General features: G+C 43.1%; 2 protein-coding genes across 3 annotated transcripts; one reads left to right on the top strand and one right to left on the bottom strand.

Annotated features, from left to right (window-relative positions):
* Positions 1-31,639: 31,639 nt before the first annotated feature.
* Positions 31,640-35,877, top strand: LOC139592573 (uncharacterized). The gene is made up of 8 exons (XM_071432675.1): positions 31,640-32,082; positions 33,369-33,423; positions 33,935-34,038; positions 34,450-34,504; positions 34,689-34,780; positions 35,172-35,226; positions 35,339-35,439; positions 35,805-35,877. Exons 1-8 carry the CDS (start codon positions 31,973-31,975, stop codon positions 35,875-35,877), a joined length of 645 nt encoding a protein of 214 aa, XP_071288776.1. The 5' UTR covers positions 31,640-31,972.
* Positions 35,878-49,913: 14,036 nt separating this feature from the next.
* EMCN (endomucin) lies at positions 49,914-105,028 on the bottom strand. 2 transcript variants are annotated; one of them, XM_071431850.1, is made up of 12 exons: positions 104,875-105,028; positions 87,391-87,450; positions 85,009-85,116; positions 84,470-84,577; positions 77,454-77,576; positions 71,510-71,542; positions 68,750-68,821; positions 67,158-67,253; positions 65,470-65,494; positions 64,398-64,459; positions 52,897-52,959; positions 49,914-51,643 (listed from the first exon to the last, which is right to left on the bottom strand). In XM_071431850.1, the coding sequence occupies exons 1-11, from the start codon at positions 104,933-104,935 to the stop codon at positions 52,901-52,903; spliced, it is 807 nt and encodes a 268-aa protein (XP_071287951.1). In that variant the 5' UTR covers positions 104,936-105,028; the 3' UTR covers positions 49,914-51,643; positions 52,897-52,900. The 2 variants fall into 2 exon arrangements, with proteins under 2 accessions (XP_071287951.1, XP_071287952.1); XM_071431851.1 differs by having other exon boundaries at positions 87,391-87,447.
* Positions 105,029-113,587: the final 8,559 nt, after the last annotated feature.

The following is a 113,587-nucleotide window of genomic DNA, read 5'->3' as shown; positions in this document are numbered from 1 at the left end:
GCTGTTCATCTGTGCGCATGCAATGAGCTCAGGGAGAAACCTTGGCCTTTAGATGGCTGAATAGCTCTTTAGAGGGAAGACAAGCTAGATCTGTCATGCACTTTAACCTGATCACAAACCCACCACTTGGGTAGGTGTAGCTTCTGTTTCCTCTCCCTTGATATTGAAGAGTCCTGAGCACAATGAATACTCTTACAGCCAGATGTTAAGTGGCAGGTAGAGCTGACACCATAAAGTCCTCATGAGGATGCTCTCCCCACCATAACTTTTCCCCTTTATTCAGGTCTACAACAACCGAAGTACTCGGAGCTCTCAGACAGGAGGATATGTCCTTAAAGCTTCACTTAAAGGTCTTTCGAGCTGTTCACACACGTAGTAAAGATTTAAAACTTTGTGGCTCTTCTTCCCCAAAGTCTGACTGCAAATACTTGGTCCCCTGGCTATGAAGGACAGCCTAAGGCCACATCATCAATGCCTGCAAGCCCCTGTTTCAGTTCGGGCTTCTAGTCCCAGCTGCTGTCGCCTCCGGGTGGGGAGACCTACTTCCAGGCACAGGCACAGAGAGGCAGGACTGAATTGAGAGCAGGCACTCCTACATGCAGGGATCTGGCAGTTTGTTTTTATGTAACTGTCTGGTGCTTCTGTCTATTTGAAGCATCAGTTGTTTATACTCTCCTTCAGCAAGAAAAAAAAGAGGGTTTGAAGGATTTGGGGGGGGGGGGGGGGGTTAAGTTTAAAAACAAACCTCAAGGTTTTACAAAAGCCTCCAGAACTTAAGATTTCGTTCAACATGCTGTTTAAAAACTATTTGTGTTCAAAATCAAGGATCCATGTGCCCTTTACCTTGCAGGAAAAGAGAAGCAAGTTGCAGGCCATAATACCCCTGTGGAACACCATTCACGATGTAGGAAGAAGCAACAAAAAAAAATTTTCTCTAGTTTCTGTCCACAGAAGTGCTAGGAAGAGGAACAAAAAAGCCTCCTATCAGATGGAGATATTCCTGCCACAGACATTCCCTGTTTCACACACATGAACTTTCCACATGGCTCACTTTGGCTGCCTGGAGCTCCTTACAGCTGGGATTACCTGGCAAAGCAGCCTAACACCAAAGGTTGAGCCAAAGCAAGGATATTTTTTACCATCCAGTTCAGGTTAGGGATGTGTCAGGTAGAGTACATGAAACCCGCCTCAGGTCGCCTCATGCCAGCTAACAAGACACTCTCATGAACACAGCCTGAACTCCCCTCTCTGCTGTTTAAAGAGATAAATTGAAACAAACTTAGGTACTCAGAACAATCCCAAAGCAACTTCAGACCTAGTTGTGAGCGCAAATAACTCAACCTCAATCCCACATGCATAAAAGGAGCCAAAGGGAGCATTTACCAACTCCAAGTTCCTAATGATATTTATAATGATATTTGTACTGAAAGCCTATCCCCAGGTGTCTTACCTTTGAAGGCCACAGTGGTGAAGGGCTTTGCATCATTTACGCAGCCCTTGTGCCCCTGCTTTTTTTACTGTGCAGTTTTTCTGGTGCTTCTCATTGCTGATGTTGTGTGGGCTGTCTGTGCTGGGCAGGCTGTGCCTGAGCTGCTTCTGCTGCAGTCCATCACACACAGCCCAGCATCCAGGCTGCTGCAGTTTATCACATGCAGCCCAGCATCCAGGCTGCTGCAGTCCATCACACACAGCCCAGCATGCAGGCTGCTGCAGTCCATCACACACAGCCCAGCATCCAGGCTGCTGCAGTCCATCACACACAGCCCAGCATCCAGGTTGCTGCAGTCCATCACACACAGCCCAGCATCCAGGCTGCTGCAGTTTATCACATGCAGCCCAGCATGCAGGCTGCTGCAGTCCATCACACACAGCCCAGCATGCAGGCTGCTGCAGTCCATCACACACAGCCCAGCATGCAGGCTGCTGCAGTCCATCACACACAGCCCAGCATCCAGGCTGCTGCAGTCCATCACATGCAGCCCAGCATGCAGGCTGCTGCAGTTCATCACATGCAGCCCAGCATCCAGGCTGCTGCTGCCTTGTCCTGACCACTTTCCCCCTGCCCTGGGAAGCTGGATGGCTTTGCTGGTGCCCTGCCTTTGGGGCAGTTCCTTGCTGAGAGGCTCTCAGCCTCGCAGTGGGAGCTGCTGGGTAAAGGTTACCTCTGCTTTGGAGAGAGAGTGGTACCTGAAGGACCTTCTGTGTTCTCAGAGCTTTAGGAGAACTGGGGTGTGGCGTTGCCTTCTTTTCTACTCTGCCTACTACTTGGTATTATTTCCTTATTATTTCCAATTGCCTCAAAAATAGAAACAAATTCTCTAAAGTGGGTACTGCTGCTCCCCCGTCAGTAAGTACTGGGCTGCGAACATGATAATATTTAGACTTCCTTGAGTTCATTTTTTGCAGGATTTTAGTTTCTGCAGAAGTGGTGGAGATCATCTTTAGTGGGCTGGTGAAGCATTCCCAGAAAGCTCTTTGTACCACAGCCTTCAGAACTTTACAGTTTCTGGATCCTGTGTAAGTTTAAGTGGGACATACATGTCGAGGTGCTCAGCTCTGCTGTGGTATTCCCAGGGTACAAATCTGGGTATCTGTGCAACTTCAAGAGCCGGGTAGCAGAGAGCATTTGAGAAATTAATTTTTTTTTAGGTGAGAGTTAAGCAGTTCAGTTTTTAGTACACAGTTTTTAGTCAGAGGTTTTAGTATGCTGAACTTTGAACCGACTCCCCTTAGGTGAGTAATATAGTTCATATGGGGTTTTTTTTTTTAGACATCACTTAAATTATTTAGGCTCTAGTTTTTGTGGTGAGATGAATTCCTGTATGACTTGCATTTGCCCTCAGGGTTCTTTCCTCTTGCAGAGGGTTCCCTTGTGCCCTTTTCCAGGACCTCTATCAAATAACAGGGTTCTGCTCTGCTGGTCTCCCTGATGGCTGCTGCATTTGGGTTCAGGAAAATCCCACCCTCTGTGGCTGCACTGCTGTATTGTTTGTAGTGATTAATGAATTCAATTGTTCATCTTAACAGATATATCTGTTAATCTGTTATCTCTAAACAGCTTCACACATTGTAGGGATGAGATGTGGTGTGAGATATGTGCTGAAGGGATTACCATGGGCATGATGGCCTGCCGTTGGGGTGATAGGTTATCTTATCTACAGGTTGTAGGTGATTCTCATCACTGCAATCCAGCTGGAATAGGGAGTGACACTCAGGTGTCACGGTCCTGTTCTGCCCTTGCCAAGACATACAGCCTTTGTAATGTCTCTTTTTGTAACTCTCAATATTCCTCATTTAGGTATAAAGTGTCTACCCCTCCCCTTTGTGTTAGTAGCTAGCAGAATATTTGACTACATTCTCACTTCCACTTCTCAAAAAAATGTGATTTGGTATTTGAAATCCTCTGTGGCAGAGTTTGAGAATATGACCACTTTGCAGACAAGTCAAAGGGTTTACTCCTCTCTCCTTCCCCAAAGTTGGGATGCCTCTTTGGTAAGATTTGCACCTCTAAAATATACCTGGAAACACTTGTACATAGTACTACATATTTATATTTTGCACATCTAGTGAATCCATCACTGCCAATCTGTAAGAATCTGCAATCTGTTGTTCCAATAAACTGCACTTTTGGTGAGTCTGTGTTTGTGCAAGTTCTTCTTGCACAACCCAACCAGAACCCAACCAGACTTACAGTGTCTCATTGGTAAGCTGCACTATTTCTGAATTTCTGATTGTGAATGAGACCCACTGTATTGATGCCTCTGGGATCTTACTGAATGCAACTGAACTTACAGTGCTGAATTGGTTATAATAAAAAAAATAAACCTAGCTGCACCCAGACCCTCTGAGGACCAACTGGAAAGCAGGAGGGTTTATTTTCTGATGAATTTTATACTTGTAACAAAATACAAGTCTCTGTAATAGTTTTGCAGATAACACTTGCATGCTGATTTCAGAAAGACTTGAACTACCCCTATATCCACACTCTTGTTCATGGTACAGCCTTGTATTTGCTATTAATAGTGTCCCAAGGACTAGTCTGTATCGATTTTTATCTTGTTCTTGTTTAGCCAGCTCTGAAAGGAAACTACAGCTAGTTAGGCAAGGTGAAATGGTGAGAGATGGTGACAGCCAGAACTCCTTAACCTCATCCTTCCCACTCTCTTATACAGAAACTTATCCCTCAACACTCTTTGAGGTTTGCTTTGGTCCTCCACCCTCCTCCTATCTGAGCTCTGTTCAATATGGCAATTGAAGCTATATTTACATGATATTTTGTGTTGGCTACGAAGTCATTTGCAAGTACTTTACTCCAATTTTGTTCAAGCTGGGGAACTCTGGGTGAATCTTATTTGCCTTGTGATACCTATGTCCCGAGGGCATTGTAATCAAATGGGCTTTTGCCAGCTATAGAAAATTCCTTATACCAGTTTGTTTGCCTAAGAAAGCAACTTGGAAAACATGAAAAAAAAGGGTAGAAAATTGCATTTTCCTGAAGGTGGCTTTTCCCAGGTTTTCAAACAAAATGCTCCCTTGCAGGAGCTGGAAATGGTTCTACACAACTTGTTCTGTGAACATGAAAAAAGAAATGCCACCTGCCCTTTGGAAGTCTGGAGAGAAAATTCACTGGGGGGCTTAACCCTTTCCTTGCCGAAGTCATTGCAAGTAGAAGGAATCCAACACTTCTTAGGTGGTAGGAGGCAGCTACTACAGCTATCATTTCTTCCTCGTGGTGCAAGTTGGGTTTGGTAGAGAAGTAACTGAAGATCACAACTGGAATGAGATCTTGTACCACACCTAACTTGTGACACAGACAGCCTAGCCCTCACTGAATAGTACATAATTAATAATAACATGTTCTCATTTTTAGCAATCTGCAACAAAGAACTGTGAGGTCCAGGGCCTATTTTCTACTGAGAACTTACCAGTTTCACAGAGCAAGCCAAGGTGTCAGCACAAATCCCACTGGATTCTGCCCTTTTCATCATGGCCCTGGCTGTGGGGGACCCTCACCACCAAGAAGACCAGATGGAGGGGAGAAACGAGATGTTGTCGGGATCCCTGGAAGGATGACACCTTTCTACCTAACCCGTCACTCCCTCCCTTCCTTCCTCCCTCTTTTACTATTAAATAAAACATATCAATAATTTGGCACCAACATCTAACCTTATTTAATCACATTTTAATCACGTTTTTTGGGTATATTTTAAACCATTCTGCATTTCATCTGCTGTTTTTGTCAAGACCTAGTCTCCTCTGCTCTTCTGTGTTTAAACCAGACTGTAATTTTTCTCTCTAGTTTAAAATAAAAAAAAAAAACCAGCAGCAGAAAGTTGCACTGCCCTAAGGATGCCATTTTCACCCTCGTGGCAGCAGGAGCAATCACCCCAGCAGGCCAGCAGCAGAACCCTCCCAGGAGGACAAGAGCACCCCAGAAAGGCACGGATGGCACGTGCAGGCTGCAGTGACAGGCAGGGCTGGGGGCTGAGGGTTTCACACCAGGGTTGGGGTCACAGGACACAGCAGCAGGGCTGGGTACAGGCAGGGCAGGCAGATAGTTAGGGACCAGGGTCCAGGCTCCAGAGACAGGGCTCAAAAGCCAGGGGCCAAGGATAAGGGGTAAAGGGTAAGGGTCAAGGATCAAAGGTGAGGGATCATAGGTCAGAGGTCAAGGGGGGTATAACTCTTACTGACATACCTTTACAAGCAACACCAAGATTAACTTAGCAGTTCACTTCTGCCAAAATTTGGGATTATAGCTAAGGGCATCTCATTCCCAAGAACAGTAACTCCCAGAGAGGTCGGCTTTGTTTGGTTTTTTTTGTTTTTTTGGTTTTATGTTGGTTTTTTTTTCATTTATCTTTAAATTGCACCTAAAGGAGAAACAAAAGTCAAGTAGGTAAGTAGACTCCTCACCTTGTTTCATCTCTTCTATACTGTTTGCTACAGTGAAGGGCCTTTTGTGCTGGACTTGTTTTGGAAATTTCCAAGTCTCCTTAATGCAGAGGTTTGCACTTGGATGCATTTGATCTTGCAGTATGACTATTACTGCCCAATTAAATTTGATATACTGTGAAAATGAGTCACACTTTGACCAGGGTATAAAGATGAATCTCTTCAACTGTAAAGGGGCTGTGACTGACCAAATGAAATTGTCCCAATGGTGGCAGCATAACATAAGAAATAAAATACAAAAATATAAAGGGTTTCCTCTTCAGTGAGGCTTTTTAGGCTGAGTCATCATCACCAAAGTGGTATCCTTGTTCTCTGGGGGTGGGGTTGCCATTAAAACCAAAGCACAGCACTTACCTTGCTGAAAAATTGGAAAGAAAAACATTTTCTTTTTTGTGGTCAGGAGACCAGGCAAGGTCAGCATTTCATGCGAGATGGACCTTGCCTGGCTGCCATCTGGTTAAGATCCTCTGCTAGGACTTCAGAGCAGGAAAGATAAGATGCTTTAGAGATCTTGTGTTAAAAAGGGATTTTTATTCTTAGATGTGAAAGCAAAACAAAATTTAGCATGTGAAATTCACTAGGTGAAGTTACTGCAGATGAATAGAGGCATAATTGCACAGCTATAAAATGATTGACTTTAACAAGTGAACTCTTTTCTAGCTTAAAAATCCCCTCCCATCCTGTCAAATTTGGGGGGGGGGGGTGGGGGCAGGGTGGGTTGTATGTCCCGATAACTCTCGATTATACATCATTGTGTCTTTTCAAATTTTCTCACCTGGGCCTGGGCCTGCATGGTCTTGCATTTGTCCCAAATCCACGCATGTAAAAAGCAGGAAAAAAATGTAAACAAGTTTGTCAAATACAATGATTTACTGGTAAGGCCTTGCAACACCTGGGAGCAGTCTGAAAGAAGAGAAATATTCAGCACAGGAAGAGTTAAACACTGGTGGTTTGAAAGGGTTTTGTCTGGACCATCTTTTCTGTGACTCTCCAAGGGGATGTGCATCCATCCCTCTTATCTTAGTGAAGCAGCTGGGCTGCTGCTGCTGTAAATCAGGAGCACAACCAAGGGATGGTGATGGGTAAGAGTGATGGCAGGGCAGTGGTGGTGCCTGGTGAGAGGGAGAGAGCAGCTTCCAACGAGGTGCTCGGACTTCCTGCAGGAGGGAGAGATGGGGGACACGAAGGCTGCGGCGCGGTGGCGACGGCAGGGAAGGGGCAGAGCTGATCCCTGTGGGGCAAATCCTTCTCTGGGAGGGGGGAACCCCCACCCCCTGAGCTTGGCATGGAGCAGCTGGGAGGTAAGTGTGGGGATGGGCTCAGGGTGGGAGTGCTGGCAGCAGGTGCTATGTCACACCCTGCCTCTGAAAGCCACTGGTGCCTGAGTGGGTGAAAGCCACAGGAGCTGCTTGCTCACAGCAGCCTCTCCAAATGGCAAGGCTTGCAATGCCTTCCTCAGCCCAGGGAGCAGAGGCTTTTGCTAGTACACAGGAATGTGGCATCTTCAAATGCAGTGATTATGGGTGGGATTTTTGGGCATTCCTCTTGGTCATGATTTTGGTCCTGTTCACCTGGCTTTGGCACATGGGTGATGTATAGGAACCACATTGCATAAATACAAATGCAGAGCCTGATTTGTCTCCCCCAGTGCCTGGTTCCCCAGCAGAGCCCCAACAACAGCACTGGGCTTCCCCATGCTTTAGAGCTGCCCCAAGGATGCAGGGTTCCAAACATGCAAAGTAGTTTCTGATGAGTCACCACAGAAAAGGTGTGATGAGCAACTGAGAGGTGCCAACCAAGACTACAAAGGTTGTTCCATGGCAGTGATCTGCTTCACATCTCTGCATGCAATGCAACAGGCTCCCCATTTGAAGTAGACTAATATTTGTTGCCCAGCTGGGGTCCCTGAGGAGCTCTTGGTGCCTGTAGTCCCTGCTGCTGGCTGTGAGGGCAAAGGGCTGCAGAGGGAAGAAGCCCAGGGGACTTGCATCTCCTTCCTTCATCCCTTCTCCAGGCATACCTCACTTCAAAGCACCCCCCCATCCACTAGCAGCTGCATTTCCCTCCTCTCTTGGAGACACTTAAAATAGCACAATATTTACCTGAACTCATATGTAACCACAGTGGAGGACAAAGGAGTGTTTTTGCTAATGTCTCTGCTTGTGTAGGACTAGATGTAGATGCATTTTCAGGTGGTGGGCAGCCAAGCAACAGCTGTTTGTGGTACCATCTTCTGGAGCTGGGATCAGTGCACTCCAGCACTTTGTGCTCCTGCCTTTTGTTATGCATAGGTCTCCTTTTTTCTCGCTGTTTAGGAAAAGAAAACAGAAAAAAAAAAACACAGAACCCCTCAAATAAACAAAGAAGCAAATCAGATTAGGGATGCTGAGGGATAAATTTCTAAAGGAGCTCCCTGTGAAATGTGAACTTCCCATACATGTCAGGGCCTACACAACTGCAAAAGGCCTCCCCTCAAAAAACATCTTGGGCCAAAAGTGAACATCCAGAGGTTCCAGCACCATCTGCCTTGAGGAGCCAGGCACAGCATCTCTGCAGTAGTGAGGGTGGAGGCTACCAGCAGGGCATGGCTGATCATTGTTGTGGAAAGGTGGTGTCCCAGAGAGAGCATATATGCCAGGATGTACCCCCATGGCACTGGTGCATGGTCACAGAGGTTTCCCCTGTCACCTTGCTTCTGACCAAATCCTTTCCCCTTTCACCTTCTTGGTCATTTATTTGCTGTTACACGTATTGGATGTTCCAGACTTGCAATAGGAGCAGCTCCTCCAAAACACTGCATTTCCTACTCCTTTCCTGAGGCTTCAGGCAACCTATAATGGAGCACAAAGGAGACCCCACAGCTGTGAGCACCTTGCAGGTCACAGACCTGCACCCATAAAAGCACTGCCACTGCCTCTTGCAGTTTGGTGCATCTCCTGCAGCCACATGAAACATTCCCTGACGTGTTCCAGCCCCAGCCACTGCAACAGTCACAAAACAGCACAGTTACAGCCCACGGCCACTGTGTGAAACCAGACTCTTTTCACTGCTTCAGAAACACTGTCCTACCCTTCACCATGGATCTGTACTCAGCTTTGCCTGAGCTGGACCTTTAACATCAGCCACATGTCCAGCAAGAAGCACCTTTTACCAAGAGGAGTATCATTTCCTCCTCTTAAATAAGATCAAAAGCTTTCAAAAAAACCAGTTTGACCTATGACTTGCATTTCCTCTTGGACTTGCCATTGGCTTACAGGGATTTACATACCCATCAGCACTTTCAGAACAGCTTAACACAGGCTGAATGGGAAAATGCATGTGTGTGTCTAAGTTTCCTACATCCCTAGACTTATCAGTCAGAAAATCAAATGTTGGGGCATTTGCATATCATTATTGCTTACCTATTTTATCATTTAGCCTAATTAGCTAACTAGGCTCATTTAATCCTCAGCATTCACTAATCCCAATTAGAGATGGGCCCAAACCAGGACCTGGGTCGCAATTAGGAGATAACAAGCTCTTGGCAATCTGCTGCCTCCAGCAATCCCTGCAGCTGATAGTGATGTGTGGGAGTGCAGGAGCCCCCATAGAAGAGCAAGGAATTGCAGACCCACATCATCTCTGTACTCAAACTGTAAAGACAACTGTGCAGCAGATCAGGATCTAAATGCATCATTTGCTTTGCAGCGGTCTGCATATATCTTGAGCACTACACCCTCTCCACCTGCCCTCCCCCAAAAAAGTGAAGGAGAGTTGGTTTTTGCACATGTCTGTGTCAGTTGCATCAAACCATCCATGGTGGCCAGAAGAGCCCCTGACTATTAAAGCTCTTCTATCTCATCATCCTTTGCAGCTGCTTCTTGTCCCCTTGGCTCATTCTGAACATGACATGATGACAAATGCACACACACATGCTGTAGCCACTAAGCACAAGTAGCTGAAGCAGGAAATTATGTCCAGATGGAAAAGTGAGATTGTTCTGGAACAGCTGTGGTCAACTGGACAGACCTTGGGGCTTGATTCTGACTTGGCTGTTAAAAGGGGCTACTTGTGTCTGCTGTGCTTCCTCATGCCAAGGGAGGGACAGTGGCATGCAGAGCACCTGCAGGCCTGTCCCCATGAGCATCAGCTCCAAGAGTCCATCACTGTTTCACCAAAGCTACAGAGCTGAAGGATGGGGTATTAGAGGATACCCCCACCTCCTGCAGATCCCACACCATTGACACAGTTTCTTTCAGCACAGAGCAGCATGGAGAGACTGATCAGCACTCACCTCCTTGATGTTTTCAAAAAGCCATGTATTCCACCCAAGACTGTGCCTGGTGCATCTTCCCCTGAAGTAGGGAAGGTTTTTACCTTCTGCAGGGCTGGCACCACTGGTGAGACAGGCTGCATTCCCCTCCAGGGAGGCAAAGGGCTTTGGTAACCTGTGCAGGCAGGGGGCTCCATATGGGCCTTCTACAGCCTTTTCCTACATATGTTCTTCTTCCTCCAGCCAGGAACATCTGACTCTGCCAAGATGTGAATGCATAAGTTGCCAGCTCCTCTCACTGGAAGCTAATAGCTAGCTCACTGAACAAAGAAAATCCAATTTGGCAAAAAAAGCAAATAGTCTTATTCTGGTCTCTCATATATTTTCCCCTGCTGGTGCAGTTCAGAACTTTTCACTGATTTATACCTTGGATGCAAGAAGAGTTTCAGACTCAAGGTTATTCTCCTGTCAGGTGTAGGCATGTCCTTGCTGTAACAGAATGAAAGGGTTTATGAGCTGTGGATGTTCAAAGGGAGCAAGACATGGAGCTCCTGGAGCAGGTCCAGTGCAAGGCAATGAAGATGATTGAGGGAGGATGACAGGCTGAGGAAGCTGGGCCTGTTCAGCCTCAAGAAGAGACAACTGAGAGGGGAAGTCATCAACATTTATAAGTATCTGAAGGAATGATGTCAAGAGGATGGAGCCACCCACTTGTCACTGGTGCCAAGCAATAGGCCAAAAGGCAAGGGGCAGAAACTGATGCACAGGAGCTTCCACCTGAACACGAGGAAGAACTCCTTTACTGTGTGGGTGACTGAGCACTGGAACAGATTGCCCAGAGAGGGTGTGGAGTTTCCCTCCCTGGAAATATCCAAGAACTGTCTGGATGCAATCCTGTGCCATGTGCTCTGGGATGACCCTGCTTGAGCAGGGAGGTTGGACCAGAAGACACACTGTGGTCCCTCGCAGCCTGACCCATTTTGTGATTATATGAGAGTTCACATCTGTATGACAATTAAGTGGACAGTGGTGGACCACAAGTCCCCTGGACAATGAGGCTCCTTCTGGTAAGTGCCTTTGATGAATTGTTTCTAAAAGCCTGATGGCACCTTGGGGTTTATTTTTTCCCCTTTACTTCAAGGGGACCACTAGAAAATTAAATGATTGTACTTTGCTGCAGCAGAGCTTAAAGGGGAAATTAACTTGGGAGCTCATACACTGCTCACTGAATTCAGCAGGGCCTTTTCTGCCAGCTTCAGTGGAAGTTCTGGAACCAGTTCTCTATCAAAGGTGACTTTGATTTTCTGCAGTTGTGTGGGCCTTTCCTCCCATTTCTCTGTGGGGAATAGCTTTGGGAGGCTTCAGAGAGTTCAGATGAAATATTTGCTGTAGCTAGCCCTCAGCTTATTTTCTTCCTTGCATCATGACTGTTCCTGTCTTTTACAGCTGGCAGCTGTAATCTCTGCTGGCCTCCTCCTGCTGTACATCCTGCTGTGCTACAAGCATTTCCATTTCCACGTGGCTCACGTGTATGCTCGCCTGGGGTACCCCAATGCACAGCACATCCTGGGACAGAGGTATTTGCAAGGTAATGTTTCTCCAGTCTGTGGCTAATTTGCTGCCAGTGTGCCTGCTTATAAGCCAGAAACACAAAGGTGCCTTTGTGGTACCAACACACTGCTGGATTTTGGACTCTGTATCTTATAACCTTTGCTACCTTGTCTCACTCTCAGGAGCTGGAGTGGAAAAAAATGAGGACATGGCCATGCACTGGTTCAGGTGAGGCTCAAAAGCCCTCCAAGCAATTCCTGTCATGGGAAATTGGCTTCTTCTGGGGAAGGGCTACTTGTGGTATGGGAGGAAGAAAAAGTTGGCAGTGCTTTGTGGGGAAACCCTCACTGAGCTGTCCTGTGCTGGTGGGAGCTCCTGACTTCTCACTGTGGGCTGCACTATGCTTTGCTCCCCTTTCCCCACCTGCTATTGCTATTGTCTTTAACCAGTGGGAAGAAAGGAAGTATCCTGACAGTGGGAGTGCAGAGGGATGCTGGTGCTGCTGTATGGCTTTTTGGGGAGGTTTGAGCTGCAGGTGGGCAGCAGGAGGAATGCACAGGTGCAGAAGGGAATGAGCCAGGAGCTGCTGAGGCAAAGGCAAATCGAGTTACAGCAGTGTATGTATCATTTTCCTGCTCTCAGCACACCCTCCCGAGAGGCTTCTGCCACATGAGTGACACAGCCATGCTGTGTGTGCATTGCCTGTGGTACCCATAGTAGTTACCCCTGTGGTGGGAGCCTGGGCTGTGTCTCCTGGGATCCTACCAGTCTTGGTGAGAAATGGGAAGGATTAAGGACAGGGAAATTTGCTGTGCTACCCAAAAAACAAGGGGAGAGAGGTAGGCATGTTGGATGGTATCTCTGCCTGCTCAAGGCGTAGAACAGCATCAAGCTGCAGGACTTTTAGGGTTAAAAGAACTATGCCTGTGACAGCAGGAGATGGAAATCAAGGAGGAATCATTAAAGATGTCCGTACCAAGAGAAATGCTGAAGCTTTCATGCTTTTCTGAATAAGGATGTTTCCCAAATCAGGCCTGAAATTTCAAAGGAATCACATTTCTAAAAGTGAATTATACGTAACTTTTCCCTTATTTGCTCTGTCCTGTTTAATCTCAGCTAGCAACTAAGTACAGTGCAGCTGCTCACTGGTTTTCCCTCTCCTCTCCTACTCCTGTGGGAGGAGAATTAGAAAAACGTAAAATCCGTGGGTTGAGATAAGAGCAGCGTGATAATTGAAATAAAGTAAAATATAACAATAGTAACAAAAGAGAGGCATAAACCCCAAGAAACAGAAATGATGCCCAACACAATTGCTCACCACACTCTGACCAGTGCCCAGCCTGTCCCTGACGAGCAGTCAGCAGCTCCTGACCAGCCTCCCCAGGTTATACACTGACCAGGAGATGCTCCATGGGATGGAATATCCCTTTGGCACATTTGGTTCTGCTGTCCTGGCCATGCTCCCTCCCAGCTTCTTGTGCACCTGCTCACTGCCAGAGCATGGGAGACTGAAAATTCTGGATTTAGGGTCAGCACTGCTCAGCAATAGCCAAAGTATCAGTGTGTAACCAACATTATTCCCATACTGACTCCAAAGCACAGCACTGTACCAGCTGCTAGGAAGAAAAGTAACTCTCAGCCAAAACCAACTCTTACCTTGCTTGAAAACATTCAAAGTCTGGTTTTCTTCTGTACTTCTCTTACCATTTTCTGTGCTTGTCTTCCTGGCTGTAGGCAGGCTGCAGGACAGGGCCATCCCCACTCCTCCTTCAACCTGGCAGTGGGGACACTCAGAAACATGACCGTGGCACTTGAAGAAGGGTAACCTGAGATAATCCTCTTCCTTCCTATTACAGCTTCATTCTCAGCTCCTCTTGGGGAGGGGGGGGAACCTGGTGCTGTAGGTGCTCCGTGCACAAAGCCACTCCAGCATTTCTAATGCCCTCTTTTTGTATTGTCAGTAATGCAGTACCTGCAGCAGGGAAAGGGAAAAACACAGTTAGTCCAACGACATTTTAAAACTTAGGTGTCACAGTACCTAAAATGCCTGTGGTCTGATTACATATGTTTTTCCATGATGGTTTCCCAATGAAGGCAAGGGACAAGACCTGTACTGGTGTAGAAAGAGCTATTGAAGTGACATGTGCATTTTCTGCTATAAAGAAAATTCTGTCTTTCTCTTTTAAGGGGGTTTCCTCTTCATTCTCCTTCCACCCTGTAGGGTCAATGAGAAGCTTCCTGTTGACTGCCTTGGGGGTTGGGTTGAAACTGCCTGGGATGAGCTTCTCTCACAAGGCACACCAGTGTTCCCAGCAAGGCCCACAGATTGAGAAAAGTTGCTTTGTGCTTCACACAGTCGCTGTGGCAACTTGTCCTAGGGCTAAGTGAAACTGAAGAAACTGATCCCACCACAGTGAAACCCAGCTCTTTTTTGGTTTCGTGTATTGTTCATTTTGATTCTTTTCATTTGCTTCAAGCCTGAAAATTAAAATTGAGGTTGGATAGAACATTTGTACACTAAATGAAGCTAAAAAAGCATTGTTTGGACAAACCTTGTGGTTTGAAGCCAATGCATTTTGTTTGAGTCTGCACTGCATATTGCATGATCAGACTCAATATATTGAGTAGTATTTCAAGAACTCCAAAACTATTTCTCCTTCAACTGAGATGAGAAAATCACCAAACCTAGAACATATGTGCTCAGACCACAGGAAAAAGCAGAATGAAAATCAGATAATTTTCTGAGTAGGGGAGAGTTAACTTTACAGATGTTTTCATATTCAGTAGCTGTGTTCCTCTTTAAAAAGCCTGTGTCATTAAAATTTAGCTAGGAATGAATTTAGGATGTTCTCCTATATTTTCTTGATGAAGGTTTCATGTCCTTCAGGGAAGTGGAGAAGCTCCTCGGTGTGGCAGCAGCCCACGGGCTCCTAGAAGCTCAGCAACTTTTGGAAAACATCTCCAAGAGCAGAAACCTTCCCTGAGTGACTGCTGCAACACCAGTGCTCATCCAACCTTGCCTTCTTCTCAGCTACCCCACCTTCTCCCTGCTGAGTGTCTAATCTTCAGGAATTTGAATCATTCACTGCACATTACATTTGCTTTGTGCTGCATCTCCATGGTCAGGTCTATAGCATTTCTCCATTTGCTTCCTGGCTTGCCCCTTCTGAACACCACAGGAAAAGTGAGGTGGAGGAGATCAATAGCCTTTAGGGTTATACTGATGATGAGCATATGAATATTTTTGAAAAAACTTCCACCACTGTTGTACCAACTCATCTGCTAATACTAAGTTAGATCCAAATATTGATCTGGGCCTGGTGCAGTGTTGCTTGCATGTTTGTGGCACCTTTCATGCTCTGCTTAGGCATTGTGATAACTGATCACAACTAAAGCTTTATCACTGTAAATCAGCATGATATGCACGGCATGATCCATTTGTACTGGAAATGACAGTGATTTAATAGAAAATAGAAATGATGCTCTCACTTAACAGCTATTGTTCCTTATCAACATTACCATTGTCATGCCAGTTCTGGGGAAAAGTAATTCAATTTAATGGAAACTGCCTTCATTTTCAGGGTGGTCGCAGTTTAAAACCTCAGTGAGCAATTGCATTTCATGGGAAGTGCACTCACTAAACAAAGACCTGCAGAGTTTTGCTAGCAATAAAATTGTTTCCCAGGGCTTTTGTTGGTGTGCAATGTTTCCCTTCTTCCTACCATGATTATCCAGCTCACTTGTTGCCTGACACAAGGTCCTGCAGTCCCCCTGGGTGCCTGGGGTGAGCCTGAGAACAAGGGGCTGCCACAGAGGGAACAAATGGGACAGCAAGTCCATGGTGGGGTCCAAGCTTTGGTTTCTGAGAATTGCTGTTGTGCCATGACTCATAGGCAAAGGCATGAAGGATTTTATTGAGGTTCCCATTTTCCTGTCCCTTCTTGGATGTCAGCCTCAGTATCTTTCTAGGTGATCCTGGCAACAACTGGGGGGCATCCCACAGGCACAGCATGCCAGCACCCCGCACAGTGGAGTGGTGGAGGCTGTGTGGTGGCCACACATTAAAGAAGGGATGGCCAGGTTTTGCCTCTTCTCCACCTGGCTGTCCCCAGGCTGGGCTCCTCAGGGCCAGCTCTCTGTCCTGCTCCCAACAGGAGAAGAGAGCAGTGGCCTGGCTGTCCTGCCTCCCTCAGCTCATTCCTGCCAGCATGCTGCACACCAATGCTCTCTGGTGCACTGCAGCTGCTGCTCCCCCCACTCATCTCCCTTCTCCTTCCCTTCTGTGCTCCCTCCCACACAGCCCTTTATTAAATCTGGTGCCACCAACTGCACAGCAGAGCAGAGCTCCAGGTGAATTTCTCCGTTTCCAACTCCTCAAGCAGAAAAGCAAGGCACCATTTGCCAACTCAAAAAGGAGCTTATTCCCATGGTCTCTGTGGGCCATGCCCTGAGCCAGGACACTTTGAAGGCAGGGGAATATTTCCCTTGATGTGAGCTTGTGCTGCATCACATCTCATACCCTGCCCTTTTTTCTCACAGAGTAAACATGCATGAGCAGTAGCTCCTGATTTAGAAACCAGACCTATGTTTTACATCTCATAAATAGAGAGATGCACCAATTAAGTGCACCAGGCATCTTTTCCAGGCCTCTGGTACCCTCCTTTCTGTGCCTGTGAGCAGGAAAACCTTGTCTTTGAGTCCTCAAAACAGCACCCAGAGGGCGAGTAACATGAGGAGCTGTCTCAAAAACCCCACTGAAACCCAGAACCAGTGTGTGCTGCCACTCCTTTACCCCTAAAATCATCCTCCTTGTTTTCTCCATCCTCCCTAACTGCAGCAGCCAATGTCAGAGGGACATCCAAGCATGGCTGCAGAGAGCCATATTCTGCTGTACACTTCTGCCAACCAGTGATGGCCAAGCTCAGGCACCTTTCACACCTTCCCTATTGCCACTGGGCCCAGGATGATGCTGTTGGTGGCCCAGATATGACATAAGCTCAGTGAGCTAAGGAACACTCACCTGGATATGTGAGGAGCAAATACAGGGAGGGGCTGGTGGGCAGGGTCATTGGATTTCACAGTAAATTGCTGGATTGCCCCTGCATGGATGCCAGACACCCATCAAAGCCCTTCCCCTCTGCAACTGGACTGGGGAGAGAAAATATAGCAAAAGGCTCATGGGTTGAGATAAGGGCTGGGAAACATCACTCATCAAATACTGTCATGGGCAAAACAGACTGAACTTAGGGATATTAATAAAATTTACTACTAAAAAAAAAATCAGAGCAGAATAATTAAAAGGAAGATAAAGTTTAAAACCAGCTTCCTCTTCATCCCTCCCTCCTTCCCTGGCTCTACTTCCTCTCCTCCCAGCAGTGCAGAGAGACACAGGAATGGGGGTTATGGTCAGTTCACAGCAGCTGTTTCTGCCACTGCTGCCACCTCAGGGAGAGCAGTCCTGCTCCAGTGTGGGGTCCCTCCCAGAGGAGACAGTTCTCCACTAACTGCTCCAACGTTGGTCACTTTTCATGAGCTGCAGTCCCCTCCTGCTCTTCTTTGGCCACAGTTACATCTGTGCAATAACTTCTTTCCCTTCTCAAATATGTTATCACAAAGGCATTACTCTCATTCCTGACTAGGCCAGCCTTAGCAGCACACGTGCCTTGGAACCAGCTGGCATTGGCTCTGTGAGACATGGGGGAAGCTTCTGGCAGCTTCTCACAGTAACCATCCTAAAGCCCCCCTCACTATCAAAATATGGCCACACAGGACTTAAGAAATCACCTTTTTCAGTCCCCCAGCCAAAATGAGGGAGCAGGTTTTTAATGCTGATCAATTTTCCCACCTGAACCATGTCATTGCCCAACAACAAAATGGCATTAGCACCAGATTCTGCAGCTACCAGGCAACAAGTCAGCCTCAAGGTTCATTCTGCCTTCACTTCAGTGACAAGGTGTAATTCTACTCTTTGCTTTCTCAAAAAAAGCTGTTTTGGAATATACCATATCAGCAGTAATTTCCTTACTGGTACACATGGTCATGTACAATGGGTAAGTGACCTATCATCCAGTGCTAGCCAGGTGGCCCTAATTACTAAAAAAGAGCAGTAAGAGCTGGGCAATAAATCATTGCACACAACTTTGCATGTGATTCAACAGACTGAAAACAATTGTTGGTTTAATAAAGTCAGTTCTCAAACAGCAGCAGGAGGAAGCATTGGAACTTCCAAAGCAAGGTGGTGACGAATATTACCAGCAAAAGATGTTCACTGTTTTCCTGCAATTTACAGAAGGAGTGCTTGCATTTTTACCCATGCACCACCTCCCCCTGAAACGCAGGTGTCTCCCACCCTAATTGCTGTCCATACCATTTCACCCTGGATTTTCTTTCAGTTCATGGTTAGCACTTGATGGCTGAGAATGCAGACATTCCCCTTCCTCCTGTTTTTTCCCTTTTTCTCCCCAGCCCTGCCTTGCCATGGCTGTTCTGGCTGCTGGTAGCTGTGGGCACCCTGTCCCCCCTCAGGGAATGGCCCCACTTGTGGGGCACTTGTCCCACACAGCACTGGCTGGACCTTCCCAGCTGCTGCCAGCCCTCCCCTCATTGGCTCTGCCTGTACTCAGGCAATTAGAAGGATTTTCTTTCCCAAAACACAGCTCTAATTATAATCTAATTCATCTTATTTGAAGTACAGTTTGGTAGTCTTTCCATTATGCAAATATCAATTTATTATCCTCACATTATGTTTTGACTACAGTTGTGTTGCTAATTAGGGGTAATTTAAGTGCTTTTAAAACCCCCCTTCCTCTCCATGCACCCTTACTTCCTTGCAAACCACACAGTGCAGATATTTAGAACAGAGTCAATGATGAAAACCTGCAGTTATAAGCTCTGTTTGCATCACTCTAATTGACTTTCATTATGTTAGAAACCACTTAGAAAGCACAATTTTTTCTGATTTACTTAGGATTGGAGATGGAGCTATGAAATAGGAAGGTAACTTACTCCAGCTGCATTTCTAACATTTTTCTGCCCAGACTTTCAAGTGCTTTTGGTGTGGCTCTCCCAATAACTACCACTCTGTTGCCTTTGGCTATGGTGGAAAATTAGAATTATATTAATGCTAGTCTAGGAGAGAAAACACATGCCTATCATAAGAGAGAGAAAAGCTGACCCCAGGAATCTGGCTGAAAAAATCCTAAACCTGGCTGTTGTGGAGGTGTTTGTATGTCCTGTTTAGCCCCAGCAGCAGAGGAAACGAGGGTAAACCCTGGGATGACAGCAATTCCTATCTGCCCTGGCTGAAGGCAGTGGGAAGACTGTAGGTTTTGGTCATGGAGATTGCCCAGCTTGGCATGGTCCATAGAAGGTGGGCAGTGGAGATTTTTTGGGGGGCCAAATGAGGCAGCCATAGGGGGGATGTGTGTGCAGAGGGACTAGGCAGTGGGAATTTATGGAGGGCTAACACTGTCACTGACATCCTTAAAATCCCCACAGGATTACTCCTCATACCCCCTTTTACAATAACCACTTCTTCTACCCCCTTTTCTTCTGCAGACATTTCTGTTGGGCACGTTAGGTGTGTCTGCTGCCACAGCTCAGGGCAGGGAGGGATCCTGCCTGCTCTGCAGGTGGCAAAAAGGTTTCTGCCTCCCAAAGCATCTCCAGGGCCATCTCAGTTTGAGTTGGCTGGCATGTTTTCTCACCATAGAAATGTTGTTTTACCCGACAGTTTGAGGAACTCTCAGACCCTCCCAGAAAGATGACTTTCAGTAGGGGGAAGGGAGTGTGCTTGCCTGTAATAAAAGCCTACTAAAATGATCAAACCCATAGATGGCTAAAGAAGCTGTGCAGCTCGGGCTTTGAAGTGCTTGCTTCAGCAGTAGCTGAACATTAGGGGTCCCCAGTGGACTTTCAAAAGCTTTGTAAGGAAAAAAAAAAAAAAAAAGACTGAAGCTTTCCTGAATTTGTCTACAATATAAATCCCAATACCCCACCCACCTACCAGGCAAGCTCTGTTGATACCAGGGGCGAAACAACAGCATTAATGCTCTGACGTAAAAAGAAGACAGCAGCCGCTGTGCTGTGCCTACAGAAACCCAGAGCTCTCAGAAAGGGCCTTTTCTTCCTGCCCAAAGTCAAGCTTCAAAGCTTCCTGCTCTGTTTTGTTCTTAATTGAAAGTGCTATTGCAGTGGGAAGGGTTGTTTTTGTTTTGCCAATCCCCTTCCCCGCTTTTAGTTTATTTTCCTCAGGAGACATTATCTATCTTTCATTTGCAGAGTGAATTCAGTGCCCTGTAATGGAGACTTAATGGTTGTGGGTGGGTTTAGGGGAAGCTCTGCTGTGGCACTGCCACAGTGCACCAAACCTCCTCCAGCTGGGAAGGAGCTGGGCTCTTCCCGTGGGAGGGGGGCTGGCAGTGGGGTTAGGCAGATCATTTGCACTTTTTGAATCCATCAGATGTTGAAAGGGCAAGGGCCACCAGGCCTGGGAAAGTTCTCTGTGTCTTGGGAACCCTGCTCAAAGCCCCTGGCTGTGGCATTGGTGTGGTTCCTGTCTCTGGGAAGGGAGGAGATCTTGCCTACAGTGCAGACAACTTCAAGAAAGACATTTTGTTAAACATCCCACTACTGAATAGCAGTACTTTAAGGAGAACCCCCCCAGAAAGGGAAGACACAGTGGATTTGTCTTCCTGAGGCTGAAATAAGCATTATGATAAAAGTATCCGACAAGAGCTGACAGCACTTTAAAGGGGGGCTGTCATTGCAGTGTCCCACAGCTGACAGCTCTGTCATTCAGCTCTCAGACACAATCACTGTGATACTCCACATTGCTTCCACTCATGAATTAAAAAGGTACAAGCACTCTAATACTGTAATACAAGTGTCCTTAGAGCACTAAGGATTTCTTAAGGTAAGACAGATGCAAGATGAGCTTTGCATTCCTACTCGGTTCGTGTTCTGTATGGAATGCTCCCTGGCAGCTGCTCCCAGAAGGATTTAGGACCTTTTGCAAAGCCATCTCTGCCACACAGTGGGTACTGCTGGGACAGCACCTAGCAACATTCCCTCTCCACTGGCAAACTCCTTTTTTGTTTCTTTTTGTTTTTTTTTTTTTTTTTTTTTTGGTGAAAGTCACAGAGCCCTGAAACTACTGGAGGTTATCCAAAGCCTGGATGGGACAGTGTTCATTAAAGGTGGGTGTGAGCCCTCAGGCCTCTGCAGGGAGCACAGCTTGGCAGCAGGCTGAGTGGTGCAGGGGATGCTGCAGCTCACAAGAGCTGGCAGTGCACTGTCAGCCCCAGCACAGCTTTGCATCACAAACCCACAGCACAAGCCCAGCCTCAGAAGCAAACACCGAGGTGTGTCTGGCCTTACCCCCCACCCTGGATGTACAGGGAAGAAAAGAAGTACAATGCAAAAATCCAGCCCATCTCTCTCTGCTCTACCTAGTGTCCTTGTGCATCTCCTGTGGCTCTTTTAGAGGAGCACTGTGAGATGGAGGGACTACTGGGTTGAAACCCAGAGAAAGCCCTGGGAGTGGGGAGAAGGAAAAAGACCTTCAAAGGAAAAAAAAAAGAAAAAACAAATTGTAGTTCTTTTTCTCTCTCATCTTCATTATGCTTGCCTTCAATATGGGATTAATAAGAGGCATTGAAATATAGTCACATTATAAGCCAAAATGAGTTCACAAAAGGAATTAAGTTGTCCCTTAGGAAAAGACAAATGCCTGGGCACTGTTTGGAAACTAAAAGCAAAATTATCCTTTATAGCTGGGGTACAGAAGCAGGTGGCTATGACAGAAACAAGGGGATTCCCTCCCACCCACCCCCAACTTTCATCTTGTTTGCACATCAGTAGATTTTGGGAGAAGAGACTCTCAGAGGTGGAAATATTTTCTCAGAGTTCAGAGAAAATAGATTAATTGGGATGACAGCCTCTACCTGTTGCTACTTCATGTGCAATACTTCTCCAATTCCCCATAAAACAACCATTTAATTAAGGAGTCAGCTTGACAAAATTAGAATAAACTCCACTGGAGCTTAATGATGACCAGATCCTTTTTGCTGCCAGTTTTCCTCCAAAATGAATAGCAGGCTATCATGGACTCCATCATAGCTGACTTTTGCCTGGCTCTCCTGTTTGCCACTCACATCAGTATGGCTGACTGCCTTAAGAATAGCAAAATCAGCCAGATTTCCCCCTTTCCCATATGACTCATCCAGCACAACACTGGTTGATACTCATTTGTTTCCCAAAATGCCTGTGTGGTGGTGTCACCAGCAGTAATCACCAGCAGCATTTTTATGAAACACTTTTAGCAAAATGTCAGTGGCTTTGCCCAAGCTCTAATAAATATCTTAAGATGAACTGAATCCAGCAGGGACTTTACTCCAAAGTATCAATTCAGCAACACAATTAAGTCCACACTTAAATTATTTTCTATTAAATTATTTTATAAAGCGGGATGAACAAATGACTCAGGGCCTTGGGTCTCAGCATGTTCAGCAGTTCCCAGGCTGTTTGCCCAGAGCTTAATCACAAAACAGCAGTAACAACTGTAACAGAACTCACCTTTTCAGTGATGAGGGGAAAACCCAGTTGCACACATTTTCCTTCTTACATGAGATAGGAACCAGACCAGTAAGTACTTTCCTGTAGCCATTGAAAGATATGATTTAGGATATTTTTTCCTCCTATATATATAATGGCTGAAAAACTGTAGAATGAAAAGCTTTATATGAACCCTCCAGCACTTAGAAAAAACTGACTAAAATGTATTCTCATCATCCAAAGGGTGAGTACTCAGCAGAGAGGGGGAGGAAAGGCTCCACTGCCCCTGAGGACTGGCACAGCATTGCCAGTGCAGCTGGTCCTTTCCTGACCACCTTTCCACCTGGCTCTCTGAGGGCAGTAAGTTATGCGAGCACATCTCCCTTCTTTCTGATACCCCATGGGCAAGGACCATCTTGTGCTACCCTCTCCGGAGGAGGAAATGAATTCAGTGTGAGAAGACAGATGAAGGGCCACCTCATCCTGGTAGCCAGCTCAAACAGCAGGATTTGTTTCTCACTTCACAGCCTGAGGATGCACCATGCTGGTTTCTGCTCTCCAGTACTGAGCAGGCTAATGTACTTCAAACTGAAGTAGGCTCCTCCAAGCTTAGCATGGCTCTGATTGCATTACTCTGCAGTCTTGAGTAATTATCATTGCCAAGGGCTCCTCAGAGCTCAGCACAAGCACCTCTGCAATTGCAGTGCTGCAGAGTCCCCTCCCCCAAAGCTCCCTCTGATGGTCTCTCGTGTTTGACCCCAAGTGCTGCTGGGAGAGTTGGGAAGGGCAGTTCAAAGCAAGAGGGCCAAGTAAAGAAAGAAAGCCTCCTTTCTTCAGTTTCAAGGCTGCACACTAACACACCACCTTTTCCTGCTGTTCACAGCACATCTCTGTTGTCATCTTATTGTAAATCTCCCATACCTTCTGGGCGATTTCTCATGGGCATCTCTTCACAGCACTGACTCCTTCACAGCACAACCAACAAACTCCAACCCTCTTCTCACCCAGCTAACCCACTCTTTTGTAGCACTCTTCTTCTTATTGGACACAGCTGAGGCCTATTCCTAATCTTTGGTGATTGGTACAGCTGCAAGGGCAGGCCTGTTCCTAATCTTTGGTGATTGGTACAGCTGCAACTCCTCAGGTGTGAGATTACCTTCTGCACTGTTCTCTTACATTCTATCCCTCTACACATCTCCACTCCACTCTTCATGGAGCAGCTCCTCAAGGGAGGAGATGTGGGTCCCGCTGGCTGGGACTACAAAGCACATCCTTGGTGGTAAGCAGGATTTCACACTGCAGACACCCTGTGTTGAAAACTGAAAGTGTAGTCTTGAGTGTCAACACACACAAGTTCATTTCTTGAATTTAAGGGTAGGGCTATGCCAGCAAGCAACTGCCTTCATGAAACTAGAAAGATGAGGGTGGCAGAGGAGGCTAACAATTCATGGCAGTGCAAAGATCCAGCCCCTGCAAACGACATCCCACTTGAAGACACTGCTTGACATTAAACCCATCATGAGTGCAAAACCTGCTTGCACTGGGGGCTGGGGTGGGGGGTGGGCACAGGATATTTTTTTGTAGCTTGAACCACAGCTCAGCTGTGACTCTTTTGCAGCAGCTCAGGAAAAAAAAGGAGAATTGCTGGATATCTCAAAAACTGAAGAGAGGAGACAAAAAAAGCAGCCACTAGCCTGGGGTTTGGGGAAAAAACCATTAGCTTGAGCTGTCAAAGAAGAACAGAGAAACCAGCAGGGAGGCTCTGGAAAAAGCCAGCAGAGGAAAGGCCAAAATACTGATGCTCCACAGTGGAGCTAAGGGATGGATGCCCAGGGCAAAGCCACAGAAAAGCCTCAAGGCCAGAAGGTTCAGTCCCTCTGCCACAGGAGCTGCCTTTCACTTAGTCCCATCCCTGTGCAATGTCAGGGCACACTGCAGGGTCAGGAAAGCCCCTCTCCCTAAGGGCATTCCTGTGATGCTGCCCCTCCCGTTCAGGGTGGCTCCATGCCTGGGGAAGCACCACAGCAGGAGTCTGCAGAGCCCTCCTACTGCCAGCATCTTCCCGATGGCATGCCCCAGCTAACTCACCTCTGAGCTGCACTTGGTTCAGATGGGATTCAGCAGCTTAAACTGTTTATTAGTCCATGCTTCAGGAAGCCATTCACCATGCAAGAGGTTTACCTGGAAAGCCCACGGCCTTGTACTTGTGATGAGGAGGCTGCAGGCGGTGCTGGGAGCATCCCTGTGCAGCACCCAAACATATGCAGTGGCTCTGCCACTGCAGGCAGGGCTGCCACTGTCCTGGGTGCAATGCTCAGGCTCCACAGACATATTGGGCTCTGTTTTTTAACAGGGTCCCTTCCCAAAAGTCCTTAGGCAACTCAATGATTCGTTAATCTTCTTCCACTAAGCATCATTGGGGTGGGTGGGGGGCCAGAACAGCTCCCAAAGAATAAAAAAACCTTAGTCCATGGTTCATTAAAATTTTAGTCCATGCCTAGCATTACTGCTCATCTGGAACACAGGAATCTGCTCCTCCAGACCAGGAAGAAAAAACTCTTATTTTAGGCACCAGAAGGCTTTTCATGGCTTCCTGCTGGAATAACTGCAGCCACTGAGCAGTAAATTCAATTCCAGGAGAAAACACTCAAGAGTCCACAGGGATTCACAACTGTATGGAGAAATGAGTGCCTCAAAAATTTACAGGTTTTTAGAAAAATAAATGTTTGTTTTCCCTCCCTCTTGTAAAGAGAAAAATAAAAAAGGAAACATTCTAGCAAACAATTATATTAATATTTACATAGAACATAGGTGTATATTTGCTCTATAGTGTGTTAGCTAGAGAACAAACCACCTGCAGCCTTCCCCCCCACAAAAAAAACCAAAAACAAAACAAAACAGAAAAACTCCCAGGTGCAAGTACCAAAAAAGTCCTGCTAAAAGTCTCCTGAGCTAGTACAGCCCCAGGCCAAAGGACAGAATAAAACCACGCTCTTACTACTCCCTTGGAAGTGGCTCATATTAGCACTGGGGGTTTTGCTCCTCCCTGAAGCCACCTGTGGACAACTCCCACCAGAGCCAGGTGGTGCAGCTCACCTAATGACAAGGCTGAGTTTGTATTTGGAAACCAGCTTTGGAAACCAGCTTTGCCACTGGCTTGATTGGGCCCACATGGAGCATTGTGCTGTTGTCACTCATGTTATGGTTTTAAAGGCAGTCACAGTGACTGACCTGTGAATGATGTGGATTGTGTCCCACTAGTCTGCCAAGGTTTCCATGCATGCCCTTGATCCCAAGAACAGAAGTCATAGGCAGAAATGCCCAAGGAAGAAAAGCTGAGAGATTTTCTTCTTTTTTTTCATCTTTTTTTTTTTTGCTTGTTTTAAGATGAAGTTTCTGCTTAAGCCAAAGGAAAATCTGAATTTGTGGCCTGCACACTCTCTGTGTGCAGCAGGAAACCTGGCTCTTCTGTGCACCACTGGGCTCAGGACATGTGGGTAGCTGCAATGGAACACAAGTTTCAGGACACCTTGTTTATCTGCTGCCTTCCCCAAAAATTATTACTGATATTTTGTTGAGTCTCTTTAAGTATTTAAGAGATTGAAGTCATTGACCATGATTTCTGACAGGCTGTAGTCTCTCTCTGCAAAGTTTTGTACTGCTGAATTAGATCAAATGCTGATGCCTTTGGGGGCAATAAAAATAATTCAGCTGATGACAGAAAATGAATTCTAATTCAGAATAATTCTTGGTAGAAATAATATATTGTTTAATTACAGCCATAACAGCTATTTGATTTTGATATAAGAAGTGGTTACCATAGTGACCCAATTCTTAGAGATAATTTTTGCCTAACATTGTATAAAACACTATATGATACCTGCCTTCACAAGAAAGCAATTTATGAAGATGAGTTTTCCTAGTGCTAGGTCTGGGGTATGAACAAGCAACATAAGCTATAGATGGAAAAACATTTTCCATTATGGTTACTGCCTGAAAAGCCCTATATGCACATCTCCTGCAAGCTCACTCATAGATGTTGCCTCAGATTCAGAGGAAGATACAAATCTTGCTCAGCTTTCAAGACCATGTAGACTCTGTGGAGGAATTTCATACCTCTGTGGATTATTAGAAAAAAATGGGAGAAGGAAATCAGAGACATTTTTGTTCTGCAGAACAAGCCATGCCTACTGCCGACCATCAGGGAGGATAAAAAATGTTTTTACTTTAAACAGTCTTCAAGGACACATACTCTGAAATCACAGCCATTGCTAGAGTCAAGGAAAGGCTCATTTTGACACATGAAGTGAAATGCAATCCTCAGTGAGACTGGTACAAGTTATCATTTGTCAAGTCTATCAGCTTTTTGGGGTTTCTTTTGGTAATCCTTGCCTGTTTCACCACATCCCTGTGGCAGATTTAGAGAGACTGGTCTGCAGGATTGCTCTAGGGGTTGCAGACCTGTCCCTCTGCCAAGCTGTGTGGGAAGCTGGGTGTTTGGCTGCCTCCCACCAATAACATGTCCTTGGCAGCCTGTGAGGACGATGCAGCCCTTTTTTTGCTTGGGTTGCCCAGCAGCAAAACCAGCTTGCCCATGGGCAGGACCCCTGTGGGCAACCACAGCCATGGTCATGGGGCTGAAGGGCTGGGCTGGTTGCTGGACCTTTGCCGCCTTGTGGAATCCAGTTGTTTGTCCGCTCTCAGATTAAAATAATTTTGGTTATTGAAGACGGTGAATTGGAGAGGGAGAGGCAGCACTGATCCAGCTGGGGTGGAAAGTGGGTTTTCTCATGTCATTGTAGGTTTGTTTGTCATCAGTGATCGCCCTGCAGTGCTTTGGTATACAGCATCCTTCACTACGTTCACCCTTCCTAAATTACTTCATGGCCCTTGCTCTGATCCTCAGGGTAGCTCTGATTTGGGAGAGTACAGAGCTGACAACCCCTGTCCAGTGAACCCTGGCTTTCTCACTCCCTGAGGTGTCTTCTCCTCAATCTCCTTTTCTCTCCCAAAATTCCTGGCAAACCATAGCTAATCATGTGAAAACACCAATGCTTTAACTCCAGGTGTATCATATACCAAGCCAGCTCAATCTGGGCTTAGTTTAGGTTGTTAGCTTTTCTTTTTGGAAGTTAATATATGCAAACTTCTTCCTTCCCAAAATGGAAAAGCATTGGGTGTTTCAAAAGTCTTGCACCTTGCTTCAAAGGTGACCCACATGGGAGGAGATGAAACAGGAATGTGGCCTTTGCAGCTTCCCTGGGATATGCAGTGCAGGGGCAGGAAGATTCTCTCCCTCTTACCACTGAGCAATGAATATTTTCAATATCTGCTTTAATTAAAAAGTGTTGGGCCTTACAGTAAAGGTCTCCCAGCCCCTGCTGCCACTGTCCACCAGGGATGAGGGAGATTAGAGCCTTCAAATGTTTGACTTACTAAAATCTGCCCTTCTTCCTCAGTGCTCCCCTGTTCCTTACCCATGTCACCGTGATATTTTCTGGAAAAATCCTTCACCAGGATTTCTTCTCCTGGGAAGTTAAGAAGCCTCAGAGAAAAATGTAAATAATAATTATCTGATTCACTTCTCCTGTGTTTGGCTGCTTTGGAATGTGGTCTGGACATTGTTTACTGGTAGGTGCATGTTTGATTGGTTTCATGTGAATTGTTTTTATTTAATGACCAATCACCATCAGCTGTGTCGGACTCTGAGGAGTCAGTCATGAGTTTTTATTATTCATTCTTGTTAAGCCTTCTGTCTGTATCCTTTCTCTTTCTTTAGTATAGTTTTAGTATAGCTTTCTTTAATATAATATAATAAAATAATAAATCAGCCTTCTGAGAACATGGAGTCAGATTCTCATCTCTCACCTCATTCTGGGGACCTCACAAACACCACATACCCATGATGACACATTTTTGCTAAAAGCCATCCAGTGCTGTCCCAAAACACATGTGGTGCTGAGTCCACTTAGAGAACCTCAGCTGCACCTGGGGCATAAGTGGACAGGCTCTCTGCTTTAACACATGGGATGTCTCAGACTCCTGTAAATCCACTTCATCTCTGTTTAAATACTTTTGCTTTCCAAAAACGTTGGGCCCAAAGGGCAGAGGATTAGATAAGAAAAATACTAAAGGAGATTTAACACTTCATATGAAAATGCTAAGATGCTAAAGCAATTCCAAATATGTAATTAATTAATAAATATATAAGTACCTCATACCAGTCTCAAAGCACTGAATATGAGAGATGATTTGGATATGATGACCAGAGCAAGATTTTGCTTCAATTCCCAGACACAAGACTCAAAATACTGGGAAAGTCATCCCCACCCATTCTTAAACACTCAACAGTTGCCAATTGCCTAAAAGCAACAACTGTAATAACTGAAAATTTGTTGTAAAAAAATATCTTCCTAATGTAAAGCATGAGCTGAAAATGTCCTTGTTCAGCATTGGATGAATTTCCATGCCTCCTCCCACACCAGAGAGCACCCAATGGGACCAGGTGCTGAGAAACATCCCTGCATCTGGCAGGGATAAGATGGGTTCCCTGCTGCTCTCAGGAGCCCCAGCCCAGTCCACAGGTCCAGTGGCAGCATGTCTAGAAGGAAAGCCAATTATTAATTCTGCTTTTTTTGCTGTTTTACCTTTCATAGCAGAGCAGGGCCTTGGGAGGAACGTACTACTCCTGAGAGCAGAGTAAAACTCCTCAACCCCGTTGTGAAATGCTGTCAGAGGAATAGCTGAACACTTGAAAATGTCAAGGCCTCAGAGACTTGCAATAAGGATCTGAATGGTTAGATCCTTTTAACAGATTTGGAAAAAAAAAAGAAACAAACAAAAAACTTCAGATTTTATTTTAGTTGCTATTTACTAGGGTTAAAGTTAAAACAGCAACAGACTAATAAACCTGGAGGAGGAGGGTTAAGGAAGGGTTTAACTTTCCTTCTGATTGGGGGAGGTGTGGTTTAGTGGGGTTTCTTTAGCCACAGAAGACTCCAGTGATGCTCGGGTTGCTCAGGCTGAGGGTGGCGGGAGGTGCAGCTCTGTCCCTGCTCTACCCCTGAGGCCTCATGTGTGGAGCTGTGCCTGGCCGTGCCCAGCAGTGCCCAGCAGGATGTGCCTGTGGAGCTGTGCCCAGCAGTACCCAGCAGGATGGGCCTGTGGAGCTGTGCCCAGCAGTGCCCAGCAGGATGGGCCTGTGGAGCTGTGCCCAGCAGGATGGGCCTGTGGAGCAGGGCCGGAGGAGGCCGTGGGGATGTGTGCAGGCCTGGAGCAGCTGTGCTCTGCAGCCAGGCTGGGAGAGCTGGGGCTGTCCAGCCTGGGGAGGAGCAGGGGCCGGGGAGGCCTCACTGTGGCCTTGCAGTGCCCAAAGGGGCAGAGAGCAATGGGGAAGGGAAGGGTTTTAGATCAGAAGGGGAGACTGGGATCAGATGTTTAGAAGAGCTGTGAGGGCAGTGAGACATTGGACCAGGCTGCCCAGAGAAGCTGTGGATGCCCTGGAACATTCCAGGCCAGGCTGGGCAGGGCCCTGAGCACCCTGATCTGGTGGGTGGCAGCAGCAGCAGGGGATGGTTGAGGTGCCTCCATAGCGCTCTGGAACTCCATGGGTGGGCAGAGCAGACACCCGTTACCTGGGCATGGAATGTTGCCCCTGGTTGCCAGGGGCACTCCTGCTCCCAAGGTTCTGTTGGCATGGACTCTGTTGACGGGTTGAACCCGAGCCAGTTGACGGGTTCTCTGCTGCACAGCAGACGTGGAGCATCCGTCTTCTCCATCCCGGCTGGGAATAGAGAGCGATTTGCTGACATTTGCGAGCCAAACTCTGCACTGACTGTACAGGTGAGGGCAGACGATTCTTGGAAAGGCTTCTGATGCTCAGGGGCTGGGCTGGGCTGCAGGATGGGTGGATGGGCTGCAGGTGGGCTCAAGTACCAGAGTCACGGATTCCTCTCTGGATTTGGACAGGAATTGGGGACTCCGGAATGGGAGTCTTGGGGCATGGGGGTGTTCAAGAAAACTGGCATTCCAAATAGATAATCTCCCCTCTACTTTTCTGATAGGTTTGGAAGAGTAGTTTTCTGTCACACCGAAAAATCTGCAGTGGGCTGCCTGAAGGAACTAAAGGGATTGATCACATCCCTGACGTTCCTTTTTTGGTGTTTGCCCCACTTATTTTGCTGGTGGTTTTTGATCAGAAACCACCATGAGCTCAGTAAGTACTTTGCTACTCGATGGAAACCTGATTCTTAAAACATTTTCCAGGGTACTTCTAGAAAGCATTTCAAGAGTTTGTAGCAAATGCAGAGGAACCTTTGAAAACTTCATGTAACTTGACATTCTGGAATAGTGAAGGTTTTGAATCTCTGTGGGTGTTAGCAGTAGTGCAGAAATGCTTACGGTGGGGGCGGGAAGGTGCTGGAATTGGGAACTGGTCTTTTCATTCCCAAGCCATTGGGACAGGCTCGCTCTTGGGGAGGTGGCTTGTGGGAGATCAGGGGTGACGTCTTTTCCCTGATGTGATGTGCTCAGTTGGGAATGGCCCATAGCACCATTTGGTGTGTATTCCAGCCTTTTCAGGAGAGTTTTCTGTATCCTTGTGTGCTGTCATTGGTGTTGCAAAAACCGAGGTCTGTGTTGAGATTCGTGCCACAGAAAATGCTCAGGCTTTGTTCCCTGTCAGCATCAGCAAAAGCGCCCTGGAGGAGCAGTTGCTTCCCTACCACCTCGGAAACGGATCAGGCTGCTGTCCTCCAGCGCAGGTGGAACTTGGCAGACAGAGCCAAGAGACCTTGAGGAAAGTGGTGCACCTGCCTTTGAGCCTGGTGAGTACAGAAACTGCTTCTGGAGGGTTGAAGACCATCTGGCCATGTGCTTTTGCCAGGTTCTAGGCCCTTTACTGGGGAGGAAGGGAACCTTGGGATTGAGGAAGCACCTGGAATGGCATCCCTAAACAGCAAGCCTTCTGACAACTGTCTTGGTGCTACTGAGCTCGATACACTGGCTGCTAGTGGGAGAGGAGGTGTGTAGCAAAAGTCCTCAAGTGCTGCTCAAAGCCCTGACTGTGTGTTCTGATGAGCTGGCAGTCACTGCAGCTGCCACAGTGGAGGGTGGCAAGCTGAGTTTGGGATCTCCCAAGCTGGATGAAGATGAAGAAAACCTGTCATTAGCTGTGGCCCATCCTTCAGGGGAACATGTACAGCATGATACTTCAAAATGAGGATCCCCTCTATGATTACACCTTTGGTGGGGCTTTTTTTTCCTGTGTGCTAAACATTCCTATATATGAAATGAATAATCTGTTGATGTGAACATCCTGTAAGTTGTTGTCATCCAACAGAAGTTGTTTGGAGCTCAGCTGCTCTTCCTGTTGTTTTGTCCCTTCAGAGGGACAGGGCTGGCAATGCACCCTGTGGACTGTTGAGGGCAAAGCTTGAGTGAAATGTGGTACGCGTTCCTGAAAAAAAGAGACCAAGGGCACAATGAATCCAACCACAGCCTGTTCTACAGTGGTAGCCCATTTCATTCGTCTGCAATCTCTGACCTTGGTTCTAATGTTCTCTTTTTCAACTGGTGAAGAAGTCATAGATCTCACAGGTGAAGACACCATAGATCCCACAGGTGAAGAAGTCATTGATCTCACAGGTGAAGATATCATAAATGTCACAGGCGAAGAACGCAGAGATCTCAGAGCTGAAGAAGTCATTGATCTCACAGCTGAATCTTCAGAGCCTGAAGTCATCACTATCAGTGACGATGAGTCTCCTGTGGTAAGTAGTGAAGGGCACACTCCTCTCCATCTTGCATTCAAATAATTTGCTCTTGAGCTCCTGGGTCTGTCTTCTGGCATCTATCTCTTTGAGTATCACTTGCAGAGAGTGGAAGAATAATCTAAAAGAGCTTGTTGCTTCAGTGATTTAAAGAAAAAGCAAGGGAAAGGACAGGAAGTTTTGACTTCCCAAATAAAAAGTGTTTTCGCTGCAACATCAGTTTAAGGTGCTCTTATCACTGAGGTGCCAAGTGCAACTGCAGCTGACTGGGGTAAAAACCAGTTGTATTTTTATTACTCCAAGAAGTCTTTAAAAATGTCACTTTTTTTTTTCTTTTCATTTCCCTGCTATTTGAAAGAATAGCCCTTGATCCAGCCCACAGTGTAGTTTATTCCCTCAGTTTTGGGATGTCACTGCTGCTGTGTAAAGCAGAATATGCAGCAGGCATAACATAAAGGGTAACTCCTGACAGCATTATTCCTGAGCCTTCGCAAAGGAAAGGCCTCAAACTTTACAAGAGAACCTGCATGACCCAGTTCCAGTTCCACCAAAAGCAAAGTGGGTTTGGATTTGGGGTTCTTTCATCAGCAACTGTTAATCTACTACAAAATATTTTTGGATACCACAGTGCATTTGCCAGTTTGGGGGTAAGAGAGGGAAAGAAACTCCTCCAGGCCCAAATGCAATTAGGAAACTGAAATGGGGGAGCAGGGAGTAGAGTGTTCAGGTGGTTCCTAAGTGCCTCCATGTCTACCCCATTGCAGGACAGACAGCAGAGCCAGCAGCAGCCACATCTTTCAGCATCAGCTGAATCACTGGCAAGGGATGATGAAGAAGAACCAATCTATTTTGATGTGTATGTGACAGATAAATTGACTCTCTAAAATCTAATTTCTGATACATAGCAGAAGGAGATTTTGCCAAGCTTTTGGGTTCTGCTTGATTCTGTGCCAAAACTTCAGAATTGGAATAGAGTGGCCTGACAGAAAGAGAAGTAATTTTAAAAAAGCCGACAAAAAAAGCAAAAAAAAAAAAAAAAATCCAGTAGAAACCATTCTTCTCTTGCATGAAGCCATTACTGCATGCTTCTTCAGTATGGCTTGAAATGCGTGCAGTATGTAAAAGCTCTGGGAATGATTGTGTTGTTGGGCTGAGATATTGCTAAATCAAAATAGGGGATGTTTTAAGTACCAATATTTTCTTTGGTGGTAACCCTTGGTACTCAGGAAATAAATGGCTCCATGTTTAAATGGTTGCATGTTCTCCTGGTTCTCCTCTCTCTCTAGTGATTGGCGGCGATTTAATTGTGAACGTTCATATTGGTCAGATGAGGAATCAATGGTGAGGATCCACATGTTCTTGTCCTTTCTGGTCTGTGGGAGGGAAAGGGACAAAAGGGGAGCTGCACAACTCAGACGTTTGAGGTGGGTGCCACGGGCAGCCGGCTGGAAGCACAGCCCTTGCTGAGAAGCTCCCACTTGAACATCCCTCCAAGTGCCTCCTTGGTGGTGTCCATAGAGGGAGAAGCCCTCTGGCAGAGGGCTCTGGAACTGGCAGATCTGTGTGTTCCTTGTACTTCTAGCATTGAGTGATAGATTGCACAATTCCCAGTCCAGTTTTCCTGGTGCCAATAGAGCAGCAAACTGGAATTCTTTACTCCCAATGCCTGTTGTGGTTTCCTTTCTTCAGCAGTGGTTCACCTTATACTGAATGTTTATGGATATCACATTTGAATTTTCCGTTTTGAGGGAGAAGGAGGGAAAGAAATGGCTCTAGGCCCAAATCCAGTTAGGGAGCTGAAACAGAGGAGGAATGTGGTTCCTAATCTGTCTCCATTTCTACCCCATTGCAGGACAGGGAGCAGAACCAGCAGCACCCAAATGTTTCCAGTGCAGCAGGGAATTCACCTGATCTACTGGCAAGGAATGATGAAGAGGAACCAAGGAATGTTGATGGGTATGCAAGAGAGAAAGTGTCTCTCTAAACTCTGATTTCTGATATATGGTAAAACCATTTTTTTTTGCCAGGCTTTTGGGTTCTTCTCGATTCTGTGCAAAACACTTCAGACCTAGAATAAAGTGGTCGGTCTGGAAAAGTAGTAATAAAAAAAAAAGAGGAAAAACCCAACCTGCAAAATCCAGCAGAAACCTTTCTCCTCTGTTCATAAAGCCCTTTAGCAGAATGGCTTCACACGTGCTGAAATTCTTGAAGTACATAAAAGTTCTTGGAATGATTGTGATGCTGGGATGGGACATTGCAAAATCAGAAATAAGAAATGTTTCAATAACTGACAGTTTGTGTACTGGGAACTCTTGGTTCACAGTGAAATTAATGGCTGCATGTTCTTTCTGGTTCTGTTCTCTCTAGTGCACAGCCAGCAGGTCCTGCCAATCCTCCAGCTAGTGAGGATGAGGACTCAGAGGTGAGGATCCACATGTTGATTTGTTCAGCCAGAATGAAGTGTTTAGAGCTGTGACAGCAGAATTTGCTCTTTTGGGGGAGAACGAGGGAAAGAAACAGCTCCAGACCAAACGGAATTAAGAAACTGAAACAAGGGAGCAAGGAGGAAGGTATTCCTAGGTGCCTCCATTTCTATCTCACTGCAGGACTGGGAGCCCCCACAATTTTTCAGAAGAGCAGAGAATTCAGCTGAGCAACCTGCAAGGGATACTGGAGAGGAACCAAGAGATAATCAAGGGTATGGGAGAGAGAAACTGTCTTTCTAATTTCTGATATATGGTAAACCCAATTTTTTGCTAAGCTTTTGGGTTCTGCTTGATTCTGTGTCAAAACATCAGACCTAGAATACAGTGTCCTGAAGAGAAGTAATGAAAAAATCAAGCAGCAAAATCCAGCAGAAGCCTTTCTTCTCTGTGCATGAAGACATTGTTAAATGTTTCTTAAATAAGGCTTGAGATATGCTGAAATGCTTGCAGTACATAAAAGCTATGGGAATGACTGTGTTGTTGGGCTGGGATGTTGCTAAATCAGAATAGGGAATGTTTCAATTTTTGACAGCTTATGTTTCAGCAATCCTTGGTGCCCAGTGAAGTTAATGCTGCATGTACTTCTGGTTCTGTTCCCTTTAGGAGATGGCCAGACAGTGTATACGTTGCTCGATTTTGGATGCATTATTACTCAGAGGTAAGGACCCACACCTCCAGCCCAAGCCCAGTTAAGGAACAGAAACAGGGAGAGCATGGAGGAGGGTGTTCAGTTGGTTCCTAATGCCTCCATTTCTACTCTGATGCAACAGTGGTGGTACTTGCGGCAGCAGCCACATTTCGTCAGAGCAGAAGATAATTCAGCTGTGCTAGTGATGGGGAACAACGAAGAGGAACAAAGAGATAATGATGAGTACGTAAGAGAAAATGTCTCTTCAAAGCCTGATTTCTACTATACCATAGAAACATTTTTGGGGTCTACTTGATTCTGTGTGAAAAAAATTGATTTGGCATATAGTGGCCTGTCTGTAAGAGAACCAAACACCAAAGTCCAGAAGAAACCTTACTGCTCTCTTCAACAATATTGAATGCTTCTCAGAGAATGGCCTGAGTTGCACTGCAGTACATAAAAGTTTTTTGAATGGTTGTGTTAGTGGGTTGGGATGTTGCTAAATCATAATAGGGGGTGTTTCAATCACTTACAGTTTATGTATCAGTAACCCTTGATAGACAGTGGAATTAATGGCTGCATGTTCTTTCTGGTTCTGTTCCCACTAGTGCACAGCAAGCAGGTCCTTCCAGACCTCCAGCTAGTGAGGATGAGGACTCAGAGGTGAGGATCCACTCATAATTTCTACTTTGTGGGAGGGGAGGGGACAGAGGGGTTGCTGTACAACTCAGTTGTTTGAGGTGGGTGCCACAGGCAGCTGGCTGGAAGCACAGCCCTTGCTGGGAAGCTCCAACTTACCCATCCCTCCAAGTGCCTCCTTGATGGTGTCCACAGAGGGAGAAGCCCTCTGGCAGAGGGCTCTGGAACTGGCAGATCTGTGTGTTCCTTGTAGTTCTAGCATTGAGTGATAGATTGCACATATTTCCAGTTCAGTTTTCCTGGTGCCAATAGAGCAGCAAACTGGAATTCTTTACTCCCAATGCCTGTTGTGGTTTCCTTTCTTCAGCAGTGGTTCACCTTATACTGAATGTTTATGGATATCACATTTGAATTTTCCCTTTTGAGGAAGAAGGAGGGAAAGAAACAGCTCTAGGCCAAATTGAATTAGGGAGCTGAAACAGGTGGGGAGGGAGGAAGGTGTTCAGGGGGTTCCTAAGCTACCTCTATTTCTACCCTGTTGCAGCAATGAGAGCAGAATCAGCAGCACCCACTTCTTTGTTTTTCAGGGCAGCAGCTCTTTGTGCTACTGCTTTGAATGTTCCTAACCAAACATAGAGGGTGATAGCCTACCCTTGCTCACCTCCCCTGCTGTAACTGCTTTCTGAGCTGAGGCTTGTGTGAAGCACCAGTGGGCTCACCAAATCTAATTGTATCTTCTTTTCTCTCCCTTCCCATGTGTTCCCTTCCCATCAATGGAAGCTTCTTGAAGGTGAGTTGATGTTTTACAGTTGGCAATGGAATTGTCCTAAACATAATAAATATATATATTTTTTTATTTTTTTTAAAGAAACTCAAGCAGCAGGGATTGAAACTGCCTTTAGCGAAAGGCAAAGGGCAGTGCTTATATACAGCAATAGAGCAAATGTTTTGTGTTGGTCTGTAGCAGAATAGTCACAATATCTGGAAGGGTTCGACCTTACTATTTGGGAAAGTAGTTTGTTGAAGATTGTTTTTAACCCAGCTGAATAGTCCTTTTAAAATAGGAACCATTGCTGACTATTTATATAACTCATTTCAAGGGTAGCTCCAGGGAGAGAGAGAATAATAGCACTAACTTCTGAAAATTAAATTACAGTGCATGAACAAGAAAGGAGAAATATTACACTGAACAGCCAGGAACAGGTGGATGGCTCTGGTAATGGAACAGGAGCTAATGATGCACCTGTGGCTGACTCAGCCCCTGCAGAACAGGGAGCAGAGGAGGAGGACACTGAAAGTTCAGAGTATGTATGGCTCCTGCCCTACGAAACACAGAGCCTTTGTGTGCCTTTCTTTCTTTCCTGTGTAGCACTAAGTTATACTGCTGTGCCTGGTTTATATTTGAGGCCTTCCCATTCTCTATGTATTTCCCTCCCTCTCCCATGTTGCATGATGATCAAATGATACCATTTGCATTTTGGGAGAAAAAGGCAGCCCAGGGCAGATGTACAACTTTGCACAGAACCTGAGAGATGAGTGTGGGGGTATGGCAAGGAAGGGGGATTGGTCACAGGCCATAGCTCAGTATTGCATTTGCTTTTTCTGGCAAGCTCTAGTAGTGATGTTAGATATGGAAATGCTTCCATTGTTATCAATTGGGCTTGGCATCATGGAACTGGCAGGCAGCAGCTGGGCAAATTTCAGCAGAAATTCCCTGCTGGAATGGTGCCAGCTGGGCGCCTTTCTCCTGGAGCTGGAGCCCTTCTTCCCAAGGTAGACTTGCACACAGGCAGTTGTGGAGGTCATGCTTTTATGGCCAGTGCTGGATGTCACAGGCCTTGCTTTGTTTCCTCCTGTGGTGGAGATCTTGCAGTTGAAGTTGGATGCCTGCACAGTAAAATCCCCATTCTGCAGAGAAACAGGAAAGTCCTGCTGTAGGAGCACTCCATCAGGATAAGAAAGATTCATTAGACTGATGAATTAATTCATTAGACTGATTAAATTAAATTGGGTGTCTGTGTCACTAGGGAAGACAAAGAACATAAGAATTATGGTATAAGGTTATAAGGTTTTCTAAAGTGGCTTTTTGGGGTGGGGGGAAAGACACAGGTTTTACTATAACTGGTGTGCTTTGAGCCTTTTGGAAAGGCAATACAGGAGAGAACTTGAGTATGGAACTTTTAGGTGTCAGGCCTTAAATGTGCCACTAAAGGGCTTCTACTATTCTAAGCCATCATGCATTTTGCCAATGAATTTGTAGATGTTTAAATTTTGGTTTTTAAGTCTGTTGGTGAACAAATCCCACCACTTGGTTAATATAAAAAAAGGCATATTTTGTTCCTTCAGTCTCAAGCTTCTCAGTTACTGAATGTAACTGCTCTGTTAGGTAAGGCTGAAAGAGTTCAGTGCTGCAGCATTTAAAATTGACCAAAGGCTCCTTCCCAGGGCTGGATCTTGGCAGAGCCGTGTTACTCTGTGGTTTAAAACTGGGTCCTGGAATGAATATTCTGGGGTGAAGAGTTCCCAGAGGACAGCTGGATGCTGTAGTTAAAAAGCTCTTACTGATGACCTACTGGAAGTCAAAGTTGCCATACAGAAACTACTGGCCAGTGCTAGAGACTGCTTTTACTTCAAATCCCAGAGCAGGGTGACTGACTGCACCTTTCTCCTGGTGAAACCAGGACACCCTTTCCCTCAGGGCAGCAAGACCCCCAAATCCTCATTAAATGCAGCACACAGAGACTTAAAGAGAGCTGGGTTCTTCAAAGGAGATGTATCATGGCCAGTCAGTGCAGTTGCATGATTATGTGAGATGTAATGTATCAATAACCATTGAAGTGTGCTGATCTTAACGGCTGTACTTTCTTTCTAGTTCTATTCCCTCAAGTGCACAGCAAGGAGTTGTCATTAGGTGTCCCATTTGCATGGATTCTTACTCAGAGGTAAGGATGCACCTGTGATGGTCCTTTCTGCTTTGTGGGAGGAGAAAGCCAGAAGGGGAGCTGCACAAGTCAGTTGGATGATGTGGGGTGCTGTGGGCAGCTGGCTGGAAGCACAGCCCTTGCTGTGAAGCTCCACAAGTCACTTCTTGATGGTGAATGTAGAGGGAGAAGCCTTTGCCAAGATGGCACTGGCACATCTGTGGGTCCCTCATTAGTCTAACTGATTCCAGATGCTCTAAATAGAGCCTCTGGTGCCAATAGAGCAGCACACTCAAATTCTTTCCTCTCAATACATGTTTTCTTTCTTCCAGTTTGTGCAACGTGGACGACAGCTTATGTCAACCCTGTGTGGCCATGTCTTCTGCAGCAGGTGCCTCCCTCTTGCTCTGGAGGCTTCTCACATGTGCCCAACCTGCAGGGTGGAGCTCAGTCCAGAACTATACCATCCCGTTTATTTATGAATGCTTCTGTTTCTCAGGACATACTTAGATGACTTAGATGGTTATAGACTTAGATGGTTATAGACTTAGATGGTTATAGACTTAGATGGTTATAGACTTAGATGGTTAGAGACTTAGATGGTTATAGACTTAGATGGTTAGAGACTTAGATGGTTAGAGACGTAGATGGTTTGAGACTTAGATGGTTAGAGACTTAGATAGTTATAGACTTAGATAGTTATAGAGACTTCTTTCTTTATGGATATAGTTCTTCCTATATATAGTTTCATTTTTGATTAATTCAATTTAAATAAAGTTTTGACTGATTTAAATATTGTCTGTCTGCTCTTCTGTGTTGGACTGTGCTGATAGGCAGAGATGTTGTCTAACAGGTGGAAGTAAGGCTCTTGGTTGGAGCAGTCAGAAGCTTGTTCTTTTCCTCTCCCTGTAGTCATTGATTTGGGGGCAATGTGCTTGTGGTGGTTTGACAGGAAATATGTTTTCTGGGATGCTGTGGTCAGGCCAATGGGTGCTCAGATTTTAATATTGGCACCTAATGTGGCCATTGGGACATTGGGTCCGCCTCTGAGCACACGGGGTTAAAGCAGGGCTCTCCCTTGGGAGGCTCTCTTGGGAAAGGTTCAGAGCTGCCCTGCCCGGCTGCGGGCTGGGCGGGGCAGGGGCAGCCATGGGGCCGGGTGAGGTAGGCCCAGGGGCAGCCATGCGGCCGGGTGAGGTAGGCCCAGGGGCAGCCATGGGGCCGGGTGAGGTAGGCCCAGGGGCAGCCATGGGGCCGGGTGAGGTAGGCCCAGGGGCAGCCATGCGGCTGGGTGAGGTAGGCCCAGGGGCAGCCATGCGGCCGGGTGAGGTAGGCCCAGGGGCAGCCATGGGGCCGGGTGAGGTAGGCCGGGCCCTGGATAGAAGGGAGGGGAAGGCCCCTGCAGGATGGAAGGGTGGAGGGGCACTGAGAGGCATCGGGCAGCCACCACCTCCAGGAGAGACAGAGAGAGAGCCGGTGCCTGTGCTTGTGGCACCTTGAAATTTAATAGTGGCCGGCCGAGGAGGAGAAAGGGGAGGGTGCAGCGAGAAGGTGCCCAGCAGGGAAGCCATGGGAGTTCTGGACAGAAAGAGCCTCAGATTTTTAACCCTTTTCTTGGATGATGGAAACCTTACAAATGCTAATCCTCCTGGAGCTGAATGAGAAGAGAGATAGAGATATGATAAGAGGAAGTGGGCCACAAGAGAAATAGAGAAGAACTCAGGTGGAAGAGATGATGGAGTAGCTTATGCTGGACTCTTTTTGTGTAGCCATGGACAGAACCATATTCCTTGTGATACAGGGACTGCATTCTAGGGGGAGGCAATGCCTCAGGACCAAGAGGGTTCGGTGTGGGTACCCCTCGGCCCTAGGGGGTGAAAAATATGGGGGGGACAGATGTCCCAAAGTTGAGACTGTGCCTTTTTGGAGTGGGATGAAGCATCCTTAAAAGTCGACCCTAGAAGCAGCTCTGGTCTGTGTTCAGTGGTGAGAGCGCTGGACATGAAAGGAAGAGGTCACCATTGGCACAAGAAGGACTCCTTCTCCTCTCGATGAAGTGAGGATTGAGTATTCTGAAGGGTGGTGCCGGACCAAGAGTCGATGATTTGGGGGTTGTATTGCATTGGGAATTTGCTGGGGAGGAGGAGGAGATGTATTTGTGAAGTTTTCATTTTCCTTGTGTGTTTCTTTTTTTTTTTTTTCCTTTCCCTTGTAGTTTAGTTAATAATTTTTTTTCCTAAGTGGGAGCCTGCTTTGCTTATTCCTGGTCACATCTCACAGCAGAAACCAGGGAGAGGGTATTCTCATGGGGGCACTGGCATTGTGCCAGTGTCAAACCATGACAGTGCTAAAGCCACAAGCTTTGTAGTTCTTGTGGCCAGCATGTGTTGTATGGGGAAAAAGAAACAGGGCCTGCTTGGGGGGCAAGGCCTTGTATTTCTCAGGCCAGACTCTGGTGGATATTTTGGTGAAAATGTCATGATTTCGGTGCTCTGAAGATTGAAAGAACAGCAAGTTGTTCACAGATGCAAAGAAAACAGTTTTCTTTGAGAATAACTTGTAGGTATCCAGACAGCTTGTTTATGGTCCAAGCTGTTCCATTATGTTGTGGTTAAAGCATTCCATTGATGACTGCCAGCTGATGACAGGAGCATTGCCAGCTTCTCTGAAGCTCTTTGCCCTTCTAAAAAGCCTGTAAGATTAAGGGCAATCAGAAGAATACAGATATGTAGACTGCTGTGTTCAACACAGCCTGAAAAACAGAAGACAGAAGTGAGTAGTCAGGTAAAGAAACAAAGCATCACCATCTCACCATTTACCTTTCCCACTGCAAAAGCAAATTGTCTCCAGAGGGGACGAGGAGCTAGTAGCAGCTCCTAGACCCAGGTTGCTGTCATGGGCTGGCAGCAAGTGGCCCCATCCATCTCAGGAGTTACATGGGATGTGGCCAGCGGGTGCCAATGGCATGTACCTGTAGGAATGTGCTCCCTGTTGATGGAATGACCAAATTATCCTTTGTCTCCTTAAAAAAGAAAAAAAGCCTAGAAGTTTCTCTCCTCAATTAGGTAAAAAGACACCTCAAAGGACCTTGGTGACTTCACCTCAAACTTAAAAAGAGCCAATTGGACAGAAGCAAAAAAGTCCCACCTGAGCAATTCACTAGAAAAAGAAGAGAACAAAGGAACTAATTGCTTTTGTGGGGTGTTTTACCAGGAGCAAGAGCCTCTTGCCCCTGGCTTGGGTTTTCTCTATAAAGAGATTTGTCATTTTGCCTCTTATTAAAACTTTCCTGTTTCCAACACTACCATAGAAGCCATCCTGCTGATTTTATGCCCTCAGAGGTAGCAGAGCTACCTTGGGTGTGATACATTTCTCCAAGAGCTCATAAGACCTGGCTCGAGGAGATCATTTGTATCACATACCTGTCCATATATTCAGGAGAAGGCATCCTACTGAAGGCACAAGTCCTTTAACCACCTGCACTTCCCAAGTGAGACCTGCACTTCCCAAGCTCTGGTTCCAGTGCTGGTGAACACCACCTACCAGCTGGCCATGGTACTTCACAGCTCAAGGACTGCTGAAATACCCTTCCCTGCATGGGAGCCCTGTACAAGGGCTCGTCATGCATTTCCCTGTGAAAAATTCTTCTGTTTCATCAGCGGAGTTTTCATTTCCTGGGGATGGAAACCCCAAGGAAAAATAAACCATCATTGACTTCTCCACCTACCCACCACCACTGCATGTGGTGTGCACCCGGGGCTCATCTAAGGGCATTTGCAATCAGAACGCTGAATTTCATGCTGCTTGAAGAGAAAGAAAATCAAGAAAGATGGTTATTTTCTTACACTGATATTTCTAGTCTCTCTGGATTAAAAGATTAAAGTTTGCTGCAAGTTGTCCAATATAAAAAGCACTGCTTCATTTTGTAGAGCAACTTTTTAACAGGTATTTTCAGGATAGGAATTCTTTAGTTCTCTATTGCAGTTTATGGATTTTATAGATTGTATATTTGGGAAGCTGTGCTTTTACTTCTCCCAACAGATCCAAACCACTGCTTTGATTTGTTTGCTTGTTTTACACCTGCTCCAGAAGTTTCAGCATTTCTCTAGCAATTTGCTGTGTTGTGCTGGACATTGCAAGCCAGCTTAGCTAAAAGCAGACCAGTTTGGATTAATATGGGAGATGAAAGCAAATGGCAAGCAAAAGGAGTGGTTGCCAAGGCATCGATGCTCAGAGGCAGTTTTGGAGGCTGATGAAACACGTTTGCCAGCTAAATATTTCTGGTAAGGCACCTGCTGTCACAGAGCTTCAGGTAAGCCACGAAACCATGGAGGGTGAACAATTAAAAAGTTAACTTAAATTTAAATAAAAACCAAATAAATAAAACAGGATGGGCTAACATTATCCCAATATTAGCCTCTAAAAAGATGATGGGCCCTTGCAATTTCCCTTGGTTTCTATTTCACCCGCAGGACTTCAGGCCTGAAATGTGTTTTCCTGGGCATGAAACCTGCAGAGCAAAGCAGGAGTGAGCCTTGGATGGCTGCTGTCCCTGTCCCCACCACAGGCATGTGCCATGCCTTGGCAAGGTGAAGCTCTTTCACTCTTGTTTTTCCCCCGTGGTAACGTGGGAATAATGTCTCTTGTTTTCTCTTACAAAACACAGACTCCAAGTATTCATGTGCTCCATTGCAAAGAGCTGTCTAAAAGCTGTGAGATTATTTGATCCACAATAGTTAGGGTTTCTTCCCTGAACACCACCTTGAATACCTAAAATTCTTTCTCCACTACTTATGGTCATTAACTTTTCCTTATTTTGCTCTACCAGGTATGTTGTTTATACTCTGCACTAATTCCTGCTGCTTCCAACACACAGGGGCAAAATAACTAATTTATTATGTTAGACACAGCTACAGAAAATAAAAACCATGTGTGCCTAATGACTGAGGCTCAGCTAAGTTAGTGCATTGTCTCTGCACTGCAGCTGAATCCTAATGAATCTGTTCCTTAAACTGGCACAGTAAACCATCACGTTAGGTGTCCTCATTTAATGAGGAGGGAAATAAAAAAAGTCTGGAATATTTTCAACCAAACATCTCTGGATCTGGAAGTCACCTCCATTCTGCAATCCATGGCAAGGCTCAAAAAACTGCAGTTTTTTCAAATAAGTTTTTTTCCAAGTACAAGAAAACAAGACTCATTCTCTCCTCTTCAGACCCTCAGTTCTGCCTTGCAGTCCCTCAGAGACAGCTGCAATATTATCAGATCATCTGGTGCAGTTCAGGAAAATAGAGGGTGACATGCTTTAATTTTATTCTCCCAGAGGATGCACAGGTACATAAATTCACACCTGCTTGCCCCAGGGATGCAGGAACCCCACTGACATTTTCAGTGTCAGGATTCCTCCTCCTCCTTATACTTTGGATTTAATTTAGGACCTGTGTGGAGGTAGAAAGCTGAATGTGTACACAAAGCACCACCACAGCTGACCCAGCCCTGCTGTGTTAACAGGGCAGTTTTTAACAAAGCCATGTGGAGAAAGGCAGGGATGTGTTTTCAGACTACAGATGGCACAGCAATGACTCCTGTGCAAACCATGGTGTACACCACACAAAGGGGACAATCCCCAAACAGCTCATTCCACCACTGATTAGTAGGCACAGGGAAAAAAAGCTTTGAAAGCCCAGAAAGCAGAGATGCAGCATATTGGCACACTTCATCTATCAATACCCACCCCTTACCTTTGCTCCCAAGACACTGCATGATGGAGCAGACTGACTCCTCCCTACCAGCTCCTGTTTATGCTTCTCATTCCACATTTCTCCATCCAGGGACGAGAATTCCATCACCTTCACTGTGTTGTGGTCCTGTGCATGCAACAGCTTCAGGCCAGCAAAGTTCCAAAGAACTGCTAAAATGCTGTTTAAAAGAAGTCTAAAAATTATGAGCTGGAGGACAGAAGATGCCCCAAAGCCTTCATCCTTTGCCAAGAGAATAATTTAGGAGGGTGCAAAGCAGCCCCAACAATAAAAAACCTACCTGGGAGAGAGGAGAGGTGATACATGAGGCAAAATCTCCCTGGTGATTACACAGTAGTGGCATCTGAAAGAAATTACTGGGGTGATGGGCAACACAAGTGCCTCAGGGCCAGCTTCTCTGTGGGGTGGGTACCCAGAGTCTCTCCCAGTCCCTCAGCCATGCACAGTCTGGCACAGGTGTGTGCCATAGCTCCTAAAGCACCTGGCATAAGCAGCATCAAAGTGCAGTCTGGTTCACATCCTGGCCCCATTTATCTCCATCCCCCAGAGGTGCAGGTCAGGCCCTTCATGCAGAGGACTTAGAGCTTAAACTGTAGTGCAGTAGGATTAAGTCTTTTCTGTCCCAGACTGCAGAGAATGCCCACAGATTTGAGGATGTGAGGGAGGGACCTAGGGAGAGTGTGTAAGCAAGCCCAACGAGCATTGGGCAAATGAGGGGTTGGTAGCCAATGGGTGCTTTCCCTCCCATCCTGCCTCTTGCTCCCCCTTCCATCAGCAGGGGCTCTGACTGCAAGAGGTGAGCATTTAGACATTTCTGTAGCCCACCTCTGAAATTTAACCTGCAAGTCCAATGCAAAGCCCTGATAGTCAGCAGAGCAGCTGCAGGTACCTGCAACCACCTCCTCTCTGCCCTTCCCATCAGGTGTGTGCCCCAATGCAGTCAGCTGCTAAATCCCAGGGAAAAAAAGTCTCCCTCCAATCACTTTTTTTTTTCTAGTAGCAGCTCTTTGTTGAGCTTCCTAGTACCGAGTCTTCTTTGGAAATATGCACATGGGATTCATGGAGATAGGACTGAAAGTCAGTGTGATCAGACTGGCTGGCATGGGATACCTGCGGCTGCAGCCTGACCTGCAGTGCACAGCACTTCCCATACTCTGAGGGCTGAAGGTCTGATATGTTTTCTCTCTCAAATGGTTTTTCTTGGGTTGAGGTGAGCAGCAGAGTTCAGCTCTGGCTCTGAACTCCCTCCAGCTATGTGGATTTCATGCTCTTCTTCACCCTTCCTTCCTCACTTTGCCAGCTAAATTCAGACAAGGTGCTTGTTTGCATAAGAGCTGTCAAAAGAATAACTTCCAAGTACAGGAGCTAGAAAAGTCTTGAAGTGTAAAGCTGGCAGCCCCCGAAGACCTGCAGGGACTATCCAATCCATCTGGTGCTCCAGGGTGCAGAGCAAACAGGCTTTTGACTAGTTCATAACCGCAGCATATGCAAAAGGCTCAATTATTGCTTCTTAAAAAGCCCAAATTATCTCCTGGAGTTGGAGACTGACAGCCACACAGTCTCCACAGCGTTATGCATGACTGAATTTTTGCTGGCTTATTCTCTGCTGTTCTGTACTGCCTGTAATTGCATTGCATTTTAACTGTTTAGCATCGTCAGAACTTCAGCCCCAGGGGCAGCGGAGGTGGTGAGAGCTCAATACATCAAATTACTACCCAAAGAGCAGGCAGACCAAAAGCAGAGCAGGGAGGGAGGAAAACAGACAAATGAGCCACATTCATTAGAAAAACAGCAGCCCTGACCAGGGAAGCGTCCCACTGATGTAATGAGAAAGGTGAAAGTTCTTAATAATAGTAAAGAACACAGTAACATGGTTGCTTTTCTATCAGAAAGCACCAAATCTGGAGAAAATAAATGCTCTATGGAAAGCAGAGATGAAAACCGATGAAATGCTCCTTGCCCACATAGCCCTTTCTTTCTTCCCAGCTTTATATTGTGGGTTTTTTATGGTAGTGAGTTCTGTAGCTGCTCTGTTTAGTGCTGCTCCCTTGAGTGCTGTGATGTGGCCCCAAAATCTGGCATTGCTGCTGCAGAAGTCCTGCCATGTGAGGCAGTGAAGCACTTTCCCACAGGCAGGTTTATGTTTCACCCTTGGCCAGCCAGAGGTCCTGAGTGTTGCTCCTCTCTTTGGAATTTTGCCACCTGTGAGGGTCCTGAAATGTAACAGAGCTCTCGATGGGTTTGCCCTGCTGAGGCACCTCAGTAGAGTTGACCTCGAATCATTGACTAAGCTCTGTGCAGCTTAACACCCTGAAATTACAGGACACTGTTCCAAGGAACAGGCCCAGCACAATGCAGAGCCCACAATCATACAGCCACAGAATGAAAGGTTACCTGTGGATGCCTGAAGAACAGCCTCAGAGCTGCCCACCATGGCACGGGGTCCCCAGGAACCAGCAGGACCTGCTGGGTGTCCCTTGTAGGCCACCAGCAGGCTGTTCATGGGTCTTTGTCCTGCCTACCTACAAAGCCATGGGAACTGATCACAGAATAATTTGTGTTGAAAGTGACCTCTAAGCTCTAGTTCAACCCTCTAGATGAAGGCAAAGGGAGAGGGATGTCAGCAGGCACAGCCAGCGATGCCAGCAATAAAGATGGTTGTGGCAGCAGAGAGGTTCTGTCCCTGTCCCAGTGCAGCCTGACAGGGAGGTGCCTCTGCTGTGGCTCTCCACCCAGGGAACGTGCAAAGTGGATGCAAGGGAGCTGAGAAGATCCTTCAGCTTTCTATGCTGAAAATTTTGAGGGTATTGACGTTTCATGTCAGCTGCATTCACCAGGGTTAATTAAAGTCTGTGTTTTATAGATTGCCCGTGGCCATAACCGGAAAAGTGGCCTCAATTGGAAATCAATAGAGTAATCTTTAAGCTCTTTTATTTTATTAGATATAGGGTTCTAATTTGAAGACATTGAGGAGCCATAATTAATGGTGCCAGAGAGGTCCTGAGATATATGTTTAAAGCTTCCTGAGGAGAGTGCTTTGCTGTAGGCAGTGTGCTGGAGGTGCCCAGCATGCTGGGGCACACCATTGAGCGTGCTGGGGAATGCTCTGGTGAGTGAGCTCCCAGGAGAACTGCAGAAATACAACAGCAAATCAATAGCCAGCACTCTGCCCAAAAATTGAAGGGAAGGCTGTGAAGGCAGTGCTGCCACCACTGGGCACAGCAGAAAAGCCAAATCCTGGGCTGCTGACAAGCAAGGAGTCACAGATGCTGCTGATGGCCTCCCTGTCCCGAGCCAGAGAGACTGATGTGCATTATGCCTTTCTCTAAGTCTACTGTGCACTGGTATGCAGTGAAATGGTTTGCCCCTCTTCAGTGGGGTGTAGTCATTCCAAACCCACAGATGCCTCTGCGGGTTTTGGAAGGTGAAGTATCCTGACAGTGCTACTGCTCTCCCTTGGAGCAGCCTTGCTGGCAGGCTGTACAACTTTCCCACAACAGACAGACCAAGGAATATTTTTCATTTAAACAGCTTTCTAAGCTGTGCCTGTAAAACAATTCTGTCCACAGACAATGCAGTGTCACTGGCCAGAATGATCCCTGAGATCCAATAAGCAAAATAAAACCCAAAAGACTGGCCCATTCATGAGCAGCCATCATGAGGCCCTCAGCCAAATGTGTGAGAATATGTAAGTACTTAGAAGGCTAGTAAGCTGCTTGTGCTTGAAAAGCACTTAATGCCTACCTTTTCAGCATCTACCTTTTAGAAATTATTATTTTCAACTTTTCTATGTTGTTTTTCTCATTTCTAGACCTTTTCACTGTAAATAGTGATGAAAGTATTTTTCTTTCTTTGAGTCAAATAACTTACTTGATACAGCATCTTAGAGTAGAAAGCCAATTGCCAGTAGATTGTGGCACACCTTTTTTTTGTGCTTCGTTGGCTCTTTTTCTTCAGTGCCCATTTGTCTTGTTTGGGACTGTGTCCAAAATCCCAGCATGCTGCAACTGGTCACTCCCAAAATATTGCAAATCTTTGTACTGAGCAGGGTTAGAGTCTGAGAAGAGCTCAGGGAAATTTTCTGTGCTTGAAGACAGTGACTCGCCTTCTCAAGTTAAGCCTGAGATGAGCAGTGCTGAAAACACTTTCTCCTGGCAAACCTGAGCCCTGCACACTTTGCTGGCAGTGATTGATGATACCCCAAAGTCTTTGCCAGCCAGATATTTCTGTAGTCTTGGATTGTAACATGTAGATCAGAATCATACACTCGATCTACAAACTTGTTTAACAAGTAACTCATGAGCTGAACTAATTTGTAAGCAGATCCAGTTTAATTACATTTCTGTGGGCATGTTAATTCCACAGTGAAGTGGATGTCATTCACTTTAGCAAATTAGGACACAGAAGCTGAAGAATATTAAATTTAGATGGGACTGTCCACAGAAGATTTAGTCAAACTTTGTTGAGAAGACTTTTACAAATCTAGATCCATTTTCCTAGTTTTCTCATACAGAAAAACCTCACAGTGGAGGATCAACTTAAACTTTTGGGTTGGTTTTTTTTTTTTACATACTAGCGACGAGAAAAACTCTAGTGGCTCTTTTAGACACGTATTAAGAGTGGAGCTGTTGAGCCAGACAACCTGAATGGATTTTTCATTTCTTTTTCATCTACCTAAGTCATTGCATGTAACTTCTTTAAATACTGAGTTCTCTCTGCAGACAGTTCATCACTTCCCATTAAAGGCAATTCCAGCACCTTCAACTCTGCAGAAGAAAAGTGCCCTAAATATTCTTCCAAATCCTTTCTGTGCTTTACAGATATCCTTCAAGCAAATCTGTCTTCTCTCCTTCATACAAACATAATTTCCCTCATGATTCTTAACAAGAACAGAAGTTCATATTGTCTCCCTTTACCACAAGTTTTGTCATTTCAGGGGTTAAGAGGATCTCATGCTCTTATTTTTGCTGTCCACTGAACTCACCTCTTTTACTTCATACATACTCAGCACAAGCCAGTCCCTTTGAGAGATGTTTCCCAGCCTTCTGATGAGCACTTGGTTGTCTGCCATGCCCCTTATCATGAAGAGCCCAAACACCTTCTCTGTTTTGTTGTTTTTCACTTTTCCAGTATCAGGATTTGCAGAGAGGCCTGTCCTCTCCCCATCACTGATTGTAATGAGGAGAAGTTTCCATTTGCCACCTCCAGCATGCTTTCTGCAAGGTTTCATGGAGTCCCTGCCACCACCATGCCCAGAATATCTAATGTCTGCTCTCCAGGCTTGTCATAAAGGGTCCACCTCATTCTGTGAAACAGGAATGTGGAGTAATGGACAATAGCTGTGCTAGACACGTGCAATGGATTGCATTTCTGCAAACAGAAAAGGATAGCTACTTAATAAAGATAATAAATTTTAATAGGCAGTAATTTTTTTTTCTTGACATAACATGATAGTTTCTGAACAGATTTTGCACAAAAACAAACAGATATTTCACAATATTTCTCTGCTTTTCTCTACTGTCCTTTCACTATGAGACAATACACTACAAAATACCTTGGATTTTTAATCAACATAAAAATCCACAATGACTGCGTTTTTTAGAAGGAAACCTCATCAATCAAGAACCAGAATAGTTGCAGATACCAACTAGCATATTTTAGATGGCCTGACCTTTCCAAAGTAGGCATCCAAGACTTCTCTGCTCCCAAGGAACACAAGCAATCCAGGAATACTGAATGAACCACATAAGTTCAGCTGCAGCATGGACACTTGTTAGTTTCCCATCTTTTATTGAGCTTCACCAAAAGTCTCTCATGGTGCCACTAAGAAAGATTATCAGACTCATCCAGGCAGAAGTAAGAACAATGGCCAAGCACAGGGAAACAAACACTTTTCAGATTTGTCTGTAGACATGAAGCAATAAATCTGCTCAATCTCTCACCATCATGCTAAGCAAGTTTTAGTATTTCAGAGAAGGAAATTGGAGAGAAAAGTTCCTCAAAAGAATTGTATCAATAGGTATCAAAACTTAGATGCTTGTCCCAGATCTCAGCCCTGCACTTAGACAACCAGTTGTCTTCTTTCCATTTCCCAATTTAAGAAAAGATGATTCTTGGAATGCCACAGTCAGTGGATTCAGACTGAGCAGATGCTCACAGTAATACAACTTTCAAACATTTATAGTTCTAGAAAGGTAGGGTACATGCAGGCAGAAGCACTACTTGATATTTTGGAACTGCCGGCTCTGTACAAATTGAGTGTCTGTAATTAGCACTTGAAACACTCTTTGAACTTCCAGAGTTATTCAATAACCCGCAGGAATCCCATACATTACTCAGAACACAGGGAAGAAGGTTCATCTGTGAAATTGCTTACCTTGCTGATTCCCACTGTGTGCCCCAGGCTATATGGGAGTCATATTTGCAGCACACATAATGCAGTTAGCCAAGGAACAGGTGAAAACCAGCTATTGCCTGCTACATTGCAAGGATTATGTTCAGTAATTTACACAGTTTCAAAGAGCCTCAGTGCAAGGTATATTCCTCCCTTCACAGAAAAGAAGCACACACTTCAGCATCTCAGCCAGGCATCCCACCCTGTAAACATTTATGACAAGCAAAGCATGTGCTACAGTGAGGAGTCTCATGCAAATCACTGAATTAATTTTCATAGTGGCTGTTTGCCCAGTCCTGTTTCAAGGGTCAGGTCCTGTTTGTATTCTGCTACATACAACTAAAATATCCCGAGCTACCATAAGTTCAACAAAGTATGCTGACTTATTCCTTCCTGTGTGTGCAGAAAACATTTTTAGTAGCTACTATGCAAACACCACCAAATTTTTGTATCATCTTCACTCATCTTGTTTTTACATTCTCTTCAACCTTGTTTCCCTGCTTTTACTATATGTGAAAATAATAAATATACATGGTATACCAGTTATTAAGCCATCAAAAAAAATACATGTCATTCCAGAAGGGAAAGGAGATGCTTGAGATTTAGAAGTCAAAACCTGGTCATTAACACAAGTGGCCTGATGGTAAAAAGCTTCAGCTTCTCCACATTTCCCATTGAAACACAGCTTTGGTGAGATGTTCTTGCATATTGTGATAAAACAGGTTGCTTCACATCTGAAATGACAAGAGCATCTCAAGATTATTATTCCAGGTAAGGTTGTTCAGGAACATAAGAGTAAGCTAAAATGGAAGACAGAATAAATCCATTATGGGATAGACAATAAGGATTAAATTTATTGTCCAGGCCCTTTTCCTAGTTCCACACAAATTGAACCACCTCTGGGTTTTCAGTAATGTAGGCAAAATTGTATTCTGCTGCTCTAATTCAAGGAACAAAGGAGGTCATTTTGTCCTTACTATTGGCATCAGGAAAGCTCAGTCTCTACCTAGGGGAAAGGAGAATAGGTCAAAACCATCAAAGATGTTCTTCACATTTCTGGTCAACCAGGTATTTCTCAGTGGAGACTGATGGGACCCATTCTAGAGGGGCTTCATTCTACAGTGCTGGGGGGAGTCTGGGCTTCACCAGAGCCTCTGTGGGGTCCATCCCACATGTGCTGTGACACCCAGTTCCTCAGGACATCCTTGTCCCCTGCTCCACCCTGGTCACACGGGGCCCTTCCACAGCTGCTTCTTTCTCCCACCCTCAGTAAAGGACCACGGCCCTCCACAGTTCTCCACAAATGAGAAAAGCAGCTCCATGGGAAGTGGATATTGTGGTGCCTGAGGAAGCTTCATATATGAAGGAAAATTCAGCATCCCTATAAAAAACTCTATTTCAGAGTACTCTGATGACCTCTGCCCTCTTACACATAAAATTACCATCCAGCACTTGCTATAATTTAACCACCTAGGATTTTAAGCCTTAAATAAACCACCTCAATAAAACTCCTGGCTTTTGCATGAAGTGAAAAAGATTCAGATTTTTCATGGGAAAAAAAAAAGGAGTACAAAACTTCTGGGTACCAAATTTCTTTCTTTTTTTTTTTTTTTAAATAGGTATCTGCCCTTAAAAATCTATTATTTCTCACATGAACAGAAAGAAAATTCACCCAGGGGTTTACATCCAGGAAATGCTGAACAGTTAAAGTCACATGCTCTTGCCTTTGAAGGTCTGTCTCTGTGAGCTGGCAGCTTCTTCAGCCCCTCAATTTGCCTGTGAATCTGGTCACCATGGGGTGCTCCAGCTGAGCTTTGTTTAAGCCACTTTTCCTTGAGGCTGCTGCCAACTAAAGTAATTCCTCGTTTTGGCTTGCATTTTTAACCCCTTTTTTTTTGTTACATGGCACAATACTGAGATTAAAGAGTATTAAAGGCATTAACAAACACTAATGTTACAGGATGGAAAACAAAGGCAATAAACTTACATATTTATTGCTGAGATGTGAAGATTTGCCGAGTTTTATTCTTCCCGTGAGATGAGTGCTCTCCTAAGAAACAGAAAATACATTTGCATCAGATAAACATGGAAAGACAGATAAATATGGAAATGATACTAGCAGGAACACATCACTGACCAGTGTACAAACTAGCCAGTCTCCTTGTTTGATTTACTTCACAGCAAAAACTGTCCACAAAATAGATTTTTACCACTCTTCCTATTTTATAAATTATTTCCCCTATGATTTGCTCATTAATGCTGGGTTACTACCATGAAGTATTTTCCAAGGCAGTTCTCAAGGGGGTTGAAGAGGAATAAGACTTTAATTAATTTATAGCTATGATCAGAACATTAAATTATAAAAATAAGAAGACAGAACTATACAATTAATTTTTGCCAGTAACACTGACATCAGCTCAGTTCCTCCAAAGCAGAAGGATGAACATTTAAGAACTTGACACAGGTCTCAATATTCCTTCTCTGGGGAAGCCATAGCCACATGGAAACAGGCATGAGGGCAGGAAAACCCAAATATCTCCTTCTGCCTCCCTGCTCACCTGCAGGAGACAATTTAATTCCTCATGCCCACATGAGAGGCAAGGAAGTGATGTATTACATTCCAGGAGAAATGAATATGTATTAAAAACCTACAAATGATCAATGGCTTAGGGTTGCAAATTGTAATACAAATTAGGATTATGGAAAAATTCACTGATTAGGCATTTAAATAATTAGCAGCCAAATTAAATAGTTGTATGTCTGAAGACAATGGAAAAGACTTATCAATGGTTTTCAGACAGCTTTTCTTCACAGCAAAAAAAGGCTCTTTAATTGAGTGCAGCTTTTTGGGGATGAGTAAAAGACTTAGTATCTGTTGAAAACTGTTCAACAATAGTGTGCTGAAATGGTGTTTACTTCCCATGCGTTCAATTTTGGAAAAAAAAAAATTAAAATAATTTTGAAGTGTTGTTTAGATGGAGTTTCAGAAGCTCTTATGTCAAATTTCAGGTAGGGCAAAGGAAAGCACAAGTTTTTGCTAGGAAAAAACTGGAATATCTTAACAAGACATATTTTTGGTAGGTGAAACGTTTTTGCTAGATAAAAATCTTGTACTGAAAAGCTAAAATAAAATGAACCAGTTCAAATATTGCACAGTTTTATACTAGCAAAGGAGTGAGATTTTTGAGAATTCTCATTTCTTTTTTTATTTTTATTTTTCCTTCTGCATGTTTCTACTTTCCTTTTTTAATATACAGAAATAGAAGATTAAGTAGGAGACAGAAGAGAGAAATTGGCAAAACTGTTTAAAAAATAAGGTGTTGGAGAAATTAATTGAGAAATATATTATGATGCAGAAGATAAAATCCAGTAGTAGTAATAAATATCAGTATTTTGTTATCAGTTCCACTCTCAGCTGGTTGTTCTGCAGACAGATTTACATGGAAGCACCCCAGGAAAATTACATGTCGAAGGGCAGGCTCCAGAGTAAGGTAGCTCCCTGGACAACATCCCATTTGTGCCAATAGAGCATGGATCAGAGCATGGAGAGGGGGAGCAGCACTGGCTGCAGAAGGCAGAGTGCTTGAGAGGCACTTGCCTGCAGTGGTGGCCAGGCCAGAGTGGTGACTCTGCCCTTCTGCAGAGCCTGAGACAGCAGCACACAGACACTCACACACCCTATCCAGATGTCCTGGTGCTGTACCCCTTATCCCTGGGCCAGGGAACTGCCCCCAGCTATTGCCTGGGGCAATGCCTCCTACAATAGCAGTGTCTGCTGAGGGATGGATACAGGCAGGGATGTTTTACGTTGCTTTGCTGCTGCACTTCCAAGAGGGCAAGAGCCTGCAAGCCTTGGGAAACAAAAGGAAGTTAAGGCTACTCCATGGTTGCAAAAGTGCCTGAAGTAGTAAGGTCTGTAATCATTAGTGCCAGCCAACAATTCAGTGAAGAAGAGATGATGATTATACACTGGAGAAGGAGAGGTCACAGATGCTGTCTGTTCAAGAAATAAAAGGGTGGTGGATGGGTTTAGATACAGGGCTGCAGTACACCTGGAGACTGCACAGGGAAGTGTCCAGATCAATTTTGGAGTTCAATGGTTCAGCAGTTTGATATTCTGCTAAATACCCCGTTGCAAGTCAAAGGGCAAACAAAGAACATTCAGGTTAGCTGTAAGTAAGAAAACATTTATATTGATCTCAAAGCAGCCTTAACTGACACAAATAGATTCCAAGACTGGGATTCCAAGACCCAAACTTGTCCCCTAACCATCACCCACCAAAACAAACAGACTGAACCTTGCTTCCCATAAGGGAAATGAAAAAACAAATACTTGTGTTTAGTATTTTGTTAGAACAGATGGCATTTTAGTAGACTGAAGAAATCATTTCACACTGAATTTTTTGCTGACTGAGAAAATACAGGGTGTGGTGGAGGTGCTCAACCAGTCCAGATATATCACTGAAGGGGTATTGGGAATAGTTAAATGTGATATAGAGACTTTATTATTAGAAGGTATAAAAAAACCACTTTATTATTAGAAATCTACAGTTTTTATAGAAATAATGGTGGACTTAAGACTTGATTGGTCTTTAGGAATTTTCTCTCACACTATTGGTGAACTATGAATAGCACACTCTGGAGAACTATATTGATAAACAATGGTTACAGAAAGAGAGATAATAATAGTTTGAATTTTTTCTTTTAAGTTTCCCACAGCTTCTAAAATTCTGGGAGAATTATGAATCTCTCTGTTCAGAAGATATATAATTACTACACAGATACATTACAAGGCCTTGAAGGCTGTCACAGGATCATAGAATTGTTGAGTTTGGAAAAGACCTTTAAGATCATCAAGTCCAACTGTCAACCCAGCAACATCTCCATGTTCACCACTAAACCTTGTCCTCAAGTGCCACATCCACGCATTTTTCAAACACTTCCAGTAATGATGACTTTACCACTGTCCTAAACATGCTGTTCCAATGCTTAACAACCTTTTTCGTGAAGAAGTATTCCCTAATATCAATCTAAACTCCCTTGGCACAACCTGAGGCCATCATTGAAAGAAAAGGCTATAGTTCCACAAAATAAACCAACAAGAGCAAAATTGCTGCACAACATCATCAGTAAAAAACTGCGATCTTATTTATTCTGGATTATGCATTTAGGGAAGGATAACACACAAGCTGTAGTGTTATGCACCAGGAGATGGAAGATATCAGAAGAAACTTGAACCATCAGCTTCTCACGATATAGGTGTTCAGTGTCTTGCATAAGGTATTAGTTGATCCAATCTGACAGCTGCTATGGCAATAAATTTCCAGAAGGGAATGAAATCTTGAAATCGGAGGACAGAGTTGAACAAACACTCCAGAAAGGAGATAAGGTCAATCAAAAATGAAATTGAAAAATTCAGAAAATCTGAAATGGAGTGACTACAACCAATTGTACTAGGATGAAATGTGGTGCAGGGAAAAGGACCAAAACTTGCCCAAATTATTCCCTTTGAAATCCTTAAAATCAGGAAAGAAATGGGAACATGGACACAGAAGAGAAACTGAAGAATTGAAATTTCAAAAGAAAAAAAACGTGATACTAGGTGAAACCAAGGAAAGCCAATGGGATGACCTGAAGTGCAGGAATTTGGCCTGAAGCTTTCCCAATCAATCCTCATTGAAATCACAAGATTTTATTCCCTTTCATGAAAGGGAAAATCAGAAAAAATCAGATTCTGGCATGGAAGTTTTAGGTGACATGAAAAGCCTGCCATTACACCCTATATTCTCTTCCTGATCTTCCATTGTTGGATCTGTTTGTTGATTTTTGTCTGAAATTGGATTGCAAAAACCAAGACATAGGCATCATGAAGTCTCTATTACTGTCATATAACAGACAGATCTGTAGTTAAACCGTCAGGTTTATTGCTGCAAGAGGCTGCAGATACCACAGCAAACAAGACAAATTTGTGGAATTAAAAGCCACTGAAAAGTATGAAACACCAAGGATAACTAGCTTGATTAAGGATGTCTCCAGCCACATGCTGCTGGAAGACTATGGTGCAGGACACGTTATTGGACTCCCTTCCTGTTTGTCACACTTCCTTTCGCCTCATGTGATCCACCCTCTAAGAAATCCTTTTTGACTGGATTTGAGCCTACAGAGATCCAGGGTCCCAGCTGATGGTTCCTTAGCCTCAATACTAAAGGAGATGGTGCACTAACAACTTGCACAATACAGCACTGGTCTTTCAGACACACAGCCCCCATGTGGCACCCTTTGAACACTTCTGCCACAGCCTCAGTAACACTGATCCTCCCAAAGACATTGGCAGTGTAGGCACTGGGTCTGATCCAATATGCCCTGCACACTTCCTCCTCTAAAACGTGGTCATGGTTCAAAAGGATAAAGACAAGGAAGACGGACAAGAAAAAAATAATTTTACTCATAAATCCTCATCCTTCAACAGATTTAAGTGCATAGAAAGTAGACTTGGTACCCAGCTATTGAGGGCTCTTCCAAGCTGAAAGATAATCAGAAAAGAAAGAATGCTGCAGTGAAAATGTGTTTTCTTCCTAATTAAAATTTCACTTGTGCAGTATTTGTTTTGATTTTTCACTCGCAAATATACTCATTTCCAACCATTACTGTTGCATTCTGATGCCAGTGTATGTGAGTAAGTAATGGGTACAATCAGCTGAAATTACAGATTGCAACAAGATCAGTTTTGAAGCTCTGAAACAAACATTACTTTGTCATACTGTTGTAGAAGGTTATTGTAATAATCTCACTGCAATTTTCCCTCTCCTCTTGCCCCTCCACATTTGATTCAGAATCTGAATATATTATTCAGAATACACATACACTGCAGAACACCATGACATAAAAGAGAGTACAGACTGAGTACTATGAGTACAGAAAGTCTTTGACCTGGGTAAAGCCCTCCGACACTGTTGGGAAAGCTGCAAGGAAAAGGATGTAAAAACAGTCTCTCATGTAAAAAATAGGTTGTGCAGCATCTCAGATTACATTGTCTGAAAGAAGAAATTAGTTGTGCTCTTATTTCACTGTAATATCTGCTGCTGAGAAATTGCTTGTAAGTGGCAATCAGATTTGGAGCAAAGAATTAAAGCAAGCTTTTAATAAAATCTGATTGCAGAAGCCTATCTTTTATAAAAGTATAAAACTACCTCTGCAGACACAGGAATCAAAATGTCTATTTTTACCAGACTGAAATAAAAGAGAGATGCTGGAGAGCAGCATTGAGTGGGAACCACTGGCTGGGTTTGGTGTGGGCCAGTGGGTCCAGCACCTGCAATGTGCTGCAGCTCCCCTGCCACACACTTCACCATTTCCCTGCAAAATGCTCCTCACCTCTGCCAGCATGACAGAAGGGTCTGAACAATCCAGCATGGCAAGAGAGGGTGTGTGGAAACATCCAAGTGAAGGACAGGAAGGCAACTCCTGCTCAACGGGCAGCAAAGGGCAGGAGGTGTCTCCCTCACAAGGAGCATCTCAGAAAGCTGCAGGCTGGAAAGTCAGCAAATGCTTCACAGGGGAAAACATCACCTGACCCTCAGCAGGCTGAATGCAAGAGACTGCTTAAAAAACCCTTGAAAATATGCACAGCTCACAAACCAAATTAGAAATACAGAAGGAAACATATGCTATTTTGACTACAGTTTGACTATGGTTTTGACAACATTTTTGTCCAAAAGTTTCAGCTGGAAGTGTGTGCAGTCAGAACTTTGTGGTGTGAGTAAACACAAACAGAGTCCAACCACAAGCTAAGAAAGTTTATTCTACAGTTCCTGTGAAGAAAGAAACAGAACTTCGGGCTATTATACAACACAAGGTTAAAAAAATAGAGTATCAGCAAATGAGAAAGAAAAGGAGAGGGAAGGAGGTACTTGGTACCTTTCTCTGTTGCAAGGGGACTGTAGGAATGTGCCCCCTGTTGATGGAATGACAAAATAATCCTTTGTCTCCATAAAAAGGAAAAAAGCCCAGAAGTTTCTCTCCTCAATTTGGTAAAAAAACACCTCATAGGACCTTGGGGACTTCACCTCAAACTTAAGGATAGCCAATTGGACAGAAGCCAAAAAGTCTCGACTAGGCAATTTACTAGAAAAAGAGGACAACAAAAGAATTAATTGCTTTTGTGAGGTGTTAGCAAGAGCAAGAGCCTCTTGCCCTGGCTCAGTTTTTCTCTGTAAAGAGCTTTGTTATTTTTCCTTTTATTAAAACTTTTCTGTTTCAGACACTGTCACAGAAGCCATACTGCTGATTTTATGCCATCTGACTTGGCTGAGCTATCTCAGGTATGATATAGATCTCCAAGAACTCATAAGACCTGGCCTGAAGAGGCCCTTATATCAGGGGACCCTTTTTTATAAAGCAGCTTCTAGGTGTTCTATGTGCAGGGGAAAAAACATAAGACCCTGAATCCACATCTCAGACTAGGAAACAGAAATAATCAATATCAAACCCTACATTAGCAGGAGAACCTGCTCTTACCACTCCTAAGCACACAACATGCCAACAGACTGCTCTTCACTGACCTACACTGCTTATCCTGCAAGGAAGTGGAAGAGGGAAGGGGATTTCCATTGACAGAGTGACTCATCTAGTGACTCAGATTCTTCACCTGCTCCTAGAGACATCCATACAGACCCTAGACATAATGAGAAAGAGGTCAAAGTCCCAAAGCATGTTAAGAAACCTCATGGCCCACCATGGAGCCATGCTCCCTGACAGGGGTAAAATTCCCTGGGTTGGGTCCCTCATGAGGTAAACCCCAAAGATTTCTTACCTACTTAAATGCCATGGCCCATGCTCAGATGTACTCAGCATAACAGGAAACAAGGTCTGCACCAGCTCCTGATTTGTCCCATTGTACCAAAACCACATCTATGGTTTGATGAGTGAGGCAGAACAATTAGTCTCGGCACTTGCAGGGTTATGGAAAGCAGTGATGAAGACACTGTCATCCCACCACACTGTTTCAGAACACCACAGGATTTTCCATGTCCAAGCCCTGGCCCCACAGTGGGTTGTCTAGAGGCACATTCAGCTGAAGCAGCAGGTAACAGCTCTAAGGCCATCATTACTGTTGAACAGCAGCAGCTTTTGGAAGAGATGTGGAGCATATGGAGAATGCAAATTTTCCTGTTTCCTTGGTTCATGCTGTCTTTGCACTGCACTGCCATCAGAGAGCACCTCTAGGTATTAACTGAGCTCTTTCTCCAGTGTGATTGCAATAAGTTAAAGGGGTTTCAAATGGAACAGGCCAGGTGTCTCCCAAATATCCATCTTTGCCTGATATATTTTCCCATTTCTGTTTAGTAATAACACTTGAATTTCCATTTTTTTTTTTTGTCCACAGTGGGTATCTCAGGAAGCCCTAATGCAGACACGTGCCACAAATCCTTTACAGCCACCTTCCATTTCAGGTGCCTCACCAAAGTCTGAGGTACCTCAGCTCTGACACATTTAACACCCTTTCAGCAAATTCAGTGCAGAACAGGCAATATCTCTACAAGCCAAGTAAGTAATATCCTACCTTTTCACCTCAAAACAGCTCAGTCTGGTTATACATCATGCTTTATTGGATCAGCTTATGCTTAGGTGCCAGGGTTATACCTAACATGTCTGAGATATTATGTCACCTGCACATCCCTATGAGACTTTACACTGAATATTGAAATGGTGTGCTTCTACTAAAATGGCCTTTCACACATTGCACCTGCTCTAGAATAGTTATTCCAGGCTAGGGCCATACAAGAAAATTCTGAAGTCAGGTATCAATGCTTCTATCACACATCATACACCTGTATGTAGTAGTCTTACCCAAATTTCTATTCACCAACCTTTCTGTAACTGAGAAATTTTCATCCCTCAACATTCATGAGTCCGGAAAGGTGATCAATAATTTGCTGTTTTTCAGTGTAATACACAAGAACCCTTGCAGAAAAAGTTAGGTCCATTTTCAAGACATGCAATACTTTAACCTCATGGCTGATGGTATTGATCTCTTAGTCATCAATTAAAGCCCTTCATCTTATATTCTCAGGAAATATAACTATCACTTACAAGCTAAGTGTGCAGTTCTGTGGGCTGTGTTGAATCACAAATAAAGATTTTTGCAGGTAGATTTCCTAGAACGCTGTATTGTAAAAGACCATTTATTCTCCCTAGAGGGAGCCACCCTAAATTTGCTTGTACCATCAACATGAAATGGCTGCCAAAAGTCCTGCATTTGTACATTAGTGTGAAACTTTTGAGATTATTTTTATCCCAGCTGAGTTTTCAAGTAAGATGCAAGAACAGGCACTTATCTTGCATCAGGTGCTGCAGTTCACTGATAAACATGCATGAAAATTGTTCTGAGTCTAGTTTAGTTTTCGCTGGTTTAATTCTTTACATTAATTCTACACCAATTGTGCCTTAGAGCTCAAGGCAATTAGCAATTCCATCTTTCTAAGAAGAGTTATAAAAAATGACAATATTAAAGCTCCATTTTACCTAGTTCTCTTGATGATACTACTCCATTAAAAACATTACTTTAGTCCAGGCTTAATTGAAAACTATTCTTCTCCTGCATTCTTTCACATTAATTGTAGGTATTTGAAATAATATTCTTGATTAAATTTAATTCAGCTGTGCCTCTGAAAAAGGAGTCTTTCCTTTTCCTTTCATTTCATATTCACAACTTAATTTTAGAAGTCCTAAAATAGGATCCTTCAGGAGTCAGTGGACTGCCACAGGTCAGCCCATTCCAGCTCAAGATAGATGTCCAAGGCAGATGGGATAAACAGCCCTCTGGACACATACATCTCTTTCAACTATGTGCAGCTAGCATGGTTTTTAGACAGATAAAAGAGGGTAAGATTAAACTCACCATAACCTTTAATCAAGATCTATGCATAACACTGACACAGGGTCTTTCTAGGCTGCTTGCTTGAACAGTTTGTAGGTCCTTAGTTGTCCTGCATATATTTTACAAAATTATACAATCTCAAAATCTTCTGCTTGGAATGAAAAGCAAAAATGAAGGAAAAAAATAGAATGTATATTTCTAATAAAGCTTAATTTGAATACATATCAGAGCAGAACTTCATTGTAGATATGCTTGACCTTAGGAAGGAGCTGCTTATTGATAGTGAGGGGTGAAGTTAAGGCTGCTGCTCTTTAGATCTTTCTAATTTCAGCCTTTCTACTCATTACTTTTTGTAGTTTTGTTGGTACGTACAGAGACAGCCACAACGTACACTTTCTAAACAACTGGACCAAGGAAAAAAAAGAACATTTGTAAAGAAGTTTGATGCAGGACAATTGTTGTCAGTAGTTGTGAGAAGGCCCAAGAGTCAGGCAGTTCTTGTGTCTATACCATGAGAAGCATCTGCATTTATGCCTGAGCTTTTAATAAAGCAAGTAAATCTGATTCAAATGGGGAGGCATCCTCACATATTTTAAATTCCTTTATAAGAGACAAATATTTCTGGAAGAAACAGACCCCTCTGCCAGAGTGCTTTTGATTTAAGAAGTAAAGTGACTCTAAAAACCTAGGCAAAAGCAGGACTTCAATTTCTGTGAAAGCATGTTTAATTTTAAACGTATAACGATGTAAGAATTCAAGAGAAAATGGCAGCCAGTTTAAATATGAATTGTATTAATGAGAAGAGGGCGATAATCTTGTCTTCTAAGTGGTTATGACTTAAACCTTCTAATTATAGCATGCACACATCATAGTTCAGTGAAAAAGAATATCAAGCATCCTCTGGATGGAAGATGTTCAGTTATCTGGTGAACCAGTAGCTGATTAACAGGCCACAGAGCTCACCTTGTGGAAAAAGGAAAAAAAACCCCAAAACTGAGCCTGTGTCTTTTCCCATTTACCCTGCTTTAAACCACAAACAATTCTGCTACTGTCAATGAAGTCACTTTGTTTTCAAAATGGCATGAGGGCAGAATCAATCCAAAATAGTCTATTAATTAGTTTCTAACTTCATTTCAAAACAAACAAACAAATAAACAAACAAACAAATACAACTTTAAAAAAACATACACACAACTCGATACTCCAAATAAAGTCCATTCCCAAAGACATTCTCTAAAATAAAAAAAAATACATTTCCCAAATCATGAAGCTCTGAAGTGCAGCCTCTGAAGTGCCAAAGTGTAGTTTGCCTTTACCCAGCAGTAGTGGGACAGAACTGATGTCTCCTGTAATGGAGCAGGCCCTTCCTGTCCCCCTCTAGCCCCCACCTCTGTGTCAAGAGGCCATGGGGACCTTGCACAACTCTGGTTTGCTGTAAGGGCTACCAGAGATGCCCTGTGGGTGTTTTGGATTGCACAAAAGCTTCTGGGAGTTACAGAGAAGGCTAGAGAGACCAAATTGTGCCTCTCCAGCAAGCAGAGAATAGTTCAGATGAAGGGCTGTATTTCAGTGGACTTCCCAAGGATTTGGACAAAAGGAGAGAGCAGCTATTGGTCAGACTAAGAAATGTCAGTAGGAGAAACAGATGGCCAAAAAGCTTAAAAACAAAATAAGAGTATTATACCTAAAAACGAGAAAGACACCTTTTCTGGAAGGACTTTTGCAGGTGAGGGGGGACCTACATGACTGAGAAAGCATTGGGTGAAGGTGTGAAGTTTCACCATGACTACCTCTACCATGAGAGATTTAGGGGTTTTGGTTGTTTAGTCAGAATTCTATTCTGGCTCAGTCTTATTTTGCGCCACTCCATTTTTTGCAGAACCTATAACTGCATCCATCTCTTTGCTTTAGGATTTTTCTTTCTTTTGTGTAATAAAGCCTAAATGTTCCTTTAGGCTTTATTACCACAGATTTTGTAAGAACCTGAAGCACAGGACAGAGCGATTTGCAAGGAGAGCAGGATTTTGAATGCAAAGGGTTGACTGAGTATGGGGCTGACTGAACACTGCTGACACCAACTCCAACAGAATCCTGATTACATACAGCACTGGCTCCCAAACCTTTTAATCCCTGGGATATTAGCTCAGTTGCTTGGAACATGGTAATAATAACACCAAGGTTGTGGGTTTGATCTTCACATGGGCCATTCACTTAAGTTCACCTGAGGGTCCCTTCCAACTCAGAACATGCTGTGATTCTGATATTACCAGTCTTCAAACTTCCTTGTACAGACAGAACTAGCTGATAAATGCCATGATCACTATTATTCCTGAAGATCCCTAGCTAGATCACTTACCATCAATGATTTAAATAAAATATTTTCATAAACGAGTCATACTTCTTACTCCCAAATACTGACAGCACACACAGTACAGCTGAACAGCAGCTCTACAGGATCACAGTCTGGGGATTTGCTCTGTAGAAGAATTGTTTGCAGTGACTTTTACCTGACAGGAACTGAAGATGGGTTTGCTATTGGAAATGACATCCCAGAAACGGTTTTTCTCTGAGCTCAGACAGGGAAACAGACATACAAATGAAACACTCACCAGTCTCAGAAGAAGTTGTCTTCACAGAAAGAAGTTTGACTCCTTCTTTATCTGACTGGGCCCTGTTGAAGTCAGAAAACATTTAAGCAGTCAGCACACATGTTGGTCATGTCCAAACAAAACTCTAAGATTTTGGTCCTGAGGAGGCAGCATCTACTCCAGTCTAAACTGGCAGGCTTAAATGGGCTTTGCACGGGGTCAGGTAGCAGAAGATACCATATGCCAACACCTCTGAAAATACCTTTCTCTTAAAATATGTAATAAATTAGGTTTAATTACTCCAGGTTTAATCCAGGACTTCACAGAAGAGGAGGGAAAAGGAGGAATATTTTTTTCTGTCAATGCAAACCTTTTAGCCATGTTGAATTGCAAAGAAGGACCACTTCAGATGTCCAGGGAGTCAGGGCTATCAAGTAAACCAGCAGCCTAAACATTGGTTTTGGTCATGCAAGCAGCCACTGCCAGGCTCAATGGCCTTTAGTTGGTATCTTCTAATGGATCTTTCTCAGTTTCCCTCTCCCTACACTCCTTAAGCCACTACTATTTCAACTATGCAAATGATCTAGTGGAAACAAGATAGCACAGAAGAACATGATATAATGGGGAACAAGTGAAATATATATATAAATAATCCAGAATAAAAAGGAAACGTTAAAAAGAGAAAAAACATGAACAAAAAAAGTGGGGTGGGAAAAGATGTGGGGGTAGAGGTGAGGGATCAGTGGGGAAAAAAGTGAAAAAAAAAAGAAAAAAGACTGGGCAAAGAAAAAAAAAAAGAAAAAAGACTGTGAGTCCTGTGGCACAGCAGAAGCTGTTTATCCACTTCAAAAGGATCAATTGCAAAACAGTTAAGAGTCACCACATTTCTATCCATGCTGAAACAGCTACATATCATGCATACAGGTCTACAATAACTGCAAGCGCAGCACTTTCGACAGGATATTTCTCTTTGAGGTGGCAACTGATTATGATATTTAAACAGAGGAAGATCAAAGAAGATCCTATGCAAAATCTGCTACATTTACAAGTGCCCTGTGATAGATCTCAAAACAATGAAAAGGATTCAACCTACTGTTCAGCGCCATTCTCCTGTCTCTCTGGAAGAAGAAAAAAAGTTAATATCATTTTGATTGCTGGAAATCAAACCCCAAACATTTAGACATGGCTGTTGCAGTTGCTGGCAGAAGGCTCAGTTGTAATTTTGCAGTATTGCATTAAGTTCATAAACACAATCAACCAGCTTGAATAGTAATTGTTATTTTTCTGGTCATCTGTGGAAGTGAACTGATGTTCCTTGTACCAACACTTCTGGAAACCAGGGAGAATGACATTTGACTTGTCCAAGAGCACAACAGGAGTACATTTTTCCATGCAGCTCCCAAATCCCTGGGTCGCTGGCAATGAGGATGTGAGCATGCCATGGTTCTCAAGTACACAACAACTGAGCTAAAAGATGCAGGGTAAGGGGACTGAGGGAACAGGGGTGTTCCTGAGGCTGTACCTCCTGGGGGTACAGCCTGGCATGATGTCTGGGAACAGTTTGTCATCCCCATCAATGAGGAACAGGTTTGTCTCCAAAATGAATCATATGCTAAATGTATTTTATGCTTATGTGCAAGTGTGGGCAGATGGAAGGGGCCGGGGGTTACATCAGAGACATGGAGCCAACTCCATGGCACCAAGCACAGGGGAAGTGCACTGGATAGACCTGGGCAAATCCTACAGGAAGCATTACAGATTCTATCTATCGATTCTATCTTCCAAATGAGTTTGCTAATAGAGTGTCTGATGACATTTGTGCATAGGGGAGGCTGCTAAGGAAATGTTCTTCATTTCAGTCCTTATCTCCTGACTCTGAATATTCCATCATTTCCTTAGTAAGGATCACATCTTCCTCTGTTTATCTGGGTCTGTTTTTCCATGTCATTGGTTAAATTGGTTGTGACACACTGTTTGTCTTGGTTAACAGCTTCAACACCCTGTTGTGATTTTGTATTTCCAAGGCCTGGTGATTTCACAGTTCTGCACAGGTCTCCTAACTCATGCCAGCTCACAGGGACAGAAAAACCAGAGTCTGGATCAGATCTAGGTTTTCACTTAATGGAAATTTACACTTACCTGTGGCCTACTTGGGCGACCCTAAAACATTTGGCAAATGGACTTTGATGGAACTATAACCCATTATCTTAAGTATTTAATGGACAACAGAGAAAGAGATACTGACTTTAGCTGCTCTGTCAAAATGACTGTTTCTGAAAATACTGTTTTCTCAGGGATTTTGCTCCATGTACATTTTACTGTAACTGGAAAATGTTACTCATGCATCATGTGCCTGTGTGTGTGTATGTATGTATCAGATATATCCTTTAAAAGCCCACTGATATTTCTTTGCCTGTATCTAGAAGAAAGATAAAATAAATAAAGTGATTTTTTTAATATCTTCAAATTTAGTTTTCACTGTCCATTTCTATCTATTTGATTGTGTTAGCAGAAGTGTTTGTTAGCTCTTTGTAGCTGCAAAGCATGAACAAAAAGCTTTACAGCATGATTTATTCTCCAAAAATCATTTTGGCTCACTCTGGTCTTCCTACTGATTTTGAAAATGAAGTGTTAGTTTCCCACTTCAGGCAAAACACAAATACAAAAAGCTTTCCCATCAGACTACCACAACAGTGATGGTTAAGGTAATCCAAAAGAGATCTTTTAATAATAAAAAGGACATTGATTTCCCTCCCCCTGCAGAGAATGCAAACGAAATACCTGGAGTTTTCTTCTGGCACATTTTGTACAAAGCCACCAGTGAGAAGACAGAGAGGGTAATGACTATCAGGGTGATGACAATTGGCAAGATAACATCTGCAAAAGAGGGAGAACATAATTTTGGCTGCTGCCTCTGACTTACATTCCCTCTGTGTATAGGTACTTGCGCACACTAAGGTGAGAGGCACTTCCAGCTCCACTTCACCAAACATTACCCATTTCTCCAGAGAGGATAACCTACTGCTCCTGTTATTCTTCCTGCCACCACTGGGTCTCAGGCTTGGATGCTTTGTGGAGGGAAGACAGGCTTGTTCCTTCTCCCACCCTTACTCCTTCCCTGACACTCATGCTGCCCTGTGGAACTGGTTTCACCCATTTTTCAGTAAAAGAACAAGGTTTCAGCACCTGCTCCACTGGGCCCTTAATTTTGAAAACTCTCATCATTCAACCCAGTGCTGATGGCCTCCAAAGGTTCTGTGAGAAAGTTGTGTTCTAGAAATAGTTTTTTAAACATGCAATTTATTTTTTCCTCTTTTTTTGAAAAAAAAAAAAGAGCAGTCTAAAATTCAGCAACTGAAGCAATTATTTTGCTTTTAACATTGTGCACCCAGAGAGACACCAAGGAATTACATAATTCAGTAACATTCCCCACAGCACTTAAAACCAGGGATAGAAAATGCAAGATCTCCTTTTAAAATGAGGACATTTCTTTCCTTTTATTATTTCCCACCATCTGTCATTTCCTGACAGGTGTTTCCCAGCCAAGAAGCAAAAAAAGGAAAGAATTATGTAATGAAGAGAAGCTTTCCCTGGGAAATATATAAGCCGAGCTTCTCCCTTTTTATCATTTTTCTGGCAGCAACTGGCCACATTCAAATTCAGCAGGCACTCTCCTGCCTGCTGGCCTAGCCCTGTGTCAGGGGGAGGCTGCATTCAATGGCTCTTGATGCAATTAATATTTAATGTTCATATAGATGCATCCTTGCATCTGTGGAACCAGAGGGAGACAGTTTACAGTGGGAAAACATCAAACATACTTTGCTTAGTCAGTACTCTGGCTTGGAAATAGCAAAGCTGCAGCACCACTCTTGCCCCAGAGATGCATAATATTAAAATGAAAGATTAAGTAGCATGCATCATGCAAATATCAAGTCCTTAAAGAGTCTGCAGAAGACTGCCTCCTAGACCTTTTCTCCTATGACAATATGAATAATATATTCATATCATACAGTCACAACAATACATTCATATAATAAGTACAACATGTATATGAGTAATTTTTTTGTATGCTCCCTCAGGTCTTCTCTCACAGGGGATAACTATTTTGGTTTTTTTTTTTTCAATTTCACCACTTTGAATCAGTCCTTGGGAATAATTGTGCTGCTCTACAGTGAGAGCAGTGTCAGCTTATTGAGCTCTATTTCTCTCTGAGAGGAGTTTTATAACCAGCATTTAAATTTGGTTTGTAATAGGGCCAAATAGGCTAGAAATAAAACTGCCAGTTTCATTTGTCTGCTACTCCAATCACTCATCAAAAGCAAAATTGATCAACTGAAAACTCAAAATCTGGACAATTAAGTAAGAATACTCACTAGAATAGCTGATATTACTCCCTGTATGAGTCTGGTTTCCAGAACTGCTTTTAGGACTTTCAGAAGTTGGCTCTGCAAAAGAAATAGTGCCTTTCAGGTAAAAATGTATTGCTAGAATTCCCCAAACAACTTCCTCTTAAAAATTACCCTCACAAAACAACTTCTGTGTCCCCAGTTCTGGAGCTTCACTTGGTGTTTCATATCTATATTTCTTCTCAATAATACTTGGATAACTTAGCAAGAGGGGTGGAAAAGTTTGTCTAGAGTGGCCTAAAGAAACACACACTTTTTATGGGTGCAGACTTCCCTAAGATCCTCTGCTTGTCCACTTACAGATTATGAGCTACAAACTTTTTCCCTTTAGGAGGTTATGGTTCTCTTCAACATTACAAGAGAACTTTTAACAAGAAAATAAACAAGAAAGCAGGTGAAAATTAGACCTGTCTCCAAGAGAAGAAAGACCAAAATATTTCACTGCTAATTAAAAAAAAAGCGCTTATAGTAGATGAAGAAGTCTGAGGTGCAATATTAGTAGATAGTAAGTTTTCTTGAATGTGGATATAGAGGACTGTGCCTGCTCTCTGCCCCATTTGGAGACAGCAATGTTGTGAGTCTCTGGGCCATCTTTTAGGGCTAGGTTTAAAGGAATACATTTCTACCTTCAGTTGCTAATCTGAATTTGAGTCAGGTATCAACAACACAAATTATTTATCACCTTGCTGCATACAGCCTATGAAGAAACAATCACTGAACTTCCAGAGAGAAAATGCAAACATTGGCATTTCCCTAGGTACATTAGATAGCACATGGGATTGCATCCCATATTGGATGGAGGCTTGAGTGAACAAGTGCTCACTGCCTCTGAAGGAGCCAACTGGCTGGACAGACGTGATGCAAGGTCAAGCATTTCCATTGCCTGGCTAAATATCAGAATGGCTCTCAAACAGAGGCATCTGGGGAAGGTGATCTGTTAAAAATGGGCCCTAGCAGAGGTTATAGATCCATATATATGTAGTGAGAACATGGTGGCAACCACTGAGGTTTTATTGGTCAGGTACTTACTCTCAATCTACACCTGAAGGATTGCATGGTTCCTCTTCCCAAGAACGGAAGAGGGCTCAAATTGTAGGGTGGAAGCTATGAAATTAATTAATTAAAACCAATCTCCTATGGCCATTTTGAGGTCTAGAATACAATTTTGTTCTACTAAGTCTCTGAAAGACATGTCCCTGTTTTTACAGAAACTTTTACGTAGACAGTACTTGTAACTCTAATCCATGAAGTTACAGTAACAAATAAGGTTTGTTTGTCCCAACCATGCAGGAATTCCTCTTCCTTGCAAAACTGATTTTAAACTCATGCCCACTATTAAAAAATGTTTTGGTGGTCGTTTTCTTCCCCCCTTCCCCACTCTTCTACCTTCATTTGTCTGGACACAGACAGAAGCCTCCTGGGGAAAAAATGATCACTTACTAAGTGCTTGTGTAGTGCCTAAACAATACAGTCATAGCTGAGACATTCTGATGCTATAGCACAGGAAACAATCATTGTCCAAGACTTTATCTCTGAAAAATCACTGTTTCTTTAAAGCAGAAGTTCTCTTGCCCTTGGTGCCTGTCTGCTGAGGGGTGATAATGTACGGTTGGAAGCTGAGCCATCACCAAGTGACTAAAACAATTCCAATGCATTCTTAATTCCATGTGATTGCTTCAGATTTCCCAAGGAAATACTCCTGCCTTTTTGTTACCTTATCTGGTATACTACCAATTGCCAGGGCAAGCAGGCAATTATCACGGCAATGAGTTACCCTGGATACTGACTGGAAATGTCAACAGAAACAAACTGCACTGAAAAACAGGAATGTGTGTCCCCACATTTGTGCAGGAGATGTGTGCCTCTCCTCAGGAGAAAAACTAAGGACTGAAATCCACTGTTGCTTTTTTTTTTTTTTTTAACTTGTTTATCTGTTAATTGACCAAGATGTGAGTAATAAAGGAAAGAAAAAATCGGTAGGTTAGCATTTAAACTACTTGTGACCATCAATAAGAAATATGACAGCTGAAAAGAAACATTACTGAATAAAACAGAGTAAGGAACTAAAACCTTAAGCTCATTTCTTCACTTCTTTCATTAAAGTTTCTCACAAGTCAGTCCCTCCTGTCTAGTTTGTCTGGATCTGGGAGGTATTTTCCAGTTATGGAATAATCTGGGATCAGAATAAAAATTAATTGGAAAAATACATCCATCACAGTAACAGGAGGGCCACAATTTTGCAGGCAGCAGCAAGAACTGCAGGGACTAGTACAGAAGAGACTGTTTCCTGATAAGCCCAGAGAAAGGAAAATAGGACAATACAAGTTCATTAGCACAGGAAACTTGCCTTACTCTGGGGTTTTTCTGCTTCTCACTACAGGACAAGGAACAAGAGCCACTGACAAGAACAAGCTCCTTGGTAAACACTCTATTTATAACAGCTTCCCATTGCTTCATATAATATACCAGGCCTGTTTTTTTCTGTGGTCCCACCCTGTTTTCTTTCCAGTATCTGCCAGTCCAACATGGTATTCAGTTGAAATCACAGCAAATTACTCAATGCTACAAGCTGAACATCACTCTTCCTCTGGTCTGTGTTTCAGGTACATTATTCCCCTAGATCCTTCTTGCTCCCTGAACATTTCCTTTTCTGAGGCTGTCCTTCCCACACCCCACACCAGCCTTTTTCATCACTGTGCATAGAGCAACCTCTTCTATTGCTCTTACTTGTTGAATGTGTTGGAGAGCTCATGGGAAGGCCTGCAATAAAACAGAAAGAATAGGTTTGTTAGTGTCTGTTTTAGATGTCCAGAGTCTTCACATCATGCAAACTGGCAGACTCTGGGAACATCCTCAGTAACACCCACAACAGATGCTGCCCCAGGAGTGACAAGCTAACACTGTTCCTAAGCCCAGAAAGTCTGAGCTGTAAAAGTCTCCAGCCATCCCTTACAGATGGGAGCAGAATCCAAAGTCTATGCTGGGTTGTTTTTCTGCTCAAGAGAGGAAAATACTGAATTAATTGATATATTCCTTAAAAACTCCTACTTCCAAAATTGAAAAGTGCCTGGGAGTGAATAGCTGACATTTAACTGACAAGTAAGTGTTTTAATAAAAGAAACTAATTGAGACACATCTTCAAGAGTCATAAAACCCTTTAAAAAGAAATCTTTGTTTATTATCTTGGTGCTTTTGGCTAGCAGACTGCCAAGCAGCAGAAGCAAGAGGCACTGCTAATGAGGAAAAAATTGACCTTACAGAGCACTGGGCACAATGCTTAGTGGCTCTACTGTTAGCTTCCCCCAGCTACTTCAGAAGTTTTTGGTGCACAACATTTTCTTTTTTTGTTGTTGTTGTTGTTGTTAGCATGCTGTTCCTGTGTGTCTAGACTGTAGCAGGTTTGGAAATTAGAGTGGCTGTGTCCTCTGTGTCCCAGCTGTGCCCAGGGTGGGGGATCACAGAGGCAACATCATGAAGGCAGCTGTAACTCCAGGCAGGCATTAAGTCTGTCCCCTGCCTGCCCAGGTTCCTCCTCTAAACCAGTTTCCCCAGGGAGCACAAATCCATTCTTATACCCTCACTACACCTTCTCTGCTGTGCACAAAGACAGCTCCTACCAGCAGAGCTGTAACACGCATTGTTCTATTGCTGTGAACATGCTCTTTGAAAACCAGAATGCTGCTCTTGTTTTTCCTTCTCTCCACCCACAATTAAAACCATGGATCACTTCAGCCGCTGGGGTGCAAATAACCACTTTTGCTAATGGCACATGTGACGAAACTTAAACTGCGTTTTAATCACAAACGTTCATGAAAAGTATGTTTAGGTTGAAAAGCTAAGTACTTAAAAGTCAACAGTAAGAGCTCTTCTTGAACATACTAAATATTTGTAATGCTAAGTATCCCGAATGTATACAGTTACCTCACCCTGGCTTCCTAGAATGCAGATGAGACTGTTTTCCTAAGCTTTTTGTCGTCTCATCAATCCATCTGCAAACAGCAATATCACTGTGCTCGAAGAGGATCTCTGTGATGAATCATTAGGCAATGTTTATAGCATGTTTGGGCAACATTACCAAGCAAAAGCCTTCAGGAAGTTAATAAATCACTTGTCAAAGGAGCAACACACAGTAGACAATGCAGGAGGACACACACCTGGCATTAAGGAAACATCCAAATATGATATGTTTGCTTATTACCAGAATACTGCCTTTCCTTCAGCCTGTAAGGTGTAGGATGCCATGATAAAAACACCATGTGATCACACAGCATCTGGGCACACCAGCAAACTGTAAGGCCCTGTGTGTGCATATTCTAAACGAAAGGCAGAAGATTTGATTGATTTGATTTAGCGACCTATTTGTTGAGTCTTACAAATAGGTCACTTCTCTATGAAGTCACTTTGAACCTTGTCTCTCAAGTCTGTGGAACTTTCCTTTGAAAGAGCTCCAACATGATAACATAATTGCACATTTTCCCTTACATTCATTCTTACAAATAAGATGAAGCATCTTGGCTCAAATTAAAACAAATAAATAAATAGAAAAAGCATACTAAGCCCAAAACTGATATCCAAGTTCACCTCAAAGAGTTAACAGCTTTTCAAACCTGAATGCTGGTGATATAAGCACAGGTGACACAAGTCTCTGCAAACAGGAAGGGCTGGGGAACATGTGCTTCAGTACCCACTGGCACAACCAAAAGCCATGTAGCTGTCCTGGCCAAACCTTGCCTCTTTGATAAACCCAGAGAGCAGAAATTACCCTAGGGGGGAAACATTACAGCAGCTGCCTGCCCTCTCTTTCTAGGCCTCTATTATTTTTTAACAGCTGCACACACCTACACACAATAATACTACCAGCATCTTTCCAGAAGGTATCTCACCCAGGTTTTGCTAGAGCATGAAAAATTAAATTGGAAAAATCTCACTCCTTCCTCTCTCTCCCTGTCTCCAGCATGCAAGCAAGGCACCAGTTCACCCTCTGTTCAGAGATAGCCCTGCCATGCAAACAAAGCTGTGCTTATCCGAGTGATTCAGCAGGTGCTTTCAGTTTGCATTTTCCAAATAACCATCCAGTGCCCTTCTTGGTGTGGGCCTCCCATACTGCTGTTCTCCAGAAAGAGAAGGACAGAAGGAAAAGCAGCATTTCACTTGGTAACAGTTAGTGTAGTTGCTCTAGCTGCCTGTACAGAGCTTGCTACCCCCTTTGGGGCTGCAAGCAAGATGCTCTGCATAAATAATCTGGGAAGATTTCCAGATTCATCAAGAAAAGTGAAGTGTGCAACACTGGCTGTGCTGGGTTCCTCCTTGTGCAGTAAGAAGGACAAGGATAAAAACTTTGGCATATGACCATGGTTTGTTTTGAAATTACCTGCCTGAGTCAGTTCAGCACTGGTGAGAAGCTCGACAGATGGAGGAAGAGACCAATAACTAAACTCTCCCCGCTCTGTTCTCCAACAGCCGCTACCTAAGCAGCCTGGATACCCTGCAGTTTGCTACTTCTGCTTTTTGGAGTGCAGCCACATTCAACTGTGCTCACTGGCAAAACAAACGAATACATTTGGCTGATTACTCAGAGGGGATATACCACAATATAAATCAAAGCAAAATTAAAAACTTGAAAAAGCCTTTTTGCCTTGACCACACCATAGATCTGTAATAGTGTTAACTGAGGCTTTGCTATGTTTTCCATCTCCCAGAAACTTCTGGTTTTGTGTCTCTCTCTTTGTGAAGGAGCTGAAGATACAGTGAGTAATTTTTATCTAATATCACTATCCAGAGTTCCTGCAGTTTGTGTACAGATAGAGTCAAACCCTACTAGTCTTACTCATAAAAATTTTTCTTAGGGAGATGCCTCCTGTGAATCAAATGAGTAGGATTTATAATTGGAGGAGTGCAATAAAGATATCAATAGATGAAGCAGGTTGATTCATCTGACAGTTTATTATAATAGATCATTTAATCTTACCACCCTGCTGGGTGAACTTAAGCTCATACTACTTTATGGATTTTTTTCGTTGTTTAGATCACGGAATAAAAAGCCACAATGCTTGCAGTTTCTCAGATGTATTTAGACTCTAATATCCAATTTTTCATTAATTAAACAAAAGGAGAAAATGAAATATCAGCAAGCAATCCTCTGTGGAGGTGGAGGAGGAGTGGGAGGTATATTCTGCATGACAGCCAAAGTTAAAGAAGTGCAGCATGTGTCAATGGCACGCATGCAGGTGGCTCTCTTTGCTAAAAACAGGCCTTATTGCCTCCCCTAGCCCGGGTGAGCACTACGCAGCACCTCCTCTGTGGCTGGTGCTTTCAATCTCCTTTAATACAGCAATTCTGTTCTCTGATGTTCCTACACGTTCTTTCCCAGGCTCCCCCACTCATCTCAGTCGCTCTCCAGCTCTCTGTAGCACTCCTCCCACACCCTGATCTTTTGATATGGCTGATTGGAAATTTCTCTGCAAAATGTGCTTTCTTCTTTTTCTGCATCAAGAAAGGAAACTTTCACCAAAATGGCATTTTTTTTAAAAATGGAAAATGGTCTCAAAACTAAACATATTTAGCCAGCTGGATAATTTTGGTTGGGCATACCAAATAGAAATGTTCTGGTTTGGATCCATATCACATTAATTTGCCTTCTCCTGAGCTCCCACGCAGAAGACGTGGCTCAGACACCTCCAGCTTGCAAGCTATTCTATCCCCCAAGAGCTGCAGCCTTGGCACACACAGCCCCCTGCTTTGGTGAACAAAAGGCACCCAGCCCCTGAATGTGAAATTCTGGAGACCCAGAAATAAATAATCTAATGGCAGTGAGAGAGGTGGCATTTTCTGTAGTCTCAGCACAGGATGAAACAACTGGCTTCACACTTGCATTGCCTTAAAGTCATTAGGGTGCAGCATATGGCTTCCCCTGGGCCTGAGCAGAGAGGAGAAGAAATCTGTTTAGAAGGAACCAAGACATTCTTCTTTAAGCTTTTAACACATACAGAGAATAAGGGAATAAGGGAGCAAGGGTGGTCTAAGGCTTAACCATTTGGAATAAGCTACCTAACACATCAGGATGAGAAAGGGGATTTCTTGCATATACAACCTTCAAGAAAGAAGCCAGGGGCTGGTGCTGTGAGGAGACAGGAAAGGTGATAGTGTGGAAATCCTGGTGTGGGCAGAAGTGATTTTGAACTGGCATTTTTATGGGAACTTGGAGCATTGGCTATGTCAATGATACCTAGACTGACTGCCCCTGGATGGATGGGTTCTTTCTGTCTCAGCCAGGCAATTATAGTTCTGGCATCTTGGGTAGTCTCTGAGCTCAAGATGATTTATTGGTTTTACAGCAGAGTAAGCTGAGTAAGATGATGACTTTTGCAAACAGACCCCAGGAAGGTTGTAAAACTTTCTTGACAAATTTTAAGTGTAAAATGTAATTATATACACAGTGTAGTAGGTAATTCAATACACATGATGCACAGTCAGAAATGCATTACAATTTAATATTAACCTGGGGAATTTACCTGAGTGAGAGACCTTTTAATTAAAAATGTTATAATTTAATGTTTTATTGTAGTATAGCAATGATGAGGTTTCTGTACTGGGCTATATTTGCCAAAAGTCATGAAACCCAACAGGAAAGTCAAGTAACCACAGGTCACAGTATATGCATTATGGGGAATGGGCTTATTGAAATAATTGCAAGGACTTCTCTCTGAATCAGTGGCCTTGGGTTTACTTTAACTTCCTTAAAATGCTTTTAATCTTTTTGCATGCTTCCAGGCATTTCAGTGCATAGTGAGCATATTGCTCCACTTTTATATCCAATCCTCTCCTTTATGAGGAAAAATCACAGTACACACACATGCTTATCTCCCACAGACACAATCCAGAGGTTGCAAAAAGAGTCTTGTATCCCTTAGGGGATGTTAAGCACTACTATTAATAATAGGGATACGTAAACAAAGAGACTGTCCTTGTTGGATTTACACACATGTAGTTAAGAGTAAGTACTAAATGAAGGGAAGGCCCAAGAGACCTTAAGCAAACCTGAACAAGTGGTTCTTCAAAACCTAGGGAAGTTAAGCCAGCTAGAAGTATAATAAATGATCATTCATATGACCTGGCATCTGCATTCACCACAGTGTTTCTTAGTGAATATATACACCAAAAGACACTCAGAAAAACAGTAAGACCAGACTTGAGCTGAGAAGAGGTGATACATTTTTGACCTTGCATGCGACCATGCTGTACTTTGAACAACATCATTTAATTGGTAATACGCATAGAATTTCTCTCCAGATTTTATAACAACTGCAAAAATTATAGCTGTTTTCTCCTTTGTCTCCTCTGCCTTGCAGCCAGGGAATTTATCTTGATGACCTCCTCTGACAGCCAATGCTACACAATGACCTCACACAGCATATATGAAGATTACTATTATCATTTGTAATTTATATCTTCCTGTAATGACAACATGTATCTCAACTGAGTGTTTGGAAGTTCACCCATCACTCAACACAACTTCAAGGCTAGGTGACATGGACACAGTGTACCCTGCATGAATAAGGAGATGTGGCCCTCATTCCATCACAATGCACAGCAAATGAAGAAAAAACTCAAAATTATTTGCATCTTTTAACTGCTTGTACAGAGAAAGAAAGTGCATGTTTTCAAGACTTACCTGAGGTTCCAGAAGGAGAAGTGTTTGTTTTAGGAGAGACCGTAGAAGTAGAAGACTGTCCCGTAGTAGGTGCAGCACCCAAACTCTCATTTTGTGGCAATTGTGCTCCACTTGCTTGTGTAGCTGGAAATGAGAGAGATGTTCAGGGAAGAGGCACCTACACAAGCATTGTCTTAGATCCTGAAATATCCCTCAGACAAATGCTCTGGTCATCATAGAAAAGACTAAATGTAAGAAAGCACCGCATGTTCTGGTAACTATCTCCCAAGGAACAAACCATCCCTATGGAATTGCTGAGGCACCTTCAAAGCACATTGTAGCAATAGAAACAGCCTCATATCTGTGCCAGAAAACAACCCTTGGGACCCTAGAATAGTTAGACAGTGTTGCACCAAGAACAACATTAGCAGGAGAAGCTCAACTTACTGCCCTCTAGATTTTCCTTCATTTTAAAATCAATCCGTCAATCAATCAATCAATCAGGCTTCAGTTACAACTGTCACATAATGTGATACTGTATAATTTTTAGGGATTGCAATTAAGCAAAGAATTAATTATTTCATTCTGTGCCGTTAAGCCCTAGGAAATAACATATCCCTGAATATTAATGTATGAAAAAGAAATTGTCTTTTTTTTCCTCTCACTTAGCCAACAGGAGATCAAGGCTATTGTGTCACAAGATTTGCAGCCTTAGGTGAGGCCAAGACCATGGTGGAGGACATGACCCGAGCAGTGGAACTGAAGGTCACGGAATGACCAGAAAAAATTTAAGATATTCCAGCACTGCCCATAATTCCTACGTCTGTGCTCAAACCTCAGAATAACAATAGGTAAGAGAGTGCCTACTGAATAAAACATAGAGGTGCCCAAGAGTAACTTTCTACTTCCTGTCTGATATAAATCAGAGAGGCTACTGAGCTGTAAACTGTTTTCAGTGCTTCTTCATATGAATTTTAAACACTGGAACTAAAACAACTAAGACATGTTTCAGTCAGCGAGCAACATCGCACACATGCAATATGTAAATCTTGAGGAATGCTTCATCACACAATTTATCTAGAAACTGATTACCTGTTTGGTAATCAAAGAACCCAAAGCACCTTATTCTACAACTACACACCTTTAACTTGGCCTTTCCCTTCCCCTCTTGTTCAGTAAGTGCAGTACCTTAGAAAGGCAAGCTTCAAAAATCAGTAAGAGAGAGTGAGCCAAGGCCATTGGAGTCAGGGGATTCATACAATTTTGGAAACTGAGAAAAGCTGGGCAGCCAGGCACGGTGTCTTTTGAGGTAGAGGCATGAAAATGATGAAAAACAACTTGATCCCCCTTTCACTGGGATTCTAGTGAGGAGAAGCAGAATTTCATGTCAGGTTCCTTCAGGAACTTCAGCATTGTACCCCTTCAATACACAGGTCTGCCTACAGTAGGAAGGAGTGTAAAAAGCCCCTCTACCTCATTTTATACTATGATATAGTGCAAGGATCTGATAATGTTAACAATTCCTACATTCTCTTCATGGAAGCTTTGAATCAATCTTAAGAAGCAAACTTTTTCCATATTTGATTCTTACTGTCATGGCTTCAGACTCAAATTTTATATGTTGAATTTTATTCTGAGATCAATTTTTAAAAAGGGAAAAAAACCCCAAACTGAGGTACCTCCCTCTCCCTATAAGATGCACAGGCTTGCAGCAGTAACAGCAACCATCTTGTGGCTCCCTTGTCATAGGTTAGAAAAGGATTGCATGCGAAAATGAAAAGTAACTCAGAATAACAGTGCAGAGATACTCAAACATAAAGATACTTTGTGAACACTGCAAAACAATCAGGTGTGTGGGAGAGAGGAAGAGGGAGGCAGCCAGTTACCCTGTAACCCCACAGAGGGCTGTTTTCCCATGGGCATCACTCGTTCCATGCATCCTATCAGTCCTGGCAGCAACCCAGCCTCGGGTGCTCCTCTTGTGTTTGGGAGCTGTGAGAACAGATTGTTCTCAGGAACATGGGCTGTGCACTGGATATGCCTTGGCAGGGGATCGGGAGAGGAGGGATGATGGCATTTCCATTTTATTTCATTTTTTAATTTAGCCTGGATATGATTCTCCCAGTGACCCAGGCAGCACCAGGTATGACTTGCACCTTTACCTAGGGCTTGGCAAAAGGTTGTTGCATTTATTTTGCCAGACTGGAGAACACCTCAGTCAAGGGATGAAGTAGAGGTGCTACAGGGCAAAAATCCATGTGCCAGTTTTCACCACTTCCCAGAGGGAAAACGCGACCTGGCGGGTAAGGCTCCCTTAATTCCACTGCAAGATTAAATCCTAGCAACCCAATTCTCTGCTGACTTGTGGCTTTGAAGCAGCATCCAAGCCTCATGCCCAATGCACAGCTCAGCCTCTACCACCAACACATTTAGCAGATGAGACAGCTTCTGCACCAAAGCCTGTGGGAACAGAAGCATCCATACCCAGCCACTGCTCATGTACTCAACAAAGATGTGCCTTTTCGCTAAATCCTGTAACTCATGTCCCTGCGAGCTCTAATTGGGTCTCGGCGGCAGGAGACAGCGGCAGCCCTGGCTGCGGTGCCCGTGCTCCGCGCGGGGACAGGCGGGGGGCGGCGCGGGCGCGGTGACTCAGTGCTGCCATCGCCGCTGACACATCGCTGCAGTCATTCATCACGCCTCGCCTCCGCCAGCTGCAGCACCCATCCCTGCCTGCTCCAGGGGGGGCCTGCCCTTGCAGGAAAGCAGCACAGCGCGCAAGGGCGGCTGCTGCTGCTGCTGCTGCTGCTGCTGCTGCTGCTGCAGAGCTCGCATCATCGGTTCGTGGGTTTGTTGTTAACAGCTGATTACGAATAAAAATGGTAAAGCAGTACAGAGTGTAAAATAGCTGTCCGAATGGGGATGATGGCTGCGGCGGCAGAACTCTGGTGGTGATGCAGCTCTCCCTGCTGATATTTTGATAAGATAAATGACAGTGTGTTAACACGTATTTGGCAAAGGGATAATCAACAACAGGGAACCTGAAGCTGCCTTGCAAAGCTGCTGTCTGAGCTTCAGGAATTTCCTTACTCTCTATGCTTTGAAAACCCTTAATTTTCTTTAACTAGCTGAAATTCGACACATATCCTCACTTGATCCTAGCACGGTTTTCTGCTTAACCTACGTATAATCCACATACATTTTGGGATTTCCAGACAGTAGTTTGAATTTTCTTTACAGTAAGCTGCTACCTAATTAGTTTTGACATTTTAAGATGCTTCAAGTAACCCACAAACACCCTGCATATATTCTGTGCTCTGCAAAGAATATGGACATCCTTATGTCTGTTGAAACCTTCCTTGACCAATAAATCAATCAAGGAAACATTTGAAGGGGCAAAATGAACTCCACCTAAACCATGTTAAAATACCAGCACAAAAGCTCCTTTAAATGGAAGACTAAAGCTTTTCCTTTGAGCTTGTATTTTTAGCATTAACACACATATAGGCCTTGCCCCCATAATCAGTAGCCTGAAAAGCCATTTGCATGAATGAGTGCACAAAAGCTTTGAAAAATCCCATCGTAGCAAACCCAATGACATTTTTGCCCATTCAGAGGAATGAAAACTGGCTAGAGAGGTAACCAAACAGATCTCAGTTTTAATGTTTACATCCATAGTTGATTGCAGGTGCTCTCTGCAGCTTTGTGTTTTCTGGTAAGCAAAACCCCAAAGTATTTCAAAATACATATTTTAAAACTTCTCTCTGTATAAAATGTCTCAGCAGCCAGTGTTTACCTATAGCATGTGCTAACAAACTGAGGAGAATTAAGCAATACCTGTTACAAGAATGCTTTTCTGGTAGTGTTCCTGAGGTAAAACTTACTTTTTAATTACCAGTAGTTTGATGTAAAAAAAAATCCTCCACTGTTTCCCTTTGTCACTTTTTAATATTTAATATACCACTGCACCATAATGTATCATCATCCAGGAGAGTGGTGTAACTCAGAAACACAACAGTCAAAAATCCACTCTTATTTGCCACATAACACCTTGATTACTGATCTTACATAAGATGCTTGCTCCATATCCAAGGGAGGAAGAACAGAAATTTTCGTTGCATTTCATTGCTTTTTCTATTTGATAACTTCAGGTGTCCCAGGATATGAAATCCTGATTGCAGATGTAATTTTCTGTGGTGTGACACACTACAAATTCTTGGTTTAAAGGCCTGAACTGCACAAGTGAAGTCACTGACTAAATGTGAACTCTTGGATCTGACACCTTATCTTGAAAATAAGAAGGCTAAGGAGACCAGTCTGATGTTGGCTTCTAACATAATAAACAGGGTAGGAAAGCAAGCGAGAGAGATTGTACTTGTTGCCTGCAGAGGAAAAGAACACTGAAGTCTTATAAAAAAAAAATAAAGGGCAAAGATGTTTGCATGATTTCAGTGTATGAAGCACTGGGGGCTTTTCCTGAATCTATAATAAAAGGTGACAGCAGCCACAGAAATTGCAGCAGTGACAGGAAGCCCTGTCAAATCTCAGTTGTGTGAATGCAATCGTTTGCTGGAGCTTTTAGCAGGGATTGAAGCAGAGAAAGGGATAGCTTCCATTACAAAATGACGAAGGTGCCTGCTTTTTATTAAAAATAGGTGTAGCAAAAGTAAATTTCAAGGTGTCATAAAGGCACCACCAATTTCTGCCTCATGCAGCCAGGGCAAAAACGGGGAGAAATGAGTGCTAGTGAAAAAGAGACAGCAGCCAGCTTTTCCCTCCTGTCCATTCTGAGAGCAGGAGTGTTGCTGTGCCTGCGCTGGCTCCAGGGAGCACAGCTCTTGGCGTGTGGCAGGGGCTGGGAAGATGCAGGGAATGGAGCCAGGGCCACCCCAACTGCTGTGCCCGTGCTGGGCTGGGAATGCAGGGTGGCTGGAGCCAACAGCAGGATGGTGGCCAGGGGGTCTGAGGGTTTTCTGCAAGGCTGGTCACACACACAGAGCCCCAGGGCCATGCCCTGTCCCAGCACCAACACCTTGTGTCCCATCCCACTCCTTTCTGCTGAAGCCAAGGCTATGATTTTCTTGAAATGTAGACCACAATTTTATCTTAAAAAACCCACTAAAATTTGCTTTCACACACAGAGATTCCCAAGTACTACTTTTGCATTAAAAGATGATACAATTTTTTTTTAATGCAGGGCATTTCTAATGCCCTGGACACGCTGTGCCAGTTTTCTTTCTTACAAAGGGGACTGAGAGGCAGGAAAGCCCTGTTTTTAGATTAATTTACCAAGCATTTTTTTACCACAAGTCTGGGGGGGTGGGGGGGGGCTTAGCTAAAATGAGGAGTTTGAAAACCAAACCACAACACAAGCAGCTAGGGACTGAACTCTACCTGGTGGGAAGAGAATGCAAGAGGAATGGAAAGGAAGCAAAAAAAGGCTTCCTGCCCAGGCCCATCACACCTCCAGCAGCAGTTTTTCAGTGCAGAGCAGTGGCTGGAGCTAAGCTGCACTGGCAGGCATGCCTTTCCTCATTAGCTTTCCTTCCCCTGCCAGGAGCTCTACCTGTCACCAAGGTTTAGTTCCAGGTGGCTGTGCTGCTCTGGTAGCCACAAGCCAGGAACCCCTGCCAAATTGAAAGGAGCAGGAATTACATCCATAATGCAATGTGCCATGCTGTGGGCTTCTGACAGGCCTGCAGTGCCACAATTGCAAGTTTTAAGAGATTTTTGGGGGGCTTTGGTATCACTGTGAGCAGCTTGTGCATTGGCCAGGCTGTGTGTATTCTGTGACTCATTGACAGTGGCATTTAAATGCCAATCCAAAACCCCAAAGATTTTGGGCTGACAATCGGGCCACTCCTTACACAACACACAGTGGGAAAGCTGCATCAGTAGAAAATAAAACCATGGAGTGAAAGGGGAATAGTTCTTCAGGAAGCTCGGCAGGCTTGGGTCCATGAGGGTGGCTTTAAAGGAAAATTTGCACAAAAAAAGCATGCAGACTGCTTCACAGGAGTACTTTTTCAGACAAATAAACCAAGGGAAGAGAAGTCACATTCTAATAATTTGTAACAGTTCAGTATGCTGTAAACATCAATTCTGAGTACCTTGGTGTACTGCTGACTGCTGAGGTAAATATCTGGTGTACTTCATTTTTTTAGCCAATTAAAAATAAAAAAGTGGAGCATTCCAAAGCTCTCATCAGAAGACAGGTTCAAATATTTACTGTCATTATCATAGACAAGGGAGACTGAATTTCATCTTAAGTTGACTGAATTCCATCTTAAGTTTACTGAATTCCTTTGGGATGCTATTATACTATTTAAAATTAACCCAACTACTTGCTGGATATGTGGGTTTAATTTTTTGTTTGGTTGAGGTTTTGTTTGGGGATTTTGTGGGGGTTTTTTTTGTTTGTTTGTTTGTTTGGGGGTTTTGTTTGTTTTTGTGTGTTTTTTTGGTTTTTGGGGTTTTTTTTCCTAAAATCCAATCTGATATTCCAGGCCAACACACATGCTATTCTGAAGATTTATGGGAAATAAAAGTATCTCTCCAGATTGATGCAGAGTAATTTAGTACCACCTCTCTTTCAGTACTGTGGCTACCAATAATATGAAACATAATAAGCATAGCGTTCTAATACATATAAAAATAAGAAACAAAGGGGTATTGTTCTGCCAGCTTTCTGATCACATAATTTTTTTTTTATTTCATACTTATTGAAAAAAAAAAAAACAAACCAAGAGGAAAGTAAAAAATTAAAACCTTTCCAAATACATCTCTCCCAGTTACAGGGAGATGAACATCCTGTGTAATGGATTCAGATCACCTCCATTACAAACTAAAGGTATAATATTCTTTGTGGAGGGTCCCAGGGCAAGCTTCATTTAAGATATATAATATGGTACGATGAATAGCCCTTGTTCCCTAAATCACCATACTACTCTTTTTGACCTCCTTTTACTGTTTTGCAGAGTTTTACAGAAATGTAGCATAGAATGACTCAGAAATGGCTCAATGAAATCATCACTTACTGTTTGTTGTGCTGAGACTTGTACTTGCTGCTGAAGTCACAGCTGATGGTTTTTCTGTTGTGCCTTGTGTTGTTTGTGATGTAGCATTAGGTGAAGAAGATGTGGGGCCTAACACAGGAAAGACATTCCATTTATTTCCTTTCTTTTGTAAACACTCATAAAATACACCTACTGTCCTGTTTGCAGACTAACTTTAGATTATCAAAAGGATATTTGCAGACTAACTTTAGATTATCAAAAGGATATTTAATTGAAATTCAAGATCAACAGGCCAGGGCCCCATTGACAGCAGGGAAAGCCATTCCCTGTCCCATAGCTGGGTCATCCCACTGCAGACAAGCCTGTGATGATGCAGCTGGAAGGTGCAGTTTGGAGCTGCTTTTAAGTCTGACCACAAGGGAGCTCCTGCCCACACCTGTAAGGTTTCACCAAAGAGTACACTCCCTGTAAAACAAATTCCCAAGCCAAGAAGTACTACCTAATTAATTTCCTCAGTGACCACTAGAACAGCATCAATTAACTCAAAGATTTTCACTTACTGCTTGTGATGGTTTCATTTGTAGCTCTGACTGTAGCTGTTGTCACCACTGACGCTGCCAATGTTGTTGCTTGTGAAGTTCCTTGTGAAGTAGTCACAGATTCCCCTTCTGCAAGAAAGGCATTCACATCATTATGGATTTATTTTATCATGCCTAAATAAACATCACATTGCTCTAGCTGTGTTCTCTTACCAAGGCAGTGAATTTCTGTTTAAAGGCTGGCCCTCACAGAGCTTTATTGCCGACACATTTTGAAAGAGTATTCAAAGTATATATCATTGGTTTCAGAGGGGAGGTTTGGTCTGTGAACAACCTGCAATTGCCTACTGAAAGGGAGCAATTGTACCTTCCAGCCAGCCCCTAAAGGAGAGGCACATCATCTTTGGGGGTTATACAGAGGTGCTTGGCTTCACTTCCAAGGGAAGAGGTGAGAGGAACAGAGCCTGGAATGGACGGATGGGTTCATTGTGCTGGTGGACTACCCCTCTGAGCAGCACTTTGCTGCATACCTACCGAGCAGGAGGAGGGATGTAAAATCTCCATAAAGTAGTGTGAGTGGCACATGGGAGCACAGCTTATAGACCACAGGTAAAGAGATGAGGGGGAATAGACTCCCCTAATGTTTTGACAATTTTTCCCCGTGTTTGCCCACTTTGAGACATGTTTGAGTCTTCTTCACTGGCCAGCTTTCCCAGACCTTCTTCCTCTGCACCCAGATTTCTGGGGAAAAAGAAGCACCCAGCAGGCCCTCCTTTTTGGAGTACAGTAGAGCTTAGGACATTGTGGATGATATGAATAGTATTCTCTAGTAAATTATATTCCTTGGGGTGGACTCAGTGCCCTTTGTAAGGTGACTCCTAGTTCTGTCCTCAAGAGGAGTGAGACTTGGAGGCTAAGGGGAGGGGAAAGGGCACCTGCAGGCAGCAGGAATCCCTTCCCAGCCACTGCTGCTATGAGAGATGGGAGAAGAGTTGCCCAAAGATCACTAAAGCAATAGCAGGGTTTAAATCACCTTGTCTTGCTGTGCATGGATGGCCTATTGCAGGTCCCATGTACCCCCAGCACTTGCCCAAAGGAATGGACTTACCAAATTACAGCCAGGAAACTAAAAAATCCTATAACCAATCAATTTATGAGTTCAGCTTTTAATTCTGTGATCTAATGCAAACAGGAAGTGCTACTGTCAGCTAAATAGGCTCAACTAAAGACCTGACTACTATCTCTACCTACATACTAATCTTCTGGCATTTTTAATGGATGATATATGTGAAAGAATAGGAATAAATCATTGCACCCCATGTAATTTTCTCTCATAAGACTCAAGTACTTCTAAATGCAATGTTCACACTGGAACTTTTGAAATATGACTTATACATTCTTTCTCTGCTCTCAGTTTTCTAGCTGTTCACCTAGAGTAGCAATGCCTCGAGGAATGGGCCTGCTTGTTCCACACTTACAAATTGTTTTAATCTCATACTGGGTTTCTAAAGCTTTTTTCATAGTGGCATAAATACCAACATTGCTCTCCCTTCAATGGAAAAAAGCTGCAAGAAAAATTTCAGTGAAGCATTCAAAGAGTTAACTCACTGTGAGGTACATTTATGAAGTGTCTTTTAAGCTGACATAAACATCAGGATTTTTGAGAACTGCATAAAAAAGCTGCAACACAATTTGAACAGGTCAAAACCTTTGCTGTAACAAACATAATATACACATATTTCACCTGGTTGCATCTTATCCACCTCCATTACTAGCATTTCAAGTGTATACTTCATCATCTCAGTGCTTTCAGCTCCACAGCAGACTCATTAGTATCCCCAGTTATCAAAAAATAGAACACTCTGTCCACATTTTCTTCTTTCATATGTATAACTTATTAAATGCAGCAGTCTTCAATATTCAGACTAATAAAGAAGTTCACATGATTGAAATATGGTAAGTATTGATTTTTCATATATTTTCATAACAAAGCTGCATAATAAAGAGAACTGAATGTGACAGTTGAAGATGTAGACCAGAATAACAGACTTTTAACATGTGAAGTATGTATTTTCTCTGTTAAGTCCTCTTGAACTAGGAGTCTTTGGTAATTTATGAATCTCTGATCTCACTTGAACCACTCCTTGAGAGCACAGGAACTCAGAGAACCTTTTTCACCTGAAACAAAAAGTCCAGCCTGCTCAAATTAAGTGTCTCCATACTAAGATACTTCAATCCTTTCTTTGCAACAGAGTTTCATAAGAGATTTGGGGAAATACATTGCTCTATGATCACCCTGGATGAAATAATTCACCTGGTTTCCCCCAAAAGCTGGAAAAGCTGAAAGCTAGAAAGACAACAGAATCTTCAGAACACCAGATAACAGCAAATTGGAAGTCTTACCAGCTTTTGATGTTACTGCAGAAATGGTTGTCTTGACAGAAGTGTTTTGAATGTCATCTTCTGAAAGAAACACAGAAAGAATCATATCACCTCTGTACCTTCCAGATCTCTTTAGCACTACACAGTCATAATAGCAGAGAGCAGCATGGACCTTCCTGGAAAATCAAGTTCAGAAGCTTATCAGCAGAAGCAACCAAATCATGTAACTCTGCTACCAACATTTTCAAGCTATAGCCTAAATCTCTTCATTTTGCCCTGGCTGCTGTAATGGGAAGCATCTGCTGCTGCCTCCCACCTTGGACTGCATGCTCTTTTCCCAGACCAGTTGGGAGGGGGGAAATGGAGACAATTAAAGTGGTTTTTGCTATCTCTTCCTCTCCTTGAATACAACCACAGCTGCTCTGAGTCTTCAGGGTGGAGGATTAACTAAAATAACTGGCCACAGGAGTAAGCAGCCCTTCTCCTGCCTTGAAGTAACAAAATTGTACTAGTTCCCTGGCTAGTACAAGCACTTCAGGAGGGCTTTTCAGCATCACCCTAATGCCTAAATGTGGGAAGAAGAGGAGAATTCCCAGATCATGGCTCAAGAAGCACCACATTGAAAGACTGACTTTCCCCATTGCCCTCAACACAGTGATCCAGCTGTTGGGGTTTTACCGCCATAAATTATGCCAGTCTTAAAGCATCATTAGTAAGTGGCACTTCAATATAAACAAATAAATAATCCAAAAAAGAAACTTCAATGAGAAAAATAATTTCTGTCTCTTCTTACTGTGCTGCAAGATTTTAACATCATAACTTAAAAAGTGTTTTGGCTTTAAGCAAGATTTTCAGTCTTATTGCTGTGGTGTTCATATTTTTTTACTAAAAGAAGTTAGGGGGTGTTGAAAGGGGTGAAAAAGCTGCACTGACTCAGAAACAGGCATTTCTCAACCATTTTAGACTTCTGTGAGACAAGCATGGGTACATTTGTGGAGGAATAGATCAACTCTGTAACTGAATGGGAGAGGAAAATGGCACAGGCTAATCCCCATGTGCTGTCAGGTTTGAAGCGTGGCATCCTGTCAGGCTGCATTAGCATGCTGTAATACAGACATGCTAAACTGAGTCAGGACAGCATGTCAGTATTCTTGTGTGACTCCATTCATGGTAATATCTGCTGGCATTCTCTCTTTTTTTGGCTACAGGGCAGAACAGTCAGTTTTGTTCTCTTTGCTCGGTGTACTGCGCTCTGATTAAAATTTCACGAGCAGCACCCGAAGCCTGCAAGAGCCACAGATCTAACCTGGAAAAAAACCCCACACAACATAATACAACTGCAGGGGCTCTGCAGAAATGTATTAAGGTCTAACCAGATGAACTCCTCTCCAAGCAGTGTGTTATCAGTGCTCTTGGCACCTGCACTTTTCTAACGGGTCTCAGCCCCTTCCCAGTGAGCCCCATTTTCTTGGGCATCTTTTCTAGGTATGTTGTTGCCTCCAAAATGCCTTGTCATGGCACATGCTGGCCCAGTTTGATATGGGCATATCCTATATAAAATTAAATGAGCCCCCTGTGGGCCTGCTGTTGCCCCAGCTCTACTCCCCAGAACACGTGGACACAGTCTCACCATGCACAGACTCGTGCACACTGCATTTAAAATACAGGTGGTCTTGCCACATGGTTACCCAGTGAGAGTGATGCTTCATAGCCCACACTTGAAAAACTTGGAAAACAAATTTTATCCAGAGAGACCTACAGGCAATCTTGTTTCCCTAAACAGCAAGCATTTTTCAATTTCTTCATTCTCATTATGTACTGCTGACAAAGCTCCTGTAATCCCCCACACCACAAGGCCACAGCAGTAGAACAGAATGTTTTTTCAACAGTGCCTACATTTCAGCTGGTTTTGTTTTAACATATCTCAGTAGCTACCATGTCTGTAATGCCAGCTAAATGTACTAGCTGGCCAATCAGCTCATTCCCAAACTCACTCTTCCCAAAACTCTTCCTCTAACTCAGCATGACTTTGTAGGAAGCTCATTGTAATAATTAGATTACTCATCCTTTAAAGGTGTTCCATTTAATAACCGTGTTGATAGGCCAAGGTTTCCTCAAAACTAAAAAAAAAAAGTGAATATAAGGCACAGTTCTATTATGACTCACTATTTGTTGATTTTATCACAGGTTAGAGATAAACTAAGATAAATTCAATTAACAGAGTACAATAGAGTTTTATGAATTAATTGTTTTCTTAAAATGTTGAATAATTAACTATACTTTAAAATTAAGTTGAAAACATCATGCAAAAATGTTTAAACCTTGACAGGATTGTGGGGGGAACTGTTTGATTAAAAGATACGATAGAGCTGGTGGCTTATTATGCTCTTATTTGCAATGTTAAATTGTAACTAAGGAGAGTCCTATGGGGGATAAAAGCAAGAGATCAAAAAAAATGATAGAGAAAATAATTTTCACCATCAGAGATGGCTGATAGACAAAGAAAGGGACAGAAATCTTCATTTTTCTGCTCATGTCAGGTTGGCTGCAGGCTCAGATGATGGACAACTGAGTAAAGTTACAATTGCCTGTTTTTTTAGCAGATTTGAATGCAGTGAACCCTTTGATATGAGAGCACATAGATGTACTCTGACATAGGAGTAGCCAAAATCTACTCAGCCACTGTTTCCACACAGAAACCACTGCCGTTTGCTGGCAGTAAACCCAGCTAAAGGAGCATGGGAGACCCATGATGCAGCACCCTTGTGTCCAAAGAATACACGTGGAGCTAAAAGGCTCTCAGACACAGCACTGTGCTGAGTGAAGGGGGGATGCTGCTGGTGGTAAGTTCCAGAAAGAAAAAAAACCCAAAACCCACCATATTTTAAAGCAGATAATAAGGCAAAAAGAAATCCAGATTGGGAGAAACATAACAAGAGAGGAAGAAGAGAAGGGCAGAAAGGTCTAGAGACAGTAAGACAGGGTCACAGGGAAAAATATGAAGGAATTAAGATCCAAGAACATGTGACATGGCCACAAGACCAAACTGAAAAGAGAGTAACTGTTGTGGCTTGTTTGGGCTTTTTTTCAGGTTCACAGCATTTCCATTTATTGTCTTTCCTAGGTTGGATTTAAATGATATATTTGTTCTAAAATGAAAGCATTGGTCTTCAGATTTTGAAATGGATGAACCAGAACACTGAACTTACTTTCTTCTTTAAAATTCAGAAGGAGCCCTTGAATCGAGACAGGACTGACTGATGACCACAGTTGTCCTCAGACTGCAGCTTTTGATGTAGGCTTCAGTCTTTAAGATCTGAGCTTAGAGTTCTCATAACCTTTTCTCTCTCTCTCTCTTATTATTTTTACCTTTACACTAGAAAGAGAGACAGGTTCTGATCTCCTATTAATTGGGTGCCTGTTATTGCTACAATCAAAGCATTAAAAAAGCGAAAAATTGCATGTTATTATATCAGTACTTCTGTTTACACCCTACAGGATACCACAGGTTACGAACCACAAAGTTTGAAACACCACATGAAACAGATAATAGAAAACCAAATGCCAAAGCAAAAACATTTTTAAAGATTAATAGATAGTTCAAAATAGATACTGATTATATTCATTACATGAACTACTGAATTTAAGTGCTTTCTGGTTTGGCATCAATACCTAACTTTAAAAGGATATTATTTTTATGGAAAAGTCACTCTTGTTGCAGATAACAAGTGGAATGGCCTGTTTGATATTTCTTTCACTTGACAGTGCACTAGATAGACAAAACCACATGGCTAAAATCCTTTCATTCAGATGAAGTACTTGGTCCAGCTTCAGAAGCATGTGAAAAAGGATGTGGACTTCAGGAGGTGGGGAGTTAGCAGAGAACCATAAAAATCATCAGGAGTCTAGAGAAAAATGACATCTCAGGAAGGATTGCAAAAATTACATTTGCTCAGCCTAGAGAGGGAAGGATTAATGGAAGGCACAACAACAGCAGTCAGTAGGTGCAGGAGGAGCTGCAGCCAAGGCAAAGGAATAAACTAATGTCCTCTGCAGTTTGAATGAGAGGTAATGGACAAGGGATTTGGACTATAAACCCTGCAGGTATTTCAGTGCCTGTGTCAGACTGGTGGCATAACAGCCAGAAGCTGGTGCTTTCACCACTTTGCTGATGAGGATGTGATATATTCCCACTCCAAACCTGACCAATGCTCTACAGGCTCTACCTGGGAGCAATTACCAAAGAGGTGTCCTGGAGAATCCTGCACATGATAATTCCTTGCTTCAAGGTTATAAAGCAGAACCTACAGGTGTTCATATTATGTTTGTGTATTATGTATTATCATAGAATCACAGAATGGTTTGGGTTGGAAGGGATCTTAAAGATGATCTAAATCCAGTCTCCCTGCTGTTGGCAAGGACATCTTCCACTAGACCAGTTTGCTCAGAGCTCATCCAGTCTGGTCTTGAACACTTCCAGGGAAAAAGCATCCACAGCTTCCCCAGGCAACCTGTTCCAGTACCTCACCACCCTCACTAATTCTACTCTAATTCTAGTAAAAAATGTCTTCCTAATATCTGGAATATCTGAAACCTACTCTCTTTCAGGATGTTATATTATGGGGTTTTTTGTGTGACCCTGGGCCTTTGCAACTACACACAAGTTATGGAGAAGTCAAAGCTGCTTTTTTGATTTCTGTTTTTCCACACCATCAGAAATAAATAGTGATGTCTTTCTAGCCCATGATAATTCTGCCAGCCCTTGTGACCATGAAAGAGCCTCCTGTAACCACTGTTCAAGTAAAAGAAAAAAAAAAGGTCCTTTTTCAAGAAAGAAATAGCTGTCCTTGTAGACACTCTGGTACAGATCTGGGAACTCAGAGGTCCCAAGAAATAGCTGCTGCCTGACACCAAGTAAACGACTTGCTTACTCTTACCTTGGAGCTCTGTTGTCTGTTATGTTTCCTCTTTCATTTAATGCTGCTTCATCCCTACATCCTCTTATCTCACCTTTCCCCAGGCCCAGTACAGTCCTTGCACTTCTCCTATTTCTGTTTTCACTACTCATTTGTCTTTCTTTCCAGTGCATGACCATTTACCCTAACTTTTGAGATAAATCTATTTTTTCTTTTGTAGTGCATTTTGTATAAAGGTTCATACATTATCCAAAGAACAAAAATACAGATATACTAATAGAAGAGGTTTAAGTGCAATTTTAACAGTGCTGTTTGGAAACATCAACTCCTTTCTTGCTATTCAAAGAGCAAAAATAATAAAAAAAAAATTGATGAAATGCTCCAGAAATAAATTTTTAGAAAAAAGGGAATAACCCCTCTCCCCCAGGTATTTTTCTCTGAAAGAATTCATCTTAGAGAAGTAATACTGTTTCTAGTATTTAATAGTTTCTAGTGTTTCATCCTTAAGGACTCATGCTTAAGATTTTCCTTCTAAATTCGCATAAACTAGATTTTAAATGGGAACCAAGGTTCTGATGTAATCCTGTGAATGGCTGAAGCTGATAACAGCTGACACAGCAGATAAGTGTGTGGAAGGATATTAAATTAAACACAGCCATTTGCAAGCTTCCTGAATTTGAAGCAAACTCAAAACACCCCAAAAACTTTGTGTTTCCACATTTCTTTAGTACGGTAAGCAATACCCAAAGTGTGGCATGCCTCACACACACATTCAGCTGTGCCTGTAACAGGACCTGCACACAACCATTCAGGCTGTGACAGCCCCTGGTGAAAGGAAAGCTGTGTCCCCAGTAACAGCCCCATGCTGGTCACTGCCACTTCACTATCACCAAAAGCCAGAATTGCACAGTGTTTTTCCAGCCTGGTCTCACAATGGTTTTGCACTGCTGCCAAAGCTCTTAACACAGCCTCCTGCAACATAAGGCGTTTTCCACCTCAGGATTTTCTCTGCTGTGAAATTCTCACATTGGCAGCTGGAAGGACAATGCAGACCCTGAACAGAGTTACACTGGCCATGTTTGAGGTGAATCCCTGTGAGGTGTATTTAGATACTGCAGGCAATGCTAAAACCATAAGGCAGGGAGAAAGGCCACATCCTTTGCTGCCTGATGCCAACCAGCTGGAAGCCTGTGATTCCCACTGCCTAGGGAGGTGGGAAACCACCTCCGGTTTGCCAAGCTGTCACCTTCCTTCCAGTCACGTCTCTCTTCAGCAACAAACTAAAAACAAACTATACAAATCCTACATGGGGAGATTTTACACTTTACAAGGTCAAGTTTCTACTTCTTCTCTGTAGCTGCTGGTCCGGGTTTGCAGGCTGGTGTCACATGACAGAGACAGTGTGCTGCACAAGAGGGGGGAAAACTTACAGGCATGAGCATGGGGAGGACACAAAGGCAGGGAGAAGTTCCTGGGTCAGAGACACATAACACTCCCCACAAAGGGCAAAAGCACCTGAAAACAGTCAAAAGGGATAGATATTAAGGAAGGGAGAGCATAAATGTGAAGCCCCATAGTTGGAAAAGGAGACAGGGCCAGGACTCCTCCTGCATTGCATGGGAATGGGCAGCAGCAACTGGGGCAATGTGGGATTTGGTTTCTGCAGAGGAAACATAAACTGGGTGGGCTGAAGGCAGCCAGCAGTAAGAACTGAGGGGAGGAAGGAAAGGGAGGTAGCTGCCACAATTTTTCCAGCAGGGAACAGAGAGAAGACAGGAAATGCAGCTTTGGTGCCAGCACTGCCCCAGAGCTCCTCCTGCTCACCCAGGCATGGGGCTAGCATGACCCAACACTAAGCATAGCAGAGAGCTCCTGGGAATCACCAACCCCAGGCAAAAGGCTCCCACAAAGCCTGCTCACAGCTCCCAGCAAACAGCTACTGCTTAGGGACCTGCTACACAAAGCAATATTGACAAGGCAGATGCCAAGGACCAGCCTCAGCCAGCATGGCTGTAGGTTGGTAAGGCTCCCCTCCTCAAAACATTAATGAGAAATGTTGGATGAGTGCCCCTGTATCACTGAGTATTTGAAACAACCCAAGAACAGCATGATTTGCCTCTCTGCATGTGTGGACATAGAAATCTGGGCACTTAAATAGCCAGTTTTAAGGGGGTTTTTTATTGCCTTAGAAGAAAAGCAAACTCCCTATGAAAGGCTTTTAATCACCAGTTTTCTTAGTGTGCCTTCTGCTCACGTGAAGGTTGGTGGATATCTCTATTACTGTGTACTACAGAGGGATGAGTACATTGTTTGCACTCCATAGAACGATAAATGCGCTCAGCATGCTCATCAGCACTCCAGCCTTCCTTGAATGAAGGCTCCAAGCTCTGCACTTCTCTTTATTTAAACCTGTTAAAAGTATTTAACAGGTTTTAATTAAACCCTTTAAAGCTATTTAAACCACCAGATTGTCACCCTTTGATTATGATGTATTTGTTTGTCCACGTGTAAGATAAAAGCTAGGAGTTTCTAAGGACTATATTATAGTACATACAGAAAATGAACTGCCACCCCCTCCCTTTGTGTTAGTCAAGCTAAATAAATTTGAAAAATGTCCTTAGAGGGTGCTATTTTATATAGAAAGCTTTATACATATTGTGCATTGCTGAACAGAAGGAGAAAAAGAAATAAAGGAGAGCCCCTTTCCTTGCAACAGGAAGGGATAAGTGTTGGTGCAATTCACCCCCACCCAGAAGGCAGAGAGAAAATTGTAATGCTTACAATGCTTTTTCCTTAACATGCTGTTGGCAAACCTATTTTTGTTTCCCATGAAAGAGCACGTTTGGGTAGGGAAGATACAGAACAGCCAGAGCGGAAGCTGAGCCCCGGTCAATCAGCAGCTCTCCTTTTCAATGTGCTGCAGAAGTTAGGAAAGTCATATAGCTCTGTGCTATGTTTGTGACCCAAGTGCATCTCCAGCAGCATGACTAATTGTATAATTCAGGAAAGGGTCACTGCAGTGTCTGCTATGATGTATTTATTTTTAGAACATCCGGGATCAGCCCAGACACCCATTTTAGCCACACCCGCCCATGCCATTCTGTTCCTGACAAAGCTCTGAAAGCCTCTGGAACATCCAAAAGCAGTTCCTGTCAGAAAACTCTGTGGAAACACTGTAAATTCCTTCTATAATTAATGTAATTCCATGCTCACTGGTCCATTGAGACTCTCTTCATCTTTTCCACACTGCCTAGAACAAAGGTTAAATGGTACAGAATATCCCAAAGGGAAGGCCCCAAATGGGCTTTGCAAGCCCTGCATGCAGCACAGTCTCACTGGAGTTACTTTACAGGCAAGGATGAAGGGAACACTTCGAAAATATCTCATTCCTCTAATTGGCACATACAGCTGATGAAGACCTTCTCTTGCCTGTCTCTATCTTGCCAAGCTGATTATAACTCATGTTGTTCTGAATTTCTACCAATCTGATACTACTGCTAAGGTCAGATGCAAAACTGAAAATCTTCTCATATGCTTTATGTAACGAAGTATTCCCATTTAAAAACAAAGTTACTACAAAGAGACTTGAAACAGAGTGTCAGCACTGAGAACTCATCCTACCAAAGAGCAGTGGGAACTGCTGCATTAGCCACGCTGGCTCCCACTCTGAAAAACAGCTTCCTAGGGCAACAGAGTGGTCTGCATTCAGGATTCCCAGGCCTGTCAAAATCCCAGCTCCCAGTCAGTGCACTGGGAAGCCATGGTGAGCTGGGAGCTGATCCCATCATGCTGGTGAACAGCTAAAGACATCCCTTGTACTTTCATTGGCAATTAGAGCAATTGTATTCCCAGGACAATTACAACTGTTACATTACAATTGTGAATGAGCTGTTCCATACCTACACAAACCTTTCTGCTCTTCTTCAACCTTTCGTCCCATGAATGATCAATCCCCACTTTCTATTTTGCATCTGGATACAGCAGTTCCTGCCAGCTCTTGGAAACGCAAGGCGAAAGCAAATAGGGAGGAGGCAGACAGTGCACTACAAGAAAGCATCTCTAAGTCAGTAAGATAAATTGGGCACTAGTTCACCTAAATTCAAGAGCATTAAGACATGCCAGCCACATGACTCCATTAGCACTGGGGATGGCTTGCAAAAGTAGTGGAATCCTCTGGAGTCATTTGAACTAGACAGGATAAAATGTGCAGAGAACCAAAAAACCACTGTGCACTGGGAGGATTTTTTTGTCTCTAGTACGTGTACTGTGTCCTTCCCTTGCACATCTCAAGGACTGGGTTATTTGGCATAGATCTCGAGTAAGTCCTTTTTTTTGTTGCTGGCATGTTGGAAACTAGTGAGTTGTTGCAAGCCTAACACTTTTTAAAATACATTTGCTATCTTCTGAATAACAGCAAATATATTTATAAACTACTTTTATAAGAAAAAAAGCTTCCTAAAGAGAACCTAAAATTGTTTTGCTGGAAGAGTGTCATGGTTTGACGCTGGCACAATGCCAGTGCCCCCATGAAAATACCTTCTCCCTGGTGTCTGCTGTGAGACCAGGACTAAGCAAAGCAGGCCCCCACTTAGAAATAAAGAAAAAAAACTTTATTAACTAAACTACAACTCTAAGTAAAAAGAAACACACAGGGAAAATGAAAACCTTCCAGAAACATTTCCTCCTCCCCCCACCAAATTCCAATACATCCATCCCCCAAATTTCAACTCTTAGTCCATCACCACCCTTTAGATAATCAATTCTCAGTTCATCAAGAGGAGAGGAGTCCTTCTTGTGCCATAGGCTTCCCCTGGAAACACAGTTGAAACCTCGTGTGTTTCCATGTCACTCGTGGCACCGCTTGGAGAACATCTGCCATCGTGACCTCTTCCTTTCATGTCCAGTGCTCTCACCACTGCACATGGACCAGAGCTCCTTCTAGGGTCATCGTTTAAGGATGCTTTGTCCCGTTCCAAAAAGAGCGCAGTTTCACTTTTGGGACACCTGTCCCCCCCAGATTTCACCCCCTGGGGCCGAGGGGTACCAACACTGAATCCTCTTGGCTCTGAGCCATTGCCTCCCCCTGGATGCAGTCTCTGTGTCACAGGAAACATGGTTCTGTCCATGGCTATAACAAGAAGAGTCCAGCTAAAGCCACTCCATCATCTCTTCCCACCTAAGATTCTTCTCTACTCTTCCAAAATCTTTCACTTGCCCAGACCTTCACACTTACACATTTCCTTCTTCCATTTCATCTCTATCTCTCTTCTAGGAAAAGTTAATGTTCTGCAAAGTTTTCATTGTCCAAAAAAGGGTTAAAAGCTCGGGCTCCAACCACCCGGAGACTCCCACAAGCGGCCAGACACTTTCTCGCTGCACCCCCCCTTCTTCTCCTTCTCGGCTGTGCTGCCGGCACATGTTATCAAGTTCCAAGGAAGCAGTCACAGGCACAGGCTGTACTCTCTCTCTCTCTCTCTCTCTCTCTCTCTCTCTCCTGGGGGAGCTGCCTGATACTTCCTGGTGCTTCTCCCACCCTTCCATGCTGGGGCCTCTTCACCTCCCCTCTCGGTCCAAGCCCCGGCCTACCTCACTCGGCTGTATGGCTGCCCTCCCCGGCCCAGCAGCAGCAGCTGGATGGGGGAGAGATCCAAACTCTTTCCCCGCCAAAACCCAAGAGAACTTCCCACGGGAGTGCTCTGCTTTTTAACCCCTGTGTTCTCAGAGGCATATCCATGTGCCCAGTGGCCACACCAGGTGCCAATATTAAAATCTGAACACCTATTGGTGACCACAGCATATCCCAGAAAACCTACTTCCTGTCAAACCACGACAAAGAGCCTTTCTGGGCAGCCAGCCTTTGGTGTAGCTACAACTTCCAAGGGTTATGTGATCTGAGTCAAAACAGAGGATGTCCAGACTCCATCTGGACTCTATAGGACGTCCAGAAAGCTCCATAATTCAAAGAATTCAGTAGTTTTCACAAAGAGGTTTTAACAGTCCTTTGCAAGAATGAGTAACAACAGTGGAATTGCACACTGGCCCCAAACATTTCCTTCAACACACCACACATTTCTGACTTTAGGAGTATCTGTAGGAGTTAGGGGTAGATGAGGTTTGACAACTCGGCAGAAGTTTCAGAGTGTTGAGAATTCCTGGGTAAAGAAAACCCCCAAATTATTGCTTTTGTGGACTTTGAATGGCCATGGAAGCATCAGCCATGTATCATGTCAAAAGCTGCCCCTCTCTGCTGGACATGAGACCTGGAATTTGGGTGGAAAGGATTTGAATTACACATTTCTTTGCAGAGTAATTATCACCTATTTTTGCCATTTTGTATAGAAATATTTGGTGATTTCTTTGCTTCTATAACCTTTGAATGAGTTTGCAAACACCTATATTTACATCATCTATATTGTTGTGATATATAACCCATGCTGAGATGAGAAGGAGTAATTCATCTGTAGAGGAAAGATTATTTCAGGCCTCCCAATGGTATATCCCTCCCAATGGGATAGACAGCACCCATATAGTAATGTTTAGAAGGTTATCAACACTGTATTTCAAACAAAACCTTAGACTCAATGTTGAGCATGAGAAAAAGTAGGAAAAGTAGTAAAAAATTAAGGAATATATGGGGTTCTGATCACTTCAGGTAATTATTATGCAGTGGAAAGATACCTCAACAAATAAATATTTTGCAGAGGTAAATAATGCAAATTGGCCAAGAAGGTTAGAAAATCTCCTGGCACTGTTTTCCTCAGACCAACTAAAATCCAAAGTTTTTGCCATTCTTATCAGTTGTTGCTTCAATAGCTGAATTTCTCAAGCCCAAACCCAACATTAATCTCCTGCTAAAGATTATGAAAGAAGAAATCTGCAGGAAGAACAAACATCTCATTAATATCATAATGTTAATTGATTTAACCCTAAAGTTACACTGACACTCCTCACACCAAGTAAATCACACCATCAATCACACTGAGAAATCATACCATTAAGACAAACTGAATGTGCTTTTTAGAATGATTACTTATCTTGTAGAAATCTTCAGACAGAAAGGCTGGTGTAGTGCTCCCATCCCAGCAAAAGACATAATTTTGTCAAAGTGATAAGACAAGGCAGAATGGTTACAGCAGAAAATTGTGATGCAAAATTATGTGCCACTTGCTCTGTGGTTTCAGAAACCTGAGATGCATTGCTATCTACAACATGCAGCTAACACCTGGAAGCACATTACTGCCATTGCAAAAAAAAAAAAAAAAAAGAAAGCATTCAAAATTGTTGTAAAACTACTCTATTGATCTACTGATGTATAGAATTTGCACTTCTACCAAAGGCAAGTATCCATTTTCCACATAAAAGCAGCCAGAAAATCCTTGTCCTGTTCCTAGTTTGAAACATAACCTTTGGAGTACCAGCTAGTTAGTCTGGCCTGAAAGGGGTTGTTGGCCACTCTGACTGCTGAGAAAAAAAGTATTTTGAAATTAATTTGGACCCTTCCAGACCAGCCTCTAGTACATGTGTGGGTGGCAGCAGAGAGCTTCCTACCCCTTCCTACAACACCCCAGCAGATGACACTTGCTGAATTTTATTCCAAGTCATCATATCAGCAAGTGATCATCAGCTCAGTCTTCTCTCATGGGAAGGTAGGACCAGAAGGCACAGTGTGGAGAGAAGATCATATTAAATTTTGTCAAACTCCTTTTCCTGTGGCAGGTAGGTCTGGCTGATACCACATGCCACGGTTAGGGCATCCAAGGATCCACTTTGACAAGAGGAGTGCCAAGGTATTGCTACCTGATATGCCAGCTGCTGGAACAATGACAGTGACTTGCAGGGCTGCAAATCAGAGTTTTGACCTTTCTGGTTTAAAGGGAGACCTATTTTAATAGAGAAACCCATTTTTAGAGTGCTAGTTGAAACCAAAACTAGTTGTTTGTTTTCTGAAGGAGCCAAATATTTAATTCCTCACTTCCATTTGGAAATAACACCTGCTGCACACAAATCCAACTTGTCTCTCTGTTTACAGAATTGTGACATAAACCCATTAATGAGTCTTCCTTGAGCTGCTGCAGCAAAAATTACAAACAACACCACCCTCTCCCCCCACCCCATTTCATAAAGGCCATAAATAAAAATGATGGTTTTCCATGAGATTTTACTAATTTTACATGTTGAACTTAGTCTGGCTATCAAATAGTACCAGTTAAATGTACTCCCATCTGAAGGTTAAGAGATTCTTAAAGATTATTTTCAATTTTTACTTTTGCAGTATAAATTATAGTACAAAAAAAAAAAAAGTTAAAGTACTTCAGCAGGTTTTTCCACACAGGACTCAGATGTATAAACAATTTGAGTCCAAATTCGAGGTACTTTCCTAATTAGGAAAAAAAAAAACCCACCAAACCAAACCTCAGCAGATCTTTTTTTCCTAATTTATAAACTAGTGAAGATTAATAAGAACTCCAGTTTTGAACAGAGATAAAAAGAGTCAGCTAAAGAAAAGACAAGACATTGTGGTAAATTTTCAGAAAAAATAATCAATTTTTGGGCATGTTATACAGCATTATGTTTTCCCAGGTTTGGAACTGAATGCTGTAGGCAACTTGCCCTTAATACTCAGTTTCCATTTATTTTGGCTGTAAATCATAACCAAGCAGGTATCAAGCCATCTGCTTCTATCCTCAGTAAATGCGGTAAACTTGCTTTCAGGTTTGGGGATACAATATGCAGTTTCCTTCTGTCCAGTAATAAATACACCTTTAAACTCCATTAGTCAAAAGCTGCCCCAAAATGCAAAGGATCTAATGAATGAAAGGAATGTGGCAGCAGGGGAAAAAAAAACAACCAAAAAAAAAAAAAAAATCTGCACAGGAATAAAAATTCAATATTCCATTAAAGGCTATCATAAGTTCCAGCACTATAATTTGATTTTTCACAAAGCTAATCTTGGCAAACCGCTAGAAACAGTGAAAAACAGTGAAAGCACCAAGTACAATTTCTTTTTTTTTTTCACAACAGGCAAATCCTCAAGACATCCAAACCTTTGGCTCCAGCAAGTCAAAGGTGTAAGAAAGTAATATCTAAACCCCATTCACATTTCTCAAATTTCCAGAAATGAGACAATGATCCAACTTTGACTGTCTGTGCCTTGCTGGTTTTCCAGAGAACAAACATGAATAATAACCCAGAGTGAGGTGAGACCATTCTCAAAAGCTTTCACTGCTCAAAACAGTTTAGTTAGTATTTAATTTTAAAAATTAATTTTTAAAATACCTGAGGGCTTGTGAGCAGAGAGCACAGAAGCTGGAAAAGGAAAAGGCTATCCATCTCCTCTAATTTACATCAACAAGAGCAGCATTCAGACAGCTGCAAATGTGTGTAGTAACTACAGGAGCCCTGGCTCAGTGGAACTTTTGTCAAGCTATCAGCTTGGGAGTCAGGATTAACCAGCTGTGCTATAGGTTTGGGATGCTACACAGCATCCCCATAATGAGGAAAGGGGCTGGGAAACTCATATTTTAGGGCTGATCCACAGTGAAACAGAGCAGCTCCAAATTACTTCAGGGGCATTTGGACCAAACTCTCAATGCCAAGATTTGCTCCTACCTTTCAAAAAAAGAAGTCCCTTGTTTCTTTGTGGTGCCATCCACACTGACAGAGCACTCGGATAAAGCTACTTCTGGCTGTCAACAGGGGTCAGCAATCAGGTGTTAACACCCCAGCCCTGGAGATGTCCAACACAGGGTGACTCATTCCAGCCCCTCCGCTCAGGTGCACAACCTGGACATGCCCAGCCCGATGCCAGGAGGAGCACAGCCCTCTGTCCTCTGCCACCACTTCTGCAAGACACCAGCCTGGGTGCCTGGGTGAGAAGGATGCAGTGCTGTGCTACCAGCACTACTGTGTGGAGGATGTTTGCTGTGCAGCCACAGCCACACTGTATTCCAAGACCAAGGCACAAGAAAATGCAACATCTAAACACTTACATTATAAGCACATGCCAAGGCTTCTCCTCTCATCTTTTAGAAGGAAACAAGTTCACCTTTATGCATTTTTAAAGTAATTACATCCTAGGGCAGATTCAAGAGCATTCATATTTGATTACTATAATTTGACATTGTATTTTTTGACACATTCCAGTGCTGACTGTTTAAAGCTGAAAATGCTGTGAACCAACCTAGAAAGCATTTTTATTTGAGCTACATTTTGGAACAGGTAAGAATAAAGGGCAATATGCCAGGAGAACTGAACACCTTGAGATGAGCATGAAGAAACTCCTATTTTAAGCATGCCATTTAACTCCCTAGAGGGTTGAGAAAAGTCTAGGTAGGAGGAACAAGTTGTCAGGGGGCTATCAGCCTCCACATCTGTACCTAACTGAGCCTCTAGTAATGTGCTGACAGAGGGCTGACTCCACTGAAACATTATGGGCTTTTGAAGATGAAAGATCCCAGGACAAGTAAGAAAATTGCAAAGAAAAGCACTATGAGCATACAGCTGAAGAAAAAGCATGAAATTCGGAAGCCCCACAGAAGACCAGGTATATTCTTTACTAACCACAGTGGAAATGTCCTATGTATGATATACAAAAAATACACAGAGAAACACCTTGTGTGTAGCGTATGAAAAAGTTGGAAGCCCTCACATTTGTCTTGGTGAGCTTTGAAAACAAATTACTCCAAAACCTGGGGGAGGGAGTATTGAAACACTGGGGTGGGATTTGGCCTTCTCTAAAAATCATATTATATATAATAATTATAATATAATTTATCATTTAAAAACACTAAATAGCTGGAGAAAAGTCTTGTTGCTGTCTCCAATGCTCAAAAAAGAGAGACTGGTGTGAGTCTCCTCACCATCACTTCCCAGCTTCAGATTACAAGATTCTGCTGTTATAGCCCAGATGACCAGAGCACTTTAGAGATCACAAAAAGTGGAAATTCAAGTAATCTGGTCCAGCTTTGCACAACAGACAATAAAACCAATTCTGTCTTAACAGGTTGGTGCATGGGGCCGCCTGAAGCAAGCTTGGCTATAAAGCGTATGACTTTATTTCACAAGGTAGAAAAAAACATACTCCAAATTTCCCCATAAATTTCCTTAATTTTCTGGCGTGAATTTACCAATAGAATTTCACTACCACATCTATCTTGCAATTAAGTGTTAAAAAATACTTCTTTTCCCTGTTTTACAGAACCAAAATCATTAAGAACAAATGTATCATATATAAAATCTGCTTATTCACTGTCATCATTTCTGCCATGTTCATATCATGCAGAGGAGGAAAAATCCTTTTTTAAGAAAGGACTGTACAAAATTAGCAGGATTCCTCCCACCTTTGTATGTTGCTTTCTGGTAAGCTTTATGGACTGTTGTGTTAAATATGCTCTTTTTGATGCAACTCCACTTTGCTTTTCAGAAATTGTGAAATTAAAGCTTTGACAATGACAGGAAGACTATTTTTACAAGGAGTAGCAGACAGAGAATAAATAGCACCCCAAGACAGACTTTTGGGGCTTGTACTTACTTAACATAACTTTAAAAGCAGTTCTTTCTGTGGCACAGGTTTATTTTTAATCTCCTTTATTGATCTGTTTTCCTAACAGCAATGAGCCCAAGCAATAGAATAAGATACACCACATAATACTAGATTTCAACACATAACCTGAGCAAAAGTTGATTAACTTCATTTAGATCAGGTAATCTAGTGTTATCAAATTTTAATTCTGGTTAATAGATCCTTTTCAGGAAATCTATAGGCATTTGTGGAAGCTGTAGCCCAGAGAGATGGGAAATGAGCGTACAGATAAAAGGCAGATTTTATGTATCTTCAAATGTATCTTTTGGCAAAGGTGATGATAGACTCTGGCCCTTGTTGCAGATTCTTTCACCCTTTTGGGTTTTACTAGTTAATTCCATTTTAAAAGCATGATCCTTCAAGCTGAAGAATAACGAAAACATCAGTTCAGTGACCACCTGAACACCATAAGTTGTATTAAATCTGTGCATTTAAGAATCATATCTAAAAGATACTGTGCCCAGTAACCAATGTGACCCCTGGGCTTGCAGCCCTCATTATCTGACACTTGACAGATGTTTTAAGTCCCTATATCTTTGGGGCCAAAAATAAAATAATTTCTTAAAGACATTCTTGGCCAAACCTATAGCTGGCATAGTGCAAGGGAAATCTATCAGGATGGATCTAATTTGCAAGTGCAAAAACTGCAAAATCTTTCAGGCATTTCAATTGTCCCCTTAAAGCCATCTTTGCAAAAAATGCTTTAACATGTAGAAGAAAAACAGAACTGCAAACTTTTGTAAATACACCTCTGCTTTTGACTCCTCTCAGATTTAGGAGCTTCATGACACCTAGAAAGAAAACTGTCACAAAAATACAATGGCAGGAAAGTTTTTCACAGAACACATATAACTCAGCTGCCAGTTAGTACCTTCTCCTCCAACACATAGTCTTTCAATCACTGCAGTAGAAATGAAGAAAAAGCACACACCGACTGACAGCTCAGCTTTTGTTCACAAACCACTTGAGAGATGTGACAAGCCTATCCAAAAAAGCCAAAGAACTTACCTCCCACAGTGCAAACACAGAGTACAGCAAGGAAAAAGAAGGCAGTCGCCAGGAGCTTCATGCTTGGTGGTAGTGCTGTCAGCTCTCCCTTGTGCAGCTGGGCAGGGAGTGCTCTCACTCTGAGGCAGGCCTTAATTACTCCATGGAAAAAGGTGTGTGGTGACTGTGCCTGGTCACAGCCCATTCCTGCTTATTTTGGGGACTTTGATAAAGAACAGGAGGAAATACAACATACTCCCTCTGGGAGTTCAGTACAGAGGAGATTTATTGTTTCAGTCCTTACAGGAACTCCTTTTCTTTGGCAGTGAACCATGTTTTTGTTAATACATTATTTTGTTCTTCTTCAGTCATGAGGTCAGGAAGGTTTTTAAACAGAGGCAAATCTTTCCTTAGGATATATTATACATCACCAGCTTTCCTACTGGAGCTTGGGATACTTTCAAAGCACATGTTTGTGAGCAGTGAGTGAGCCCAGGTAGAGGGGGATAACACAGCCAGGAACAGAGGAGCAAAACAAGCAACAAGAGCCCTCAGCTGGCTCTTTTCTGGGCTGTGTAAAGTGGCCCTGCTGAAAATCACAGCTGCTTCATGTTAGAGAGTCTCCCTGAGAGAGCTGCCATCCTGCAACCAACAGGATGCAAGGGCCACCAGAATAGGGAGAGGAAGTGGCTCCAACAAGGTGCCCCAGCAGCGAGAGGCTCTGGGCTGTGCAGCTAGAGCTGGGGTGGGGGGTTTTCTTTGACATGGAAATGGGTTCTCTTTTTTTTTTTTTTTTTAAATTTGAGAAGTTGCAACTAGCCTTGACTGTATCTGCTCAACTAGTAATGGAAAGGTTTTTTTATTCCCATGTGCCATGGGATGGGAGTACAGACCCCCAAAGCAAGCCTCTTACCTGAGTTGTCTAATCAACCAGCACAGATTCTCTCTCTTCTCCTCCTCAGGACAGAGTGCAAAATTTTGGTATCCCTCCTTCTTACAGCAATTTTTCCAACATCTGTGGAAGAAATCTTAGCAGAGCTCTAGAGTTGAAGGCTATCAAAACATGATCTTGTAATAGTCCTGTGCTCTGCCCCTTAGAGATTCAATGCAACTGATGGCAATTAATCACAAAGCTTCAACCACAATGAGAATGAAGTGCAATATGTTTGCTCTTCTCCTTCTTTGTCAGCTCTCAGGAAAAACTGGAAAAATTGACCTCATAAACAGCCTGACTGATTAAATATTCAACTCTACTTATTTCAGTAATTAACCACTTTTTTCTTCATGACAGGTTCTAGCTATAAGGGGAAATTTTGGAATGGCTTCACATGCAGGAACTTCCAAGAGCTAACCCACAGTGCTTCCAGCCACAGTGCTGTTTCATCCATGGGATGAGGAAAATGGTAGCAGCTTGGCATTATGTGTGGAATTACAGAATTGTTTAGGCTGGAAAAGACCTTTAAGATCATTGCACCCAACTGCTAACCCAACATTGTCAAGGCCACCACTAAACCATGTCCCAAAGTGCCACATCCACACATCTTTTAAATATCTCCAGGGATGATGAATCAACTGCTTCCCTGGGCATCCTTTTCCAATGCTTGACAACCCTTTCTGTGATGAAATCTTTCTTATATCCAGCCTGAACCTCCCCTGATGCAACTTGAGGCCGCTTCCTCTTGTCCTACTGCTTGTTAACTGGGAGAAGACTGACAGAACTTTTGTTTAAAGAAATTACATTGCTACATCTTAAGATTCTGACACGTGCTCTGCAGGTGACAGAAGCTGGTGCTCAACAGAAATCTGATGGTAGGCAATGAATTTCTGGCATTTCATTTGGACAAACTTGAGTATTTGCATCCATGAGAGATGCAAACATGTATGCTCTCCATAGCTGGACTGTGTTCTCAGCATTGTCGAAAAGGATCCCACAGAAATAAAAACTTGACTCACAAAGTGGTGGGCCACACAATGACACTTTTGCCAAGTTCATCAGAGCTTATGCAAGGGAGTTGCACCAGCGCTCTGTTTTTATGCTCATTTTCTGCTGACTCAGGACTTAAAGTTAGAATGGGCTAGGAAAGCAATAACTGCTGTAGCAGAGAGCCTTCCATAAAGATGACAAATCTGAATGCAGAGAGTGAATTCATCCCAGGTTAGTACTGTTCCTAATGTAATAAGAGGGACTCTAACCTTTTATTGCTACCACCTGCAATGTTAATGCAGAAGAAGGATACAGAAAGGGATATTATTTTATTGACTGAAATGAAATCTCTGCAAGACCTAAGAGTCATGAAGGTATGAGGACAGAATCCTTTCCTTGGGTTTTGAGACCCAGAGAAACTGTCTGAATGCCTAAATGAGTAATGGTTTGCTGTTTATCTGAACAGCAGCTCTCCAAGGAGTTGCTGCAGCTTAGTATGGTGACTGTGGTGGTTCCCTGCAACTCATTGAAGGCAGGCATATTGTAGGTAAACGTGTGGAAAAGCCTCCCCAGCCTCACATAGGGGATTGGGAGGGAAAGAAAGAGAAAGAGCCAAGTGTCTTTGCCTTACACTATGTCATGTAACTCAGGTTCTGTGTCAGAGAGCCCTAACACAAATTTCTGCGCCCTGGAACATGATGAGAACAATGTCCCTCCCGGATACTCATGTTAATCTCAAAGGCAGACACTTCTGCTAGATCAAACTTGGGCAGCCGCAGGAGCATGCACGTAAGAAATAATAGGAACAGAAGAGGGATGGCTCAAACAACTCACTGAAAGAAAAATTCTGGCTAAAGCTGAGTTGCAGCTTCTGGCTTGGATTATCTGAGCTGCAGAAGAGATTCTCACAACTCTTGTCAATGCAAACAGTTTTTTTCTTTAACAAGAAATAATTTAAAGTTTCAAAAGCTTCTAGAGATCTTTGCAGCAAAAGACTATTCTTCTATGTGTTTACTGAAAAGAATTCTTTTTCCCTTCCTATCAGCAAATAATTTTTCTTCTATTGAATAAATGTTTTTCTTTCTTTCCTCAAACTGTGAAACTTAGCTTCAGTGCCAACACGTTCTTTGTTTCACAGAGAAATTTGGTCATTGGTACTCCTGCCAACTGTGGTGTTCCTGCCAGTGTTGGGATATCTGGAGTTTCACTTCAAGCCCCAGAACAAGTGACTGTATGACTCAGTTTCTACATCTTTTCATGTAAGATTTTAGCCCTCCAAGTTGCAGAAAAAAACTTGAAACATGACCAAAGAGAACTCTAGAGAATGAAAGGACTCTCTGTTTTAAAATACCATTATTTTGTAGTCCAATAAGGGTTGGGGTAGCATGAGTTATACATTCATTTTTGCCAGTGTGGTATTTCATTATTAAAGGGAAACCATTTACAGCCACAGTGGATTTGCAGTTACAGCTATATTGGTCTCTGGCTGTATTTATATATTCTTTCTTAGTTCACATTGCTTGGAGCATAACACTGCCTTTTCATGCACAGTTTTCCTATGAGGTTCAAATAATCCCCTTCAGATTTAGAGAATGTAAAAATTTTACATATTGTTCAATATCCTTGAAGCACCACTACATAAAAAAGGTAATGACATGGACAGCAAAGTGCTACCTTGCTGTGGGCTGCTGACAATTTCCAATGTGGGTGTGAAGAGTCAATTTGTCAAAGTCTTTACAAAAGCAAAAATAAAAAGGTACAAAAAATACAGCCTTTGGTGTTTTACTAAAGTGAAGAAACAACCACACTAAGTTTTTCAGCCTTTCCCACTGATGCTTGCTATCCTTTCCATTGATGGTTATTTTAACTCTTATAGCAGAATGATATAAAAACAGCAAACTAACCTCAAACTCTATTGTTTTGCTCCATCTGTATTTTAGCAAACACACCCAAAGCAATATTGGGTGTGTTTGCTAAAATACAGAAATTTGCTAAAACCAGAAATTACCTATGACTTACATTTTTCAATGCAAATTTACCCTGTTTATAGAAGTAAGTATACTTACTTCTATAAACAGGGTAAATTTGCATTGAAAAATGCAGTTGTAACAGCACTGGAGTATTTTGTTTCATTATACTTTTTGTCTTTTAAAAATTGTTTTTAAAAGTACTTGGGTTTTGCCTATTACATATATTAAAATTTTTACATAAAAGTAGAACTTCAAAGAACTTGAATTTAGCAGTAGAAAACCAACATAGTTTAATGGCTATGTATAGAAGTTTCTGTAAAAATTCATGCTGTGGGACATATTAAAATGTAGGTATTTTGTTCTGAACTTTTTAATGGAACATTGGAATATTTAATGGACTAGAAATGTCAGTATCCAAATCCTGCTGCACAAAATAATATTAAAAATATTAAACACTAGGCTCATAAATGTATTCAGGTGCTTTAAAACCCAAGCTAGCCACCATTTCTTTGTAGGGTGGAACTGCTTCAGTCTCAGTGACTTGATTTAGAGACAGCTGCTAATGTGAAAAATTCCACTATGTGCCTTTATGTAGGCAACTAAAGACAAAAACACATTTAGCCTGTTTGTTTTTTTTTTTTTTTTTTACAGGACATGTTTTCAAGGCCAATAGAACTACTGCATCTCTGGCTCTCAGAGGATTGTTTATTTGCTCTACCAACAGACTCTGTAACAATATCCATTACCACAGAGCGTGTTTTTCCTGCTCTTTCCTACTCCATGTCTTTCCCATTCTTACACACCTGGAACCCTACTGATTCACCATGGGGACTCAAACCATGCTTGAAGGATCTGGCTTAATGGTTACTCACTTGCAGCAGGTATAACTCAGGCCCATATTTGTAGAAATGGAGTTGCAATGTGCAACTCAACAGCCAAGGTCCTTCTGAGGGCACCATCCAAGGTCCATTCTTTCACTGTTGGTGAGCTACTGGTGGGTAGATATTTGATTTTCTTAGTCAGAGGGAAGCTTAAGCAGAACTACTGTGGTTGAGAGAAGTAAGTTATGAAGGGAAAAGTTACTGCAGTCCTAAGTCATATTTCATGCTTAAATATGGGCAGTCAGAAGAGCTGGAAGAGAGAGACCATAAAAAGTTTTTCTAGGGATATGAAAAACAGTGGGTTCGCAAACTTAGAGCAAGGAACTCCATGTCATGTAAAGCCTCACATGGAATGTGTTTATAGGATCTGCATCCTGTCCTGAGCTAATGAAATGGGAAACAGTGAGTCAGTCTCAGTTTCTCATGTTATTCGAAGCACATGGAGTGATTATTATGGCTGGCTGTCTCAGAAGAAACAAAACACAAATATGTGTTTGAACCATGCCTAATTTTCCAAAAGGATGGACAAAACCAACTGCTATCTATCCAGAGAGATATCTCATCTTTATTGTGGTAAACTGCAATGAGGTCATTCTTCTTGAGCCTGGTTAAAAAACAGGCAGTGGTATGAGACTGCAGTGGACCCCAGAAATGAAAAGCAAGATGTGTTTTCTGTTCCAATTGTACTTGTCATTTTTACTGTGCAAGATGTTGTTAGACATTAAGCTGCTGAGCTGAGTTTCTGTGGTTTCTCTTTTCCATTTGGTTTCCTCTACACAAGCAATGGAAAAATGTATCGGATTTCTTGGCAGTCTTATGAGGGGATACTCTGTGCATTGGTCTCTCTAAGCTACAGTTTCTAACAGTGTCAGCTTTGTTTTTAGGCCACTAACATCAGAAACATCTTAGAACATTATAAAATATCTGATTATAAAGAGCCTATTGTACTTAAATACAAGCATTTATAGCTTTCCTAGCAGCCAACACTGTTACTGTGCTAGTATCCCAGCACGTATTATAAACCTAAATTTTCATCCACTCATTAAAGGAGTCACTGATAAAAATGTGTCCAGATTCCTCATTGCTCAGTTTTGTTCCTGTTCATAAATGTTGTGAGATTTGGAGGGCTTGGGCTACTTAGAAGACCCTGGGAGCTTCTGAGCTGCCGGTCATGGGGCTGTAAAAGGGAGAGTTACAGGAGACTTGGCAGCTGCACAGAATTTAATGTTGGGCAGATAGAGAGTATGCAGGAGCAGCTGGGCCAGAACGCTCATTTCCTGCATCTCTTATTCCATCAAAAAAGTGAGGTAAAGGGATGTTTCATAATGAACAGCTTCTTCTGGAGCTTACAGCAAAAAGCCAGAATTCACATATCATGAATCTGAGACTAAGTATCCAAAGCAATAACTATCAGACTTTTTTTTGAACAGAGCCTCTCAAACTAAGACAGCTCTTCTCTGCTTGGCATTTTTCCTTGCGCAATTTTTTTGGTTTGTTTGCAGCTACCTACAATCTCCTGCAATCCAACTTCCAGCATTGATAGGCTTGAACTCTTTGTGGCTTAACCTCCTTATCCAGAACAGCTATTACTGCTGCTCCTCTGTGTCTGGCTTCCCAAGCCTTCATTCCTTTGGTGTATTTCAGACTTCCTGTTGTCGCTATCAGAATGAGTCCTGCTGGCAAGCATTTTTTGACACATGCAAAATACAATGCGTGCCTGGCCTGATAAGGAAACAACGTTGCCAAGAAAAGTAGGTAAAATCCCTGTGCCAAAATATACCCCCAGCATTCCAGCTTCCTAGAAGACTGCGTATCTGCCCCTTCACAGATAGCAAACATTTTCCTGTTCTCTGCATTTCTAGTTTCCAATTTATTCAGTAATCCAGTTGGGAATAAATGCTTTCCACAGCATTTAAGAGTTAGGCAGTAAGTAGCCAACTGAAAATAAAAGCATCTTGGGCACCTGCTAGAAGCAGGTTTTTTAGATCATCCACAAATAGCTGGAAAACACACAAAAAAATATTTCACACTTCCATGCTTTTGGAAATTTCTTATATTGTTGGGCAGTTTGTCATCAGGAATGCACTGACTGACATTCATCTGTGCTTACACTCATCTAAACTTTTGTTCCAGACAGCTGGGATAAAATTATGACTTTAAGGGAAAAAACCCTACACCAAACAATAGAAAAAATGAACTACCAGCATTCTGTGCTTGCACATACTACACTTCAGGCTGTCCAGTAGCAATGAAAACTGCCTGTAGTAACAAAAAGCTGTTAATAAACCACTATATATTATGCCAATCACTTTTTAAAATGAACTTTATGGTATACACTGGCAGATATTTGGAGTTATAAAACCATGCTCAGGGACATTAAAACCACGGAGTCTTTGCAGCAACAGCACCCTACCTCAATTTAACATTCAAATGTGCCTATTTACAGTCAAGACCTATACAAATTAGTTTGGGGTACCATGAGAAGATGGCTAGGCAAAGAAGAGTTTTTAGAAATTGCTTCTCTCCTCCATCTCTCCATGAAGAACAGGACCACATACAACCTACAAGTTATGCTCCAGCAGGTTAAGATAATTTATTTTCCTTTGCAGCTGGATTAGATTAGGAGACTGTTAATTCCTATGGCCCATCTAGAATGCAAAACCCCAGTGACTTCTGGTAAAACAGGAGTTACACTCAGAAGTTCAGCACTTAGGACACTGAAGTTAATGCTTAGGTTTCATTTTTGTTCTGTGCTGGAAGTAGCAAGTGGACAGTAATTACTTCTGCAGACAGTTATTTTTGTTCCTTGAGGGATGGGCAAAGAAAGGAGGAACAATGTCAGGGCTGTGACAGTGCTATTCACACCGCCATCATTTCAGGCTGAGTACCCTCATCACATTAATGAAGGAAGTAAGCACTCAGTAAAAGTACAGCATATTGTTTTTATCTGACTTTCTACTGTCTCAATAGCTTGGCTGAAGATGGAGAACTGCCATCACTGGGAACATGTAAAAGCAGGTTAAGTGTCTATCTGAGATAAAGCACCATGGTTTCAAGCAGAAATCTGACCTGTATTTCTGTAGAGCCCTTGTTATTCTCAGTCTTGAGGTAGAATCTCAGTCTGGAAAATGTATCATTTATCAATTTATTAATTCACTACTTATTTAACTTCTGTCATCACCCACCGATATGCAGAGCCATTTTCAGCCTGCATATGCAGACCATAGCTGGGGATCCAGGGGGTTAGTCCATCAGAGTAACAAGATGAAGTGCAAAGTCTACCTTTGGCTGCTCTAGGTGTCAATTCTTCAACACGGCCTGTCAAACCCATGTGCTAGCAAAAGATGGGTAGAAACAGCCCAGACCTGTGACATGACATCCTGTATTGTCCCATTTACTGAAGTGGACATAATGACTGCACAAAACTCCTCCTCTGCAGGAGTATTACCGTACTGACAGAAAGTTCACTTTTGCAGAGTACCTTCATCTGCATTAGGAGAACTGTAAAGTACTGGCACTTGTTCAGTATTCCTTGAAGAAACCTACGATTTTCATTTCATTTAATGGGTATAACCATTTTCTGTCATCCTCACTGCACAACAGAGCTTTATGAGAAGCGACTGTTTCAACCTAGCTTAGAGCTGCTGGAGATCACTATATAACCACTATATAACCCGATACTTGGATCAGCTTGCAGCTAGGGCTGGATCAGCTCAGTACCTGAAAGCAAAAAAAGCATTGGAAAGTACATATGTTATAGAAGTAATAGCTAGACATTAGAGCTTTAGAGCTGCTCCAGCAGAACACCAATGAGCAAGGGGCAAGAGGAGCAACACTTCACTGCAGGCACAGCCAGCCCCTGCTCTGTGGTTTCCTTACTTTGTTTGTTTTTGGTTTTTTTTGTTTGTTTGTTTTTTGGTTGGTTTTTTTTTTTTTTTTTTGATGGGGAAGGGGAAAGG

The sequence above is a fragment of the Agelaius tricolor genome, unplaced genomic scaffold (genome assembly GCF_023055355.1).
Source record: "Agelaius tricolor isolate 1412-34295 unplaced genomic scaffold, bAgeTri1.0.p SCAF_8, whole genome shotgun sequence".
NCBI lineage: Eukaryota > Metazoa > Chordata > Aves > Passeriformes > Icteridae > Agelaius > Agelaius tricolor.
This window is presented reverse-complemented; position numbering and strand designations above follow the sequence as displayed.

Bases quoted from the DNA above. Each gene is read 5' to 3' on its own strand.
- LOC139592573 (XM_071432675.1), top strand. From the start codon at position 31,973: ATGTCACAGGCGAAGAACGCAGAGATCTCAGAGCTGAAGAAGTCATTG. The intron at 32,083-33,368 runs GTAAGTAGTGAA...CTCTCTCTCTAG, and splicing joins GTGACGATGAGTCTCCTGTG to TGATTGGCGGCGATTTAATT. The intron at 34,781-35,171 runs GTATGGGAGAGA...TGTTCCCTTTAG, and splicing joins GAACCAAGAGATAATCAAGG to GAGATGGCCAGACAGTGTAT.
- EMCN (XM_071431850.1), bottom strand. From the start codon at position 104,935: ATGAAGCTCCTGGCGACTGCCTTCTTTTTCCTTGCTGTACTCTGTGTT. The intron at 71,543-77,453 runs GTAAGTCTTGAA...GTTTTATTGCAG, and splicing joins TTCTCCTTCTGGAACCTCAG to GCCTTCCCATGAGCTCTCCA. The intron at 52,960-64,397 runs GTGAGTGTTTCA...TCTGTTTCTTAG, and splicing joins GACAACTTCTTCTGAGACTG to GAGAGCACTCATCTCACGGG.